Below are 101,088 nucleotides of genomic sequence, written 5' to 3'. Positions count from 1 at the left end.
GTGGCCAGACAGCGCGATTCTCTCCACCTCTTTCTGTCTATTCCCCACCACCTAACCAAGTTTCTTCTCTCTTTTCTCTTTTATTTACAACTATGTGTGTGTGTGTGTGTGGGTTTTTCTGGCGCAGTTGTTTCGTGCTTGTTTGTTCGGTTGACTATTTTTTCGGAAATATTTGATCGTAGAATGCTTTGGCTGAATGGTTTCTCCTTTTTTTCTTCTTCTTCTTCTTTTTTTATTTGTATGTATACGTACGTGGGAAATATTGGTTCCTTTAAAGAGAACTTTGAGATCGGCTGGAATGTTTAAGATACTATGTATGGTGGAAGATTGGATCTATCTCGGATAATCCAAACGTCAGATAACACGAAAGGGTTTCTTAATGTTCATAAATCGTATAATAAAATCGTTTTGGCAATGCAATGTTGTACGTATATTTAGGTTTAATTAATTACTTAATCCATTGGAATTTCGTTCAACTGCTTTCACGATATCTGACTATTTGCGCTTTCGTACTCTTCCTGTTAAAGTTTCGAAAAAAATGAAGTTATCGTAAGGTACAAAGCGTCTCGGATAATACGAAACTCCGGTTAACCGGACCTTCGATAATCCAGGCTCTACTGTAATTTTTATATAATTTTATAAAACATGTTAGCACATGTCCTTTCTGTTACTTCGTATTTAGAAAAGTTGCCAGGTCCGGAATTGAAAAATTCTTTTAACGCTGTTTTTATTCGGTTCTTGATAATCTTTAGTAGACTTTATCTAGATAATCTTTTAGTGATGTTTGGTTAATCTCTTTTAAGGATTTATCGTCAATAGAACCTTGCTACCTTGAGATGAGTAAATTGGAATAATCGTCCTAAACATGTAATAAATGTTAAGTAGAATGGTTCAAGCGATAGTTAAGTGTAAATGATGATATGGTAGCTGGATGATCGAATCGAAGGATTTAAATGGTAAGAAGGTGTGAAAGAACTGCGCGAGCCGCCAGTGGCGTCATTTATGGTAAATGGGTCATGGTTTTGCGACGGATAGATTGCGAAATTGTGGCAGTTCTTTGAACTTTTCTTGCGGTGAAGGAAACCGATATTTCAAGCGGCCGTATTTAATTATTGATATTACGCCGCGGTGAATGCGACAAGCCAGCAACTACCGCCAGACGTAGCCCTAGATTTCTTTGCTAAAACCTACTCGAACCACTGTGAAACCAACGACTGATCTTGTTGAATGTATTTGTCAACTTTTATTATTTTGAAGAATAGGAAAAAAGCGTAGATATCACGGAGACTCTTATTGAAAGTTTACTTTGCAACAGTAGTTTAGTGAATTTGATTTGAAATATTTTAGGACAATAATATAGCAATGCGTCATCTATCTGTTTAAGAAGCTAAACGTTAAATAAATATTTATATTTTATTATATTATATTATATTATATTATGTTAATTTATCATATTATATATAATATTTATTATAATGTAATTGTATTATAATTGTATTATATTGTGTTATAATATTATATTATATAATTGTATTATATTGTACGATATTGTATATCTGATATATGTAGAAAACTGTACAAAACACTGTTTCTTAACAGTAAAGGAGAGAGATATAAGGAATATTTTATCAGAAACTCTCAATATCTAAATTTATTTTCGTCTACTACAAACATTATACTCCTCTTTCTACAGATAATAGAAATTAATGCTATTGGAGGCATAATAAAAATTAAATTAAATTAATAATTACATTATTGGGTATATGTATGAATGTGTATGTATATGAATGCATTGATGTGTGTAAATGTTTATATATATATATATACGTAGTGGATGTCTATAATCTCTTTTGCAATAGGCTGTGAGCCTGAAATACAAATAAACAACAAACTACTACGAAAATTTGATTTCAAACCAGTTTACAGGAAATTTTTCTTTCAACCAACGATATATATTCTGCTACTAAAAGTAGAATTTTCTACAAAATATCATCGATCAGAGTTGCTTGAGAAAAGAAAAATCGAACTAGAAGAATAGAAAAAAGAAGAAGAAATATCCACGGGAGACGTTCGCGGTACGAGACAGCAAGGCTGGTTTCCATTTGAACTCGTAGCATGATTGGACGTAGTTAGTTCGGGACCGAGGCAACACGCATCCCAAACTTTGATTAAACGAGTCGCAGGGACCTGCAGCCCGACTCATTTGTCTGCCGTCTGCCTCTTCCCTCTTTGCCTTCTCTGCTCCTCTTCCTTCTTCCCTCTTCCCTTTCCATCGTTCCTACCCTATCTTCGTGATTCCTCCACCGGTACCAAGAATCGTAACGATTCCTTGAAATTCGCCCCGCGAGGGTGGTCGAAACTTTCGGTTGTTCGCTGTTTAAAACAACGGCTCGCGATCTCTATCTATCGCCCTGTTACTCTGTATCGATCACGCGTAAGGATTCGAAGAAAATCGCGGTTACCTTCATCGAAATCGTCCGTATTTTGGAGAAGTTGAGGGAAATGTTTGCTTCGTGGAAAGAGAACGAATACTTGTGGGGTGGAAATATATAATTATTTCTATACGCATAATCTGTGGATTCTGTTGCAGTAAAAGTGTTTTGGTGGTTTGGAGAAGTTGGAAGAAGCGTTTGTATTACGAGAAATGACTAAGAGGGATATTCGGAAGGAAGTTCAAACAATTTTCAGGAAAGGATCGAATAGATATGGACATATTGCACTACTTAATTATATATTAAATGAATCTTTTCATAACAACCGAACTATTAAACACAACGCTACTAAAATACATCCAATTAGTCACCCACGTCATTCAAGCAAAATCTCATAAATTCCAAGGATCTCTGACATCCTTGCATCAATGCCCGAAGTACTAACTACAACTACATCATACAAACATGCCTAAACGTAACGACATAAATGATAAACCAACGTCGTCCAAACCCGGCACTCATAAACGCCACTAAACTCTGAAATCCCTCGATCGAACTCCTTCAAACTCCTTCAAACTCCTTCAAACTCCATCAAACAAGCATCCCGTTAAAGTGTCGTCGTTTACAGCTTCATACTTGGACGATGCATCTCCAAGCTAATAATTTTCTAATTCCTTTCTCCAGGCGTCGCTTGCCACGCTTGTTTCTGTATAAACGAAACGAAAGCCATCTTTCCCATAAACCTTTCGATACAAAAGGCAAAGAGTGACGTATCGATGAAAAAAAAATCAAGCGAGTTTATCATGTGCACGAGCGATTTCCTCCGCTCGCAAGCTTCACGTTCTTCCGCGTGCTTGACCGACTCTCACGAGTTACCTTGCCCGATTCATTGCCGGTTAGCCGAGATAATACGATAATCACTGAAAAATCCTGTTGCATCGAACAGGGCGACGTTTTGCTCGCAGGCCTGACACCCAGTCAGGTTCGCCAATGGTCGTCAATGATTCGACGCGCGTCTAGCGAAACCGATTACCGTTATCGATGGGCGCTACGTGTATGGAGATGGGTGTAGACGAATGCAGCGGGCTGAGAGGACGCGAAACAGGCATTCCGTAAACGGATAATGGTACGCCACCTCCGCTTCTACACGGCCCTATTCCCTTTGGAACATCTGTATGGAAGCCGTCTGCGGGCCGTGGATGCCGGCGATATCGGGTTACTAACGTCATCGTTGCCGATGCGCTTCGAACAGAGGGACTACGAGCGACGAAACAGAAGGACAGGGACAACCAGGACCACACACGGACCGTTTCCACGGGTGCGAACTACCGTCGACGCGTCCTACGTCACCAGCCTCTTCGTCAAACGCGGCCGTTGGTTGTTGTCGATTGATGTTTGTTCTGGACGGGCTAACTTTTGCGCTAGGTCGTGTCTTGGATGAGGAGTCTCTATGGTGAAACTGATGGTTAGTATGTGTTCTTGATTAAATAGTTACTTTATTTACACTGGTTTTGAAATGCACGAGGTTTAAGAAGGTTAATGGTATTATCATGTTGGAGGTAGTTGATCGGCGTTTGTTCTGAGCGGGTTAACTTTTAGGTTAGGTTGTGTCTTGGATGAGGAGTCTCTATGGTGAAACTGATGGTTAGTATGTGTTCTTGATTAAGTAGTTACTTTGTTTACATTGATTTTGAAATGCAGGAGGTTTAAGAAGGTTAATGGTATTATCATGTTGGAGGTAGTTGATCGGCGTTTGTTCTGAACGGGTTAACTTTTAGGTTAGGTCGTGTCTTGCATAAGAAGCGTTTTTGGTGAAACTGATGGTTAGTATGAATCTTTGATTAAGTAGTTACCTTGCTTACATTGATTTTAAAATGAAGAGCGTTTGAGGAAGTTAATGGTATTATCATGTTGGGCATGGTTGATCGACGTTTGTTTTGGGCGGGTTAACCTTTGGGTTAGGTCGTGTCTTGCATAAGAAGCGTTTTTGGTGAAACTGATGGTTAGTACGTGTTCTTGTTAAATAGTTTGCTTACACTGGTTTTGAAATGCAGGGGATTTAAAAAGGTTAATGGCATTTTCATATTGGGCGTGGTTGATCGGTGCTTGTTCTGGGCGGGTTAACCTTTGGGTTAGGTCGTGTCTTGGATGAGAAGTGTTTTTGGTGAAACTGATGGTTAATATAAATCTTTGATCAAGTAGTTGGTTACATTAATTTTAAAATGGAGAAGGTTTGAGGGGGTTTATGATATTATCATGTGGATTGAGCTTAATTACTATTGTTCGCGTAGAATAGGAATTTTTTGTGTGATTTACACTGCAGAGGAATGTTCTGACTAAGTATTTTGTGTGGTTAAGTAAATTTTGAAAGAAAGAAGATTAAAAAGAGTTTCTTGAAGGTAGGTTAATGATATTACAACGTTAGATGTTACTGATCGATGTTGGTCTTTTCCGTTTTAATTTTCCGGTTATTAGTAACAAAAGGTGAAATCTTCGTTAGAATTATTAAACAGATACGTAGATTTAATTCCTGCAAAGCGCAAAAGATTTAAAGAGCGTGTATTAACTTTTCGTATAAAACAGTGATGTCTTTGTTGAAATTCTTCATCAATAAATAACATTATTTCATCTCTTTTCCTCTCTTCACACACCAAACAAGCTTCCAAAAATCTTCGCACCTCTACATAAACATATTCCTCCTCGTACCTTCTACTCGCAATTAGCAACACAGAATCACGAGCGATTTGTGCAGATCGAAACGGATCGGGGACGAGCTGTAGCGTAGTAGGTGCAAAGATACGGATACCGTGTCAAAACAATGCTACCACCGTTTGGAGGAAGGCGCCACCGGAACTATGGCCCGGAGGAAGAAGAAACCCTGAGCGAATGGCCGTCGCGCGACCAGAAACACGCGAGAAAAAACAAAGGAGGGACGTGTATACGATTTCCTACCGGCGATAAACGTCCCGAACCTTGGCAGGATGGTTTCGCGTGACGGAAACATGCGAGAAAACGTGCATACATGCGTGTCTTCTCGTGGGTCGACGGATCGCGTCGCATAAAGTAGGTGGATATGGCTGTCCCGGCGAGCAAGCGCCTCGTAGATAAGCAATTACGATGGAATCCGTAGATAAGGAGACAAATTCGAATTCCAAGATTCGGGGCTCTGATAGGATCGACACGATGCCTCCTCTTCTCTCTTTCTCTTCCATTTCACCCTTTCTACTTACTTTCTTCGTTCCCACGAATGCGTCTCTTCTCTCTTACTATCTGCTGAGCCTCGGGTCCTGTGCTCGTATTTTCCAGCTAAGAATTCGCCGTGTCCTCGTGTACGAGCAGCGTAACTATCGTCATTCGAAATAATATTGGGTTGGCAACGAAGATTTTGACAAAATCCGCGATCACTTAGTTGCCAACCCGATAGAATCCTCTGAATGTGCTGTTCGTTCAGCTACTTAGGACACTAGGTACAGCTTGAGGAACGTCACGTGGTTGTTCTTCGTGCTGATCTTCGAACAAACGTGACCTTCTGCGAAAGAGGAAGACGAGATATCTTGTTGTATCGTGGAAGTTTTACGAGGTGGAGGAAGTTTAGTGCCGTAATTCCGCGTGATATGTTGTACGAACATAGTACATAGTAATTTGGTGCAAGTTCGAGAAAATATAATTTGCAATTTTTGTTTGAAAGTGGATTATGTGGCACCATTTACGAATTCTGCGTTTAAAAACTATAGGATCCAGCAACCTCTGGAAAAGTTACTTTGGGACCGTCTTGTTAGTAGACTACGGAGATCTATGCAAATTCATACTTTAATGAGTAGAATCTAAAGAATAGAAGCTAGGCAAAGATTCTTTTCAGCCATTAAGTATCATAAAGAGTACCATACTTTGCGTATCTTATATATCTTTGCGCATTGTGCATATTGAAATTTCCAAATTCACAATCTACATCATTACATCGTTTTCATATAATCCACCGTATCTGTTGTTCGCAAACTTGAGAAACTTTCGCACCACAATACACAAATATACACAATATCTACCCATTAGTCTTATATCGTTTTTAAATAATTCACCATATCTACTATTCCCAAGATTAAGAAATTTTCGAACCTCAAACACACACACATACATGCAGTCAAAAATAGCTGCAAAATGCACAACTTACCCATTGGACTTGCGCGATTTTTCAATAATTCACCGTATTTATCAACCGAAAATTAAGAAATTTTCGAATCACGAAATTCTAAACCGATGCAAAACAATTCACCGCCGACTGTCCGTGTACGATAAATGATCGGTAAGAAGCGACAAAGTGGGCTGCAAAGAGCAATGCGTTTTCCCCGATATTTTCCATCTCTGTGTTCCAGCGTATCGATATCGTTCGACAACTATCGAAACGCAGGAAATCGAACGTCATGATACGCTGTTATCACCGACCACGTTTCGCGGTTACCAATACACGAAGAACAATGTGCACACGCGTGGGTACGTGGTCCGCGAGTACGTTTACATAGGCAGAGGAGAGTACAAACGTATCGCGTTACGATGGAGCAACGCCCATCGGTTTCGGATAGCAGAGAACGCACACGAAATCGCCTAGCCACGTCGAGCAATACGCGAAACGCTTCGCGTAGACACGGGCCAGGGTTTTGACACAATCGGCACCGATTGCCACTTTGATGCCGGCCGGACTAGCGTGACAGTAACTACGCCGACTTTTAGGTAGCTTTACACGATTCGCGCTCGTCGATCCTTTGAACGATTCGCTAGTATAGAATTCCACGGCTCGTAGATATTCGTATATCGTAGTTAATATTTGTGAAAGTATTGAACAGAGATCGGTGAAAGTTGATAAAGAAATATATACAGTGGCATGCAGAAAAAGTATTTGTACACCATTGTATCTGTCACAGCATTCATATAGATACTATTTAGTTAAGTCGATGCATATATTAAGTTTCAATATCGTTTCGTATTATGTACGGCTATAAACTATTTAATACTATGAAACGTGCGATCTGATGACAATATTAATAAGAAGAACAATTTTTATAATCAGGTTATTTAATAATTCGAAGAATGTTCGTCGTTTTTCTTTTGACGTTCGTAAGATGTCGAAAGATCTTTGTTGATAGAAATTGTTAATATAGGATCATTATAGATTATTTCTATAGATATACATTGTTTAGATGTGCGTTTAAGAAACAATGTATCGTTCCGAGCAATCAGAACACCTCTGTCATTTTCATTTTTATAATCGCTTCTGCCGTATATATCTGTTTTTTGATTATTATCTTCGAATCAATTGTTGTTACAGTATCATCGAATAACATCCAGATTCATCGAGCACGGTTCTTCTCTTGTACTTGCTTCATCGGTAAATACCATGAAACGAATCATAGCAGCAATTCTCTAATTATTTGAAACAGTGTAACATGTGTATTATAAAATCATTTATAATATCAAAGTTTCCTTCCTGGTATCTTACAAAGGTACGTAGTTTTATTATCCAGAACGATTCTGTGGAATAATTCGTTTTCTCATTTCTTAGAATATACTAGGACAGCTGGATAAGTGAGTCATTGAAATTATCGTCGAACTTTCTGGGAAGTTTCAAATGAATTAGGAATCGACGTGTTGTGGAAAGACAGGGAAACCGGAAGTCGAAGTTGTATCGTGAGATTTATAGTCTTCCGAGTCCGTCTCGTTGCTGGCTCTTGCTCGATACCCGCCCCGCCCACGAACGGCAGTAGATTACGCGGTTTTTACACCGTGAAGCATCCCGTATGTATTCCCCTAGGCGCACAATTTATCGATTATACAAACAATAAGGAAATCGTCGAGCGAACGAGATGTCGAAGAGCAGCGAGAAATGGTTCCGCTTTCTGCGATAAGGTTCCTCTTCTTTCTACCTCCTTTCGTTCTTATTCTCTACGCACAAAAATCTTCCTCCGTTATTATTCCTTCTTACGCGTAAATCATTCCCATTCTTTCGAGACGATCGGATCTAGAATCTTAGAAATTGAAATTTAAAACTGACGCATACGGTATAGAAATGGATTTGTCTGGATGAAATTTTTAATAGATACTCGATTACCTGAACTTTTGCTGCTTCAATTCGTTTATCTGAATCTAACCTCCTACTATACGAACGAAACATATTATAGCACAGTAGTTTATTCGTTTCGGCTTATTAGCTTGGTTAGGTTTATTATATTGTATATTATAATATATTATATTAAGTATATTATAATATTATTGTATTAGGTTGTCCGAAAAGTTTTTTTCGTTTCATAAGGTGATAATAGATGAGCAACAATTTCTGTTTTATATTATTTTATTGAATTGGATATTATCCATGTTGTTATTTCTGTATTCAGAAATAGGATCACAATAGCTATTATTTTATTCTGTGGATAAATCTATCACACCGTTCAGAGCCGAAAAACCTTTATCGCATTTTCTTGCACGGACTAGGGATAAAAACAAAAGAACATCTTAAACCTATCGACTAAATCTATCGATTGTATCTAGAACTATTTTCTAGTTACTATTTATTGTAACTAGCGCATCTGCATATAGATGGCGAGCACGAACTCATGTTGTTATTTTCAACAATTCATTTCATTTTATTTCTATTATTAAGTTCGTGTATAATTCACTAAAGTGATATAAACAAAAACATTGTGCGTGTATTACTTCTTTATAAAATGAAAGAAACTTTCCGGACAGCCTAATATTATATGATATGTATATATACTATCGCCGAACCTGTGTTACATAATTGCTATAATAATAACTTACTTCAGAAAAATAGTAGATATTGTCGATGATTCAGACCAATTTCAAAATATCGCTGTCTCATCTGATTTCCCTGTCGTCTCTCGCACACCAATGATATAAAGAAAATTCAGTTAAATCCCTCGGGCTTGCGGCCAGACCAGATAAACATTGGCAGATTATGATATGATAGATTTCTCTATTATTCATGACGAAATTTTCTATAACTTGAATCTACAGACATTGAGCAAATGGAGACTAATATTCGACGTCTTATTCCTAAGTAAAATAGCCAAGAATATTGTTCGCTGTTATAACGTGATACGGCAGTTCTCTCTTAACGTTCCTTGAAGGTGTCTTCGAAATAATATAATAATTTGTTTCAGGTTAATCGACATCGCGCAATTTATGGTTATTGTCGTTGTTTTAATCGCGTACTAGATTGTACCAACTAATTTCATGTGGAAACAGATTTATTTTGGCGAACCATAGTCTCCTTAAAACACTCGCTGGAACGTGTACTTTAATCTATATATATGTACACAATATTTAACTGCAACCTTCTCTTGCTTTGTCATCTTATATGCCAAAGAGTTTATTGTCATTTCTCGTTTAAATAAATGAATAAATGAATAAATAATTGGAGAGCTGCTGTTACATGAACTCCAATTATATAAACTGTTTGTCTTCCAAACAAGTTCAGATAAGTGGACTTCTATCATATGTTATGTATGTATGTATGTTAGTGATTCGTTCGTACCAATCATTATATTATGTTTGCAATGACTGTAAAAAGTACTTGCACGAAATTGTATTTGTTATACACAGCAGTACATACCAACTAACTAGATTCAGGTATTTTAAATATCGTATCATTTAATGGTATTTTAATACAATCACAAAAATTTGATATTACAGAAATGGAATGTAGAAGCCGATAAAAAGACAGTTTCATTGGAGAATGAGGTTATGCGCAAATATTTTCACAGCCACTGTATATATGAAAAACGTATCGTCGATGAAATTATCGGAATGTAATAAAACATTGTATTTTTAATTAAAATCATAGATACTAATTAATTCATACGTGATATCGCACTTAATACGAAACGCCGCAATGTCTCGGCAAGTAACCGACAAAATCGATCCGCAAGAGCAAAAGACTTCACTTGGGAAACTATCTTTGACGGTGCGGCTGATCGTTGCGTTAAAATAGTACAATTTTTTAATGCAGGCAAATTAAAAAATATATTACCTTTGCGTGTTTTTTCATTAAACACATTTGTTTTCAAGCCTTTTGAGAGAGAAGATTTTTCCTGTTAAATTTATTCTCTTCTTAGCATAATTATCATTTTTCTGCCTAAATACGTTCCTATTTAATACGGAACACATTGAATGTACGTAACGTATGGAACATGGCAATGATACCGCTACCGATGACGATGACGATAGATAAAAGATGCGATGTATAATGAAAATTTGATTTATTATATTTATTTGTTTATTTGTCTTTCCTATTTAGGAGAGATATTAATTTTTTACGGTAAAAGTAAAGTTTCCTAAAATTTATTTACAAGTTTCCTAGGTGTTCCATATTACCATTTTTTTAACTCGCCGCATTTAACTTTTTTAAATTATCTTTTACCATGACTTTTGCATAGTTAAGGGCAGATGGACGCGTAACAACAACAGAAGCAAATGACTTTTACGAATTTTTTTAGGCTATCTGCTAGTTATATCAGTGCACATCTGACTTTTCCTATTTCGATTCTCCTTGCTGTGTATTAACGTTTTTGAGTTAGTCTGCACGATAACTAAAAAGCTAATCGATTAATCAATTTCGGACAAAACTTGTTCGCTTTGTAATAAATTTCCACAGGGACTGAGCCATAAATTTCTATTTGATTATTTGTTTATAACATTTCTTGGAACGACGTAAACGCAACTTGTCTGCCGAAAAAACTGAACTTTTCTTCCAAACGATAAAACATTAAAATTGCAGCGGCACGCAATTTTGTCAAAGCAAAATTTCAACCGGCAGAGACTCACATTTGTGGCGGATCGGTATCAATAGGACGCCGACAGGTCGAGCCGCGGGTACCAACCGCCAACACTAGAGGGCTACGACGACAACGAGTCTGTCTGTCTAACTCGCTAGCGGTCGAATATACGAGCGATTGATACAAATACCGCACCTAGCGAGACTCCCTTTACGTCTAAGGCAGGGACTACCGGGCATAGCCTTACTGACGAGTCCACCGGTAGTCCCGGGACGAAACGCAAACTCCTCTTTTCATCAGCCACACATTATTGTGCCTTGGAATGCCAACGTTGTTTTGGTTTGCTAGATGTCTAAAGGTAATCAAACTCCATTATTTGTAATCGTCAACCGGAGTTACATTTGAACCTTTAATAATAATTAGACCTTTTGTAATAAATAGACGAACGTGCTCTCTAGGAGTCATATAGTCGAATAGTGAGCGCATAGTTGGACAGCAACACTAAACGATTACAACCGGTATACGCTATCTCTGTACTTGTACTTAAAGTGATTTTGATATAATTGACTATTATTAGGTCATCCCATAAGTTCGTGACGACTTTTGTGTATACATTTCATGTGTCGATTTATAAACATACGGCGATAAGGGACCAATGCACTTGAGCTTAGCTGATGGAGAAACAGGCTAGAGCAGATTTTCGTGGGTATAAGATCGTAATATAGCGAACACAGTGACTTCTAACAGTAAAAAATCATGAGTGAAATGCGTATCCATTTTCGACATCTCGTGTTATATGAATTTCGGAAAGGAAGTTCTGTAACAATTTCCACGAAAAACATATGTGCTGTGTACGGAGAAAATGCGCTTTCATCTCGCACCTGTAGGAAGTGGTTCCAACGTTTTAGAGCTGGGAATTTCTGTTTAGAAGACGAGCAACGCTCCGGGCGTCCTCCTCGGACAGACGAAGATAAAATTCGGGATCTTGTTGAAAAATCACGAAGTTTGACAGTTCGAGAGATGTCAAATGTTCTGAAAATACCTAAGACAACGATTCATAGGTGTTTAAAAAAAATAACGTATATAACCGCTCGAAAAACGACACGAACTTATGGGATGACCTAATACAATTTTATCACTCGCCTCTTTAATAAATTAACACGTTTAATATCTCCAGCACACAATTTTTCACGTGTTTCTTTTGAGAATAGGTTCGATCCTATCGTAAACTATGTAGCTTGAAACCAACAATAGTTACGTTGTCGAAGATGATCAACAAGACTTGTATGACATACGATAAACAATTAACCGAAACAAAAGAATTACATTCGTACCTCACGACTATCTATTTACATGTCAAAAAGGTCTAGTTCCATACAACTGGTACAGTTAGTCTAAAAAAAAAAAAATTCACAGAAATCAATTGCTCTTATCGTCGTTACACGAGAACCCCATCTAACCACCAAAGTTAATATCCACATATTAATTTCATCTTGTTTCAACGTTAATTCGATCGAACGAGAAAGACACCGTTCCCTTTTTTCGCAAAGCTTTTAAGGTCCATCGATCTTCAACTATCTACTAAAAAAAAAAAAAAGACACTTGTAAAAAAAATAGTAAATAATAACCAATTCGAAAAGATCGTCTGGTTAACCCATAAAATGGAAGAGGAAGTAAAACACAGGAAGTGAAACTGTAGGAAAAAAGGGGAATGAAGCTCAGCGGACGCAGAATTTGATATTTATGGCACAAGTGGAATTAGCTCGCGACTTTAAAAGGAAAAGATTAAGGCGATGCCTTTCTCTGTTCCTTTTTTCTTCTTTCGTTACCTTTTTCTTTTTTCTTCCTTTTCTTTTTTTTTTTGGTTTCTCATTTTTCTTTTTCAATCGATTCGAGTGAAGACCAAAAGGACACGCTTGTTTATAAACGAGTTCCAGCTGTACGGATGCTCCTCGTGCACCGATTCGATTTTGTTTCGAGCTTACTGTCAGATCGGTCAGGTAGTCCGACTCCGTATTACGTTACCAACGACGCTCGCTCGAGTGCATTCGCTCGCGTTGGTGGCTGCACGTCACCTGACTTTAACTTTGTTTTAAATTAATTAACCCTGAGGTGTCGGGTGGACGCGGCCTCGCGATGTCCCGCGCACCCAACACGGGAAAACGCGTTCTTCCCTCTCGAGATTTCGCCCGGAACTCGCCAGAGATTGCGAAACGTTTCCTCTCGAAAAATAATCGAATTGACTACGCGATAAAACTATGAGAATTTCATCAGCGACATATCAGATGCTTTAAGGCGAAAGACTCTTTTTTTAACTTAATTTAGATAAATAAATTCGCGGAAATTTACTTTTATTTCGATAATAACGCGTGGCGTTTGCATTTGTTTTTCGAAAATCAATAACTTGGGACTGCTTTCGTCTCGGGAATTGGGCGATTTAAATTTGATCGATCGTTTTCAAAGGGAATTTTTCCAGCCAATATTTCGACTCTAAACATTTCCAAGGTTTCTTGGAATCGTGTAATTTTCATTTCTAGAATGGTCGAATTAAAATTCTCGGAATTCGTAAGAAGAAGCCTGTACTTCCGCTGGTTGTTTTTCAATTTCCTAAAGAAACTCGATTTTCCTCGTTTATTTCGCACGTTTGCCACCTGACCTAATGATACATCTGTCTCGGTCGTGATATACTGAATTGATAGTGAATAGGTAATTTAGGATTTATAAAAAGTTCCGATTTATGGAAATTCTGTTGGATGGTAAATTTGACGAGAGGTGTTCGATGTTATCATTACGCAGGAAACGTTGCTCGTTTCGCCACGGTGCATCCAGATAAATATCACTTGATTCTCGTTGGTAGAAGAAACCGCGTTTTTCTTTCAGTAGGGTAGCAAGAGACGAGAGGGAAAAGGCAGATGCGCCTGTCCGGAAAGGAGAATAGCCTCGCATTGGTCCATCCGCCGTTTCCATGGACGCGAATCATCGATCTGTTCGCCGTTGACGTTTGTTTCCGGTACGGAGCATGCTCCAATGGAACTCGGTCTCCCCACGTCCCAACGTTTTATTATTCGTAGCAGAGGTATTTCGAGCGAAAGAAATCATTAAGCTATCCAATATTTCCTTTTCTTTTACTTCCACCTATGTCCAATTTATTCGACGTAGTATAAAAAACGTCTTTTATAATATGTAAGTCTTTTTACATCGCTTTTTAAGTTTCTTCCATCCGCGACCTCGTTTCGCCCTGGAAAATTTTACGCCGCTTCTTTTATATACAGGGTGGTGGTGGTACAAGCGGAAAGGGGGTGATTCTACGCGAAAAAAGAAGTCGAAAATATAGAATAAAAATTTCTTTTAATTTTTCCATCGAGACAACGATCTACAATGTGATCCGTTATAACCGCAGGTGTACCGAGCGAAAATTCAAAGTCGATTTTCTCGAAAACAAAGCCTCGAACGAAAAATTGTTATTCTATATTTTCGACTTCTTTTTTCGCGTAGAATCACCCCCTTTCCGCTTGTACCACCAGTTACCAACCACCCTGTATACGAAACAAAATCTCGACTAATATCAAACTATAGTTCAATTGGACTAAAATATCAGAATTAAAAGAGAAATGTTTATAATATATTTATAATTGTAGTCTAACGATAATGATCGGACAAAGCTATGACAATTTCACGGTAGATTCATGAAAATTTAATATACGTATATCATAGGAAATTTCTTTGAAATAGATTCTACGATATACAGGGTGGTTGGTAACTGGTGGTCCAAGCGGAAAGGGGGTGATTCTACGCGAAAAAAGAAGTCGAAGATATAGAATAAAAATTTTTTTTTCTTAATTTTTTAATTTTTCCATCGAGACAACGATCTACAGTGAGATTCATTATAACGAGACGCGATAAAGAGCACGCGTACCGAGCGAAAATTCAAAGTCGATTTTCTCGAAAACAAAGCCTCGAACGAAAAATTGTTATTCCATATTTTCGACTTCTTTTTTCGCGTAGAATCACCCCCTTTCCGCTTGTACCACCAGTTACCAACCACCCTGTATATATATATAAGTATATAAATAAATATGGAAAAATAAGAACAAAATATGCGATAAAGTTTGTTGATCTAAGATTTAGTTTTTGGGGAAATCGAGTTTGAAAATTTATCGGCTATACTTGAACGTGGCTAACTACCGACTGAGTACGAACAAACAATCGGTAGGATGTTACTGCAGAAGCGTTTGTAAGTAAAAAGATGTGAAATAAAATTTGTCCGTTCGAGATTTTATCTTCGAGAAAATGCAGTTCGAACACGTTCAGTTGAGAATCGATCTGGTGTTTACGTGCGTATGATAAATTTGCAAATTTATTTTACAAGCAATTAACAAAGCGTCTTGAGAAAAAATTTTATTCCGCACTTTTGACTTAGTTTCACGTGTATTGGGTTGGCAACTAAGTGACTGCGGATTTTGCCATTAGGTTGCAATGACAAAAGCCGCAATCACTTAGTTGCCAACACAATAGAACGACCTCTTGTCGATTATCTAGTGCTGTCTGGTCCGGAATTAACCGCGTTCAAATATAAATATCGATAAATTGTCAAACTCGATTTTCTCGCAGACTAAACCTTGAACGAAAAACGTTCGTTACTTCCAAACGTATACTTTGTATTCCATATTTTGTTCTTATTCTTTCATGAGGAATCACCTCGTGTCTGTTTGTACACGTTACCCTGTATATAAGTACGTAAATAAAGATGTATAAAGAAAGCAAAGAAATGTGAAAATAAAACGTAGAAAATAAGAAGATAAGACACATAAGTTAATATAGAAACATAACATAAATGGGTAATAAATCGAAGGAAGTTTCATTTTAAACGATTCTTTGCCATTCGCTGAAACTGGAATTATCCCAGCTATTGGGCTGGCAACTAAGTAATTGCGCATTCTGTCAATACCTCCTAATGACAAAATCCGCAATCGCTTAGTTGCCAACTGAATAATAGAAAGACGAAGCTGCGCGAATCGTGGAATTTTCGTACAATGGAACAACCACTTTCCCAATGTGAGAGAAGAATGTAAAAAAATGGCCATTCTTCGACTTTCTTATCTTGAAGTATCTTGCGTATCTTGAGGAAGTAAAGTAAAGTAAAGTAAAGTAAAGTAAAGTAAAGATCTTACCAAGAGATTTATCCGAAACGCGATGGGGAAGTTGAGAAAAGTGAGTGGAAAAATGGAACAGTGGCGATGGTCGAATTATATGTTACGTTTAATCTTCATCTTCTTCCGACACCGATCCATCAACGAAATAAATTGATCTTCAGAAATTCTCTTGTCCAATATATCTTAGCGATCGTTCAAATGAAATAAATAAATTCAAGGCAATATTTCTCGTATTTCTGAGCGAGCTTTTACAAATAAAAGATAGTAGATTATTATAAATCGAGCGACTTAAAATTTGTCACAAGTATTTGGTCATGCGTGGAGAAAATACGATGCAAGTTTCACGCGATTATATTTGTCGTTGCTCGGATTATCGTCTGAATAGCTGCTACGATTATTCATTTGCACAAGAACAGCACGAAGAATGCTGGATGAGCTACTTTTTCAGCTTCCTTACAGAATTCTCAAACTAATATTCGTTCTTTACGTTCCCTCGATCCTGATATCTACTTTCATTTCACCAGTTAATTGCGTCCACCTGATTGGCAAATTAAAATAGCATTCGAATTTCTCTCTTCGAGTAACATTGCAATACTCGTAAAAAACACGCTGCAAGTGGTACAAATTGAAAAATCTTCTCTTCTTATTGGGAAATCTTCTACACATCAATCAGAATACTCCGTGGAATTAAATGGAATTTCTCTTTCCAAATATTAGAATAATAATGCTAATAATGCTAATTATATGGTGTCGCAACGTCGTCTCTATAGGAAGCTGTAAGAAAAGGAGAAAAAAGAAAAAAAAGTAGCAATAGATTGTTAGTTAATTATCTTTCCACTTTTCTAAATCAACTGTCAAACGATCTGTCTAAATTAAAGCGAAACATTGAACTTTCTTCACGATTAAGACGCGACAGTGTTTTCTACTCATACGCTTTTCTTTCTCATCAATTTCCACTATATGAACGCGCAAGTTTTCTTTCCTCCTCGAAGGTAACTTGTTTCTTGGCATTCCACGACCACTCTGTTCTTCGACTCTGTAAAAATTACTCTCTCTCTGAACCCTAATAATCACCGGTTTTTGGATTTTGAAAGATTCGAAAGGGAGATGGGAACGTTTCGCAAGATATATCGGGTGATTCATTACCAGTCGAATTTTATTCGCCGTGGAAAAAAAAAAGTTTCGCGTCAATTAAAAATCCCAGGAAACAAAAAAAATCTGGCGTTTCAGCGCGCGGTCATTAACCGATTGGAAAATCGACGCATATCGGTATCTGTGAATTTGAAAGTTGGCCCGTGTGATTCCGAGGCCACCGCGTTAACGAGCCAAGTTCTCGTCCTACGTTCGATAACTCTGCAGCAGTAATTTAAGTGAGCCGCTCGTCTGTGCACTTGATTGCATATCGTTGCAGAACGTTGCTTCAGACGTTGCGGCCATGATAATGCCTTACTTAATGAGTAAAACTTGCCGATGGCTGGTTCTCCACGTACTGCCGGGGGAAACGTTACCGAAGTGTTGCGTTTCACGGCATTTCAAAAGTATCCGGGGCTTTGTTTAATCGTGTATTTGCCCTTCTAATTGAATCAATTAAAAGTAGGCGGAAAAGGAATTAAGAGAATCGCTTGCGCACGACTCTGAACCCTCAACCCTTCGATTTACATAACCGAGAGTATAAAACGCAACGATATAATTCTGTCGTCTTATTTCCACTGGACATTACGAATTTCCTACACCGTGTCCCATCGTTTTAGCGTTCTTTGCGTAGAATATTGGATTGGCAATGATTGCGGATTTTGTCATTAGTTACCAACCTAATAGAATAGAATAGTCTGAACGATGAAGAATTATGAAGAAGTAAAGCGAGCGGGCATTCTGTTGATTTTTTGTCTTGACGTCACTTTGTATGAAATATAGGGCTGGCAACTAAGTGTTTGCGGACTTTATCAATACTACCTAATGACAAAATCCGCAATCACTTAGTTGCCAACCCAATAGGATAGAAAGTCTGAACGATGAAGAATTATGAAGAAGTAAAGCGAACGGGCATTCTGTTGATTTTTTATCTTGACGTCACTTTGTATGAGATAATGGGTTGGCAACTAAGTGATTGCGGTTTTGTCATTAGGTGATAATGACAAAATCAACCCAATAGAATAGAATAGTCTGAACGATGAAGAATTATGAGGAAGTAAAGCGAGCGGGCATTCTGTTGATTTTTTGTCTTGACGTCACTTTGTATGAAATATAGGGTTGGCAACTAAGTGATTGCGGTTTTGTCATTAGGTGATAATGACAAAATCAACCCAATAGAATAGAATAGTCTGAACGATGAAGAATTATGAAGAAGTAAAGCGAACGTGCATTCTGTCGGTTTTTTATCTTGACGTCACTTTGTATGAGATAATGGGTTGGCAACTAAGTGATTGCGGTTTTGTCATTAGGTGATAATGACAAAATCAACCCAATAGAATAGAATAGTCTGAACGATGAAGAATTATGAAGAAGTAAAGCGAGCGGGCATTCTGTTGATTTTTTATCTTGACGTCACTTGGTATGAGATATAGGGTTGGCAACTAAGTGATTGCGGATTTTGTCATTAGGTGATAATGACAAAAACAACCCAACAGAATAGAATAGTCTGAACGATGAAGAATTATGAAGAAGTAAAGCGAACGTGCATTCTGCTGATTTTTTGTCTTGACGTCACTTTGTATGAAATATAGGGTTGGCAACTAAGTGATTGCGGATTTTGTCATTAAGTGGTAATGACAAAAACAACCCAACAGAATAGAATAGTCTGAACGATGAAGAATTATGAAGAAGTAAAGCGAGCGGGCATTCTGTTGATTTTTTGTCTTGACGTCACTTTGTATGAAATATAGGGTTGGCAACTAAGTGATTGCGGTTTTGTCATTAGGTGATAATGACAAAATCAACCCAATAGAATAGAATAGTCTGAACGATGAAGAATTATGAAGAAGTAAAGCGAACATGCATTCTGCTGATTTTTTATCTTGACGTCACTTTGTATGAGATAATGGGTTGGCAACTAAGTGATTGCAGTTTTGTCATTAGGTGGCAATGACAAAATCAACCCAACAGAATAGAATAGTCTGAACGCTGAAGAATTATGAAGAAGTAAAGGGAACGGGCATTCCGTTGATTTTTTTATCTTGGCCTCACTTTGTATGAGATAATGGGTTGGCAACTAAGTAATTGCAGATTTTGTCATTAGTTACCAACCAAATAGAATAGAATAGTCTGAACGATGAAGAATTATGAAGAAATAAAGCGAACGGGCATTACATTGATTTTTTATCTTGACGTCACTTTGTATGAGATAATGGGTTGGCAACTAAGTGATTGCGTATTTTGTTAATACCATCTGATGACAAAATCCGCAATCACTTAGTTGCCAGCCCAATATCTCATACGGAAAAATAGACAAGTTTCGTGGTCGAATGTGCAACAAATCGAAGAATTACAATACTCGCGGGGAAGTGCTAAAAATCGCCGCCAAAGATTATCCTGTGAACGTCCTAATTTCGTTCATGTGCAACGTTTACGAAATTGTGTACTTGGCAACTAAGTGATTGCGGATTTTGCTATTGGGTAGTATTGACAAAATCCGCAATCACTTAGTTGCCAACCCAATAGATACAATTTTCGATATAATTTCGATATAATTTGATATTACGCGAAAACGTGGAAGGAACCTGTTAGGTGTAGGTTAAATATCGAATATAAAAATTTTCTAGAGGCTAAAGCTATAGCTGTCGAGACGAATTATATCTCGATGTTCTTCGGTCTTTTGCTACTTCGACGTATATGTTCGATGTTATCTTTAAAGTAGGAAAAAGTGGTAGGAAAGTTGACGTTTAATCTCGTAGAAATTAGACAAGTTACTCAGACAGAAGGAACGTGTTATTTGGCCAACTTTACGGTAAACAGATGAAACAAATTATTCTTCGTTTGCCGAGAACCACTTCACCGTGTACGTGAAAAATTGGTCGTTCGCCCGACGACGAGACAATGTCGTGGAATTAAAAATTCCTTTTCGTTGGTGCAGAAAATTGAAAAGTATTAAACGCTCGGGAAGAATACATGCGGTGTTGTAACATTTCGTAAACGTTGGACATGAACGAAATCAGGACGTTCACCAGACAATCTTTGGCGCCGATTTTTAAGACTCCCTCGCGGGTATCGTAATTCTTCGATTTCGTTGTTGCACATTCGACCACGAAACTTGTCTATTTTTTCATATAAAACGGAAAGAGCAAGGTACATCCAGCGGAAAAGCTCACAGCGAACCTCTACTAGACATTTCTGAGAAATGAAATTTCTTAACCTTAGTCGAGTGAAACGCTCGAAATTAATACACTTTTTCAATGCGTCTATTTAAACTACTTGTACTTGGCCGCGCCGTTTCGTTCCAGCAAAAAGTCAAATATAATTTACAAGCAATAACAGCCGGCCAGTGTCATATACTTTTTCCTCGATTCTCATTTCCGGGATACATCAGCCTTGAACGATAAAACAGTGGAAAATTTCTTGCGTGCATATATTTATTTTAACTGCCTGCAATATTTTCTATCCGTCTATTAACGCGTCTTTCTCGGCTCTGCTCTCCAGCCTCTGCGATCGTGTAAGGTGTTGAAAATTTCGAATTTCATTTTACACCTGCCATATAGCTTTACAGCTAATTAGCCTACGATTTTATTCTCTGCCACGATATTTCCTTGTCGCTCGAACGAGATACAACCAACTTTAGCAAAAGTAAGATACTATTTTTTTGCGAAGCAGCAGCATCTTCCAAAAAAAAAAAAAAAAAAAGAAAAAGGAGGGGTAGAGGAGGCGATAGAAATAGGAATGGAAATAAAATGCTAAAACATTGATCGTTCTGTTGAAAGGCGTTTATCACGAACACGAACGAGAAAATATGGGAACCGTTTCGATCGATCTTCGATCACTGGACACAAGTGAAAGGCGAGGCCAGCTGGGTGGAAGTTCTCATGCCGCGGGATCCTCGAACGAGGGTCCTGAGCCGGATGACTCGGACGCCGCCAGCAACGAAGCTCGTCTACGGGGTGTGCTGCAACCGACCTCGACCGAGGATCAGGCGGGAAATGTTCGACGACTTCCGGCGGAGGACGCTGAACCTCGCGGTCAAATACTGAAACTCGCTTATCCAAAAGGCAAACGAAACAGCGGGAAGAAAGCAACTCGGTGCAAACGCAGGGTCACGTTCGCCGTATAAGTTCCATTCCGACGCTACTTTCACAAATGTGAGAAATAAAGCGAAATAAAATTGATCGTATTTTGAACATTCGTTGCATTGCTATTTGTTAGACATTTACTTATTTATTTATTTATAATTACTTATTACAATATATTATAATATACTTTATAATGCTTTTTACTTTATAATACTATAATATAATACTATATTTATAATACTATAATATACTTTATGATGATTAGAAGCTTATTATCTACTTTTATATTGTATATTATAATATTTGTTATATTAGGTGGTCCGAAAAGTTTCTTTCGTTTTATAAGGAATAATGGATGCACAACATTTTTCATTTTATATTATTGTATCGAATTACGTATGATCGATTTTGTTCTATCAAAATAAAGATCACAATGTTCGACAGATTAGGTTTCATGTTTGTATAAAAATTTGTTGTAAAAGACGTCGTTGTAAAAGACGTGTCTGTAAAAGAAAGACACTACCCGGACAATCTAATATTATAAATTTGTTAACGTCAGTTTTGAATTCTGCGAATTAACGTCAAATCGCCGTACGATTTCTCAAACGTTAAATTTAGAGTTTCGGGAATTTTGTATTTTCCTGGAAAAATAGGTAAATTCGTGTAACCTCGGGCAAATATCTAATACGATGTGTAACGGCTAAACTGCGAGTATTTACGCATTTAGCAATAGCGTAAATATGTATGTGAGTATAAATAGAGCGCGTTTATCAAAGAGGCAAAATACGTATCGGGATATTTAGAAGATGGAAAACATAATTCTACCCGAGTTCTACTTCTTCGTCGATGCTTGTAAGAGCGTGAACTTGCGTAAATAATTGTAATCTGACGATAATGATCGGACAAAGCTACGACAATTTCACGGTAGATTTATGAAAATTTAATATACGTGTGTCATAGGAAATTTCTTTAAAATAGATTCTACGATATACAGGGTGGTTGGTAATTGGTGGTCCAAGCGGAAAGGGGGTGATTCTACGCGAAAAAAGAAGTCGAAAATATAGAATAACAATTTTTCGTTCGAGGCTTTGTTTTCGAGAAAATCGACTTTGAATTTTCGCTCGGTACGCGTGCGGTTATAACGGATCACATTGTAGATTGTTGTCTCGATGAAAAAATTTAAATAAAAAGAAAACAAAATTGTTTCTTCTGATATCTTTTCTAAATAAGTTAAAGTTAAAAAGTTAATTCTGATATTTTAGTGTAATTGAACTATAGTTTGATATTAGTCGAGACTTTGTTTCGTATACAGGGTGGTTGGTAATTGGTGGTCCAAGCGGAAAGGGGTGATTCTACGCGAAAAAAAAGTCGAAGATATAGAATAAACATTTTTTTTCTTAATTTTTTAATTTTTCCATCCAGACAACGATCTACAGTGAGATCCGTCATAACGAGACGCGATAAAGTGCACGCGTACCGAGCGAAAATTCAAAGTCGATTTTCTCGAAAACAAAGCCTCGAACGAAGAATTGTTATTCCATATTTTCGACTTCTTTTTTTGCGTAGAATCACCCCCTTTCCGCTTGTACCACCAATTACCAACCACCCTGTATACGAAACAAAGTCTCGACTAATATCAAACTACAGTTCAATTGGACTAAAATATCAGAATTAAAAGAGAAATATTTATAATATATTTATAATTGTAGCCTGACGATAATGATCGGACAAAACTATGACAATTTCACGGTAGATTTATGAAAATTTAATATACGTGTATCATAGGAAATTTCTTTAAAATAGATTCTACGATATACAGGGTGGTTGGTAACTGGTGGTCCAAGCGGAAAGGGGTGATTCTACGCGAAAAAAGAAGTCGAAAATATAGAATAACAATTTTTTTTTTAATTTTTCCATCGGGACAACGATCTACAGTGAGATCCGTCATAACGAGACGCGATAAAGTGCACGCGTACCGAGCGAAAATTCAAAGTCGATTTTCTCGAAAACAAAGCCTCGAACGAAAAATTGTTATTCTATATTTTCGACTTCCTTTTTCGCGTAGAATCACCCCCTTTCCGCTTGTACCACCAATTACCAACCACCCTGTATACGAAACAAAGTCTCGACTAATATCAAACTACAATTCAATTGGACTAAAATATCAGAATTAGAAGAGAAATATTTATAATACTCGGAGAATATTTATAACCCGACGAATATTATGATACTTAAAGAATGAATAATACTTAGACGATATTGGAATATTAAACTTAGATTTGCCCTCGAATTTTGCATATTTTATATATTTCTTACGATATTATTGATATTACGCGCGTCTAATGGAAATGCCAATAACAGTTTATCGAAGATGATCATTTTAATTCGTCGAACGCCTGTTCGTTCATATCGATAGGTAGAAATCGAGGATCGATTGGCGAATGTTTCGGTAACCGTGGATCAGCCGATTCCCCATTGTTAATTAAATGCACGTTCAGTCATCGTTCAAAATGCCGCGTCGCTGAGTCAACGGCAATGGAATATCCCTTGTAAAATTATAATCACACGTTTCAAAATTCTAAGTGATTACGATCGAAACAATCAAAATCCATCGTATCGGTTCCCAATGATTTAAAGAATCGTCCAACAATGAAAGGAATCCGGACATTCGTGTTGCAGGATCTTTCTCACGTTTTACCCACAAAAAGTTTCCAGGTACCGACACTCAAATTGCCATCATACGCGAATTCACGTTTTCGTGAATACGATCGAAAACAGCTTGGATAGAAAATCATTTTGCTCGAATAAATATTATAAACTAGAAGCTTCTATCAATTCACGTACTCGGTGAACCATAAAAGTAATCTGTCAGACGAAAGTCTAGATTTCGATGAAATCATTTCGTTTAGATTAGATTCTCCAATTACCTCTACGTAATTAAATCTACACAGCCTTTGTATCTTGTACACATATTGTCAGACATCGACGTTCAAATTTCCCGTAAATGCAAAAAAAAAAAAAAAAAAAAAAAAATATCATTGCAATATCCATTGGATATTATAGAAGGTAATCTTACGCGAAATTTTATTCTTTCGAAACAAAACAGAAAAATCTCGTGCCAAGTTATTACCTGCCGTCGTCGCAAGTGCACACAACATCGTCGTCTCGTCGATTTTGGAATTTCTTCGACTTCTCGTGCAAAGAGGAGCCGGCCAGTCGCGACAAAAAGAAGTGTCTGCCTTCGAATGGCATCGTCTCGTCGTCCTTATTCTCCAACGATGCTCTGGATGCCGTCTCGAAATCCGTGTCGCCGAATTCCGTGACCACGACCGTAACGTTCACGCCAAAATACATCAACGATTCTCAACTGGACCTGAAGGCAACGTCGATGACATGTTTAAAAATCCAGGGTCTAATGAAACAAGACAACTTGGTGTCTTTGCTGGATGGAAATCCTGTGCCAAGGACGCTGAAATGGAAACTCAAAGGTTACAAGACTCTTCGAAACGAGCAGGCTGTTGACTTCGCCTTCGTTCCTGGCGCAAAGTCTTACGAGTGCGATATTCTACCGCGAAACGAATACCACGAACTCGAACAGTCAAATCGTAGAATGCTACCACGTCGGAAGAGCATCTGCTCGGGCATGGAAAACAGCGGTGAAAATGACACGCTGTCCTTGACGACGAAAGCCATCGAGAACAAGGCTAAGATCGAGCGTGTGAAGAAAGTAGACGCTAAAGACGCTAATATGGTGGAAAAGGAAAGTAACCTGGAGCGTAAGAATATTTCAGACGTGGACAGACCAGCGAACGTTTCCAGTCAGGAGGCTTCAAGCTGCGAGTTGACGGCTCGCGCGCTTCAAAGCGCTGGCCCGAAGAAAGAGGAGATAAAGTACCTGCCGATTTTGAAATCGGAACTGTCAGCGGCAACGAGTCAGACGCAGCCAGTGGCTCGATTTTGCTCGCGACCGCCAAAGAAAATCCAGAAACCTGCAGCTCCGGTATTAAACCGAACGGAGAAAGAGGCTGATAGCGCGAAAGACGTTTCTTCGATGGAACTCGACGAAGAAAAGAAAGCTGCCGCGTCTCAGGAGAAACAGGCTTCTTCCCTTTCGAAACCGTCGGCTCCGGGCTACTCGGAAGTCACCGGAAGCGCGTCGCAGCTGCGCTCTATGGGAAACCGTGGAGAAGAAAGATATCCGATGGAAGGTGAAGCGAAGACTCGAGAAACGGAGAATGACACGAGTGCTTTTCAATCGTCCGCGGAGATGTCGCGAACTGAACCGACGGAATTCGCCAGAGATTCCGCAGAAACGTCGGAGAAGAGGCAAGCTGAGTCACGGACGTCCACCTATTTCGCTCCAAGAGCTTCCGGAGGTTCCAGTCACGGCTGGAACAGGCAATCGTCCAAGACCCAGGCTAACCGTACGTTCGAGTCGATAATTGGAATACCAGAGAACACGACCGCGCCGTTGAAGTTAAGCAGACGAAACGAGGGACAAGGAGTGAAGTCGTCGCCGTGCGCCGCCACGCAAGTCAGATTGCAGCAAAACGAAGGCAGAAGCGTATCGAACTCGCGAACGAATTCCTCCGGCAACGGTAGGTCGTCGATGGGCGGAAGTTCGGACGGGGGCTCTCGAAAACCACCGGCTTCGTTCGCCCCGTTTACGACCAGAAGATCTTCCTCGAATTCCTCTTGTTTATCGAGGAAGCCGGCGGTGTCGAAGAGGACTGGCAACGGAGCGAAAAGCGCGTTCAACTCGAACAACTCGCTGAATATTTCCACTTGCAGCGTGAATGCGGCGAGGAAATGTCGCGATAACGACGCCAGATGCCCGAGAGCGAGGAAGTGCGAGCAGGAGAGGCCGAGGAGTAAAAAGGATAAAAAGATTTGCAAACGTTATTGCTGTCCTGCGTTGCAGACGCCGACCCAGTGCGATTATAGCAGGTTCCAATGCCCGAAACACAAGATTAAAAATGCCACTCAGATAGAGAAATACGAAGTGAAGAAAGATCCCACGTGCATGCCGAATGAGACGGATGAACAGTCGAGAGAGTTTTGCACGACTATGGAGAGGAGCAGGCCTTCTGATCGGGATTGCAAGAGGCAAACAGAGAGGAAATGCAGCAGAGAGAGGTATATAACGCGAGTCTTCGACTCTGTCGTTTCTTTAGTTTCACTTTTGTCATTGGATAACGCTGCAAGTAAATCGATCCTTCGGTTTGACTTTTTAAACGCGATAGAACTTGGCGTGAACGTGCACGACTGTTTCGCTTATCGGAAGAACATTTTAATTAGTTGCCGATTAACGCTTTAGAGACGAGTCTCTCTTTGAACGTCGAATGAAGTAGTATGACAGCAAACACTGTGGTACGTTCAAGTTTAAAGAGAAAAAGGTACAGGTGAATCATTTTGAATGGAATACGTAGCTCCATTTAGAATGGATTCTTCGTGCGTCTCGATGGAGTTTAGCAGTGCCAGAAAGATTATATCGATGATGTGATTCTCCTAAAAGTTACTAAAAGCAATTAAATTCCTTTTTCATTTAATAGTCACTTCAGTTAATGTAAATACACGATCACGTAAATATACTCCTATCTATTTCACGTCTGTGTATTCACGTGCGTTTATACTCGAACTACGGTGGTATCTATCGTACGTCGTTACTTAACTTTAACGTTGATTTATACGCAGCGATAACTAATTCCTATTGGCAATGTTCTGATAAACACGCGATCATTTAGGAGAGATCGAAGCTGCGATAGGAAGCGAAGAAGATCCTGCGAGCGGGAAGAGCGACGAGACTGCTCCAGACAAGAGGAGGGTCGTACGATCTGCACGAAGCCGAGGAAAAGAGATACATCGTGCAAACGTCGAAGGAGATGCAACGATCGCGACTGCGACAGAAGATCGGCGAAATGCACCGGCAGGAGAAACTACACCCAGTCGGCATTTTCAAATCATTCGACGAACGTGCCGAAGAACGTGAAACGCTATTCCTCTTTGCCAGCCTTCGCCTTCCCTCTGATCACTATGAAAAACAGTAAAGAGGCGAGGCAGAGCTTGTTCGTTTCGCCGTCTGTATGCAAATTTCTGCGATCGCCGCTGGTTCGTTCGAAAAGCGACGACAAATGCAAGAAGCCATCGACCAAGTGCAAGCTGGCAGGTGGCAAAGACGAGGACAAGTGCAAGAGACCGTCTGCAAAGTGCAAGCTGAACGCTGACGCCAAATGTAAAAAGGTGGACAGTTGCAGGAAAGAGAGCACTAAATGTAAAAAAGAGGATCCATGCAAAAGATTGAGGGGGACCTGCGAGAAGGAGAAGGAGGATCCTTGCAAGAAAACAAGAGGAACCTGTGAAAAGAAGAAGGAAGATCCGTGCAAGAAGGTGAGAGCTACTTGCGGGAAGAGAGAAGATCCTTGCAAGAGGACGAGGACTACTTGTGGCAAGAGAGAAGATCCTTGCAAAAAGAGGACAAGCTGCGGTCCAGAAGTAAAGAAAGTGGAGGATCCTTGCGAGAGAGTAAGATCAGCCTCCGAGAAGAAGGATGATCCTTGCAAAAAAGCCAGCAGGCCCAGCTGTTCCGCCAAGAGCGATCCTTGCAAACCGTCTGACAAGCTAAAATGCAGTGCTGTGAAGGATACCAAGTGTACAATGGAAGATTCCTGCTTGAAAAAGAGAGAACAACTGTGCCAAGGTGACTTGGCAGCTACCACAAAACGTTATGTTCCACAAATCTTAGTGTAATTCACGCGGTAAAACAATTGTCGCTATGGGTTTGCAATATTTTTCAGAGATGTTCTTTGTGTAACTATTGCATTACGCTTTGACAGATTATTCTACACGATCATCCATAGAAGTTCCCGTAAGTCTTATGAAAGGGCCATTTTTACTCGAACGAAACGTATAGAATATCACATAGTAACAGGTTTACAAGATATGTTAACGTATGAAGCGATGATAAAACGGAAATCTTACACATTTTGCGATAAAATTTTGTAGTATCTTATTCGAACAAAATTGGCCCTTTCGAAAGTTTCTCTTCCCTTGCTTTCATTACGTTATACGTGATCTAATGTAAGTAAAACCGCAAAATGTAACCCTAAGAGGCGACCTAATGCTTCTCTAACTTAGTTCATACAAATATCGGTTGACGCGAACATCCTAATGGCAATCTACTCGTAGCTTCCATATTAATTTAGTTGCAATTTTATTCGATTGTCGCAGAAAGATGCATGGCATCGTCCACAACCGCTGAGTCGGCGAAAGAGAGGCTGGATAGAGAACGAAAGGAGGTAGAGGAGTGTAAGAAGCACATTAAGAAAAACCAGCACAAGAAGAAAAAGGAATCTGCGACTGGTTTAAAGTGTGCCACCAACCCTTGCAAACAACAGCTCAAGGACTCTCAGTCAAAGTTCGCGTCCATTGACCTACCCTTGCAAAGCTTCGTGAACGTTATATCGAACACGTGTATGAGCCAAGGCAGCAATTTGGTAAATCTTCCGCGGGATCGATCGTATTCCATCTTGAACTCCGTGAATCATGACGAAGTCAATAGGGAAACGGATTCGCCAGAGCCCACCAGGAATTTTTGGAGCTTCAACGATGAAAACCTGGAGCCAGTGATTACACCTTCGATGGATAATACATCTCAAGAAAATGCACCAGTAGAGGATGTTCATTCGGGATCGACATCAAATTGGCTCTTTTCGTGGCTCAACTGTAAATATTGAAACTATTCGCTGGCTTGTCGACGAGACGATAATCTATCAATTTCAAATCATATCAATCGTATCGATAATCAATTTTTAAATCTACTTTATTCGTATTCGCATGTTGTTTTAGAATGGTCTTGGAAAAAAGCCAGATTGGCAAACCTATGCGCAAAACATATATCTACATTGTATATTAAAACCATATTTTACGTGTACCTTCGTATATGAAAAGGCAAAATTATAACGTATGCAAAATCAAAGTTATAGGAAACAGGGAATGCTACTTATTTGGAGCGAATAAAAGGTAATTACTTGTTTTATTTCTTACAGACGAGAAAACGTTAAAATTTCGTTAAGCTGTCTAATGTCTAATGCCACTTTATCAAAACTGTAATTTTATTTGGTACAGAGAATATATACATTTTTGCCACGCTGTTGCACACTTCTGAAATATTAATTGTCACAGTACTGAACATGTTGTTGATCTTTTACAAACTTTTTTCTCAGATATAGTCACTGTTATCGCGATCATCGATTATTTTATACCCTTTTTCATCGTCTGTACTCATCTATTCTCTAACTCGTGGTTCCATATTTCACAGAAACGCTCTTTACTCCTCGGCAACGGAGGTTCGATCGTTATCGCGATCGTCGAATATTTTATTTCATAACGATAGAGCAAACAGCTGATAACTAAACTAATGCAAAAAATACAATTCATATATTTCAATAGAATAACGATACTTAACACTTGGCCAACCGAATGGGCAGATCCCTCCACTTTATAGTAAATCGCTGCATGACCGATCGGGAAGATCTCCCCACTTTAAAGTAAATCGTTGCATGACCGATCGGGAAGATCTTTCATTTTGACGACCTTATCAACGCGTTTTCTTTTATTTTTTTTTTTTTTTTTTTGTTACTAACAATTATTGTTTACCTGAAATTGTCCCCAATTAATTGAAATTTTTCTGCTTTTATAAAGTATATAATAAAATGCAGCAATTTAGTGGTGTTGACTTGCCCGAGCGCGGTGAGAAACGTATAGTTCGCTGTGGCGCGCGATGTTCCAGCGTACTATCGGTAACTGTGCAGATCCAGTAACTATCATCCAGAGTTCACTACAATAGACATAGTTACGCGATCGAGGGCCGATGATAGTCGCGTTTCAAACAATCTTCAAATGAAAAGCGTCCCGGAGCAATGTTCGTCCCGGGTGAATCGAGTGTCGCGGCCAGTTACGAGATGTCTTTGTGCGAAGAACGAACTACTACGACAGAGCCGTGCACGTGAATGGAGGGATAGCAATTATGGGTTATTCAGGTCTCGCCACGGGATACCCAGGGTGCCGTCACCATGGAATTTTTCGTACGTACAGTACATACATATACCTGGCGCCTCTCCACGTCCCCTTTTTACGTCCTACGTATACACACGCGTGTGTATGGCGAACGTTGCTGCTGTCTAAAAAAAGAAGGAGAAAGATAGGCAAGGGAAACAGAGGGAACAAGCGAGAAAGAGAAAGAAGAAAAATGGAAGAGAGAAAGGGAGAAAAGCGTGAGGACGTCTCTGCAGGGATCCTCGCGCTCTGCCACTTATGGGAACGTGATACGAGCTTTTCGTTGGATGCTCTCTTGCGTTTTCGCATTGTTGCGCAACCACGTCGTCCTTCCTTCACGTTCCCTTTCCTCCTCTCTTTTTTCCTTTCTCTCCTTTCTTTCGTTTCCCTGTCTCCCTTCCCGCTGTACCTTGACGTGTCTCCGTGCCTCTTTGCCTTCGTCCACAAAGAGAATCGATGTCAATGCGAACGCGCCTTTGTACTCGCCGTTCCTTCTCCGCTTCCGGCTCGTCCCACGAGACATCGGAAATTCTTGTTTACGCCGTTGAAAACTGTCACCGTCTCTTTTTTTTTTCAGAGAGATTTCACTCACACGCTTACATCATTTGACGGTTCGACGTTGGATCGATCGTTACGATGATTATTTGTACATCTTGCGATTGAATTATATCGCTCGGTTACAAATATGTATATGTACGAGTAATTGGGTAATTATTTACATATCTGTAAATTGAATTCGAAAAGTCGCAGCTATCGTAGAATTTGGAAATGATCGAAACGAATCAGTTCGTGGGTTTTACTTGAAATATGTTTGGAAGATAACCTATAAATTGTTTATTCGATTCCGTAGAATAAAACTAGTTAGTAGTTTGGATCAGTGCAAGTAGATCATTAAATTATCTTATAACGATATAGTTTTGTAGAAGATGAAGAAAGATAGTAAGTGATTGTAGACAATGATCAAAAGATATGTGTGTATATGTATACTTATATGTATGTTTAACTTTAACACAAACGGAACGATATACTAAACATAAAAGGGAACGTTTAAAGATATATCGTTAATCTAGGATATTGATAATCCATCGCAACAAATCAAACAAAGTGCAACACTTGAAGATAATTATCCAAATATTTTGAGATAAAATGAGAATAAACGCGATATATATAGATATAAATATATAGATATAAAACCGCACGTGACACAGAAATCATTCTTAACGCGGACACATATATGAGCGCGGATATTTTTGAACAAGTTGTCATCGAGAAGATCGAACGGTTGATTTCACGGTTGCTTAAAGGGGGCGAGGAGAGCCGTAAGCATCTAGACGTCACATTATGATGTCAACGACTTCTTCCTGGACCACAAACCGCTTCGACCGTGTGTCCAGGATGAATGGTGACGCCACGGGTGGCACCCCGTCGGAGAGAACCGCATACAACCACTGGAAATGTGTCAATTTCGTCGAGATCATTCAAATCTAGATGAGAATCTTCAGTCTCACAATCAGTCAATGTTTATTCGTTCATCTAATAAAAATAATTTTTTAAGACAATTTTCTTATGTTAATATGTATGTATATATATATATATATGACTATTTATGAATTATTTCTAATATTTAAACTAAATTTTCAATTAAAGATCTTTGTGAAAAAAACAGCCCACAAGATAAAATGGTGAGTTCAATATTAACTATGTTTGATTTAATATAAAGAACAATTTATATTCAATGGATGAATATTAATACTGGAAGAAACAGAATTTATTTTTATTATTCGTTCAATTTTATTGTTATTGAATATGAAACGTCCTGTCAATCTATATTCATGCAGTATGTATAGCATTTTAAGTATACCAGTGTATTGCCGTGAAACTTTATCCAACTTCTGTTATTAAGTATTTTTTATTTTCCTTCATATGCTAGCGTTCATAAACATGCAACTGTCATAAATCGATTTTTCATCGTAACTGAATCGAACCTGTTCACGGCAAAGAAGTTGACATTAATAACTGTTTTCCATTTACGTAACACACAAATCGAAACGCAATATTTTACCGTCGCTGGTATCTATGTACACTCGTATGTGACGCGTTTCATCACGGAAATAATACTATATATTTCCAGAAAGAATGGAAAGCTTTGTCTGATTTATTTGATGCAATGCCACGGTTTACCTCGCAAATTTTAGCGCAGTTTGATGATTATCAACGAGTACATTTTTACGTTCTCTACATATTGACACGTTTCGTTAGTAAAGTAAAACGTGTGATTCTGTTTGTCTCTGTCGTGAAACGTTTGTCTCTGCAAGTGATACTGACATCAATACAATCTCGAATTCACGCCGCCAGCAAATTGAAATATAAATATTTACCGTAAATGAGATAAAAAAAAGGAATTAAATACGTTAATTGAGAACAAATGTTTCACTTTAATGAAAACAGAGTGTTTAAAACATTTTACATATAAAGACTACACAGCAAAAACAGAGTGAATCACATTTACATTTTTTAAATGACAAGAGCTTCAAAATTAGGTATATTATCAAATAATCTTATGTTAACAAAATTGTCCTTTTATTTGTATTTTGGGTTATACATGTATTTTTATATCTTGTTCAAAAACATTATTTTCTATAATATTGAACATTGAGACATTTAAATATTGAAGATATTAAAATATTTTGTCTTAATCTTTGAGTGAACCTGATAAGTTCCTTTCATTGTTAATTATTTAATATTAAAATATTTCTCCTTAATCACAAAATGACAACACTTATTAAGATGTACATATGTTTCTTTCTGTGGTCTTCATATCTGTCTTTCATAACCTCCTTTTTACGACACAAAAAAATACTCTTTAATGCATTTTGTTTTTTATATATACAGCTTACAAAAAATGTAATTATACATCTCAATAAACATAAAATCGTGAGAAATATTTCAAAGTCGTGTTTTGAAAATTTTTAGCTAGATGAATACTCAATTTTGAGAAAGATTATATGACGTGGAGGATAAAGGACATATTATTTTCTCAGACTGCGAGGACTTTTGTAATAACAAGGCTTCGTTTCCTAAAATAATGTCTGCCAGCCAGATTTTTCGGTATGTCTTGTTTCAAAAGTTTCGTTCGAACGAAACGAGGACGCGGTTTGTTTTGCACACACCGTTTTCTATCTTTTCTGATTGACGTGAGACATTTCTCAAGCTTCGCACGTGTTATCGTCGAGAACCCTTCTGCTCTTCTTTCGTCACTTCCATGGGTCTCGGCCTCTTTCGATGGTTATTACAAAAAAAATATCTAGTCACGGTGCCGTCGGAACTTCCTGGAAAAAGAATTCATTGACAAGTGACTTCCTTGACATGTGCCAGATCGAAAGGTTCCTTTTTATATTTCTAGTGTCCATGAATTTGTGAATCGTTCATCAATATCGTCATACGTTTGTTTTATTATTCTAATGCACTACTTTGATCATGTGCAGTAAAATACATATTTACATACATGTACCCTTTGTTACAGGAAATATTTGCACATACCCTTATTTTTCAATGCAAATGACTTTTGTAGTAATGACACAAAATTTAATATACATACTTTGGTTAAATTAATTAGTATGAAAGTTCATAAATACAATAGTGTACAAACATGTACTTTCTGTATCTACTGTATCATCTTATTTCCTTTATTACGTATAAACAGTAATAACCTTATTATTTAGAAGCAACCGTTTATACAAGTTATTAGCAGTAGAGAAAAATAGAAAAAGCATATGAGTTAACAAATTACTATTATAGTATTCATTCATTATAATATGATACATCCTATATCCCAATATAAGTTAAAAAGACATTTAACGTCATACAACGCAAAGAGCAATTGAATGAAAATAACGACAACAAAAAATAGCAGACAAATAAAAATAGTATCCAACATAAATATTCGTGTCATCCAATTTCCTGACATCAAATCAATATTCTGGCTGTAACAATAATTCATGAATCGATCTCATGGTCCGAAGTGGTCAGAAGGAAGAGGTTTTAACGTGATCGATTTCGAAATTGCAGCTATCGCGACGACGTCTTGCGTGAACTTCACCAAATACGGGTTACGATTTCTACCGAAACAAATTCCACGCGTTCTGTGTATCGTCGCGCGCGAGATATTCATAGAAGACAATTAAATACCTAGTCAATCGTAGAACTTAACGAGCATCGCGAAAGAAATATGTTCGTTTTGGGATGGATTCGTCCGATTTACTTGCGTGTCTCTTCGGCTGCATTCACATTGAATAAAGAAAGGTATAGCAGTCGGGGGTGTAATGAGGCTTATTTATTACCATAGGAGGTTCGACCAATAAGGAGACGGGATGGTGGTCGTAGCCATGCCCAGCAGCCAATGAGAAGAGAGATCGAGTAGCTGTCAGATGGGCCACGCCTCGGCCAATCGGCGCTTAGCTGCGCATGACAGAGTGTCTCAGTCTCGGAACACGCCGGAGCGGCAGTCCCTTCTGGTGCGTGCGTAGGAGAACGTCTCTCTTTCGCCCGGTCACGAGAGAGAGGGAGTGTGTAAATCTGACGTTTCGTTATCATTCTTCGAACAATCTCCGTCGCCACAAATCCTTGGTACCCTTTGCGGTGTCGCGCGTGTTTTTGGTACTGATTATACGATTGACGCGTCGCGTGTTGTCGAGTAAGGAGTGTTAGGTGTTAGGAGTGTAACATAAACAACACACAGTGCGTTTCACGAATCGTTCCAATCAAGTGCTACATCATCCATTGTGTCGCGTGTTTCTCGATAGTAGAATCAAGAGCTAGAATCGATGCGCAAAAGGGTTTTTTCCTACTCGAAGTTTTAAATAAAAAAGAAAAGAAGAATCGAAAACGAGACACATAGAGGAGGACAGAGAAAACGGACTATTTAACACGGTCCTAATAATAGCCAGTGCGCGTTCGTACGCGAGTATACTAAGCGCCTATAAATACACAGCTACCACGGGCCGCGGAAACACGAGCCCGTGGATTTCACGGTGCAACCTGCCACACGAGGAGATAGAAAAGACGCGAGTCCGAAGGGAAAAGAGGGAGAATAATCTTGAAGGAGGGCGCACCTGGCGCTCTAAAGAGAAACTTGCCATAATCGGATCTAGTCGGGGCCAGTAACGCAAGATAATCGTGCGTGGTACATGTAAGACGGAGGGAAACTATAGAGATAGAGACGACTATAAAGAAATACACGTTGGAATACGTTGTATATGTAACATATACGCGAAAGATAGAAAAAGAGAGAGATAAGTGAAGCAATCGGTTCACCTTATGCTCTCCGCTGTTTCCAGTACACCCAGCCTCTCAAAGCAGATTAGAGAATAACTAGAGTGAGATTTTATTATTCCACCTTGGTATATCCAACGAGTATATCCTTTCTTTTACTCTTGTAACACGAGAAACATCCCATGTTGGAATTCGTCGGCAGCTTCTCGTGCTTGCAGTAACTCTCTACCAAGCGGTAGCCTAAAAATATCTCCTTCCTGCATATTCTGACGCGTTTATACAGTCACAAGTGCGGCGCGTTCTTCTTTTGTATTATCATATGTACTCTCCACTCGATCAAAACTGAAAAGTATACTCGACCACTTTAAGTAGACGGACCGGTCATATATCGATAGAGGTATATCGAAAGAGACTTTTTATAACAATTGTTTTCGACTAATCGATACAATCAAAACAACGTGTTCGTTCGTTGAACCTAATATATTATCCTATAGTCTGCTTTCTCTTCGTTAAAAAACGCTTTAAATACATACACGCATTGGCTGCATGTCGGATCTAGATTAGAATTGTTAAATCAAAAAAACAATTTCTATAGCGTTACGTATAATAGAAACTAAAATACACGATTAAAAGATCGTGTTGATTGAAGTTTAATCGCAACACGGCGAAGATAAACTGGAAGAAAATGTCTCGAAGAAAATTGGATCTGAGGAAGGAGCATCGTGGATGACCATCGAAAGGTATGAAGATCGTGAACGAATTAATCACCGCCGGTGGCTGGTACGTAGCTGAATATCTGCCGTCGGAACGATTCTCGAAAGAATCAAATCTGGTCCGTCGGCTGAGCGATCGATGCGTTCCGCAATCATTATTGGTGATTAATCAATCGACTAATTGTTCGATTAATATCACTTGGTAGAAGGAATAGAAGAAAAAATCGAATAAAATAGTGAGTGAAACGAAGTGTACCGAAGAAAAGTGGTCCACGGTGGAGGGTGGAGGGAACGGAGTGCAAGGGGTCGCCGTGGGCCCCGGAGATGATGCGATGATGGCCTACGGAGGAACCACCGGAAACGGAGGTGCGATGGGACCTTCTTCTGGTGGTGCTGATGTTTTGGGCTCGACCGGTGATTACAGCCCTCAGGGGACACCGACGCCGCTTACGGGACACGCTGCTGGACCCGTCGAGGCGACCACTTATGGTCCTACCACAGGACCAGCCAGTTACAGCCCCCAAGATAGTCCTGCGAGTTCCGCCGGCGGCGGTAGCGGAAGCAATGGCCAACTTCCCAGCTTTGGATTTACTCAGGAACAAGTCGCCTGTGTTTGTGAGGTAAGTTTTCAGTTAAAAAATGTTTGATATAGTGTTTGAGTGTAGATTTGGAATTTGAGATTTGAATTTGCTTCGAATCGATGTGCGATCGATCGATGAAATAGATTCCGCGCGCGGTGTTGGACAACGAGTGTCCGACGGAAGGGTGCAAGGTGCAGTTTCCTTAATTACGTTTCATACTACATAAATTTCGTTTAAAATTGATGGCCCACAAAATATTTAAACGGAGAAAATATGTGTACTGACAGATAATAGTGAAATGTAATTTGTGATTTTGTTTCCTTTTTGTAATTAAGTATTAAACGAATTGAGGCGTTTCTAACTTTCTTTTAGACGATTGAACAAAAATCAAGGTACTTTAAATAATATGAATACTTTTGGAAGATTTATTTGTATATGCTATTCTTTAGATAACTTATGAAATTTTTGATTCTTTTCTTTTTGCTATTTTGTAAACTAAAATGTAAATTAGCAAGACGAAACTTGAATATTTTGAAAGTTTTTTAGACCTCCGCGGAGAAGATTAATCGTGCTGTTTTTCTTAGGTTTATATGGCTCAAAATGGGTGGTGTATTTCAGTAGTTATGTTAAACATTTGGTTTTAGTATTAAATATAATTTATAAATAAAGTATTTCCAAAAAAAGATGTCTGAAGAATCATAAATGCGAGGAAGTGAGGAAAACAGCAGAGAGTTAAAATTTCGTAGAATCCCTGGATATCTCATTTCGTTGTTTTAGAGTTAATCGTCCGTATAATTTATTTTATTTGTTCGTATGTATATAGCATTTAAAAATATGAATGTTATCTGTATATCCGAGAACAATAGAGAAGTAAAATTCGCAACGTTGATAAAATTACCCATAAAATAGCTGTTAACTCTTGGCTAGTGTAAAAACGCTTGTTCGTAAGATGCTTAACTGGATTCGTTGGTTTAATTTACGTACGTTGCGAATATGCGATGATGAAATTGTCCCTGAAATTTTCTATTTTCCCGGGCCATGTTCCACGAGCACAACATTGTACAGCACCGCGCGCCAAGATTCACTTGCATGTCACACACCTAATGGAGTTCATACGATTTTACTGCAACCATAAATTGTTTTGTGTGCGACGTTTACGCTCCTCTCGCATTGAACTGATCGAGCAGCCCACATGTGCGCGGCGGAATTTTACTTACGTGTTCCGAATATTTTATTCGGGGCACTGGTTCGAGATCGCCATTTTGTCTAAATTGGAACAAACGAAAATTAAAGATGGAGGAAGATATATATCGAAAAAAGTTTATTTAACATTCGCACGACTATGAATGTTTGTACTTCTTTACAGAAATTAATTGAAAATTGATTGACCAGAAATAATCTTTCCTAATTTCAATTTTTAAGATAATATTTATGATATTTTTTTAAACATTTCGTTGATTTTGAATATTTATACAAATTTATCTTTTTATGAAGATGGTTAAAAAGGTAGAACCTAGAAAAAATATTGATTTACTTAGTATCTAATATATTCATTTGTCAATGTATAACATTCGATTAATTATACACAAGTGCTAAGAAAAAATTTTGAAAAACACGGAATTTATCGGAATACTTATCCAATAATAAAAAAAAATTCTTATTCAACAATACATACATTAAAATCAGTACTGACATCAGAAGTTATAGGTACCTATAAAGAAAATGAAAGAGCGAAGGTTCATAAATATTGTTTTTTAATAAAAATTGAAATATCCAGACATACAAATTATAATAATTATATGTTTGCTGAAAAGCAATATTCGGAAGTACTATAAAAATAGAGCATGTGAAGAAATATTCAAAATTACTATAAAACATACAAAATCTTCAGTGGCAGTCGTAATTATTTGGCAGTGGGCGTGCGAGCGTTAATTGTGTTAATTGTATTAAAGTATTTACTTGTATTACAAAATTATGTAAATTACATGAACCACTAGTAAATTAGGGCGCACATTATAGTATGTAGAAGGAATGTGCGAGGAACGTTGATAATGTATTTACACTTTTCCCATCAGTGCGTTACGTATACGGCTAGACGTTTAACTCCTTGCCCACGTCACATGGATATTCCGTTTAATTTATGACTACGTTTTGCGTTTTCGATAAACGACCCCGCTGTTCGCTCGGAATGGAATCGTTTAACGGGTAATTACGCCCGCGTCATAATAGAGAGGCTTAGAGAGTCTAGTGCATTTACGATCGTGCCTCACAATAATTCAAACTTATCGTTTCGGTTAAAAGCATTCCGTATCTTAAACATTTACCACGATCAAACGATTTATCTTTATTTAAAATTTGAGATTTTTAATTTGAAATTTTTAATGTTAAAATTTGGAAATTACTAATACTCGACTATGGATGTTTATACAATACATTTATCCAATTGATATTTACGGATGTTTATTCAAATTTAATATCTAAACGTTTATGAAACATAAATGTACTTTTTAATATCTAAATATCACAACCAGTACTATACTTCAGATAATATTTATATTTCTGTACATGTATATCTTACATATTTTGTATATTCAAATTCTTCCCTCTACCCCAAAAAATATAAACATCAGCAGTCCAGTAATAATACATGACATCTGGTGAGATGTTGCTTCACCGGTCACCATGGTTACGTGTGTAATTTGCGATAACTCCGTGAGACGTGGGCGCTAGTTGTCTTGTATCATTCGAAATAACCGGCGTGAATCGACTTGTTCGAGAAAGAACGATCTATCGATATTTAGCGGTTCGCCGGGTGGTGCCGGTCGTTTCTTTGCGCTACCGTGTGTGTATATCGCGTGCTTCAAGTTCTCGCGCGCGCGAAGACAAATCGATCCTCGAGTCTCGCGGTGGAAATACGCGATGAAACGAGACAGAACGAAATCGTTTAACCGTTTAGTTCACCCCGGCATGTCGGTTTGATTTGTCGTCGGCCAATCGAAAATCGTTCTTACACCGTCGTTAAAGTCTGATCGCAGATCTCTCTGTCGGCCATTTCTCTTGGGCTTTCGTCGCGGCTCGTTTCTCATTATATGGCTGGATTTCTCTTACACATTTCGTGATTAATCGTTCGTCAGAAGCGTTGCGCTTGGAAACTAGGTGGCACCCGGCGACGCGAATGAAGAAGTAACCATGGCAGGTGCACGAGACTCGTACCACCGTCGCATTTAATGGACGCTCGTTTTTGGTAATTTGCCTGTAATGAGCAATCGAGTATCGATTCCGTCACAGCGTGTTATCTTTTTCCCCTCCTTTTTAATTTAATGCTCATGTGTAATGAGAATTTTACGGTGTTCTCTTCTTTTTTTATTTTGTTCTTTACACGTTACGAGTCTTGGCATCGGAGGATAGCTCGTGAAAAGGGCATATCAATAGCGATGTGCTTTCAAACATTTCGATCGCTTTGAATATTTATACGTTGCGAAAAATTCGAATCACTTTAAACGCGACTCGATACTTGAAATTTTTGAAAGATTTAGTACATTCTGATCGAGTTGTTAAAATTTTGGTAAGTCTTGAAAATTTTAGTAGATTTCTTGTATATCCGATATAAAGAGTCTAAGATATAGGAAATATTCTTTCTATAATGATCATGAAATCTATCAGGACTTTCAGGGTTTATCGAAGCATTAACAACTCAAGAATTTTAAGAATTTTAAGCATCGAATTACGTTCAAATTATTTCGAATTTCCTTGAATCGATTTGAAATTGAAACTCGAACGCCACCGTTACGTATCAATGAATTTATCAAAGTGTGATCTTCCTCGATAAATGAACAGCATGCCATCCCCAGATCTTTATCTACGGTTGTATTTATGGAAAAGAGAAAAAGATGAAACTACCCTTTTCGCGAAAAGAAATAGATACGAGACGAAATAATAACGATTGAGAAACATACAAGATACACTAGAATAAGAGGAGATCGGGATGAGTTCTGCCGACTAACAGTGTGCCCCCCCTGTCTATCGTCTTCAAGGCGATGGTGTCGTCTGTCCAGGTTCTCCAACAAGCAGGCTCCGTGGAGAGGCTCGGCAGGTTTCTATGGTCCCTGCCGGCGTGCACTAGGTTGCATCGCCATGAGAGCGTGCTGAAAGCCAAGGCAATTGTCGCTTTCCATCGGGGCCACTTCAAGGAGTTGTACAGGATCCTTGAGAGTCATACGTTCAGTCCGCACAATCATCAAAAACTGCAAGCTCTCTGGCTCAAGGCTCATTACATAGAGGCCGAGAGACTGAGAGGAAGGCCTCTTGGTGCAGTCGGTTAGTATAAGATTTTCTTCAAATTAATTTAAATATGCGTCGTCTAATCTGAAATATGATATGAATAATATGAAAGATACACGGGTACTATGCGCTATCTTTCAAAGTAGAAGGTTACTCGTTTGTCTAAAATTAATTGATGACTCAAGGCACTGAAGCATAATATGTTGTTTATTTATTCTGTAACTATAGCTCCTGGTTTCCAGTTCAATTGCATTGTAGTTACCTAAATTAAAGCGCGAGGTTATCCTCTCGTTCAAAGTGAATTGATCTTTAAGATTATATAAACACTAACTTATATGCTGTTTATTTGCTTATTAGCTTTCGGGTTTTTAGTTTAACTCACTGAGGGCCGACGTTGAATTAACGCAACATTTCATTTGCAGTATTTTTTTTCAATCATCTTACATTATCAAATCCATCTTTTAACATTGTAACTATATAAAGGAATTCCAAGAATTCGCGTAATACCCTTTTTGTCACTATTTCGTTCAGTTAGATTCTACAATTGTATAATATTTGAAGATATTGGGATATTTTTAACATTATGATAATAAACCATTGCTCGGTCCTTAATGGATCAATCGCATTGTAGTCATCTGTAATCTATATCTACTAATATGTTTCTTGTATTGATTGTCCATTCTATTAATAAACATATCCTTGAGTATTAATAGCATTTCATAACTTTAGAAAATATATTTCTAGGTACTTTGCAATTGAATACAAAATTCTATGCTGTTATTTTATCTAACAAAATATAGTAACATTAATTCAATGTAATATAGGAACCTTGAGTATTCAACTGATATTTAGATAAAATATATCTAACATTGAGTTCATTTTGTCACAGTTACCTAAGAGCTAAAACATATGACATTTCTTAAACTGTTTTGGCGGCCATATTGGTCACGTGACAGCTCAGCAGTCTAACGTATAGAATACGAAATCTAACTTCTTCAGTGCCTTTTTTACACAGTTTCGACACGTAAAACATAACTTATTTTTATCTTCTATAGTTGAATGTATGTTTTAGTATATCATTGCGAAGGAATGTTTTCGAATGTTTCTCGTTCGTTGTTGCTCTCGATGTTTCGTGATCTCACTTAAGCATCGATGATACGAGTGAGTTTAAAAATACGAATCAACCGCGTAACAACGCAGGATTTAATTTATTGGCGATTATAATAGCGCCGGAAAGGAAACATCTCGCGAAGGAACAAGCCTCGCGCCGCAATTTCGCGCCTGAGGCCTGCAAGCTTTATTTCTGTCGCGCATTGTAAACAGGGATGAAGGCGAGTTTAACGAGCTGACATTCTAATTAGATCTTTCTATTTACTTTTGTGAACCAATATGTGTCATCTGATCCCTTTTCCCCTCTCCTCTTTTCTCTCTGTATGTCTGCTAAAACCAGAGAGCAAAAAGAGAAATTTTACTCCACCTCCGTGTGACACGAAGCTGTAAAGATTTCCGGCTGCTTTGTTAGAATATTTCGCCATATTTCTACGGCATCATTGCTAGCCATGTTTTTTTTAGCGTACTTAGGTTAGGTCCTTATGGCTGGACCGAAAATTTTTTAAAGCCGGTCACCAATGGTAGTTTCCTTCTTCCTTTTTATATAAATTTGCTTTAATTATTAAATGATTTAATTTGTTTACAGTGATGTGAATAATATCCGCTCTGATGCATTTGTTCGATTTTTAAAATTTTAGCTAGTATTGAATATTTGCGGGATTGGTAAGGATAATTGGCTTTATACCCAATGCAAAAATAAACAATTGTGTAAACAATTAATAAAAAAAATTTTCAAGTACCGCTATTGGAATATAAAACGAAAAGTCTATCTAACTGAAAACTTTTGCACACGACTGTAAATTCATTATATCGTTAACGAAACGCCAGAAAGGTATTTTTAAAAAATCTTGGAAATATAAGCTTTTGTTTATGTGTTTCGTTCTCGTGGTCCCTGTATCGATGGCAATTGATAGCCGAAAGAGAATGCAAAACAATGCACGATATTTGTAGATCAAACGACGGAAATAAAATCGAACCACGCCATGCGTGCATCACAGTTGCGTCGTTTTAAAAATATCCTCTCGTAATTCAGAGGTTTACCGTTATTCGTATATATCGTGTAACCCTCGTGGGGGATTTGTTTCGTTGTAATTAATGATAGCTGCGTGTAATCTTGCTTATGAACAAGAAAAATCCATAAAAGTCCTAAAAGTAGTGATATTTAAAAAAAGATTACAATAGTTGCTTATTACTAGAATTTAGATATAACGAAGATTGTAGAGGTTATCCCTAGTAGTAGTGAAGTTAATATAAATGCAATGTAAATTTATTTGAAATATTTTATTTACGAAATTGACCAAAAGTGTTTGAATTACAGGAAAATATCGCGTTCGTCGCAAATTCCCACTGCCACGTACAATTTGGGATGGCGAGGAGACGTCTTACTGCTTCAAGGAGAAATCCAGGAGCGTCCTGAGGGATTGGTACGCCACCAATCCCTATCCCTCACCTCGCGAGAAACGAGAATTGGCAGAGAGTACGGGCCTCACCACTACGCAAGTCAGCAACTGGTTCAAGAACCGAAGACAAAGGGATCGTGCAGCTGAACACAGGTATTTATCTCTTTCCTTAAGATTTCTAACATTAATCCTATCTTAATAACATTATGCTTTGTGTTAAAAAGCGCTAGGTGATACTCACAAGTATCTCTGAATCAAATATTTTTATCGTCTTCTACTTCGAATAGTCTTTTCCGCATAGTAACCTTTGAGAGGTCAAAACCATTTAGAACGTTGACATTTTATACACCGTCATCGTCTTTGTTCCTGCTAAAACATCCGATACCTTATTCATCTTACCCGGCCGAGTAAACAGATAATGCTAGTAATAAACCGTTGAAATGTATCATCAGTCAGGCGGGAAATTTGAAAGCTCTTACTCATGCAACGGTGTGTTACTTACAGTTATTAAGACGCTTTATAAACAGACAAATTTACGCGTACACATGATGAACGTGTAAATTAGCTCATGAATAAGGGGTTTCCATCTCGGACATTTCGAAGAGGAAGTTACATAACCTCCTTCTAATAACCAAATATCGGGATACGCCAGACACGTCTGCTTGTTTTGAAGCGGAGGAAAGAGAGGAAGGAAACACACGAGGAATGCCGGTGGTGATATAATTGTTGCCATAATAATATCTCGGTCTGGATATATGTACATATTTTCCTATATATCTTTTCTTGGATGGCCTTGTTGGAAGAAGTTAATCGACAGTGGCCGAGCTGATATCCGTGGAATCCGTGGAGGGCGCAAGCGTAGGAGTTTCATGTTGTTTGGAAGGTCGTTGCTCTACATCCGATTTTAGAAACGACCGAGCAAACTCGAAGACGGCCTCATAACTACGTAACGTTAGTAGCGATACTAGCGATGCATTTCTCTCTCGTCTTGTGATCCGCTTTTTGTTTGTCGTATCTTAACTTCTCCCAGTACCTTTATAATTTACACTGTAAGAACACGTTGTCTGGTTATCGATAAAATAAGGGTTCTTACGTGTACGCTTTTCTTTTTCCGTTGTTACTTCTAGATTGTCCTCGAATTTAATTATATGGACGTTAACTTTTCCGTTCTGTTCACGCTGGAGCTCTGTAATTTTCGATCCGAAACGAACACCTCGTTCAAGGTGTAACATGATCTGTCGAACCGCTTAATCGTAAGATCCTCATTACCGCCATTTTGCTTCTTAACCGGAAAGAGTTAAAATTCTCCACTACTCGGAACAATTTAAGTACCGTTATAATACGCTCCCTTGAAACCGCGTGGCAATATATGTTCAATTTTTATGTCCTCCTCTTGTATCATAATTTTCTATTTCCGTGATATTTTAACTGATAACAAGAACCTTCTCATGTTCTTCATCTTCTTCGCTGAAAAGAAGCTTCAACTTACAATTAGATGCATGCAATCAACCAACTTGATAACCGAGAGAAATAAACACAGAATAGGTGAATATATTAAAGTAAAGAATCTTCGACTTCCGTTCGAACCAAAGTTCTTAACTTGTGGACCACGAAATATTTTCTAGAGGATTGCCGTGGTCATTTTTAGTTGAAGAATTTTAGCACCAATTAAATATTAGATTAGAACTAAATTTTGCAGATTTCATTGAAATTGTTCTTTTATATAAGGGATACGTATAATATAAATTATATAGGGGTATATATGTACCACATGTAATAAGAGAAGAAAGTCACAATTTATTTGGTTATCACAGGAAAGTCGTACGACTTAAAAAAAGGTTAGAAAACTTTGATATAAGAAATTCATGATGGTCAACGAATAGACTGAGACGCAATCGAGTAGACGTGGTCGGATGCAACAAATACACAAAAGAAAGAAAACCAGTCGTTGTTCCCTTGATTTTGGTGAGTCCATCGATGCGAATCATGGCCAGGATAGACAGCGTTCCTCCTCGCCGAGAATTTCGCGAGGGAGGAAGTGGGAAGCACCACCGTGGCGAGGCCCAGTCCAGTACACAGCCGTGTCACGCCACGGGGAACGTATCGAATTTCTTATGGCTTCTGTGTATTCCCATGAACGGAGACAGAAGGTCAGAGCGAAACAGAAAGGTAGACAGAGAGACGTCAGAGGGGAAGAAAGAGAGAGATATAGAGGCGCGGTGGTGGATCCTATAGTCCTATCCGATGGCTTTGGGGGTATCGTGGATACGCATGGCATCATTCGCGGCATATTAATTACAGGAAATCCTACAAAGCATCCATATCACCCTCCCATGCTTTCCCTATACGTAATTCGTTGTACACCCCATCGATGGAATATCGAGTTGGCACTGAACGATTTTGAGATCATCGTTGCACTTTCACTTCTTTTTATTAGGAAAAATATACATTATATCTTTCATGAGAATATTCTTCCTTTTCGTTGGTGGAAGATCGGTGGATTGTATTTCAATGTCGTTGTTTTTTTTTCTTTTTTTTTAAGATCATTGCCCGTTCTTTTACTTTTTCTCGTTGCGTATTTGTATAAACGAGGCGATTAAATACACTAACGATGAGCTCGAGGCATTGAGTATCTTTGACAGAGGTTGGGTCATTTGAATTTAGACGAAACAATTCCATGACGGAATACGATTTTTGTCTTTTGACTCATAGTCCGTCATCTTGGTTCGTTGTGCAGGGTAGCCAACTTTATCTTGCAAAGAGACTAGGAGGCAGCGCGAAACGTAAACAAGCGGCACGGATTGCACCGCTTAGACAAGCAATTCTTATCGCCACGCACCGTTAACCGCCTCTTTTTTTTTCTTTTTTCCTCTCCTTCCCTTTTTACTCTTCGTCGCGCAGTTTCAGTGGGAGCACACGTGAGTCATTAATTCCCCGAAATGTTCTAGCTCCGCTCTTGTATTTTCGTTTCGGTCGAATTTATCGTCGAGTCTCAATCACCAAGGTTGCATCCCAATTACCCAGTAGTGTAACGTGAAACTAAAGACGAGCTCAATGAATACTTATATATCGTAAGAGTTTTTCAAATGAAAAGTCTATCCACTATTAAGTGAATTTTGCTGAAACTGACAAATAATCTCGAGTGTGATTGTCTGGTTATTCGTAGATGAAAATTTAAGCCCTTTAGGTGTCGTATCTCGATAGCGATCCATCGAGATAGGTTATAATGCGATACATCAAAATTTTACCTCCAAATAAGATTTGTCGCGAACGTGAATTATCGTAGGAAGAGAAAGGATAATTCAATTGAGCACGGTCTTCTTCGTCTACGTTGTCTAAACCAGAGAGAGTACTTTATTAATTGAGCCATCCAAGTAATCAGATGAATCTTCTCTTCCCGGCTCTGTATCTAAAGACACAGCCGCCTGTTAACTCTTAGAACTTAAAACTTAGAACACATCGACTCAGATTTTATTAACAGACTGGCGACCGATAAGGAAGATTTCCCCATTTCGTTTAGCAACACGTTGCATATTTTGAATGAAAGAATATAATATCGATAATAACTAGACCGTAGATTTTTACTTAAATGTTTCTTGTATTCCTAATACAAATATTAATTTACATAAGCAGTCTAATAATAACAATACACAGTCGAAAATAAGATATGACACTAATAGGTATAGTGATTTTACGAAATTTAAAAAGGATACAAAACGTATTGGAAGATGAGGCCTCGACCAACATGCAAAGAACAAAATTGACACGAAGATACGATCTCCGTTCTAACGAAGCTGACCAAGAGTCATCGTTATTTTTTTCTTTCTCTTCCTTTACTTTTGATTTCTTTTTTTTTTTTTAATTTTTGCTTCGACATTTACTGTCGATCAGCAAAAAAACGTCATGCTAAACGTTGTCTGTGACCGGTGTCCGGTAACCGAACGTGCGCACGGAACACAAAGGGACGATAAGAGAAAAAGATGCTGATCGCGAGATTTCGGACGGCGCCGTCTGCTCGTTATCTGCACCTCTTTTGTTCCACGCAATTCCATCCGCGCTCTCGAATATCTTCCTCTTTGGCGACACGCGTGGCGGCTGCCAAGAGTTACCGGAATATTCTCTAGCCGTGTGTTGACTCTATCGGAGATTGAAATATTACCAGATTCTTTTACGATAGTAACAATTTTAGCCAGAGGAAATAATTGAGGGCGAAAGTTTCTGGATATATAATATTGTAATTCGAGTTATACTACGAAAGTATCTTTTAAGTCTCGATTATTCCGCTATAGTACGTCGTATATTTTTGATAGAAAAATTGTTTCGAAATTAGCTACGTGTAGAAATTAACTTTGGCTTTATCGAAGTATCTCTAAAAGTATACATGGTTCTAATTCAATAATATGTACAAATTCAATGATATTGAATTTTTATAAGTATTCTGTACTGTTTTAAGGAATAATTCTCTTCTTCTCAATTATTCTGTTATCACGTTGCGCGTACAATCTTCGTGTTAGTGAGCACTTCAGTTTATTCAATATGAACTGACTTGCATCAACAAACTGAAATACCATGAGATTCATAAGTGAACGGAGATTTAAATTGCCAATACCCCCGTGAATTAACGCCCGGAAAATAACCGGAATTTATGGAAAAATTTACAGACAGAATGAAGTTGTCGAAGGTTATTGCCTTGCGAACTGCAAGTTTCGAGTCACGCGAGCCTTTTGAATAAATCGTCTGTTCTTCGTTTGTGCATTATGTGTATGGATCACGTGTAAACGAGCTGGTTAAATCGTTCGATAAGAGCTCCCAGGGGAGAGGAGGGTATACACCGTATGCATTCCGGAGTTTGACGTTTTTTGCCCGACGCCGACGCCCACGAGACGCCCCAGTCTCGTGGGGCCCGTGATACCGCTAACGTTTCCGCCCCTGCGCGCGTCATCCAACTTTAATTTACATCAGCTCGTCGAGGCCCCGGATCGTTTGTCGAAGAACTCGGACAAAATTTGTCTCGCTCGAATTTTCCATAATTATTCGCTTTTCGCGGTCTTGTTTTTTTATTATTTATTTGTTCTTTTGTAGCCAGATTTCTGTATGGAAAAATACATTTTTATAGAGAAATTATTCGTTTCTCGTATTCTTTTCTCTTGTTTGTTAACTTTTTTCTGGTGAATAATATTTACGGCGATATACATTCGTATAGAAATTATTCTTATTTATTAATTTTGACGTATGTACTACTTATGAATTCTTTGTGAAATTATGGAAAAGTTGGAAAATTTTTGCCACGAAATATGGAACGTGAAAATTCGATTTGAAAGAGTAGAAGCTGATGGAATTCTGCTTTGCTCGGTTTCTCGATAATTATTTATCTGTCACCATCTTAATTTCTTACTTATTTATTCTTCTCCAGTGAGATATTTTTATGGAGAGATACGCTTATACGAACAAATTTGGAAACTATTCGCTTTTTAAATTCTTTTCTATTATTCATAAACTTTTTTCTAACGGAACCTTTTTATACAAAGGTACAAGTATATAGAGAAATTGGAAATTAGTCTTATTTACTAATTGTTTGATGGAAACAAGCTAATCGATTAATCAATTTCGGACAAAACTTGTTCGCTTTGTAATAAATTTCCACAGGGACTGAGCCATAAATTTCTATTTGATTATTTGTTTATAACATTTCTTGGAACGACGTAAACGCAACTTGTCTGCCGAAAAAACTGAACTTTTCTTCCAAACGATAAAACATTACAATTGTAGCGGCACGCAATTTTGTCAAAGCAAAATTTCAACCGGCAGAGACTCACATTTGTGGCGGATCGGTATCAATAGGACGCCGACAGGTCGAGCCGCGGGTACCAACCGCCAACACTAGAGGGCTACGACGACAACGAGTCTGTCTGTCTAACTCGCTAGCGGTCGAATATACGAGCGATTGATACAAATACCGCACCTAGCGAGACTCCCTCTACGTCTAAGGCAGGGACTACCGGGGATAGTCTTACTGACGAGTCCTCCGGTAGTCCCGGGACGAAACGCAAAACTCTCTTTTCATCCGCCACATTATAATTACTTCACATAGTAATTTATGGGAGACGAACTTATTATATTATTAATTATTGACAAAATAAAATAACAAATATGTATGGATTGGCAACTAAGTGATTGAGGATTTTGTCATTAGATGGTATTGACAAAATCCGCAATCACTTAGCTGCTAACCCAATACATATTTGTTATTTTATTTTGTCAATAATTTCATAATTATTTTGTCATTAGATGGTATTGACAAAATTCGCAATCATTTAGTTGCCAATCCAATATTAATTGTTATAGACGAAGAACAATAGTCATAATCGCCTTCTCTTAACGATGATTATAATAATAACCAATTTTATTTTTAAATATACACTTTGTCTAGAACGATTCTAAAGGCGAGAAACTCTAAGATAAAATTCTAGATTCCAATATTCGCTTTTGCCTCACTCGGTGTATCATAATCATTAACTTTTTGCATCCCGGGCGTGTCGTCATCGAGCCGTCGATCGTTGTTCCTGGAATTTCGAAGTTCTGACAAACTATGCCCCGCTGTCTTCGGGAATATTCAACGGCTGCAGGGGTTACAATTAGCGACAGTCTACCGAATTGTCAAGGCTGTCAACAGCGGTCGATAATAACCGCGCTTCTTCTTGTGGCCACCGTTGGCAGTTTCAAGTTCAAGCTACAAGACACAGTTTCAAGTTCAAGCTACAAGACACAGTTTCAAGTTCGAGGTACAAGACACAGTTTCACTGTGCGCGTGTTGAAAAATCGAAATTTTCCAATGAGATGAAGAGCACGCAGCTGTAGAAAAATCGGCGGACTTATATGTGATCTAATACCAGCGGTCAAAGAATAAATCGGAAGAAATCGAAACCAGCTGGCTGCTTTTTTTTAATTTATTCATATTTACAGTCAATTCTCTTATTGAGAATTTTCAGTAATTTTGAGCTGGCTGCTGAAGTGAGCAAAACTCTCATAGAAAGAAGACTAAAAAAAAAGAAACACCCCACTGACCTCACTAAAGTAATAAAATAGTCAAACGCGAAGATGGTATCCTGCTGGGTGTACCCATCCACATGTTATTTAGCAATTAAGTTACAAAAATGTGTAACTTACAAATGTCCAGCTAGACAAATTGTAAAGTATAAATTAAATAATAATAATAAAAAAAAATATGTGATCTCACCGTGAAATCCAGAAGCTTCGGTCATTTAAAGATTCACCGTACTCGTCTCTAATCCGAGATTATGCCGAATCTTTCACGCTCCTAGCTTTTGGAAGTAATCCTTTTTTTCTTTTTTTTTTTTAATTTGTTGTTTCTTACATTTGAGTCTCTGGTTTCGATATTTTGTAAATCGAAGAGTTCTCGTAGGAAACGCCGTGAGTGGCAAGAAACAAGTTTGTCAGGAGCAAAAAGAAAACTTATGCGTTAATGTAGTGGAAACTGTTGGAAAAGAAAGGCATATCTGTAGAAAACGCTGTGAGCGCGAAGAAACAGATTTTTCGCGAGGAACAGAAAAACGATGTATTGAATGTAGTGGAAATTCGTGAACAGGAAAAGCGTATCTGTAGGAAAACCTGTATATATAGTACACCTCTTAGTTGTAAAGAAAACTCCATGTTCCATTCAGATGGCATAGACAAAAGTCAACAAACAATTGACTAATAATTTATTGCTACTTTTATCTGCTTTTCTATAAAGGCGACGTTGTGACATTATATTCTAGTCATTACTATTAATGATATGAAATTATATAATATAATATAATTATATAATGATATGAAATGATATAAAATTGAGCTTCAATTTTATGCCACGGTATCCTCATTGGCACGTAGAACATTTTTCAATAAAAAATCGAAATCCTGCAATTTTGCCATTTACAGTGTCTTCTACAAGTACTCTTTGATTTTGATCTCGCGTTAGAATGAGCTTACAGTTACAGAATTTCGTGTAGTCTCTCGTCCGATCTTCTGGTTTTAAACTTTCATCTATTTCGACGTAGCACTGGCGCCTGCGACGCTACGATCCAAACACTCTTTGAATCTTCGATTCAACGTTTCAAACTCTAAATCGATAATAATCAAATTTGAATTATTGCAGTACGTTGGTTATATGTTCCTAATAACACACTTGTTACGATTCATCTTCCTAGTATTCTTGCCTCTGTGAAATTAAAAAGAAAATAGACTCTGAAATTGTGAAACTTAGTTCACCTTGTGGTTTTCTCTCTCTCTCTCTCTGTCTCTCTCGTTACTAAACTTGACGCCATAAATCGTTACGAGCCACTCTTGAAATATCCGTGTGTCTCTTCCTGGACATAAAACTCTGCCGTTGAGAGATCCAGCGCCTGGTGTCTCTTCGTTGCATTGTACCCTGGCACTCTTCGCCACGAGCGGATGAAAATAAACTTCACTCTCTGCCGCACGTGCCACGACAATGTTTTTCTTTGTTTTTTTTTTCCTTGCGAACGCTGTTCTGTGCTACGCACGTCACTTAACCTGTTAACTACCTGAAAGGACGAGCAAGATTTATATCTAATAGCTGTAAGATAATTCATCTATACCTCTGTATCACGCCATGTGATGTAATGCTTTATTAATACGAGGCTGGCTTGTATATATAAATTTTATTTGTTTGTTATTATATTGGCTATCAGCGGAGTGTATTTAGGCTAATTATTAAACCACAGAGTCTCCAGTTACGTCGGCTCAATTTTAGTTGCTTTTCTCGTACGTAATTCTGGTTATCGTTACATCTGGCAAGTGATAGTTTAATTACGCGATTATAATTGCAATACAACTTTTTTTTATATTTATTTATTTAAATTTTACAATTTGTCCAGTAGGACATTTGGTAAAATATCATAGCTTAGTGGTATAATAATATAACATGTGGGTGGCTAACCCCAGCGGGGTACCATCTTCGTGTTTGTCAGGTCATATCCTTTGTGAATACAACTGACTTTGTGTAAGTACAGAAAGCACAAACTAGAACAAATTTTTTTTTTTAATTTAAAATTTCACATTCACAATTTGTCCAATTTGGACGTTTGGTAGAATTAACTAGAACGAATGAATTCGCATTTCTCAATTCTCTGTCGCTGCTCAGAAATTCAATTGTGATTCGTTAAGAATAACAAATGTAATAAGTAAATGTAATAAATGATTGTGATTTGTTAAATAAGTAATGTATCAGTATAAACGTATAAGTAACATATATTTCAGATAGAAATTCTTAGGAATATAGTTAAATATATCATTTCTAGAAATATAATCGTTTTTATTTTCATTTACGCGTTGTTCTTGTTGTTCTTATTTTCACGACGTTTCATTGTGTGTTCACCTGTTCGAAAGGAGGTGCGGTATCATACCACGTAACTAGATATATGATATTTTTACTATTCTGTAACGTTCTTATGTGATTCGTGAAATTAAACGAAATTACCAGCAAAGCTATTTAAATATTTTTGTGCACATTTCTTCCACGTTAACGTAACCTGCCTCAATCTGCACCCTGCTAACACGTAACAAGGGGGCTCAGTTTCAACTGTGTAGCGCGGAGAATGCTTTCGATTTAGAAACCAGTCAGTTAACAGGTTAAAGCGGTGGTGGTTATTATACCCTGGCCCTGACTAATATCATCATCCTGTCGATGGAAGAGAGCTGTTTCTCTTTCAGACGCCTTCTAATCTTCGAAAATGCCGAGCAACATAACTCGTTCGCCTGGTCGAAAGGTTAAGAACAACATTTCGCCGCCGAAAATAAATAAAGCCGGAAGAGGCAGACGTGGTCCCTACGTGCCGTGCAGACGTTTTGCCTCTTCCGTTTGGCTCTTTGGCTCGTTTTCCTTACCGCCAACAAGTATCGATGAATAAATAGAGGAACCAGCGAAACCATTCGCTCTGAGATTCACCGAAGATAAAATGCTTTATGATAGCATTTCGCACCATTACTCGGATAATTATATTTAAATTTCCCGGCTTATGTATCCGCGTTCTTGCCCAAATTACTACGAAAAGATGTTTTAGAAAACATCGATCCATGATCCGAAAAACGAGCCAGATAAATCGAAATAAAAGGGAAACATATCGCACGTTATCTTGGAAATGGAGAAACAATCTCTGGTTTGTTTCTCGTCGAATTTATTCCAAGATCTATGTCGAGTTTCCTATTCTTTACATTCTTCGGACGAACTTTTTAAGCTTGTTGTTCGATCTTGATATGTACACGTTGAAAACTCAATTTAACCAGTTAGCTGTTTTCCGACGAGTATACTCGTCATGAAGAAATGGCAATATTTTGTGTTGCGACCAGCCCTGTCGATAATAAAGTTCAAAAATAAGACGGTCGTTTCGTTACAACTTGATTATACAGGGTGGTTGGTAACTGGTGGTACAAGCGGAAAGGGGGCGATTCTACGCGAAAAAAGAAGTCGAAAATATGGAATAAAAATTTTTCGTTCGAGGCTTTGTTTTCGAGAAAATCGACTTTGAATTCTCGCTCGGTACGCGTGCAGTTATAACGGATCACTTTGTAGATTGTTGTCTCGATGGAAAAATTTAAATAAAAAGAAAACAAAATTTTTTCTTCTGATATTTTTTCTAAATAAGTTAAAGTTAAAAAGTTAATTCTGATATTTTAGTCTAATTGAACTATAGTTTGATATTAGTCGAGACTTCGTTTCGTATACAGGGTGGTTGGTAACTGGTGGTACAAGCGGAAAGGGGGTGATTCTTCGCGAAAAAAGAAGTCGAAAATATAGAATAAACATTTTTCGTTCGAGGCTTTGTTTTCGAGAAAATCGACTTTGAATTTTCGTTCGGTACGCGTGCACTTTATCGCGTCTCGTTATAACGGATCTCACTGTAGATCGTTGTCTCGATGGAAAAATTAAAAAAAATTTTTATTCTATATTTTCGACTTCTGTGTTTGACGAGTATACTCGTCATCGATTACTTTTTGCCACGCGTTTCAGCTACACGCTTTTCAAAGAAATCGCAATAGCTAACTGGTTAGTGACACAGTACTTCGTAATATTCATATTAAAATTATTCGTAATATTCGTTTGAACTGTACAAACGAACGATTCAAACCTTCCAGCGAAGCTGAAACTTCGCTTAAAAAACAATACAGCAAGATATTCTATCAACAAAACCGTTGTCCTCTATAACCTTGAGCCGTTTTTTTTTTTTTTATTTAAGATGTTTATTAAACCCAAGATACAATTTTAAATACATTTTGGTATTCACAATAAACGGTGAATTTTTGTAGTGATGTTTTCTCTATAACCTTGAGCCGTCAATCAGACGCAAATGACAAATTCCGCCAGGATAAATTGCTGCATCCTTGGACAAGATCCGATCGTCGTGTAATTTTTGTATCTCATCTACTCATTGAAGTATCGAGTAATCACTAACTGGGTATCGGATAAGGCATGTTATTGGTTTGGCAACTAAGTGATTGCGGATTTTGCCATTAGGTGGTATGGACAAAATCCGCAATCACTTAGCTGCCAAAGCAATACATCGATCGGAACAGGAGGTAATCCGAAACGGCATATCTGCTGAATAAGCGAACTGTTACGAAAGACGACCCAACCAAGACTCGTTGCGATGTTTTTTGCCGTAAAAAGCAGTGTGTGGTCTATCGTTGCCACGCAGCAATTTCATAGAATCTCCTCCTTTTTGTCAGTATACTGTGTCGGTTGGATCTGTGTGTCTAAAGATTAGTAAAGACACAACGTTATTCCGTGATGTGAATTCCGTCACTCGTCTACCAAATGGCTGTAAAGTAATAGAAAGTAAGGAAAAATGTGTACATTGATCGAACAAGTTTTTTTTCTTTTTTTTTTAACCGATTTTAAGTTTCACTGAAAAATGTGCTTTTCTTCGAAATTTCTTTTTCTTCTATCTATCCCACTACAGAGGTTCTGTTTACATTGGAATTTCATCGTTTCATCGTCGTTTCTACGTTATTATTCTCTGATTGCACAAATGGAGAAGTTTCTATCTATGTTCATTAATCGTGTTTTATAATTTCATTGTCATTTACGTTATATTATTTTCCGATTTTACGAATAGTCAAGATTCTCTATCTTCGTTAAGATTGTGTAATTTTATTGTTATTTTTACATTTTTATTTTTATTTGTATTTTATACAGATGAACGATTATAATACGTATTTTGTTTCGAAAGTAGAAACGCAGAGTCAGCTAATCGACTTCTGCGTAACTCTTGGCGTATGCCCCACGGGTTTCTTGGTTCGATGGATCGAAGAAGAGTCGTGGCTGCACGGTTCGCTGGGGTCGCAGCCCCAGTAATGGCTCTGTCGTTGTTCTCCAGTGTCAACAAAACATTGCTAATGTACCCAAGCCAACACAAATTCACCCTAGCCTCACCCTCGTTGCGCCACTGTCAGCGCACCCTCGTCTTCGTACCACGATAAATCGAGGGCTGCCTAGAGAAAGGAACAACCAGGAAAATGGAGGATCGGTTGCCTAGAATTCTCTTCCTGTAACTATCTAGCCATTGGAAACTCGAATAATATTTTTCCTCTTTCCATAAAATTTTCTTAACAATTTTTTTTCCATAAAAGTTTCTTAAAAATCTAATTACAAACATCTAATTGATTTAGGTCTTGGATCGCAGAGAAACGTTAATTGCTTCGAATTCATTTTCTACGTCTATCGATCGCTTGGAAAATTCGATATCCTACACGGTTGTTCCTGAAAATTGTCCTATGCGTTTTATTCGAGGTTCTCTTGAAAATTCGAATGCCTAAAAATTCTTTCCAACTTTCTGCATTCTTAGAGAATTAGTTCTATTGGAAATTGCTTTTCAACATTTATAGATCCCGTGAAAATTCTAATGTTAGTTATCACGTGATTTCTCTTAAAATATTTCTCCGCTTCGGATTCTTAGAAAATTAGAATTTCTCTCCGATATTTATCGATTACCCAAAAATACGAATTTCAATCTCTTACGTAATTCCTGCCAAATAATTTTTTTAGCGAAATTGATCGAGGCTTGGGTAACCAATTGGAATCGACGATATTAGAAATATTTTAACGATAAATTCGATTATGTACAAACCGGAGATGCTTACTTCGAATCTCTCAATCTGTTCGTTAGTCGTATGCATCCTTAATCGTTCTCAATTGCATTGATCTTCGATAACCGATTTTCTCGTTCTATTTCTAGATACTTTGACGGACATTCTTTCATAAGTATTCCATCAAGAATACGAGATGTTCTTGTAATCATTCTTCTAATCCCATTACGATTGATCGTTATAACAATAGCCGTCAGTCTTACATTTCCCTTTTCATTTTTCATTTCCTTCTCATTTTTTCCCCCGTCTCTGCTTAGGGGATAACGAATTTACTACTTAAATACTTCATTTATATAGATAAAAATATAGGTTAACTTATGAGGTTAGGTTAGCTCACAAGTGATGGGGATTTTTTTGCTGCCGCATTTGGTAAAAATAAAAGCTTATCCATCGGTAAATAACCAATGATGTATCTTTGTCTTATTTTCTACGATTCAATGGCATTCTTTTTTAAATCAAATTTCTGTCAAACTCTATAGCGAAGGTTAGTTGACAATAAAAATTCAAAATCAACACGCGTTTTCTATAGATTTGATTCTGCTAGGGAAATTAACTTTCCCCAAGATTGTTACTATTGAAGAGACATGTATTTACTTTAATTAGAAATTTAAATGCGTAAAAAAAAGTGGATAAATGCGAGTACATAATTTAACTATATTTAGGTTTTATTTCATATATTTTGTTGTGCCATTTGTAAAAATATAGACTTTCATAAACGTCATACTCGTCAAATTACCTGATGTATTAGAATAATTAATGACAAATTAATTCCATCGGCCACAACTATGATCGATAATGATAATTTCATCGTTTAAAATAATTCAGTAAATCATCGATAACTCGGTAATAACGAAATAAGAAAGTTGGGCTTTCTTTAAAATATTATCTCGATTCGAAAAGCGAATTAAAGAGAAGTAGCTATATAAAGTAGTAAAAGCTATAATCAAAAGTGTCGGATTAAACGAATTAAAAGTAAGCAGCAGAAGCTGAAGGAAATATTCGTGGAATTTCTTCAAAGCATTCCTTCCTCGAAATGTTTGACGCTGTTGAACCTCCTCGAATATTTAATGGCGTGATAAATATCCTAGGTTTTTATTATTCCTTCTATCCATCAGATTATCTGCATGCTTAAAATCTTAGATCAGATATTCTCGGCGAGTAGGTTGGCCGCGTTTTGTTTGCAACACATTTAATCAACGTGTGTGGCTCTATTTACGATTTCCACGAATTAACTTTATAATCACCCTGTATAGTTTCATGTGTCACGTTATTTATTATTACTAGATCAAGCTACGATATAGTTTATCAGGAGGGGCGAAAAGAAATCGGATGAAATCGATAGAAACGTAAATTGTTATTCCTCCAGGTGCAAAACCATTTCTTTGTTAATTTTAGTCCTAGTTCTATAATAATTGGTTTTATCTCGTTCTTAACGTTAAAATTAATACTCCACTTTCAGAGCACCGGTTCTTTTCTTAGGAAACGCGTAATCTTTAGAATCCTATTACCTTTATTCTTCTCGATTAATTATTTCTCTTCCATTATCTGTATGATTCTTGTTTGAGAATGGTGAGCGAAAAAGACTGGTAGGAACGATAGGTGCATTTTGACTTGGATCTATTAGTAAAATTGTTGGTCAAGCTACTTAGAGAACTGTCAGTCCCTTGGGTTGTTCGTGTTGTTTGCTGAGCTTTCCTATGTAAATCTTGCCAGTCTCTTTTGACAGAACTTCCGACTTCTACAGGTCAGCTGGTACTTCAATTCGTAAGCTATTTTTTCGATACCGCAACGCCCATCAATTTTTGGAATTTCTTAATCGAACAACTTTCAATTTCTAAATCTTCCGTCGATTAAAGCTTTCGAATTATTTTATCAGTTGTATCTGTACCGTTGACTTGATTAGTTAAAATTATTTCCGATTAAGTTGAATTAAAATTAACACTAGGACTACCGGGATAGTCAAAATGAACAATACAATATTAATTTTATATATCTTTAACAGTACTACTTTTGGGAATTTATATAATTCTTTGTAAAACATTTCCATTTTTGTTTATCCAGTATCAATGTCATACTTTGATCATCAGTAACTCGAATATCAATAATCAATGATACAATAATGTAATATAATATGATAAACTTTTCTCGGTCAAGAAAATTCTAAACAAATTTCCGCAATGTTTTCTCCATCTTCACGCACAGTATGTGTAACGTGTAATATGTAATTCAAATTTAACGATACACAGTGAATAATTATAAACTCAGTCTTATTTTTAGGGTTTTCAAAATATCAGAAGAAAAAGTGACGAAATCGTTTATGTAATCTGATATTATAACATAAAATAAAACTGAAGATACAACAAACAGAAATTTTCTTCTTTCGAAGTCTGCAAGATATTAAATATTACACTTTCAAACTTGTGTTTTCTACTATGAAAAGATATAAACTCAATGTTAATTTTGTTACGTTTCCATTCAATATTTACTGAATTCCTCTTTATTTTTCATTACTCTTGTTTGCTATACTATGCAATAACTTATTCGAAGCTTCGTTTTCAGTATCCACCTACGCGAATTTTATTCTTCCTTTTTTTAAATTCAACGATATTTTTGATAGATGGTTTCTCCAAATCGTAAACTTTTCTTGCTAGAATTTAGCTCAGGGTCTCCATCGGGTTCGAATCGCCCGATGCTAGTCATGATAACAATTCTATTTCAAAATCTTGAAATTACATTTTTGTAACTGCTGTACAAATAAGAGCATCGTCTTGCCCAGACATTGTCTCTTTGTCTTCCATTTCAGTTACGGAAGGCTATAATTCCTGATGCAACATCCCTTCGTCATATCCTATAGCGTTCAATCTATCCTTTGCGAACACCTCTTCACTTAACATATTCACTCATAATCGATGGTTTTTTGAAAATGTCGAGGAAATAACACAGAAAATATATTCAAGTCTATAATTATTCACACAACACTATGAATATAGTATGATCGGTGGTTTCTTGGAAATATTACAGAAATAATACAGAAAATGTGCCTATTATTATTCACACAACACTATGAATATAACACAACACTATGAATATAGTGCAACACTATGAACATAGTACAACACTATGAATATAAGGCAACACTGTGAATATAATGCAACACTGTGAATATAATGCAACACTATGAATATAGTACAACACTATGAATATAGTACAACACTATGAATATAATGCAACACTGTGAATATAATGCAACACTGTGAATACAATGCAACACTGTGAATATGATGCAACACTGTGAGTATGATGCAACACTGTGAATATAATACGACACTATGAATATAATACAACACTATGAATATGATATAACGCTACGAATCCCTCATCATTCATCATGCACGTCATAAGTTCATCATTATCTTCTATTCTTTCTGCTTTCTGCGCGCACAGAATTACATACACATCATCGGAAAGCTACGCACCCCAACCAAAGAAAAAACTAGAGCTAGAGTATTAAATGTCCATTATTCAGACTTAATTAAATCGTTCCATCGAGTGTCGTCGCATAAGTGGAAGATGGAGGCGCATCAGATTGAAGTGGACGACGATCGTGGGGTGTGTACGTAGAGTTGGTTGGTTTCGGGAAGGGTGGATGCCACTTCCCGGATGTGGAGGAGGACAGATGGGGAAAAAAAAGGGAATGGAGTCGGTGTCGAGAAGGGCGTTACGAAGGGGGACACCGACGACGGTTGTCGGTACGTTGGTAAGGGTTGGACGGTACACGGGGGTGGCTGCGCCAATATTGACTCTTTCTGAAAACCGAGGACCTCGTGGTGACAAAGAGGGTGGCGCTACTTTACCAAGCCTTTTGTGCGCCTTCAACTGTGGGCATGGCGCCCTGCTACATCGTCCAGCTCGAATCATTTTAGTTTACTGAAATTGTATTTTCTTCGAAAGAATAGTTCGAGTTAGATGTATCATATTTATCAATTCTATAATTCCTACTATTATGTTTTATTTTGAAAAAAACACTGGCAGTTGTATCTACGAATTTTACAAGTTTAATCATTTAGCAATTACAATTATATTTCTTGCGGTAGCGTAGGGATATATGAATTTCATTTTACGATTCTTCCAGTACGATCGCTTTAACTTTATCCTCTTTTTAACTTCTCACTTAAATCAACCAACCTATTATCGTCTTTATCGCTCCGGCATATCTGGTCCGAAGGTTGCCGAAGAACTGAAAATGTTGCGAATTAATTCGTTTGTTGTATCAGAATGTATGTAACTGGGTCGTTGCAGATTAGTATAAGCGATGTTTTTACTCTATTCTTTGCTACAGTCAAACGTTAGTACTCGTTTTCTACGAATGTCTATTTTACCACGCATAAATGAATCCGCTTTGTCAGATTGTATTTTCGTTTTCATATCCTCGGAATTGAAACCAATTTCATAAACAATTAAGTGTATCGTATAGATGGATAGCCATGGTGTAAAATAATTCGGCGTAGCGAAAGAGCTAGAGAAAAGCAGACCGGAAAGGATGTCACATCGGAAGCTTTTGTCTGCGCGAAAATTTAAGAGCGTCAACGTGTTCACTTGTTTCGCCCATATTATCCTTTCTTTTACCATGTACAACGGGTTAATGGCGCACGTATGCATGCATGGCGATCGAACGACAGAGCGAACGCTCGATTACGAGGTTCATGATTCATCCGGTCTCAGCGGGAGATGAGCGAGCGTTCACGGGTATATAAGAAGAAAGAACAGGGCGAGGTCTTCGACTTTGATGGAAGTCGATCGGTATCGAAGCTCGACATCGACTTTGATGGAAATCGATCACGATCGTCGACGTGTCGAGAGTCGCGGTGTCGACCCACGCTACTGGCTGCGGCCAGCAGCCCAGACAGGCCTATAACAGGCGTGCGACGATTCATCAACGCTGTCCTTCGGTCATGTGGATCCAAAGTCTTTTAGGCTCCAGCCTTCTTACTTTTCCACGGAAAAACATCTTGCTGCTGATTCTTTCCCGTTTTCCCTTTTTTCTTCTTTTCTTTTTTTTTTTTTTTTTTTTTTTTTTTGGAAATCTTAATTTGCCAATTCAATGGCGCGTTAGTTAATTGGAAGTGATAATTTGAAGAGGCAGATTGATTATGCGAATCCAACGTGGAGCTTCTAGAATCGAATCTTCGCTGATACCTTTTTTAAAGAAAAACATCTTGCTAGTAGTTCTGTATCGTATTTCTTTTTTTTTTTTTTTTTTTTTGGAAATCTTAATTTGCCAATTCAATGGTGCGTTAATTAATTGGAAGTGATAATTTGAAGAGGCAGATTGATTATGCGAATCCAACGTGGAGCTTCTAGAATCGAATCTTCGCTGATACCTTTTTTAAAGAAAAACATCTTGCTAGTGGTTCTGTATCGTATTTCTTTTTGGAAATCTTAATTTGCTAATTCAATGGCGCGTTAGTTAATTGGAAGTGATAATTTGAAGAGGCAGATTGATTATGCGAATCCAACGTGGAGCTTCTAAAATCGAATCTTCGCTGATACCTTTTTTAAAGGAAAACATCTTGCTAGTGGTTCTGTATCGTATTTCTTTTTTTTTTTTTTTTTTTTTTTGGAAATCTTAATTTGCCAATTCAATGGCGCGTTAGTTAATTGGAAGTGATAATTTGAAGAGGCAGATTGATTATGCGAATCCAAAGTGGAGCTTCTAGAATCGAATCTTCGCTGATACCTTTTTTAAAGAAAAACATCTTGCTAGTGGTTCTGTATCGTATTTCTTTTTTTTGGAAATCTTAATTTGTCATCTCGATTGTCTCTTAGTTCATTGAAAATGATAATTTGGAGAGGTAAATTAATTAGGTGGATCCGAAATGGTTTAGGATTAAGCTTTCGTGGATACTCTTTCGTAAGGCTAAATATCTCGTTTCTGGTTCTTTTGAGTATTTTGCATTCTGCTAATTACATAGCACGCGGTTCTTTAGTTAGTGAGAGGTGTTAGTTTGGAAAAGTACATTTATTTTACTGGATCGGTTTTCGATCGTTTTCATTATTCTTAACAAGCCATATGAAAACTAACTTATCGATTTGATGCTACAATACCTGGAACAAAAATAGTTACCTACTTAGGAATGCGCCTAGATTCTCGACTAACGTGGAAACAACATGTAACGCGGGAACAACACACGCGCAAAGAGATTGTCCAGATCAGGATCAAAAGGGAAAATTATGTATTGGTTGGCCGGCAAACGTGCAAAATTAAGCGCAGATAACAAACTTCTCATCTACAAAACGATCATCAAAACCCATTTGGGTGTACGGTATCGAGCTCTGTGGGGCATGGCTGCTAAAAGCCACGCCGCTAAATTAGAAGCTCTACAAGCTACGTATTGTGCTCAGGCAGGACCATGGTAAACGCGTGCCGTGGTATGTGCGAAATGACGCACTCCCTAAAGATCTGAATATCAGCTCAGTCGTTGAGGAAATTACACATTTGAGTGACAAATAGAAAACCAGATTAGACAATCGTTCTAACGACCTAGCCAAGGAACTGTACACAGTCGACCTATCTAGAAGACTCTACAGAAGACATCCTAACGACCTTCTCCTGCAATAATAAAGCAACTACGTTGCTCACAAATCTGCCATGCTTCAAATTGTTGTACGTACGAATGCTGTCTCAAGAGACGTAACACATGCGCGTTATATTTTCAATTATCGGTAAGAAAGATTTCTGTGGAATGTGTCAATAGGACAAATTGCAAGATTCATTGGAATAGAGAAAAGATCTTATCGATTTATGATAATCTTCGTTCACGCATGAAATTACGTAATTTACGATACGTAACGTACGTACGAAACGTAACGTACGTTTCTAATCGCATTCTTCACACATTGCCGACGGGAAGCACTATTTTGCGTCTTATTTATCATAATGTGTTAACTACTGTAAAATAAAACAGTAAAAAGAAAAAGCAATAGACGCTACAGGCAAAATGTAATGAATATAACGTTATATGCTTCAATAATAGGGAACCGTTATCAATATTTAAAAAGCTTTTTGAGAACATTTTATTTAATAATGAGGCAGCGAAAAATCGGTCTGTTGAATATAGCGCGGATATTTGTGCAGATGTGTCGTCGGACGTATCAAGCGATGCCGAAAGTGGAAATAATATTAGTGATGGTGGCAGTGAAGTTGATTTTACTAGGAATAGAAGCACTCGTCCCTTGCGAATGTTGCAGCCGGTTAGCGAAAAACATGACGAAGACCTTTCTGTATCTTACATATTTACAATGTGTCTAGATTTAACATATAACATAGATTTATGTTATTGTTATTAAATATTACACTTGTTAAATGCCGTACACTCTTTTGAGTCTCTTCAGTCGTTTATTAAATCACTGAAAAAGTACGTGGGAATTCAGACTACACGCTTATCGCAGAGCATCTTATCAGAGCTTGTTGAATGTGTTAGAAAGAAATCCTATCGGAACGGATCTATCGATTCAAGAAATAATACACGAAATACAGGAAATAAAAAGGGAAACAAAGAAAAGTACAAAATGTAGGGGACAATAGCGGCCGGAAGTGGATGGTAGCAGTTGCCGAGAAGAGAGGAAGGAGGGTTTCGCTGCGCAAATAAAGATGCGTTCAGGTCAAGCGGCGGGTAGACACTCGTTGAAATCGTTCTCGCGATGCCGACGTCCCCGAAATAGCTACGAATACTGCCCGCGTACCATTGCCTGGTTTACGGTTACAGCATGCACGGTGCCTGGGCAACGCGCTCTGCGTATCTGAAACCAGAGATCCCATCTCGTCACCGTGTCTCTCGTACGCGCAACGACATTCACGGAACCGTTGCACGAAAAAGGCGACTTGGAAGTCGCACGCGCTGTAATTCCGCACTCACGGGTTCCGAATTCTCATTTTTCATTGCCACTCGGTCGCGCTCCCGTGGTCCCGTTTGCGAATCCTGTTTTCACGCCAACGGCACTCAACGGCGTTAGTTTTAAAAGGAGAGAGGGAGAATGGGGCATCTGGGAATTCTGAGAATCTGCGCCGGCAGCAGATGAAATATTAGGATAATTAGTTTGACGAGCACCGTATAGGAAATTAGGAACGGTGAACATTTTTAAGGAAATAGGCGATATGGTATTATTCCTTTTTTATTTTTATTTATTAAATTAGTTGGTTTTATTTATTTTGTTATTAGCTTTATTGGTTAGATTAGTATTTGATGTGTTAATAGGAGAGATATAGGAGTTTTTGGGAATGGTAGAAAGAACAGGACGTTTTGGATTTTGAGATTTGTCCCAGAAATTAGAAAACGTGGAAAGCTTGGAAATTTAGATAGCGTTGCTTAAATTGGCTTTTATGTGTTTGAATACTGTGACGAGGAATCTGGAAAAGTGACCATTTTTAGGGAAATAGAGAATATTGGGATTATGCATATTTGATGTTGGAGGGGAGAGAAGAATTTGTGGAATAATAGAGAAATAGATTTAACGAGAGACGATTAGAAATGATGAGGATAGAGATGATCTTGATTTTGAAAACTTGTTCCAGAAATTAGAAGTTGTGGACGTTTTTGACAATTTAAATATCCCTAATTGATTTGGAAGGGAAACTGAAACATTAGGATAATGTGTTTGATGAATATTTGTAAGGAATTTGGAAAAGTGAACATTTTTAAGGAAATTGAGAATATTGGGATTATATGTACATATTTGAGATTGAAATAGGAGGGATGGGAATTTGTGAAATGACAGCAAAATAAAACGATTTGCGATTCTGCGATTTATTCAAAATCTGAGTTTTCATTTGTTCGAAGAATAAGAAAACAGAAATTTTCAGGAATTTAAATATTATTAATCGATTTTAAAATTAACATTTACTATTAGATGCGACATTTACTGCACCTAAATGACATTGAAATTCTTCAAAGAAATTCTGCTTAACCTTTTACGTGACCAATCGAAGACTGTGACAAGGTGGTGTGATTCGCTTATGTCACGTTGTTCTAAGAAAGATAAGAATGACAAAGGAAATAGACGAGAAAGAAAGATTGACGCGTCATAGGTATCCTGCATTTCTTGCTTCAAGCTAAATCACATCTTGAAACATTCGTTTCTCGCTATCGTTTATGCCCATTCTCCTACTTGATAAAATTCTATCTTTTATTTATAAATAAAAATTCCGAAAAAAACGTTTCATGGAACAATTTTGCAAATTTTTAATCGTCGCCTCCGCATTAAACAATCACGATGATCCATTAAATTTTTTATTTAATCCGTTAATCCGAAAACTCAAAGAAACCTGAAACACTCGCGCGACGAAACATCAGAAATAAACTTCACCTAAATTCGAAACCCTGTACCATTAATCTCTCGAAAATCGGAAATACAAAGCGAACGATGCAAGCTTCATTTATAATTCACGCCGGCCAATTCAACACGGGTACAACTTCAAAGAGCAGAAACTGCCGGTGTTGAAAATCTCGTGGCCACCACTGAATCATCTTTTGGAACGAAAATTTCGAACGATACGTAAGAAACATCCGGGCAAACCGAATTCCGATGCGTGTTGCACCTCGACGTCTCTCGTGTTCCATTCATTCGTTTCCCTCGCTACCGTTTCGTGTAGATTCTGTCGCGAGAAGAACGTCGCGCGTATAAATAGCCCGCGTTTTCACGTTTACGCGTCTATTCCTGGCTGACGAATTCGCGTTCTTGCCTAGCGGTGATTTCTCATTCAGATTTCCGATCTGGCTCGTTACACGTGAAAAATCGTCGTCTGATTGTTTCTGACTACGTTTCGCCAATGATAGATAGCTTAATCCGCGGATTCAGGTTTCATAAGGTTTGAAAAATGCACGAGTTAAAGGTGAAAATAAATAATTACAATAATTTTACGGTGATAGAACGACGAATAGTTTAAATTAGCCTCGATAAACGATCAATTTTAATAATTGCGTGTAATTAATTACGTAGTAAGATTTAATAAGTACCGAGAGCAATGGCGGTAATTTTGAAATGTATCGGACCGCCTGGAAAGTTCGTTTCGATTTTCAAGAAATTTGGTCCTCATGAAAGATCATATCGAGAGCTTTTTCGCTGTTCTGGAAGGAGGGGATATTCAAGTTACGTGAAAGACGGATAAAGTTTATGGAAAAAAAATGGCACCTGTATAATTCGATAAATGTATATCGACAACGAATCAAGTTGTTATTCTCGTTAACAAGAATATTTAATATAGTTAATATTATACAGCGTGATTCTAGGCGAAAAAAGAAGTCGAAAATATAGAATAACAATTTTTCGTTCGAGGCTTTGTTTTCGAGAAAATCGACTTTGAATTTCCGCTCGGTACGCGTGCACTTTATCGCGTCTCGTTATGACGGATCTCACTGCAGATCGTTGTCTCCATGGAAAAATTAAAAAAAAAATTTTTATTCTATATTTTCGACTTTTTTTTCGCGTAGAATCACCCCCTTTCCGTTTGGACCACCAGTTACCAACCACCCTGTATATTCGTATTAATTTTGTCGATTAGTTTGTAATTTACTAGTTCGATAGTTCTTAATAATCTATTGTTGCAGAGTCTCTACTATCTATGGCTTTTTATTCACTTTTAAAAAATTGGAAATTATTCAATTTTAATTTACCAGAATACCCGATAAACATTTTATTTAACGCAATTTAATATAAAGCTTAATTCATTAGAATGACCGATATTTCAATTTTCTAGAAACGATCGTATGATCGTTTATCGATTCGGTCTCTGTGTGATTCATAGTATAATAATCGGATTATATTTTAACATGTTCGAGTTAGAATTTCAGAAAGTAACGCTATACGGCCTCAGTCTATATTGTATTAAATATGGTTGCTCATCTGATGCAACACACGGCTGTATTATGTATGGCACGTCGTTAAAATCAAAGGAATAGTCACGTCACAGTCGCCATTGCGTTTCTTCGCTGACGAATAGTTTTAGGGACTGGCTTATGCGACACAGCCGTCGCAGAATCGAGAGAATACGACCTTAGCGTCAATCAGTCGGCCGTATTTTCTGCGTGGACGTCGTTACAGTTAGAGCTGTTGATTCGTAGAGAATCATTGACTCGAAATAGCCTCTATTGCTCGTTTTAACATAGACAAAATCGTGACGCAACGTAATGGTGGAGTTGACGATGGCTCGATTTGTTTCTACGAAAATATCGCGATGGAATTTGCGGAATTTTAAATTACGATCCAGCGAAAAACAAGCGTGGACAGACCGTGCTACGAAATTTGTTGCTAGTTGCAAAATATAATTTGCTGATGTTTCTTTGTTCATTATCTATATCGAAATTTCTCGATAATTTTAGGGGAACTTTGATTTACGATTTAGCGCAGAATCAGATGGAAATACATTGTCGTGGCACGAAATTTGTTTGCAGTTGCAAAATAGAATTTAGTATTCGTATATTTTGACGTTTATAGGTACACCTTTTGACAAATTTCCATGAATCGTTCCAATGTAATGTTATCGGAAAATCATCGACGAGACGATTACGATCTATCCCGATGTGTTCCATTTATTTCTGCAAAGTAGAACAAACCACCGAACTTTATACGACCGATTATTATATCGAAGTAGAAATAGAATTGCTATCGCGATGAGATCTGGGAAATTGTGATTTACGATCTTGTGGAAATGCTGCTGCAGATACATTGTGGCAGAAAATTTGTTTTTAGTTGCAAGATATAATTTATCGTGAATGATTTTGCATGTAAATCTTCTGATAAGCCTCCGTAACTCGTCCTCGAGTGAGGATACGCTGTTACAAAAATATGATCGATGAGGTGATTTTCATTTGTTTCTGGAAAATAAAACGGGTTACTGAACATTATATGACAGATTACTGTATCAGATGTATGTGAAAGTAGAATTGTTCGAAATATCGTAGATAAATTATTTCGCTATTAAGAAACAGGACGCCTGTTTGTCGACACGTATGAATCAGTGAATAAGGAATGTTTGGCGCTGTACGTGCCATACTACTCGATAAAGTTCAAACGTTTATCTGGCAATTTATTGGGTAGTCCCTGCAACACTTAGGGACTTTATGTAACGTGAATTTATCGAACGCAGTAAATTGTATTTTATGGATGGCGATGAGATACTCTGGCAGTTCGGCCTTCGGGAAATATCCTGCGAAGTAGGTGGCGCAACTGATATCCTGCGAAGTAGGTGGCGCAACTGATATCCTGCGATTTAAATATCTATAAGGTGTAAGCCCTGAATTCTGAATTTCGTTGGCCGTGCATTTCTTTGTATTTTCAATTCCACGAACCAAGTCATCCGTTAAAATGATTTTCTTATTTACGAAGAAATCCGCATATGTGTTAGACTATTGTATTTGTCAGTATGTACTTATTTGTCGTGTCGCTAATTTTTTAGTATCTTGCTAATAGACAATTCCATGCGATGGAAAAGCCACTAATACGCTATATATGTACACCAAAATCCATTCTCCAAGAATGTCACCATCTTCCCCAACATCGAAGCTCGATGCCTCATCCGAACAGAAATTTCCAAAGGTCCGCTCTCGAAAACTATCTCCTCTAACGAACGAGCAATCTTCTCTTTTTCCATCCCCGACAGAGACAATCGGAAGGTAAATTTCCTTAGGTCAGAAGAGAAAAGCATCGCGCACGTCGTGGGGCACTGTCGTGTTCGAATTGTAGAGTAAGGTCGTCGAAGAATACATTCTTGATTCGAGCTATCAAACCGCACAAAGGATGCGTTTGAAAAAGCGAGGAAAGGACGAGCGTTTGATACGGCGAAGCGTTTTGCGGGGAGAGGAGACGGGATGAAGGGGAACGGTCGGATTCGACCCCTTTTTCGCCGAAGAGAGAGGCGAAAGGGGGCGGCCATGTTGGGTCGCCTCAGCCATTTTCGGGCACACGCGGACAAAAAAGGCGGGTTAGGGCCCCTTCTCGGTGAAAAACCGCTTCTAAAGAAGGACCACGTCAAATCTGACAGGCGGAGGGAAGAAGGGGCCACATATGGCCACGTAAGGGCCAAAAAGGGCCCGCCTCGTCGCGTACACGTCGTCCCTGCTGCCGTTTGAAAAAGAACAATCCTCTCAGTTCTCTCCCTTTCTCTGTGTAGTCGAGGGCGCGTGTTTCTTCTTCTGCTTCTTCTTCTTCTTCTTCTTCTTCCTCGTGCTCTTCTTCTTCTTCTTTTCCTCCTCCTCCTCCTCCTCCTTTCTCTCCCTTCCCTCGATGAGCCCCCCTCGTTTTCTTCTGTCGACTCTCTTCAGGCGACAGAGGGGGCATTCATTCATGCACGCATTCCCAGAATGCACTGTGTATGCCCGCCTCGCGTACATGTGTTTTGGAAGCTTTGAGGTTATGATCAAGCGGGGCGTGGTGAGAATAATAAAGTTCTGACGTATAAGGAAAGAAATGGACGGTAACGTGTTAGAGAAATATATCTTGTTTGAGATGCAAGATAGAATGTCAGTTAGCCAAAAATGTTGCGAAGTCAGAATATGAATCGAAATAACCGCTACGGAGAGCAACGAAAATAACTAAAAAAATTTCAAAGAAAATGAAAGCTACGTTTCTGTAGAATTTTTAGGGCAATCGTTTAAAAGGCAATACTCTAAAAAATCATGCGGCTATCGTTTAAATAAGAATTGCGACGCAAACGTATTCTTAGATGTGGTGAGAAAAAGACAAAGGAAAGAGAAAAACAAGAAGAACGTTGGCTAAGCTGCCCAGAAACCAAAGTAACGTAACGAACAATGAAGTTCAAATGTAGCGTGCAATAGCGGCTAGCCGTCTCTAATAGAAAAGCTTGCCAGTCTCTCTATTACTCCGTTCTGTGTTTCTCTCTTCTCGATCTACCAATCCGTTCTGGATCGTTTGCATTTTACTGCGTTGTCGGACAGAACAGAAACACGGAGAGTCAGATCTAATCCAAGCCTAGGCTCGTCTTGTTGTGCAACTAGTCGGACACGCGATGCAAATTCAAGGAAATCGTTCGACAATCCAACATGCAATTTCCTGCGTCGATAACACGCGTTTCCGGATCTCGTTCGAATTCGTCATGGCTGCTAAAATTTTTCTCCTTTCTCCAATCCCCTCGACAAGGTTGACTTATCGTGAATTATCTAGCACGTTCTCGTAAATCAAGTTTTAAGTTTCGCCGTATATCATCGATTTATGCCGAACCGGATAAATGAGCTTTATTTCGTGGTTTTTTTATTTCTTCAGTCTGCTTTGGACAACACTATTCTTGTTGTAAGTGATCTTTCACGCGTTACCGCTTCTACATTTTTTTTTTTTTATAATTATAAGGTTTCTTGCTGAAAGTATTATTAGTATAATTTCAAATAATTTATCAGTCGCTATATGTATGTAATTACGTTATGTATACGTTTTTGATTATATTATACTCCCTTGGTTGAAACGTGCTAGCTACTATTTTTTCATTTTTCAAGCTAATGTTGAAATATTTGAAGTTCCTCGTGTTTTATATTATCATCGTTATTTTTATATCAAGTTATGTAGGCTATATATTTTACAAGTAAATAATGATTACATATTTATAATTGAATGAAGAAAAACAAAGATGATATAAGAAAAATGATGAAACCACGATTTTCTTCAATTTCGAAATGATGATTTATATAGTATTTAGTAGATCAAACAAATCTGTGCCATAATAATTCGTATAAATATCCAAAATGTAATAATCAACACTGTGAGCAATCGTAAGTTAGTTTCAAGAAATTGCACAACTGAACTGTCCACGCGTCATCTTTATCAAACCTCTCCTCCTCTAGATCTTTTTCCTTATACCGCAGTCTGTTTTTTTGAATTCTTCACTAAAGAACTGAAATCGTTCGTTGTGTTTCGGTTGAATACGTTCGACGTCTGTATCCGTCATATTTTTTCCTCGTTTTCGTTTCGTGGTAGCATCCCAACGACGGAAGCGTTTTCGTGTGACGTACTGTACGTGTACAACGGTACACGCAGACGTTCCCTTAAACGGTATCGAGTTACTCGTCAGCTTGGAACACAACTTATGTAAGTATATACGTCAAGAAGTTTCGATCTTCGTGGTGTGCTGTCCACCTCCTCTGCCCGTGTGTCTGCTGCTCGTACTAAGTTTCACCTTGCAAAGAGAGAAACACTGCGTTCTCCCATTTTTTTCTATGTCGGATCAGAATGCAGATCAAGGAAACTGGGGAATAGAATTGTTTTGCAATCAGTAGAGTGAAAGAATAATAGAATCTAGGCGGAGATTTGTTCCATCTGATTCTTAGAATTCTGATTTTTAGGATCGCTTTGTCGAGTATTGGAATTAGTCCACTTTTATTTTGAATGCCTGGCTTTATATCATAACACGATAATAAATGATAAGACATTCGAGTGATAAATGAATTCTTGTAATAAGAAATACATGACTTCTATGAGAAGCTTTGAGGATGATGATAAACGAGAGGATAGTGACTCGTAAATAGCAATAACATTTTGACGTTAGAAGTTTCATGAAATTCTGAGATACAATTGTCTCCCCGATGCCAACTATTTCGCTACGAAATCGAGTCGCGAATCGCAAACGATGAAGAGCCTATAAAGAATTCTTAACGATACTGTGTTGTGCTATTTCACGTCCTATATTTCCAGTTAAGAAAAGATGCGAAACGTAGCGCTATATCATTTTCAATAGACATCTCGAGTCTTGTGATTCAAATAGGTGCCATGGGTATGCGCGTGGACGTACTGCGCATGTCTACCGGAACTAATGTGCCGCCATTTTTATTTACGCACGTAACTCAGCGTAGCTTGACTACGAAGTTTATCGTACATTATTAACCAGGAATTTACGAGGGTCATAAGTTTATAGTAAACGATTGTATATAGTTAGAGAAGGATATAAATAGGAATCCAGTCATTTTAACAGATTATAGAATATATAGTGTAAATAGATGCAACACGTTACGCACGAATCGCAATCCCGATATTATTTACTCCCTTGCAGTGCTATAATTTAGCAGAATGGATATAACCAGTGACTAAATTCGTATTTATGGCGAACCTAATTTATATATGCGTTTTTGCATCTTTAAATTTCCTATAAACATTCACAGCCTATATTTACTTGTTACACACTTACTACTTACAAACTAATGCTTGTATGAAGCATATAATATCTTTAAATTATAGCTTATAATCACTGCGGCGTTTTACAGAAGCGATACAATAATTCTAAAATATAAATAGAATTCTAGAATAACGGATAAATAATAACAATGAAAGAAATGTTTCTTTACTTATGTTTATAAAAATTTGAATTTCTTTAAAGATCCACAATCTAGTAATAAACTACTTGCTCAATAGTATGCGCATGCGCATTAGGAAAATAACAGAGCGTCGCTGTGTATCCTCCATACATAAAATTTACGATTGGATGTTAGTCGTCGTTGTTCTTTGATCGTACATACTAAAGTTTGGCATGAAAACGTAGAATTTCTGGCAGGCGGTGTGGAAGCAGCAAATTCTTCCGTACGATTCCAATGTGGAAACAAGCCGATCAGTCGGAGATAAAGCGCCATTCATTTCCCCGCGAATTTCGATGCGACCGCCACCTATGCAGAGGTCGATAACTCTTCTGCTCGGAATCCGCCGGCTATTCGTCTTTCATTTGGTTACCCCTGCGTTACAACTGCTACATTCGTAATTATCGCGTCGTTAATCTTGTTGGACACGCGGGGGATTTTCAATGACTTTGAATTAGTATGTTCAATCGAAAAGACAAGTCGGAGAAGCCGAACATTCTTCCCAGTATCAATTGAGATTAATCGCTACACTTCTTGCGTCTACTAAATTTTGTCAAATGAAGTTAGTTTTGATTGAAGCTTGTAAAACAGGCTTCAAGTTGTTTCAATGACTGATTCGGAAGTACGGTGATTTATATGGAAATTTTTGCATATATTCAAATTTTACGTGTAATACGATTCTTTATCGGAACAAAGAATCCTGTCTTGACTGCGTCATAAGTTAGAAATTGTACGCGTTTTAAATTGAAATTATTTAAGAAATATCGAATAATTATAGATAGCGAAGTGCAATGTACATTTTACTTTTGCATCGGATCTCATCAGAACTGCAGTACCATTTTGTGCACTATTGCATCACCGATTATTTCGTATCTGTTATTTATTCTGTGCTTAATTAAGTATGAGTAAATACGCTATTCGATAATCAAGTACTTTGTGCATTGTTTAGTTTATATTTAATTAAGTACAGTAGTAGATACACTATTGTACAATCAAGTATTTTGTGCATTATTTACCTTATACTTATACTATTGGGTATAAGGTACCCAATTAATTGCAAAGTAATTAAGTACAAAGACATAGACAGTTACTTAGAGTTGTCTTCAATGAAAAGGTCGATAAATCAGAGGATTCGCATAGCAAGACGAAAAAAAGGGATTAAATCGTGGTCATAAATCTAGAGATAAATAGCCTCTAGGCGTCTATCTAGACTCTCCATCTCGCTCATGATCGATTTGCATATTTTTCAATAAAATAAAGGACGCTCGGTGGGTGTTCCGTCGCAGTATCTTTGCCCAGATTAAATCTGTTTCACGCGATAGAATCGATCAACCGATCATTGACATGATCATTAACCAAGATTCTCGGCTGTGGTACAAAACTTTTGTCCGAGTTCCGCCATCGAAATACTTCTTCCTCGTGCCTCCCTGAAACAAGTTGAAGAATAGGAGTTGAAGACAAGCAGATATATCCATTCACTTGTGTAACACGTTCCTCATAGAACGAAGAAGACTACCGAGTGGCAGGTTCAACGTAATCCGGATTAAGGAATTCTGAAACACCGAAAGCGTTTTAACGCTTCGGTCCTCTTATTCAGGTGAGGACTTCTGAGTTTACCTCTACCGATGTTATCGCTCTGTCACCCATTCAACGATCCCAAATTATCGATCAATCAGTGGTATTAACTTCGAAATAGGAGTGCGGAGATTTAACTATAATCGATTAGCCGCTTCTCTGTTGTGGTTTTTGATTCGAATCTATTGGAACTTCGTAGTTTATAGCAGTTTGTATATTTCTCTATATATTGAATATGTACGAGAGACATTCAAATTATGTAATTGGAACAGAATTCGAGGCTTAAAACTTTTGAAAATCTTGATAGGTTTTGAGTCTTGGATGCCTCGATAACGATCCGGATTCCAAGCGACTCGGAAGTGTTTTAGATCTCATCGCTGTACACACTCGCGTTAAAGCAAAACCGTGAAGGTTATTTTCGTATCCTTAAAAAGATACAGATACTATAGAAACTATATATAACCGTCAACAACCCATGGTGAATATTTCCTTAAAATTACACGATCGGTAAAATCGCCATGAAGAGCATGGGGTGAGAGTGGCAGGTAAAGAGAAACAAAAGGTAGACGCGGTTAGCTTGACCACGGAGGAGGAAGCAAGAGCAAAGAAAGAGGCGAGCAAAGTTTGTAAACAGAGGCGGTGTGTACACGGTAGGCTGCATCCCCATTATTTTAGGCCGAAGAAATTCTTTCCTATCTGCTTATGGAATCAGCTGCCGGTGAAGTCCCTTCTTCTCTTCGGCGCTTACTCGACGCGCTCACCTGCCGAGCGGACTGGATCTAGAGACCAGAGAAACTGTGAGAGCAGTAACAGGCTTCTTCCCTTGGCGTGCTTGGGAAAATTCTCTCTCTGCCTGCCGACAAGCTGACCAGCCGATTTTCAATTTGCTCTCTCTACATCCATGGAGATTCATCTGCGATGGAAAGCTTGCCTTCCTGCCTTTTCGACTGCATGCAGAGTAAATCCTGAAGTAGCCTTCTCTGTTCGCTAGTCTTCTCCGTTCAAAGGATCTCCCCTCCTGAGATAATAACGCGCCCATCTAATTCTGGATCTCACGAAAGTTAGGCTTTTGTAGTGGGATTTGTGGCGCCAGATAATTCTGCGAATAATTAGTATGTAACGAGAGAGGTATTATTTTTGGTTGAAGTTCTTGTATTTTATTTCAATGTTTAATTGGTATCATTGGTAACCGTGAATGTGTAGATTACTTAATTTTGGTGTACTTAATAAGTTAATGTAATTAAGATCGGTGACGCTACATGCAAATAAGATACTTATCTGAAGTTACTGAAAGATAATATGTCTTATTAATCATTGAAAGACGCAGCTGACTACTAATAAAAATGACTTTTGCAACTAGTAGCCGGTCGTCATAGCGTTAAAATATAAAAATAGAGTGAAAGCGAAGGTCAGTTGTAGGTTAAACGTTTCTTCCGATATAGGTACACAATTTAGTTCTCGACTCGAGTAGTAATTGAACTGTATGAACATGAACAGCAGGCGTTATGTCCGTTAGCTAGAGATTGTTCCCCTTTTTCTTTGTTTTTCACAACACGGTCTAATAATATTGTCTCGCGTTTCTAACGCGACGGCGAGCGCAATCGGATCGCATCTCTGACCAGAATAGAAGCCGAAATCTCAGATCTCTTGGCTCGGCTTTTAGTCGGCTTTCCACTGGTCACCTCGTGTCTTTTGCTCTTTCTATTCATTTTCCGTCCTTTTCTAATTCGCCGCGAAGATATACGGCCAACGTTTACGCGTGTCCCGTGCCGAGACGCCACACTCATGATCGTTGGAGACGCGGCACTACGTCTCACGCCCTCGAAATTCCTCTCTGTCTTATAGGCCTGTAATCAAATAGATCGTGGAAAAAGTCACCGACGATTGTTGACAATCGCGCAAACGAAGAATGCTGAATACTATGGTCGTTGACTGTATAGAATTACGTTATGTATGTTACAATAAAGTCTGTATGAGGAAAGACGAGATAGAAAACGAAGCCGAATAAGAAGTAATCATTTGCGTATGCGTAAACATTTTGTAGACTGTATATCGTTCATCGTAGAAATTAATAACGTCTTTTAACAAGTCATATATACACGGTGTTCATATACGGTAAGCATGGTACAATAAAAAATAAAATATGTATCAATTCATTCATGTTCATTCCGCTGTTTCGTTGTTCCTCATAATTGTTTAAAAAGTTATCCAGTTGACAGGAAAGAGAGACCGGCTAATAAACAAAAAAGAACCAGATGCGTAGTATTACAATATAGTATGTATAAGACATTTAAAATATTAGCTTAACTTTAATAATTGATCATAAAAGGAGCTATAAGATTCAGGTGGATATGTACGTACTTTCTTATGATACTCTATGACTTTATAGTGAACTGTACTCTTGTCCATCATCCTTATTAGGTTGACAAATCTAAAAATTATGCCCATCCTTAATCAGCTGCTCTTCAACACGTTCGACATATGGACGTATTTCAACATCGTGCATATATCTACAGTTCATCGTAATCCATTTTATCGCAGCATATTCGAGCGTCGTTTTTCATCGAGCAAACGATATCGAATAAAAGAGATACGATTCTATAGATGGCGGTCGATGATTGCGAGTGGGTGGCGCTGTCACGCGAGACATCTCGCGCGTACATATTTCGAAAAACTCTACGAGATATATTATAAACAAAAGTCACAACGTTCACGGTATCGATAGACCGATCATATCTGTCAGTAACCACTCGAACAGCATCGCCGTTTCATTCTTACATATATAGACAGTGAAAGAAAGAAAGAGCCGAGGGCTATTCAGTCGGATTAGCATAATTCGTAATTTAATTTCCCGATAAATTTCCTATGGCGTTATTCGCTAGCCGGCCAAAATGAGATGGTATCGGCTTGCGCGATTCCACTAATTCGCGTCTAAGTTTATATCGCTCGGGAGAGAGCAGCACGGGGTCGAGATAGCATCTCCCTTCTTTCTCGCCCTCTTTGTCGCACCTACTTCGTGGCTTTCTTCGTTCCCCCTTCGTTGAATCTTTTTCTCTCGTGGGCCGCCTCGTAAAATCGGATTATATCGGCTCTGTCGCCCCTGCGTTGTCGCACACTTTATTCGAGCCACCACACGGTATCGCCCCGTCTCAAACGAGCGGGGTCAGGGTTCGTGGCGAGACGTGGTACACACGGTAATCACACGTTCTTCTTTAATAAATTCTAACCGCGCGATTCTTCTCGATGGGAGCAGTGCGCATGCGTACTAAGGACTGATGGACAGCGCTACATACGGCATGTGGCTACGTCACATGGTACATGTTTCATAGGTATATGTAATTTGACCCTAACCTATCTTTCTTTTTTATTTTTATTCTTTTTTATTATTTATTTTATTTTATTTTTCTTTTTTTCCGTTTCTCTTTCTAGCGCACTTATTACAATGATTTATCAGTATAGATCAAGTTTAGATCTCTGTACTTTGGTAAAATATATTTTCTTTTTTCTTTATTGGAAAAAACTTCGTAAGAAATTTATCATAACGATATATTATAACAGAATTTTCCAACATTGTATAGTATTACAAAGTAGTATAACTGGATATTTACATACGAAAGTACACAGTGAGATGAAGCTCTTTTTTTCGGCTTTCTCCTAGATACACGAGTTGCAACTATTTAAGAAGCTTAGAATGTGAAGACACGCTTTGATGTTCGGAATAGTCAGCAGCGTTGCAACGTCTAATGGTAGCTGGAAATTTATCTTTCGAAGGTTGTACATATATTAATTTCGTTCCTTCAACATTATATAGATTACATTGCCATAAGACATAAGGCATGGTTAAGTTTCATTTTCGAGATTGCATCTGCATTTAGGGTTGTTGGTAATACCGAATACGAGCGAGAGCAGCTGCTAAATGATAGTGATCTGCACTACTTCTATTTACAGTTACAATAAATCCGCGAGATAATTGATAATACAATACGCTTTCATTCTAAGTATGTATATAATAATTGCCCAAGGTTATCTTTTTTAACCTACGTATATATGTCGGAATCTTTTTATACCAATTTCCTAACTAATGTTATTTACTCTTTATTTGACGTCGAAATTGTATATTTGTAGTAATATGAATATTCTCGTGAGTTATGTTACGTTACTATGATCATCCTCCACGTTTCTTTTAACTGTTTAATATTCATGGTCTTTAACGTCAAAAGTGGTTGAATTATTAGGGAATTCTGCGGTCAGGAGGTGACCTTAAGAACAACGCCAGGGACGTTGTTCCTCGTAAGATAGAATCTTCTTCACGATGGGATCCATGGAACCGTTCTCGGCCATTTCTGTTTCTGGAAACTGAACGAATCGATCTCGTTGACTTCGCTCGAGCAATGGAGAGGAGAAGCCCGGTTACGGAATTTCCAAGTGAAGCTTATTTACGAACTGGCCGATTAATAAAACGAGCCGCGCCTTCGATCATTATCTCAGCGCCGTTTAAAACGGCGAGACCATGCTGATGCCATAAAATCGCGCGCCACGGTTTTTCGGCCCGTTTCGATGTTATTCACTAGCGTGTCACATTTTTCGTACGAGAAAATGATTAAAAATAACGACAGTAAAAATTATCCGGCCATCGTCATCCTCCGCAAAATCGACGATCGTTATCAGTGATGATACGAAATTACCTTTGAATTATTGCCTCGATATTGGGAAATAATTGGACGTGTTACTAATTCTAACGAACTGCGCCTGTATAACGATACATATACTACGTGTACTGTATAAGGTGATTCATTAATTTGTGTATGTAATTTTTTGTTCATTTAAAATGTGTCTTTCAACAAGAGTGTCACTTATAATTTCAGAATATCACTGCTCGTTTCTTTCTGGATAATTCTCTATTCTGTAAAATTAGTGTCACATATAATTTCAAAGTATTATATCGTATTTACTGGGTGTTGCCTGATGACTTAGAAATCGGACTTGGTTTTATATAATTTATAAACATAAAACCAAACGAAAATTAAACTCCTGTATATCTATAGGTATACTACTACGCTTTATCCATTCTTCATTTACATATACCTGTCTATATACAGGGTGGTTGGTAACTAGTGGTACAAGCGGAAAGGGGGTGATTCTACGCGAAAAAAGAAGTCGAAAATATGGAATAAGAATTTTTTTTTAATTTTTCCATCGAGACAACGATCTACAGTGAGATCCGTTATAACGAGAAGCGATAAAGTGCACGCGTACCGAGCGGAAATTCAAAGTCGATTTTCTCGAAAACAAAGCCTCGAACGAAAAATTGTTATTCTATATTTTCGACTTCTTTTTTCGCATAGAATCACCCCCTTTCCGCTTGTACCACCAGTTACCAACCACCCTGTATACGAAACAAAGTCTCGACTAATATCAAACTACAGTTCAATTGGACTAAAATATCAGAATTAAAAGAGAAGTATTTATAATATATTTATAATTGTAGTCTGACGATAATGATCGGACAAGGCTCTGACAATTTCACGGTAGATTTATGAAAATTTAATATACGTGTATCATAGGAAATTTCTTTAAAATAGATTTTACGATATACAGGGTGGTTGGTAACTGGTGGTCCAAGCGGAAAGGGGGCGATTCTACGCGAAAAAAGAAGTCGAAAATATAGAATAAAAATTTTTTTTTAATTTTTCCATCGAGACAACGATCTACAGTGAGATCCGTCATAACGAGACGCGATAAAGTGCACGCGTACCGAGCGACGATTCAAAGTCGATTTTCTCGAAAACAAAGCCTCGAACGAAAAATTGTTATTCCATATTTTCGACTTCTTTTTTCACGTAGAATCACCCCCTTTCCGCTTGTACCACCAGTTACCAACTACCCTGTATACATCTATATACAGTGCCTACCTGCTCCATATTTTTTAATTTGTATCTTATTTCCCAATATAAAAAAAAACCCCGATGACTGTGGATAATCGCAATAAAATAATAAACGATAATAAGACCAAAGATCTGAAAAATCAAGAGAAAAACTGTTGGATGGAATGGCGAAGAGAAGCGAGAGATCTCGCGGTAATAGGTTTAGTTGTCGCGAGGAACTCGTCCGCCAAATAAATGTCCCGGGCACGCGATGAGTCACAAATCCTAATGAAAATAATAATGCCCGAAAGATTCCGTTCTGTTAGGCAGGCAACGCGCGGCGTGCAACGCGGATAAATTTACTGCGCGATCTCGACTCGGATAAGGCATACCTGGGGACACCTCGTCTGGGGTTATAGACCCAGGCATGCAACGGGTGGCACGGAAAGTACCGGTGGAAACAAGCTGATCCCCTTGTCCTTGCCTCGGAACTACGTCGTTCCACGTGTGGGATCTGTTGCATCGCGTCTCGTGGAAATAATTCTTGTCCTCGGACGACGAGAACCGACTCCCCTGCAACCGGCACCGAACGACCAACCAGATTTTCACCTGCCGAACGGATTTATCGTTCGCCTTGTCTTGGAAGAATTAGTCGAGGGATATAGGAACCTATATCTTTCCTTTTTTTTCGTTGGGATCTTCCTTGATCTTTTTTAGCGCGCTTCTGTATGAGACAATAATTTCTATTATCGTTTAACGATGTGTAAAAAAAATAAATACTGTTGCTGTATAAGTGAATTTCTATTTACGACGATACGTTAGACTCTTATACAGTGGAATCTTTCTTTGATTTTCAGCGGCATTTTCATCTTTCGTAGTGTGATTTTCTATGAAACGATAATTTCTATATCGTTTGATAATATGTTGGAATTCCGTAGAATCTTCCTTGATCTTGTTCTTTGAGATTCTTTTATCCGTTTAGTTGTGATACTGTACGAGTGAGTTCCCATAGAGCTTAACGACATGTTACACTCTTATCTAATGGAATCTTCGTTGATCTTTTATCGTGATATGTATAGGACGATAATTTCTAGAGTTTAACGTTATGCTAGACTCTTAATCTAACGAAACCACTGACCTTCCTTGTTTTACTTTTCAGTTTAACGTTATGTCAGATTCTAATCTAACGAAATCATCGTTGTCCTTCCACCCTTTCCCCTTTACTATCCTTTCTTCTGATACTTTACGAGCCGATAATTTCTGTATGATTTAACCATATATAAATATGTACAAAAATCCGAAATCTCGTCGATGTCACAATAAAAATACACGCGAGAAAGCGTAAAAGTTACGATAGCGAATCATTCGTAAATACGAATTCTATTCAGCTCTAGATACTCGCTAAGATACACACGGAAGTCAATCCTCAGAGATCGAATAATTCCCGATATTATAAAAGTAAAATGATACCCGAAAGAGCGTAAAACCGCGTTGTAACGCGTGTATCCTGTCGATAAAAGACACCATAGAAAATTCAAGCATCCACAAATTTAAATTTCATTTCGTTTAACCGAAATACCGTGAACGGGGTTTCCGTGGAAGTCGGTCGTGGAAGATCGAGAGGGTCGCCGATATCACAAAAGTGAAAGGTTACACGAAAGTGTGTGAAACGGGATGCCCGTTATCAGAGTTCGGTAGCTGGCAAGGGAGGCGGGGCCGAACTAAACGAACGCGAGAGGGACCGGTTCTCGAAAACACCCCGTAGACAAGTGTCGTGGCACTTGCGCCTGGAGAGACAGTGCCGTATCGCGGCGGCCACGTCTAAACGACTTGTAAAACAAGCGCTTAACGATTGCTCGTACCTGGATATAGAGAGTGTCTTAGTCAAGCATGACGAGGAGGTAACCGAACGTCCAAGAGAGAAAGAGGTTGAAGCGCGAGGCCGCAAGGACCCCGAAGTGGTCGCACGTGCTTCGTGGCTTCGAGGAGGTCCAGCCTGCTAAATTGAGTTTACGATACGTCCAGAGCGAGTTCACTCCTCTCTTCCTCTCTCTTTCTCTCGCTTTGTATTGCTATTCTGTTGTCAGTTTTACTCGTTTCTCCTTGTTCTCAGCGATGCTCCACCCTTAATTCACGTTGCTACAGCCAGAAAAGGAAGCAGTACCCTCTTCACCGGTATTTTACGAATCGAAGATGGTATTATCTTAGCAGGCATTATTCCGTGCAGCCCTTATCCTCTTCCGCTTCTCGGGATACCGAGGATCATTGGTCGACTGTTTTGTCGGTAATTATATTGGAACTGTTACCGGTTGTGAGAAGAAGAGTTTAGTATCGTGGCGTAGCGTGGTGTTGCGGAGGAACCGCCCGAAGCAAACGAGAAGAGAGCGGCAAAGATTCGCCTGGCATCGACTTGCAATATTAATTGGATATCTAAGCGGCCTCCATCGCTGGGTGTGGGTATTGTTCGCGTTAACTAGGAGAAATTTGTTGGATAGATAACGAGCGAAATCTATGGAGGATCTGTGTGCTTTCTGCCGTTTTCTAATCTGTTCTTGCATTGTTAGGAGGGCTGTGTGTTCATATTTTTGAGGAAACATTGAGAACGGGATTGCGTCGGGATCTTTGGAGAACTTAAAAGTGGAATGGTTGTTTCGCGATTTTATATAGTCGTAGTTTGTTCTTGATGAAAATCATGACTGGTAGGATCCGTTGATTGCACTTCCTCATTAGACAGACTTACTGTAATTGTTGAAAGTTACGTACAAGTTGTAAATTGTAATCGAATATCAGTTGATCGTTTGTCTTAATATCGCTCGACTATTGACTTGTAATTTACAAAATTTACATGTACGCAACTTCGTTTGTTCAATTATTAAACTGTTATTCAAGCGCAGAATTGCACGAAAAGTAAGTTTGTACTTCATCGATCTTCTCTAACAAGCAAACCGTCTTCTTATCTGTTACAGCGGCCAACGAGAGGATAAAACTCACGGCGGAGGTTTAGGTGATTCGAGCAGCGAAAGTGGCGATGAAACGAAGAGGCAGGCGGTCAATCAGCAACCGCCGCAACAACCATCATCCTGCGCTGTAGCTGCGCAACAGCAGCAACCGATGATGGAACATCAACAGGCGTCGAGCATGTATCAGCTTCCTCCTCCTGTCTCGGTTTCCAGTCCTCATTCGTACCACCAAGGCCATGGCTCGACCTTGAGTCATCCTCACACGCCGACGCACCATATACAACACCACGATACCGGAAGCGAGAGCGGAGACGACAAACGGAACCTTCATCATCAGCTGCAACATCATCTCCAGGTCGGTGCTCACGGTACTCACGGCTTGGTACATCCCACGGCGACCTTGCCACCGCCGCCACCCAGCTGCGCCCAGCAGAAGAGCCAGTTGGACTATATGCAGTACTATAGTCCACAGGTATAGTGAACTGTTTTGTGTGGTTTTGTTACTTTCCATATTTTTTTCATTTATTTTCTTGGCAGAAGGAAGAGGGACTGATTTTAACCGATTAAGGATCAAGCGATAGTTTATCACAATGTTGTCATAAATATTTAAGTTTCTTTCAATTTCATGGAATTCCAGAATAGACATCAGTGTTTGACAAGTAATTTTAGGATATGACCTCAGTGCGCATTATTATATTTCACTGTAATTTTAAAGAGTTGATAGGATTAAAAGGATTAATGGATTAATAGTCCACAAGTACAGTGAACTGTTTTCTGTGGTTTTGCTACTTTTCATCTTTTTTTTTCATTTCTTTTCTTGGCAAAAGGAAGAGGGACTGATCTTAACCGATTAAGGATCAAGCAATAGTTTATCACAACGTTGTCATAAATATTTAGGTTTCTTTCAATTTCATGGAATTCCAGAATAGACATCAGTGTTTGACAAGTAATTTTAGGAGATGACCTCAGTGCGCATTATTATATTTCACTGTAATTTTAAAGGATTGATAGGATTAAAAGGATTAATGGATTAATAGTTCACAAGTACAGTGAACATTATTATATTTCACTGTAATTTTAAAGGATTGATAGGATTAAAAGGATTAATGGATTAATAGTTCACAAGTACAGTGAACTGTTTTCTGTGGTTTTTCTACTTTCCATATTTTTTTCATTTCTTCTCTTGGCAGAAGGAAGAGGGATTATTCTAAACCGATTAAGCATCAAGCAATAATAGCTTATCACAATGTTGTCATAAATATTTAAGTTTCTTTCAATTTCATGGAATTCCAGAATAGACATCAGTGTTTGACAAGTAATTTTAGGAGATGACCTCAGTGCACATTATTATATTTCACTGTAGTTTTAAAGGATTGATAGGATTAAAAGGATTAATGGATTAATAGTTCACAAGTACAGTGAACATTATTATATTTCACTATAATTTTAAAGGATTGATAGGATTAAAAGGATTAATGGATTAATAGTTCACAAGTACAGTGAACTGTTTTCTGTGGTTTTGCTAGTTTTCATCTTTTTCCTTTTTTTTTTTGGCAGAGAAAAGAGGACTTAAGATCTTAACTGATTAAAGAACAAGCAATGGTTTTTCGCCATGTTACAGATATTTGATTTTCTTTCAATCGTTGAATAGATAACAGTATTTCTCAATTATCTTGTTGATCATGATCTAAAGGAATATTTGCATATTTCATTAGAATGTTAAAGGATTAATAGGATTAGTTTTTTGAAAGTAATTGGGCGTTGGTATTTGAAATTCTTGCTCTGTTAATTAAAAAATGTATGATGATGTGTATCGTGTTTGTAGTATTTGGTGGACTGAGAATTACGGTGTACATTAAAGTGTATAGAGGCTTGAGATTAATCGAGCCTTGCAACTTTCGTAAAAACATTCATTTAGTTTTGTCCAAATCATTCATTATGTGGTTAATTAAGTCATAACTACTACTTAGCATATATGCTTTCATAAGTTTAAACAGTCGATATTATAGTTTTTACGATAACAAATGCAAAGCACGCGTCGTATAGCGTAAGAATATCAGGTAAGGTGAAAAATTGCTTGAAATTTATGAAGAGCGTTGAATAAATTTTTGTGTTTATAACCAACTAAGCGTAATGGTTTGCGCGAGGGGTGACAAGTATGATAATTCTAACTCCGCTTTAGTAGTTCACATCTAACTTTTTTAAGCATCTGTAACAAAAACTAACTAGAGGAAAATTAATGATTCTTAATTCGATGGTTGGGAACGCATCTAGGCTGTAGATCTACAGGTAACGATCACTCTCTATAATCTCCTTAAACTCGATTACTTACTTGCCCAAGATACTCAAATAGTAGCCAATTCTTTTCCTTTTATTCATAGTAAATATAATACTAAATAATTAAATATTTTCTTCTGATCTATAATTCAATTCCGGACCAAAAAATATATATCAAAGATAATCAAACGTTACTATGAAATTATTCCAGGGTCCTCTTGCATAATTAAACAAATATCATTAATGAAATTACAGAAATCAGCATTAAATTTTCTCCTACGACAGCAAGTTTTAGGAATACACCAAATGAAATTTTACAGCTTTCAAATCACCTGATTATCCCATTGCAAGTAAATTTATAAACTCATAAAACACAATTCTGTAATCTACAACTTTATAATATTGCAATATTATTACTATTATTATTATATTATTAATTAATAAACTATTGCGCAAGAAGACTCAGACGATAAATCACCAGCAAAACATCACAAAAGTGTTTCGAGTGTCGTCGCGAAGAACACAGTTCACGAGCTCCTCCATCGATGAACCATGTCTATCCTTTTTTGTTCCAGGATTACCTAATCACACCGACCTCGGCGGATCTGCAGAAGTCGCTTCCTCATACAGCCACGTCGATGCAGATGGGTGCTATAGCTCCTTCCATGGGTGGTCTGAGCCCGATGGGTCCGTCGACGATGCTGCCGAACACGATGCAAAGCGTGAACACGATGAACACTATGTCGATGAACGGCATGGGGATGGGAGCGTATCAGGGCATGGGTTCCATGGGCATGTCTACGTCGCATGGTAGTTATCACAGCGGCCTGGTGTTAGGCGATTATCACTCATTGTGACCCTGGGCCCCGAGCAGCCAGGGCAAGAGAAACCAAGAGAAAACCTAAAGAAACAGAAGAAAGATACGAAACCTGTAAGAGAGAAAAAAAAAAAGAAAAAAAGGAAACTGAGAAGGAAGCTAGTTTTTGCGATTCGTAAGCGAATCTGACCACGAAATTATTATCTGTGAGATAGTGGGAGACGAAAGGTGACCGTATTATAATTTCGAGATAGCTGGGCCGATTCGTCCAGTTTGTGCTCGATCAGGAATCCAGAGTATACCACGTTAGGTAATTAGGAAGAACATTTTGTTGTTCGCGATGTTAGATCGAAGGCGCGAAAAACATGTCGATTCGAAATCGACGAGACGAACGATCTGCGTATAGTCGAGGATCGTAATGTACGTACTAGTTGTATACATTGCCAGGGAACATCAGTTGCGATTTTTTCGTGGCTCTGAAACGGAGATAGGACGAACGGAGAGATCGTGTACCGCGGAAGCGGATGCGCCCGATCTCGCTGAAGCTTCTCGTTCTAGGGACGAGTTGCAGCAGGTTTTGGGGACGTTTGCGGAACGTTGGAGTTCGGATAAATATCGAAACAAAGAGAAATATCTCGTATCTCTGACCGAAGCGACCACATCATGCCTCGACTTTTTAATCGCCGCACATATACACACACACACACACATACACATATATACACACACGCGCGCGCTCGAGAAATGATCTTTCCGACAAACTAACCGGCAAAAAGAGAGAAAGATTTTCACCTGTGTTATTACGCGTAATACATGTTCTTCGCACACAGATACAGGATACACGAACGACGCCCATTTGGTTCTCCCAATTCTTTTGGGAACGAACGATATATATAGTATATATATATATATATATATATAACGCATACGATTATTACGAATAGTAGCCGTGAGAAGACGAGGAAAATCGAGGCAGCGGGGGAACGCTTCCGGCGTGAAAATAGCAAAAGACATGTTAGCATTTTTCTTTTTCTTTCTTTATCCCATATCGCCCTGCGACGCCAGACATGGCCAACGTTTTTCTTGTTTTTACAACACAGCTTGCAGAAACAACGCAGACATACGTCGTATTTTATCTTAGTTGTCTTTTCTCCCCGCGAATCCAACGATTCTCATTATTCCCATTATTATTCCCCGTTTTAATCTCGTAGCGTATCGCCCGTACCTAGGTCCTGAGAAATAAGAGCAACACACTCATACGTTGTTTACGGTTACCAGTAGTTGGTTGGAACCGTGCAAGCCTCGACCTGCTGCCGGAATCTTTCTGGACCTTGGCGAACGTCGTGTTATAAGCCTCTCGGTATTTTTCCCTGTCTTTCATATGTGGAGAATTACGAAATAGTGGCTCATCTTCTGTGTTGCCTGAAAGAAGGGAAAGACACAGTGTTCGATATGTCTGTAACAGTATCCGTGCGTGTTTCGTGGTCATTTTTGTCGAAGAATATAAAATATCTAGTAATCGTTTAAGTTGGAGAAAATCATCGGTAAAATTCTTAACGAAATACTTGGTAGCTTTGAAAGAAATCTCGATAAATTTATCGAGATGTTACGCGGTAGAACTTTGTTTAAGTTTTCATAACATTTAATATCTGCAACGGGATAATATTTGAAGAGAAATTATTCGGGATAATATGTAAGTTATAACGTAGACAAAATATTTCAATAATCTAGAAGGTATGATTTTATATAAACAAACGTTTGATATTCAGAGAAACGATTTTACGTTAACGATAATGTTTAGTACCAATTAATTTCTTCATTAGGTAATAACGGAAGAACAAGCGAGAATAAGTAAGCACGATGAACGTCGATGGTCCAGGAGCACCGGTTCCCCTTCCTTTATGGGAGGAGAACGATGTTATTTGGAAGATTCAACACCACCGTGCAGGCAAGATCCCTGAGAGTGATCTGTGAGGCGTGTACGGATCTTAGCCATCCCCCGCTAATTAATTAACGTCACTATAACGAACCACACACGCTCTTCACACACCGATCCTCTCACACCGTACGCTTCTGTGTTTGTCCTGTGTACATATGTAGATAATATACACTCACACAGTTTATACACACTTTCATACACACGTACACCTTCCTACACACCCACTCGTACACGTGTACACTGCTGGCCATTGTTGGAATATTCGAACGAACGGAATCGCTGAGAAGTTAATTTGATAAATGTCACTTTCGCGAAGCTTGTTCATTTTCACGATGTAAAAGATGTACACGATCGTTATTTAATTTTTCGTATTTTAATCTTGATACTTACGGTCAGCAGAGTAGATACACGTTTACACGAGCGTTCGAAGGAAGATTAAGTTAATCTCGTCTATAACGGGCGAGTACCGGGTGTTTGCGAATCAGGCTCGAGTCACGATTCAATTTCATTCTCTGATACGCGATTATTCGAAAAGCCTGTCTTTATTTATGGCTCGCAGCATCCTCTTCTTTGTATCAATTCGCGATCTTGCTGCTCGTTCGTGCACAACGCTGTTCAAGACTAAGCGTATGTAGACGCGACCGTGTATATGTAGATCGAGAATACAGAGGAAGAACACGATAAGTCATACTTACTGTTTCTCACGGAAAAATACCGATAATACCAAACGCAATATCATTATCAATACGACTGTACGTAGTTAAGCAATATAAGAGATACGAGTAATTGATGAATCATTTAACTCTTCGAGGTGCACGAATTTCTACCGACTTCCAAACGTAAATACACAAGCAAATACGTAAAGACGCAATAAATAAGCGTATTATTTTGTAGAACAGAAGTACAGCATAAACGGTAAAATTGCGATTATTCCTATAGCGGAGAGAAATACGTGTAAACGTTTAATTTACACGTAATCCTCTAACGAAGTGCATCGTTGATAATGATCTTGCTACGCTGTATCAGACAATTTTTATTCCCTCGCGTACTCGTGACAGTATTTAAATCGTTAATCGTAAAGTGACGTTAAAATCAATAGAACAAGAAAAGTGTACTTATCGTGCTTTTCATTTGACGTGGATCGTGCAAGAGAGGAAGAGAAAGAAGACACAGCGAGAACGAAACGTTCGTTCGGTTTTACCGGTTTCGAAGATACCTCTTCATTAGGCCAGTGAAAAATGATGAAATTTTAATTGCTTGACGCGTGTCAGGCTGGTTATAGGCGGCTAGGACCGTGCATTAGATAGAAATGGTATGCAAATTAGCGTGACGAAGGCAAAAGCGAGCGGTAGGCGGAGCAGCTGCTTCCTGCCAGCCAATTGCCGAGTGCCAATCTTTTCATCGCAAATAGAATCAGCAACACCTTTACAGAACACCGCTCTTGTCTCTGTGTCTCGCTCTTTTGCCTCCGCTGTACTCTCACGTTATGAATTGCATCGTTGACAGAAATTAGTAGCAGTTTCTGAATAGTTGCATATGCGTTTCAATTAAAGTCGTCAGTTCCTCGAAATAAGGGCAAATTTTGTTATTCTCGTGTTGTTTGGAGTAATTGAAACGTAGGATACATCCGGTGATTGTTTTAATTTAGTTACGCGTATTCGAGGATAATTGTTGGATCTGTATTTAACTAATCGTGTGATAGATCGCCTTGGATATTAATTGCGGATTAATCGTGGTATAGACGACAACGTGTTTTTTTTTATTTTAGATGAACGTGGATAAAATCCAATTTTACTGACACGTTATCGTTTATTTAGAAATTTCGAGAAGCAATCGGGATCAAGATAAGTCGGCACTTTTCTATTTCGAAATGGAAATTAGAGAAACACGGTTGAAGCTTAAACCACGATTCAGCTCGTTCTTTAAAACCTACTTCGAGCATGTCACATTTTCTAATTTATCATTTCTACAATTTCTAGAGATAACGATGGAATTTTTAAGATACATCTAGGAAATCGAATTATTTCTAATTCTTGAACAATTATTGTACTCGAAGAACGCAGCCCGAGAAGCCAAACGAGAGGACGAGCCTCAAATATTCATTTCTTCCTCGAAAACACCCGGTATAAAATAAAAAAACACTGTCGTAGATAGCGTAAGTTAGAGCGTAACTTATCATTTATTATCCGCAGTTCGCAGTCTGTACATAAAGAGAGAGAGAGAGAAGAGCGAAAAACCTACAAGTACGAGAGAGAGAGAGAGAACGAGATTGAATGGAGAGTGGTAGAATGTGTGAAAGGTGTAAGATAATGAGCGAGGAAAAATCTGAAAACACACGGTATATAGCTAGAACGAGGAATAGGAAAGAAGAGAAAACGCGAGGTGTGTATCGTAGAGGTGACAAAATTTAAACGCTATAGAGGGGAAAGAAAAGGCAAAAAAGAGGTAAAGAGTATAAGTTTTATCGGTTCTCTATTTAAGGGACATCTCCCGTGCAGATGTCCGGAATGTATATCCCGTTGGATGCGACATTGCCTTGTAAGATTCTTATCTAGGATGCTGAGCAGAGGAAAGGATTTTTCCCTGTTAGAAAGAGTCCTCGGGACGAAACAGGGTAAAAGCAAAAGAAAGGGAACGAGGAACGACGGGGAAGAGGAAAAGGAAGCTAGACGAAGAAACGCTTTTGTATCATCTGTTGGCAAATCTGTTTAGACAATTCGAACTCCTTGTTTCAAATTTGTTTTATTTACGTGTTTACAAATTGGGGACAAACTGAAATTCTTGATCATTCTCTTTGTACCATCATCTTGGTCTTCCTTCATCAGTTTAAAATATTTAGTCATTAGTCAGAGTGTATAATAACATTGTGTAATTTTATAGAAAAGATGAGACACAGAAGGAGATTTAAATATTTTAACGTATCTTGAAAAAAAAAAAAAGGAACGATAAATAGGACACTTTAATTATATCAGGAGGGCAGCTTTTTTCTCGACTATTATGTTATATGCTATTGGTAATACAGAACATTCGCGTCGAGGATCTAGTTCTACTTTGAGTCTGATCATTTTGTTTCATCTTTTCTTTTTTTTTTTGTTTTTATTTATTTTGTTCGCTCTTTTTAATTGGATTCATTGGATACGTACTCTAGACATGTTTAATGAAATTGGTGTACTGCTTTTTTTTTTTTTTAATAGTTTTATTCTCTATCGACTTTTTACGAATATTGGAGTGAAAATAGAAATGAAATTTTTTTTTTTTACGCGTTTCTATATCAAATCAATTTAACGCAGAGCTACCTTCGATTTCGGAGTCGATAACTGTGTTATGTCTATGTCTTAACGAGTCTTTTTTACTGCTTTTAACATGCGTGCATCGATCATGTTTCACCTTTCCTTTTATAACACACGTGAAATTTATTAGAATCATGGAAGATAACGTTATAATAATATAATTGAAATTTTATACCTTTCTTTGCAAGCTGTAAAATTAAGATATATATATAATCATCAGATATACGTGTGAAATCAAGCTGCGTTACCAGAAGTATAAAATCATATCGCGTAAAATCAGGATCATAGAATCATGAAATATATACAGTCGATATACAGTATCAATGAAACGAAGATCTATAGTCATCGAAAGTATAATGTCAAGGTATAAGATCAAGATATACAATCAAAGATATAATATTGAGATATAGAATCTTCAGATACATGAAATCAACATAACATATATAGAATCATGAAACGTAAAGTTGTAATAAAAAGATCGTTTCTTTAGATTTTCGCGTAATTTGATTCAGTTCTCGCACAAAATGTCTCGAGGAAAACTAACGACAGTGAAGAGCAGTCTGTCGCTCTGTTATATCCTCGGTTATATCGACATCCGTTCTCTTTCGAGATTTCTATAGTCCAACAAGGAGCCAAACTGTCTTCGATTCACGCACAATCTACGCTTTGTACGGCACAGTATACACGCTCGACGTCGTTCAGGGTGCACACCACTCGCGAGACATTCCGAAAATGCACACAAGCGCGGATTCAGGCAAAAGAATTCTTTTTTTTTTATTTTCTTCCTTTTTTTTTTAATTTTCTAAGAATTTCCGGGCAAACGTTTGTTTGAACTTTGCTTTTGGTTTTTATTCGACGATCAATCGCTGGCTTCGTTATAAGTGTAGATCAAATTTCCAATCGACTTCCTTTCTTTTCTTTTATCTTCATAACAATCAGCGTTGTTTTAAAAATCCTACATTATATTTTTAACCATGCTGTTATACCTGTTTGGATGATTTTAAACCTGATCGTGTTTTTGTATTGTTTTGTTACGTTTCTTCATTTTGGGTTACGTTTCTTCAAGCGAGTCATTTCTCGTTTCGGTTTTATATTCTGTTTTTTTTTTTTTTTTTTTAACACCGTGTGGAACGTGAAGAGAGTCAAAGAATCGAAAGCTCTTGAATCTGTTTCTGTTCGTTGAATCAAGTGGAAGACAAGAATTCAGTGATAGTAGAGCAGTGTCTATTTCTTCACCTTATTTCTGTAGGATCGATTTTTTCTTTTTATTCAAAGGAGAAAATATTTCTTTTATTTCTCATCTTTCTCCCTTTTATCCTTGGTTTTAATAGGGAAATCAGAGTTTCGTCTTGGTTTTATATTCGTTAATGTGTAATAGCTTTTAACGTATACGTTCGGAGCATGTGATCGTTCATTTATCAGGCTCGTTTCGACGTTCAGGCGAAGTTGGCTCTTTTAACTTTTAGAGACGTTTTGTCACTTTACCGGGCCAAGGCTGCCGATAAATCTTCCTAGGGTATAATTAGACAAGAATCACTTGTCGCGCGGATCATCTCCTCCCAGAACGCTAGGACTTCGCAGCCAGCAACAAACAAGTCAGCAATAAAAGAATGTCGAGGAATCGTCGTTTTATATCTAATATATCGCGAGCAATTCTCGAAAAGGATTAGAAGAAACCGTTTGTAAATGAAAGGCCATAATCCGATCAGGCGATTGGCCTTGAAAAGTCCAACGCTATTAACGATATCAAGATCTCCAAATATCACAAGTATTAATCGTATTAAGAATATTCAAAATTTTGTGAGAATCTGAAAATGCAAGTGATATTGATTGAAATCTCTCGGCTTGTGAAATTAGATTCACCAAATATCGCGACTGTCGAGAATACTAAAGATATTCTTCAAAAATTTGTCAGAAGAAGATAATCTCTAAACGTTTCGTTTCCGATATCGCAAATATTTTCAGAAAGTCTAGAAATCGAAGAATACGAAAATTACCAAACGTAACAGCAGACACCAAGGAAACAAGACTCTCGCGAATCGAAATCGAATATTTAAATCTCAAAGTTTCGCCCAAGGAATTGGTCCAATCTTCGGTTGGATCAATCGGTTTCGTCGGTCTTAGCACAAATCTCTCTTGAATCGGTAATTCACAAAGGGAAACTGTACAGTGGACAAAAGTGCCGATAAATACACGCATAGCAGTGGTATTGTACCGTTTTTCGTTCGCAGAAAATGTTTTGCGCAAGGACGATTATTAATAACCGACAGTTCTTCCCAGCAGTTCTCATTCGTGTATTTTAGCGGACAAGCTTAACGTTGCACAACTAACTAAGACAAATCGCTAAGAGTGATAGAATGAGAGAAAGGAGAAGCTGAGAAATAAGAGGAATGAGAGAACGAAGAGGAGAGAATGGCTTGTGTATATGTGTAGGTGTACGCGTGAATGAAAACTGATGTGCAAAGGGTAGCACGAATAGACAAGTAAGAAGAGATCACACGATGTACGATCGAACTGTAATCGAAGTAAAAGTTGATGTTATTTAAAGTAATAAAAGGAAAATATTATGTATATATATATATATGTATATAATATATATTATATATTATATTATATATATATTATATATATATATATTATATATACAACACGTGGGTAACGATAACTCCCTTACACGATGTATTATCCTGTAAAACTTCTGCGCTAATTAAATGTTAAATTAAATTCGTTATCGAGCATTGATTTATTTTTTTTCAGACGAATAAGTGGCTTTTTTTTTTTAAAGAAATTTACGGCGAACGAGAAGATGAATATTTTAAACCTTTGAAGATCGAATATAGCTATACGTAACTGCTGCAGTAAAAGCTGGATAAAATCAACTAGGAGATGCATACATAGGTATTTTTATACGTTTGTGTATATAGATTATATTTTCTGTTGAATTTTTCTGTTGCTATTTCTTGAGACTTGTATCTTCGAGATCTATGTAGTAATAGAAACTATAAAATTTCGTTGATAGAAATGGTGTAATTCCGGTGAACGAAGATTAATGTACAGAGTACACGTGTATTTAATACTGGATGCAAATATCTAAAGCAAAGATCACTTGTTTAGTTTGTAAATCAAGATACCTATTGGTAAGGTATTCTCCTCATAAAAATAGAGAAACGCCATAGTGTAATGATTCGAACGATAACAATAATTGGTAGACATTTATCCTTGGAATACTGATAATTATTTGGATAGTTTACATTTAGGACACGTGCAATTTCCAATGAATAATATACAAGATATAACGATATGAACAAAAGCGTGTTCACTGCTTCAATAAAGAATCATCGTATCTGTTAAAGCAATGTCAAGGGGCTTTTACCTGGCTTTTATATCGAAGCAGAAACGAGGTGAAGTGTAAAAGGTTTATCGTTCGAATAATTACGAGCAGTAGTGTACATATGTATATACTATTAACAAATTAATTAAATAAACAAGTGTATATCGTAAACCACAGTTTTCTTGAAGAACTTCAAAAACATAAAATCTTTCAAACTTGTTATTATTGTAACTTTCTGAAAGTTAGAAAACTCGAAGAATATATTAAGAGCAATCAAGAATCTATTGAGAAATTTTTCTTCTCAAACGTATACAATTGAGGGGTGGATTGTCAAACGAAGTTTCCCAGGAGGAAGAGAGCGAGGAAGAGAGCAGGAGGAAGCGGGAATCTCTTGTTTAGTGAGAACTACCTGCAAAGAGCTTTGAAAGATCGTCGAACGATATCTACCAGTAATTATTTCAAAACGAGCGTCGGTCCAGTTCTATTAGTTGTATCAGTGATCGCCGATGACAGATAAGGTCGGTCTATTCTTTGTGCCGATATTTACCGGTAACGTTGTTCGATGGGGACCTTCGTCTATCTTCGAGATCGCCGTCGATGCTGAAAAAGAGCATCTGGCTCTGTTTCCACGTGACCCCGATTTCTTTGTGCCCTGCTACAACTTCTCTTGTTTGTCGTACACCGGCGATCCAGATTCTGGGAATCTATTGAAACTGACAGTGCAAACAGCGATGGGGGAGCGGAAATTTTTTGGAGAAGAGGAAGCACTCTTTTAATGCTTTTGCAAACTATGGATAATTTTTTTTAATTTCTTTAAAGGTATACCGTAACATCCGAAGTTTCGATGTTGTGGGTCCCTCAGTGAAATGTATGTTTCATTGTGTCGTTTCTACTCTACTTCTTCTATTTCTTGCTATAATACTTTTATCAAGGATGTACTTTGATATTTGTGCGAAGATCAATGTTTTACTGTATCGTTTCTTCTTTTTACTATATTACTTTTTGTACTTTAATAATTGACAAATTTTCACAGTAAACTTTCCTTCACTGCTTCACATATAATAATAATAATAATATTACTTTATTGTACACCATTGTTCTTTGACATTGTTCTTTTATTGGTTCACTTAGTATACCTTGTCTTATCTTAGGGATAGTTATTCTAATCATATAACATACATTAAACATAATCTATGTAATAATGATATAACATACACATGCGCGGACCTAACTACAATACTAATATACCATATACCATAATATCATGATATTTAATCATACTTATACTATTATTCAGTGGTTACTCCTTATTCTCACTGTTTTCTTATATTACTTGTCTTCCATACCGTAATTTTATAATTGTACCATGTAGATCTTCAACTATCACGTTTTCTCATTATCACTGCTTCAGATATGTACTCACATCTATCATGCACAATACGTTTCTGCCTTTCTCGTCTTTTAACGGTTTCTTCCTAGATGGTGTTTAGCTTTTGGAATTCTTTGAAACGGTTTTAAGAGGTTCTAAAAAGCATCGAAAGATCCTTTAATCGGCTCCCTGGGACTGTGTCGGGCACGCTCTCGAGCATTCTCTCCCCGATTTCGCCCCTTCTCTTCCACGACTGGTCTTTCCTTCGATCCGTCAGCGGGGCGGAATAAGAGCAGTCGACGCATGCTCATCGGCCTGTTATAATTTCGGTTCTATTAGCCTCGTAGTGGGACCCCATAAGCCCCGAAGGGATTTTCAAGAGATCGTAAAGTTAAGCTTAGACCCCACAGAGCTATATACCACCGTGCCTCTTCTTGTCTCTCTGTGTGCAGTATGTATGTAGGTGTGTATCCAAGTACCTGGATCCTGCCCTATACACTGAATCTATCACTGGATACTCGGCAGAAGGTCTTGAAATGGATAAACAGATAGTTGGTGACGCGTGCAGGGTTACAGAGGATAATTTGATAATTGCAAGTTAGGGTGTGATGATTGTTCAGGGAGTTGAGCTTTGGCCATTGGGAATTGATGTAGAAAGTAGAGTGAAAAGCGTTTGATACTATTACAGACTAGTGGTTTATAGTAGCATGTGTAATATACAATAATACGTACATGTGACAGGTAATCAATTTATAATGGTATAATGGTATCAATATTGAGAATTGGTAAGATATTTAACAACTGTCCATGGTGAGTAATATTAATTTTAGTGGTCATAATAACGTTAGTATGTTTTTAAGTTGTAGTTAGAAATTGCATACACAGATTGTTGCAATTGACTGAGAATGAAACGAAATAGCAGTCTGGGAAGGCAGAAGGTATCGGTAGTTTGTAGAGGTAGTGGTTGGTGAGCTGCATAAAAGGGCAAAACTGTCTGTGAAGAGGGTCCGTTCAGGAGTACATCGTCAAGTAGCATCTTGACACGGCGGTTCACAATGGCTACTTGTTAGCTCGACGCGTCAACAGAGAAAGGGAAACGACACGGGGATCCGAGTTCTGCTTTTCACCGGCCAAATACACTTGTTCCGAGTATGCGAACTTTTCAAGAGCTACTTTCCAACCCATCGAGGTCTTCTCATAAAAATTTCAACTGTGAAAGCAGAAAATCTGTCAAATTTAACTTCCAATTATATTACACGTGTATATAATTTCCTTCTTCTTTCTGATTTACTTTTTTTAGTCGAAGAAATACTCGTATCGCTTTTCCACTCGTACAACCCACATAATTCGCTTGAAACGTATACGCGTACACATTTGCGCAGCTGTTGCAATTACACCGACCAATTTTCCGCCACTTTCTTCTCTTTTTCTTCTGCAGTAGAATGCGTTGAAACTTTCACGCAGGACCTGAAATACGACATACGAAATACAAAAGTAGATGCGTTAAACATACGGAGCACGTAGCTATTATACTTTTCTGCAGAAAATCGTGAAGAAATTTGGAAAATTTGAAAGAGGGGTCGAGAGAAGAGAGAAGAATCTTTTTACAGGCGTGTAAATGGCGAACGTTGTCGGTATAAAGCGGATAATAAGTTTGACGGCGTTACAATACAATCATTACGCGTCGATAATGACGGCGCATTCAAGCATGAACGACCAAGGTGAATCGCAATGTACCACCGGCCCCCATACGCCGCATCTGTCCGCTAACAATAGCTCGAACGTTCCGCTACCCTGCGAATCGTTACGCCAAAATTAACGATGCTCTCTTCTCTATGGTGTTTCTCATCAAAATTACATCCAGTATACGCGTCCATCGATGAGGATTGCCCCTGATATTCGATCGGATCGATTGGTGCTATTACGTATCTGACGATAATTCCGGATATGTTCTTATAGATAGATATGTTCTTTGATTTAACGATGGAAGTTTGAAGATACAGAGATACGAAATAGGTGAGTAGGATACGTAGTATACGCGGACAGTTCGTAACAGTGAATGAAGATTTTTAGAAAACATCTTTGTTCTATTTTGATGGAGTTTAGATTGCGGGAGATTTTCCAGGCTGTTGGAAAAATGTCTGATATTAATATATATCGTTTCTTCACTTTTCTTCGAGGTGTATTAAAAGAAGAATTCTCAGGCATGAATTTACCAAAAAGAAGATCTCGAAAGTGGAAGGAGGAAAAAGGCTGAAAGAATTCACAAAAGAAAGAATTCTCTTCTTGTCTCTTCAAATAAGTGTCATAACTGGATCGCAGATTTTCACATTTTCATCGACATAACTAAGAAGACAGAGAATTACTTCACCTATTAAACATTAAGACGAACTATCCCATTTTCAAGTACTTTTGCGTATCATGTGCGTTTTATGCGTTTCTCCAGCTTCAACCTTCTCGTAAAAGCAACAAGATTTGTACGCGTAATCGATTCATCGACACGCCAGCGTCGTAAAACGTGATAAAAATCGCATAAAGCAGAACTTAACGACAAAACCATGCAGGTTTAGAATCTTAATAAATAAATCATATTAAGATCGCCGTAAGTGGCAACGCGCGTCGATCAGTGCCCATCGATATTCCATGGACGTTATCCGGTTGAGGGGGTCGGCGAACGTGCTTAGATCGGCGTTTACCTGGACATCGGCGTAAATTACGAGATACAAAGGGGGTAACGTCGTCTCCTGGCACGGCGCTGCTTAGACGAGCGGCGCACCGCTTTCGAGGTGGGAGAGAACGATTTCGAAGGGGGGAATATTTATGGGCAGACCGGCTGAAATTAATTTATGCAGCCGCATAGGCTGCCACGTAATTTATTCGCGGTGCTCGCGACGATCAGTCACTCTCTTCACTGGCTTTTGTGTGTAAGGAAATCCTTGCCCATTAGAAACAGCCACGAACACCCTTACTCCACCTATATATTCCTCTCAGCCCTCTGCGATACCTCTTCTTCCTTCTACATCCAGTACTCGTTAATATACACAACCCTGAAGAAGATCTGCAATTATCTTAGGTACACGTAGATGATTTTATGGACTCTATCGAGACGAGAGAATTTTTTTCTTGGATAAATCTGTTGCATATTTCGAAGGATTGGAGAAATTAGTTTGTCAATTTTGTATGATATGTCTTGTGTATGTTATGTGATAAATTTTGTGGATTGGACATTTTGTTGATACAGACAGATTTTTGTTCTGTTCTACGACGAAGATAGACTTGTTTGAGGATTTTTCAATTAGTGAAATTCGCGCAGGGTTGAGGTGAATTAGAAATGTTGTTCAAATAGGTGAGTTTTGTTCCCTTTTTGTGATAAATGCTTAGCTGTGGTTTGACAGAACAGTTTTACACAGCCTTCTTGTAAAAGTCATTTATGTAGGTATCAGTGGATTTTGAATCAATATACAAAGGTTTGTTAGGTCATTTAGCTTTCTTGCGATAAAAATATTGGAGAAACCTTGTATTTCCTAAATAAAAAAATTAGTCTCTGGAGGATAGCACTTGTGAGCGAAATTCTTCTGCACAACGATTTTCTTTAACCTTTATTCTTCTCTAATCGCTTCTCGAAAGTTTCTAGATATCTGCAGATAAGTATAAAGATAGATCCTACTCGCAGAACATTAGAAATTTCTTTAAATTGACAGAGACAGCTGAGCTGACTGGAAACACTCCAATCTCGTTAATTTACACATACGACATTCTCAAGCATCGAAATATCCAAACAACGCCAGATCTCCCAAATTTCCTCTAATTAACCAAATACTCTATTAGTCTCTAACAACACCTACAAAAGACTCCAGATCTCTTTTCAGAATCTAATCTCTTCAAAGACAGCTTTTTATACAGTCGACAAAAACGCACGAGTTGGCAATCGGTCGCGAAAGAAAACACGGTTACGGGAGCGCGAAGAGCGCGGAAAAAGAAGAGTAGAGCGAGAAGAAAGAAGAAGAAGAAGAAGAAGAACCGGAGGATCTTCGTGCGGGATCTGCGGTGCACCCGCGTTATGATTTGTGGGGGCCCAGATCCTTGATCCTGTCTGCCTGGAAGAGGCACCCACGCTTTCCAGGAACCGCGTCCACCTCGTGTGGACGTAGCCTTCCCTCGT

At 38.0% G+C, this 101,088-nt stretch overlaps 3 protein-coding genes across 5 annotated transcripts; all 3 read left to right on the top strand.

The window, feature by feature from the left end:
* Nucleotides 1-20,364: 20,364 nt before the first annotated feature.
* Nucleotides 20,365-21,692, top strand: LOC117159342 (uncharacterized). The gene is made up of 2 exons (XM_033339081.2): nt 20,365-20,568; nt 21,279-21,692. Exon 2 carries the CDS (start codon nt 21,308-21,310, stop codon nt 21,623-21,625), a length of 318 nt encoding a protein of 105 aa, XP_033194972.2. The 5' UTR covers nt 20,365-20,568; nt 21,279-21,307; the 3' UTR covers nt 21,626-21,692.
* A 2,425-nt stretch (nt 21,693-24,117) lies between these two features.
* Nucleotides 24,118-29,670, top strand: LOC117159341 (uncharacterized). Its single transcript, XM_033339080.2, has 4 exons — nt 24,118-24,299; nt 24,691-26,720; nt 27,329-28,281; nt 28,812-29,670. The coding sequence occupies exons 1-4, from the start codon at nt 24,234-24,236 to the stop codon at nt 29,315-29,317; spliced, it is 3,555 nt and encodes a 1,184-aa protein (XP_033194971.2). The 5' UTR covers nt 24,118-24,233; the 3' UTR covers nt 29,318-29,670.
* Nucleotides 29,671-35,157: 5,487 nt separating this feature from the next.
* so (SIX homeobox 1 protein sine oculis) lies at nt 35,158-94,957 on the top strand. 3 transcript variants are annotated; one of them, XM_033339069.2, is made up of 5 exons: nt 35,158-37,242; nt 41,259-41,520; nt 43,913-44,147; nt 83,910-84,375; nt 86,756-94,957. In XM_033339069.2, exons 1-5 carry the CDS (start codon nt 36,955-36,957, stop codon nt 87,035-87,037), a joined length of 1,533 nt encoding a protein of 510 aa, XP_033194960.2. In that variant the 5' UTR covers nt 35,158-36,954; the 3' UTR covers nt 87,038-94,957. The 3 variants fall into 3 exon arrangements, with proteins under 3 accessions (XP_033194960.2, XP_033194961.2, XP_033194959.2); XM_033339070.2 differs by having other exon boundaries at nt 41,238-41,520; nt 83,910-84,258; XM_033339068.2 differs by having other exon boundaries at nt 41,238-41,520.
* The last annotated feature ends 6,131 nt before the right edge of the window (nt 94,958-101,088 follow it).

The sequence above is a fragment of the Bombus vancouverensis genome, chromosome 14 (assembly GCF_051014615.1).
Source record: "Bombus vancouverensis nearcticus chromosome 14, iyBomVanc1_principal, whole genome shotgun sequence".
NCBI classification, from domain to species: Eukaryota; Metazoa; Arthropoda; class Insecta; order Hymenoptera; family Apidae; genus Bombus; species Bombus vancouverensis.
Note: the sequence above shows the minus strand (reverse complement) of the source record. Positions and strands in the feature narration are given on the sequence as shown.

Excerpts from the sequence above, each read along its gene's own strand:
- LOC117159341 (XM_033339080.2), top strand. The coding sequence starts at position 24,234 with ATGAAAGGAATCCGGACATTCGTGTTGCAGGATCTTTCTCACGTTTTA. Across the intron at positions 24,300-24,690 it reads TACCCACAAAAAGTTTCCAG|AAAAATCTCGTGCCAAGTTA; the intron begins GTACCGACACTC and ends GAAACAAAACAG. Across the intron at positions 26,721-27,328 it reads AGGAAATGCAGCAGAGAGAG|GAGAGATCGAAGCTGCGATA; the intron begins GTATATAACGCG and ends GCGATCATTTAG.
- so (XM_033339068.2), top strand. The coding sequence starts at position 36,955 with ATGATGGCCTACGGAGGAACCACCGGAAACGGAGGTGCGATGGGACCT. Across the intron at positions 37,243-41,237 it reads AAGTCGCCTGTGTTTGTGAG|GCGATGGTGTCGTCTGTCCA; the intron begins GTAAGTTTTCAG and ends ATCGTCTTCAAG. Across the intron at positions 44,148-83,909 it reads GATCGTGCAGCTGAACACAG|CGGCCAACGAGAGGATAAAA; the intron begins GTATTTATCTCT and ends TATCTGTTACAG.
- LOC117159342 (XM_033339081.2), top strand. The coding sequence starts at position 21,308 with ATGGGAACCGTTTCGATCGATCTTCGATCACTGGACACAAGTGAAAGG.